The 120,644-nt window shown below is 46.4% G+C and overlaps 5 protein-coding genes, 2 long non-coding RNA genes and 1 other non-coding gene across 13 annotated transcripts; 5 read left to right on the forward strand and 3 right to left on the reverse strand.

The window, feature by feature from the left end:
* Positions 1–8,094: 8,094 nt before the first annotated feature.
* LOC112665160 (U5 spliceosomal RNA) lies at positions 8,095–8,211 on the forward strand. The gene has a single exon (XR_003140253.1). It is a non-coding gene; the product is annotated as a U5 spliceosomal RNA (small nuclear RNA).
* A 1,923-nt stretch (positions 8,212–10,134) lies between these two features.
* Positions 10,135–14,553, forward strand: ITPRIPL1 (ITPRIP like 1). Of its 3 annotated transcripts, XM_025454037.3 has the most exons (3): positions 10,237–10,274; positions 10,430–10,532; positions 11,353–14,553. In XM_025454037.3, the coding sequence occupies exon 3, from the start codon at positions 11,367–11,369 to the stop codon at positions 13,008–13,010; it is 1,644 nt and encodes a 547-aa protein (XP_025309822.1). In that variant the 5' UTR covers positions 10,237–10,274; positions 10,430–10,532; positions 11,353–11,366; the 3' UTR covers positions 13,011–14,553. The 3 variants fall into 3 exon arrangements, with proteins under 3 accessions (XP_025309824.1, XP_025309822.1, XP_035556421.1); XM_025454039.3 differs by lacking the exon at positions 10,430–10,532 and having other exon boundaries at positions 10,135–10,274; XM_035700528.2 differs by lacking the exons at positions 10,237–10,274; positions 10,430–10,532 and adding an exon at positions 10,857–11,025.
* NCAPH (non-SMC condensin I complex subunit H) lies at positions 10,237–53,337 on the forward strand. Of its 3 annotated transcripts, none has more exons than XM_035700527.2 (19): positions 10,237–10,274; positions 10,430–10,532; positions 23,577–23,799; positions 23,958–24,048; positions 24,699–24,791; positions 25,067–25,205; positions 25,509–25,633; positions 32,367–32,556; positions 33,730–33,821; positions 34,547–34,752; positions 39,056–39,204; positions 39,686–39,792; positions 41,211–41,333; positions 44,388–44,498; positions 45,735–45,911; positions 47,330–47,443; positions 49,184–49,275; positions 49,679–49,754; positions 52,804–53,337. In XM_035700527.2, exons 3-19 carry the CDS (start codon positions 23,630–23,632, stop codon positions 52,861–52,863), a joined length of 2,115 nt encoding a protein of 704 aa, XP_035556420.1. In that variant the 5' UTR covers positions 10,237–10,274; positions 10,430–10,532; positions 23,577–23,629; the 3' UTR covers positions 52,864–53,337. The 3 variants fall into 3 exon arrangements, with proteins under 3 accessions (XP_035556420.1, XP_025309819.1, XP_048951360.1); XM_049095403.1 differs by lacking the exons at positions 10,237–10,274; positions 10,430–10,532 and adding exons at positions 19,101–19,182; positions 20,285–20,354; XM_025454034.3 differs by lacking the exons at positions 10,237–10,274; positions 10,430–10,532 and adding an exon at positions 19,024–19,182.
* Positions 16,838–19,039, reverse strand: LOC125752735 (uncharacterized). Its single transcript, XR_007402884.1, has 2 exons — positions 18,529–19,039; positions 16,838–16,963 (listed from the first exon to the last, which is right to left on the reverse strand). It is a non-coding gene; the product is annotated as an uncharacterized LOC125752735 (long non-coding RNA).
* Positions 53,338–61,682: 8,345 nt separating the features above from the next.
* LOC112664447 (uncharacterized) lies at positions 61,683–62,814 on the reverse strand. The gene is made up of 2 exons (XR_003139719.3): positions 62,456–62,814; positions 61,683–62,279 (listed from the first exon to the last, which is right to left on the reverse strand). It is a non-coding gene; the product is annotated as an uncharacterized LOC112664447 (long non-coding RNA).
* SNRNP200 (small nuclear ribonucleoprotein U5 subunit 200) lies at positions 62,815–95,479 on the forward strand. The gene is made up of 45 exons (XM_025454033.3): positions 62,815–63,014; positions 63,510–63,673; positions 65,404–65,575; positions 66,276–66,468; positions 66,943–66,998; positions 69,641–69,739; positions 70,099–70,251; positions 70,357–70,456; positions 70,612–70,748; positions 71,968–72,051; positions 72,146–72,319; positions 72,783–72,920; positions 73,165–73,320; positions 73,847–74,017; positions 76,502–76,695; positions 77,253–77,376; positions 78,611–78,760; positions 79,002–79,112; positions 79,861–79,992; positions 80,158–80,346; positions 80,703–80,900; positions 81,307–81,459; positions 81,570–81,650; positions 81,918–82,001; positions 82,654–82,760; positions 83,087–83,205; positions 83,465–83,619; positions 83,722–83,911; positions 84,120–84,293; positions 85,533–85,693; positions 85,994–86,221; positions 86,574–86,765; positions 86,852–87,030; positions 87,211–87,362; positions 88,206–88,314; positions 89,688–89,796; positions 90,222–90,411; positions 90,509–90,673; positions 90,908–91,029; positions 91,263–91,406; positions 91,511–91,687; positions 91,989–92,149; positions 92,266–92,347; positions 94,858–94,950; positions 95,052–95,479. The coding sequence occupies exons 1-45, from the start codon at positions 62,970–62,972 to the stop codon at positions 95,193–95,195; spliced, it is 6,411 nt and encodes a 2,136-aa protein (XP_025309818.1). The 5' UTR covers positions 62,815–62,969; the 3' UTR covers positions 95,196–95,479.
* Positions 95,480–96,048: 569 nt separating this feature from the next.
* CIAO1 (cytosolic iron-sulfur assembly component 1) lies at positions 96,049–102,869 on the reverse strand. Its single transcript, XM_025454031.3, has 7 exons — positions 102,561–102,869; positions 101,843–101,991; positions 101,578–101,689; positions 101,382–101,470; positions 100,938–101,139; positions 100,229–100,316; positions 96,049–99,041 (listed from the first exon to the last, which is right to left on the reverse strand). The coding sequence occupies exons 1-7, from the start codon at positions 102,697–102,699 to the stop codon at positions 98,801–98,803; spliced, it is 1,020 nt and encodes a 339-aa protein (XP_025309816.1). The 5' UTR covers positions 102,700–102,869; the 3' UTR covers positions 96,049–98,800.
* Positions 102,870–103,036: 167 nt separating this feature from the next.
* On the forward strand, positions 103,037–115,827 carry TMEM127 (transmembrane protein 127). 2 transcript variants are annotated; one of them, XM_025454032.3, is made up of 4 exons: positions 103,037–103,196; positions 103,614–103,931; positions 112,438–112,602; positions 113,374–115,827. In XM_025454032.3, exons 2-4 carry the CDS (start codon positions 103,688–103,690, stop codon positions 113,679–113,681), a joined length of 717 nt encoding a protein of 238 aa, XP_025309817.1. In that variant the 5' UTR covers positions 103,037–103,196; positions 103,614–103,687; the 3' UTR covers positions 113,682–115,827. The 2 variants fall into 2 exon arrangements, with proteins under 2 accessions (XP_025309817.1, XP_048951936.1); XM_049095979.1 differs by lacking the exon at positions 103,614–103,931 and having other exon boundaries at positions 103,040–103,196.
* The last annotated feature ends 4,817 nt before the right edge of the window (positions 115,828–120,644 follow it).

Below are 120,644 nucleotides of genomic sequence, written 5' to 3' on the forward strand. Positions count from 1 at the left end.
TGTACAAATATCCCTTCAAGGACGTGCTTTCAGTTCTTTGGGGGTACATACCCAGAAGTGGAATTGCTGGATCATCTGGTAGTTCTATTTTTTTTTTTTTAATTTTTTGAGGATCTTCCATTGGTTTCCAGGGCAGTTGCACCATTTTACACAGTTGCCAACAGCATACAAGGGTTCAAGTTTCTCCACATCCTCACCAACACTTTTAATTCTCTCTTTTTTACAGTAGCCATCCTAAGGGCGAAAGGTTCCCTCTTTATAAGAACATCAGTCATTTTGGATTAGGACCCACCCTAATGACCTTATCTCCACACGGTTGTCTATCTGCAAAGATTGTATTTCCAAATAGAGTAGCATTCTGAGGTACTGAGGGTTAGGTCTTCAACATAAAGTTTTGAGGAGACACAAGTCAGCCTCTGATACCCCTACCTGGTGTCTACCTTTTAGTCCATCTATCTGTATATCTTTCTGTACTGACTTAAATAGTGCCCCAAAGATCCATGTCCACTCAGAACTTAGGAATGAGACCTTTTTTGAGAATAGTCTTTGCAAATGCAATTAAGGACCAAAATGAGACCATGTGCATTATGTTGGTGCCTAAAACCAAGGACAGAATCCTTGTAGGAGAATAAAGAAGGGTACACAGAGAAGGTGATATGGAGATGGAGTTACAGATTGGAATGCTACAGCTACAAGCCAAGGAACACAGAGGCAAGGAAGGCTTCTTCTCTAGACCCTTCAGAGGGAACGTGTCCCTGCCAGTACCTTCATTTTGGACTTCCGCCCTCCAGAACTGTGAGAGGATACGTTTTTGTTGTATTAAGACACCAAAACGGCGTGGCAGTCGCAGCAAACTAGTAATAGACTGTCTCTTCATCCATGGCATCTACCTATCCGTCACCCATCTGCATGTGGCATGGAGTGAAGAGCTGGCCCAGATCCTCTCTCACAGGCTCTCTACTTTCTCCAGAGTTAGTTCTGGCAACCGTGCGCCCGCGCCCTTGGGACGTCTACACTCGGCCGCGGTAACCAACGGGCTACGTCGCGGGAGATCGGTCCAGGGGCTGAGGGCCCTGACGGGCGGGGAAACCCGAGGGTGGCGGAGCAGCGTGAGGGGTGACGGGAGGCTGGGGGCGTCAGGGCCTGGGGAGGGCGCTCGCGGGGGGCCCGGGGAACTGACCCGGAGGAGGCAGGAGGAGGAAGCCACTTGCCGGGTCCCCGGGAAACGCCAAGAGGCTGCCCGCGCACAAAAGCGGGTCCTGGGTTCAACACACCAGCGTGGTTGCACTTGCTTTTCTAGAAGACGCAATGTGAGCTCTCTTCAACTAAGACACACTGGGGCTTTGGGCACGCAGCCCATTCATTCATAAGCTGGGCACTGTCTGTATTTCTTTTTTAAAGATTTGATTTATTCATTCGTGAGAGACACAGGCAGAGGGAGGAGCAGGCTCCATGCAGGGAGCCTGACGTGGGACTCGATCCCGGGTCTCCAGGATCACGCCCTGGGCCGAAGGTGGCGCTAAACCGCTGAGCCACCAGGGATCCCCTGTATTTCTTTTAATGTGAAAATACTACCTCATTATTGTTACATAGTTCGAAAAAGGTAGAGAGAGGTAAAAGTCACCTGTAATCAACCTCTCTCATCCTCAGAGAGTCACTGTAAACATTTCAGAATCCACCGTTTGAAACGTTTTTCTTAGGCACAGAATATGCACACAAGGGGATTAAACACCAGCATGAGGCAGCCCCGGCGGCTCAGCGGTTTAGCGCCGCCTTTCAGCCCAGGGTGTGATCCTGGAGACCCCGGATCGAGTCCCATATAAAGCTCCCTACATGGAGCCTGCTTTTTCCTCTGCCTGTATCTCTGCGTCTCTCATGAATGAATAAATAAATAAAATCTTTAAAAAAAAAAACAACTACTAGCATGCTTTGTGTAACCTGCCTTTTTTTCACTCACTATACTATAGTCTATTTTCCATTTAATGTAGACTTACACATTCTACTTTTTATACATACATTTCTATATTCTTGTAGGTTTATTGTGTCATGACCAAAACATGAGTAAGATTTTGTAGTGATTAGACTAATTTAGGTAAAAAAAAAAAAAAAAAAAAAAGAAAGAAAGAAAACACATGGATGTTTTAAAAAATTCGAAAACACATGGATGTTTTAAAAAATTTGAAAACACAGGAATCTTTTACAAAAACTTTATATCATTTTAAAATATCTTCACTGTGGTCTATGTATACAATGGAATATTACTCAGCCATTAGAAACTACAAATACCCACCATTTGCTTCGATGTGGATGGAACTGGAAGGTATTATGCTGAGTGAAGTAAGTCAATCGGAGAAGGACAAACATTATATGGTCTCATTCATTTGGGGAATATAAAAAATAATGAAAGGGAATAAAGGGGAAAGGAGAGAAAATGAGTGAAAATATCAGTGAGGGTGACAAAACATGAGAGACACCTAACTCTGGGAAACGAACAAGGGGTAGTGGAAAGGGAGGTGGGTGGGGGGTTGGGGTGACTGGATGACAGGCACTGAGGGGGGCACTTGGTGAGATGAGCACTGGGTGTTATGCTATATGTTGGCAAATTGAACTCCAATAAAAAAAAAAAAAATCTTCACAGCTCCATCGTTCACCTTCTCCCAGTGATTTTTTATTTTATTTTTTTAAGCTTTTATTTAGGGACACCTGGGTGCCTCAGTGGTTGATCATGCCTTTGGCTCAGGGCATGATCCTGGAATCCCGGCATAGAATTCCGCATCAGGATCCTCACAGGGAGCCTGCTTCTCCCTCTGCCTATGTCTCTGCCTCTCTCTCTGTGTCTCTCATGAATAAATAAATAAAATATTTATTTTTAAATTTAATTATTTTTTAAATATTTTTAAATCTTGGGGATCCCTGGGTGGCTCAGCAGTTTCGCGCCTGCCTTTGGCCCAGGGCGCAATCCTGGAGTCCCGGGATCGAGTCCCACATCGGGCTCCCGGTGCATGGAGCCTGCTTCTCCCTCTGCCTGTGTCTCTGCCTCTCTCTCTATGTCTATCATAAATAAATAAAAATAAATCTTAAAAAAAAAGATTTTTAAATCTTTAAAATTTAAAAATCGAGCCCAATGCAGGGAGTCCAGAATCACACCCTGAGCAAAAGGCAGATGCTCAACCGCTGAGCCACCCAGGTGCCCTCTCCCAGCAATTATTTATGACTTTTAGCTTCATCATCTGCCATTCACTCTAGCAGCGGGAGTGCTGTGTGACCTCTTCAGGGCTTTCCTAACATCACCTGAGACAGGTCTCACAATGACTTCCTCACTTTGTAACCTCAATGAGATATTTTTATAGGCTCACCTGCCTTCACTGTCAAAGGAGTTCTGATTCTTTTCAGAGGAGAAGAGGGCAGTGTATCTAAATCTGGTCTGAAGAGTGGGGACCCAAATGTGTTTGTAGTGGCGGAGGCAGTTCATCTGAGTATGGGCTCACAGACTGGTGCTTATCGGAGCTGAGTTTAGGGACCTTTGGCAGTGACGTATGCACCTCTCTCTGCCCCTGAACATCCGCTCCCCTCTTTCTCCTTTTGGCTCTGTGCCCTAGGGCCACGCACTAACCCAGAAGGACTGAATCAAGGGGCTCCCTTGTTCTCTGGCTTCCGGTTGGTTTTGGCCAATGGGAGGCATCAGCAGGAAATGAGTTTCGAGAGAACTCAGCTCTCTCTTCCTGTGGTGTCCCACAGGGTTGACTTCATCCTCTCAACTGAAGACCACATTTTCTTATCAGACATCCTCTCCACATAGCTACTCCTTTCAAGTTTTGGTAACAAATCACTCCCTCCTCCTCACCCTTACCCAGAGGTGTGCTCCCTGTTGGACTAGCTCCAGGAACATTAACCACCCCTTGCAGTTTTCTCCAAACCCCGAAATTCTTTTGTTCCTTGATTAAGCTCTCCTCAATTACCCAACATGAGTATGCCATCAAATCCTGCTGGGGACACCTGGGTTGCTTAGTGGTTGAGTTTCTGCCTTTGGCTCAGGTCATGATCCTGGGGTCCTGGGATGAAGTCCTGCATCAGGCTCCTCACAGGGAGTCTGCTTCTCCCACTGCCTGTGTCTCTGCCTCTCTGTGTGTGTCTCTCATGAATAAATAAATAAAATCTTGAAAGAAAGAAAGAAAGAAAGAAAGAAAGAAAGAAGAAAGAAAGAAAGAAAGAAAGAAAGAAAGAAGAAAGAAAGAAAGAAAGAAGAAAGGAAGGAAGGAAGGAAGGAAGGAAGGAAGGAAGGAAGGAAGGAAGGAAGGAAGGAAGGAAGAAGAAAGAAAGAAAGAAAGAAAGAAAGAAAGAAAGAAAGAAAGAAAGAAAGAAAGAAAGAAAGAAAGAAAGAAAGAAAGAAAATCCTGCTGGGGATCCTGATACTGCAGGATTTAGGATGATTTTTAAAAAACTGATATTTTTGGGTACCTGGGTGGCTCAGTTGGTTAAGTCTGCCTTTGGCTCAGGTCATGATCTTGGGGTCCCAGGATCAAGCCCCACTGTGGGCTCCCTGCTTAGCGGGGACTCTGCTTCTCCCTCTTCCTCTGCCCTTCCCCCTGCTTGTGTGCGCTTTCCCTCACTCTCTCTCAAATAAATAAAATCCTTTAAAAAATAAAGATAAATATAGATTTTTAAAACTTTTTCTGTATTTTCCAAAATTCTCACGATGATCATTTTTGTTTTGTGTTTATGAGTTTTTTAAATGTCATCAAGAGGGAATCCCTGGATGGCTCAGCAGTTTAGTGCCTACTTTCGGCCCAGGGCGTGACCCCGGAGTCCCCTGCATCGGGCTCCTTGAATGGAGCCTGCTTCTCCCTCTGTCTATCTCTCATGAATAAATAAATAAAATCTTTAAAAAAAGATGTTATCAAGAAACATACAAATCTGTTTGTTGAGGGTCAACTTGAGCAACTAGTGCTCTAAGGGGAACATTTTTGGAAATACTGGCAAAAATCATGTCTAGAAGTTGCTCCCAAAATCTGTAACGCTTATCTCTGGGTAGTGGGGTATAAGTGTGGCTTCTTTTCCTATTCCTCCTATATAATATGCATTTTTACAATGAGTGTGTGTCATGTTTACAAAAAGATGAATCTTTAAAAATGAATTTCTGGGGAAATGTGCACATTTTACTGCTTGAATACAAAGGACAGTGCAGACACCTGGGTGGCTCTGCAGTTGAGTGTCTGCCTTTGACTCAGGGCCTCATCCTGGGGTCCAGGGGATCAATCCTAGGGTCTGGGGGACAAGTCCACATTGGGATCCCTGCATGGAGCCTGCTTCTCCCTCTGCCTATGTCTCTGCTTCTCTCTCTCTGCTGTCTCTCATGAATAAATAAATAAAATATTTAAACAAACAAACAAAAGGACAGTTAATCCTTTCTGTAAATGGCCAGAGAGTAAATGTTTTAATGTTTGCCAGCCAAGAGGCAAAATTGAGAATTAGGTAGGCATTCACATAATGAGAGAAAATAAATTTCCACAAAATTTTATTGACAGAATTCACAGCGTATTAATAATGATCAAGTGCATTTTTTTTTAATATGGGGCTGCTAATGAAAAGAATGGAATTCTTTTTTATTTTAGAAATAACATGTCACTTAATTAGGGCTCAAAGTTAATGTTTCCTATCATCCAAATTGCAACTGTTCATCTGTTAATACTGATCTGTAACAAGTTATTACCTATTGCCTCTTTGAAAACGTTTTCTAATAGTTACTAATACTGATATATTAATCCACAAGCATAGATTTAATTGAGCATATTCATTGTTATATAATTAGATTCTTCTCTTATTTGGCTTTTTAGTATGTCATTACACTGCAGATTAATCATTTCTAATTGAAGATTATGTGGAAGATTCTCAATTGCACGGATTTTGAAATATGGAAGCGTTCCTTCCACTTGCACTGATGTCTGACAAACTGCTGGAACTGTATGTAATTTGAGCTCAGAAAATATATCTGCTACAAATTTATGTAGGAATGACATCTTGCATATTTTATTTTTGACAGCACAGGAATTGTAAAAAGTAACTTGATACTACTTGTGAATCAAAATTTGTTAAAACAATTCCATCAGAGAATTAATTTCACATATAAACACCATTTTGTCTTGTTATTTTATGTTGACTTCATTAAGAAACAATATCAAGGGGCACCTGGGTGGCTCAGTCAGTTAAGCATCTGACTGTTGGTCTCAGCTCAGATTTTGACCTCTGGGTCATAGATTCAAGTCCTGCGTTGGGCTCCATGCAAGGCATAGAGCCTACTTAAAAAATAACAACAAAAGCTAACTTTCAAAGTCATTCGGTGTTTGATAAGAGTAGTTGAGGGCAGTTCTTGTTTAGAAAAACTTCAGGGATCCCTGGATGGCTCAGTAGTTTGCCCCTGCCTTTAGCCCAGGGTGTGATCCTGGGGTCCTGGGACTGAGTCCTGCATTGGGCTCCCTGCATGGAGCCTGCTTCTTTCTCTCATTCTATGTCTCTCATGAATAAATAAATAAAATATTTAAAAAAAAGAAAAAGAAAAATTTCAATCTCAGCCCCAAGCTCAAAAAGATTGCCAACTGCTAACAATGGTAGGATAAGTCAAGATGCTCAGTGTCTATTTCTGATGAAAATTTCCAGAATTGACGATTTTTAAGTCCATGAGAATGAACAAAGTTCACCATTGACGCTATGGATTCATGAATATATGACAGATTCAAATATTTTCTACAAAGTATCTGCCAGTGAATAATACAATGAATAACCCTAGGCTTTAAACACTTGAAATTTTCACAAGCTTTGTAAATTTGCCTTTCTAAGCCTTTTTCCACTCTGCATATATTTTTATTACCATCAGTGGTAACATATTAGCAGATTCCATGTCACGTTGTAGTGAATTAGTGTTTTCTCAGCTTCTTTTGAAATATTTTTGCCTGCAGTTGTCCCATGCAGACTATTCATAAAGTCTAATTCTTCAGTAATTGTAAACTCTGCATTGGCTCCCTGAATAAACAGCTACAACTGAGCAGTATTAAAACATTTACTGTTTCATCAAGCCAAGGAAAATCACTCAGAATCATGTGACTTGTTTTTAAATTGATTACTGATATTTCTGCCAATGTTTTCAAATCTTTGAGCAACTGTTTTTGCCAAAACACTAATAAGTTTTATTTTTTCTTTAAGTAATCTCTTCCTACACCCAATGGAGGGCTCAAACTCACAACCCTGAGATCAAATCAAGAGTCACATGCTCCTCTGACTGAGTCAGCCAGGTGCCCCCAATAAACACTAGTAGTCTTTTGTTTTTTAAGACTTTATTTATTTATTCATGAGAAACACAGAGAGAGAGAGAGGCAGAGACACAGGCAGAAGGAGAAGCAGGCCTCCTAGGGGGAGCCTGGGGAGCCCGCTGTGGGACTCAATCCCAGGACCCCAGGATCACGCCCCCGGCCAAAGGCAGGCGCCAAACCACTAAGCCACCCAGGGATCCCTCAACACTAATAGTCTTTTTTTTTTTTTTTTTTTTTTTTATGATAGTCACACAGAGAGAGAGAGAGAGGCAGAGACACAGGCAGAGGGAGAAGCAGGCTCCATGCACCAGGAGCCCGACGTGGGATTCGATCCTGGGTCTCCAGGATCGTGCCCTGGGCCAAAGGCAGGCGCCAAACCGCTGCGCCACCCAGGGATCCCAACACTAATAGTCTTAAATACATTTTAGGTTTTGCAAGCCAAGAGGCAGACTTGTACATAGATTATGTAGGTATTTACTTCTTATGTACTTATTTTTTAATGATAAAAATAAAATTATTTTGGGGGAAGCTACCATGTTTCCTTGCTTGACAAGGGTAAATCCCACCTCTGTGGAATTCAGTTGTTAAAATGAATGGCCACCGGCAGCTGGGGTGGCTCAGCGGTTTAACACCGCCTCCAGCCCAGGGCCTGATCCTGGATATACGGGATGGAGTCCCACCTCCGGCTTCCTGCATGGAGCCTGCTTCTCCCTCTGCCTGTGTCTCTGCCTCTGTCTCTGTGTCTCTCATGACTAAATAAATGAAATCTTTAAAAAAAAAAAATAAATGAATACTCTGGTTTCTCTTCAGATCGTATAAATCTTTCACCTTTTACTAAGGATTTCCATGGAGAGGAACAATTCTGAGTCTTAACTCAATTTTTTGAGACCCTATTTTAAACAGGGCTATCTATAAAGTATAAAGAAAGATGCCTGGGGGGATCCCTGGGTGGCTCAGCAGTTTGGCACCTGCCTTTGGCCCAAGGTGTGATCCTGGAGTCCCGGAATCAAGTCCCGCGTCAGGCTTCCTACATGGACCCTGCTTCTCCCTCTGTGTCTCTCCATCTCTGTGTGTGTCTACCACGAATAAATTCATAGAATCTTAAAAAAAGAAAAAGAATGGCCACTGCTACAGTTTACCCATGTCATCTGTATACAACCACCAATTAGCATGAATATCAGGGTGTCCAAATGACTTGATTTTCTTTTAATCCCACTAAGTCAGCAATCACCTCATACTATGCCAAAGCAGAAAAATCACCAAAAACAGGCCAATAAGTGTTCACTGTTAGAGGGCTTCTTGTTGATTTAATGGTGATATTTACATGGATTATAATTCTCTAGCTTGGAGTCTATTTGCTATAGCAAACAACTTCATGAGCTCCAACTCTCAAACTAGCGAATGTTTTCTAACTCGACACTTTTAAAAACTTATTTATTTATTCATGAGAGACACAGGGAGAGAGGCAGAAACATAGGCAGAAGGAGAAGCAGCCTCCCCCAGACTCCAGGATCACGACCTGAGCCAAAGGCTGACGTTCAACCACTGAGCCACCCAGGTGCCCCTAACTCACACTTTTAAAACAAACCCTTATCTGACCAGGAATACACACCTTTAAACACATGGCTTTAAAAATCATTGTTTGCACATTCTAAAATGTATTTTTTTCATCCTAACATTGTCATATGCTAAGACATAAAGAGAATTTCACTGTCACCGTGTGATTTTGCTAATACTTAGTGGTAGTAGCCCGCAAGTTTATAAAAAGTAACGTTGGAGCTTCAGTCATGGCCAGCCAGAAGACAGTTTTTCCTCCTTCACAGTGAAATAAGTCAGTGTTTTGGGAAGCACTGTCCAGTTGTATGCAACCACCCCCCTCTCACATTGCCGCTGGATAAGGAGCCTGAAATTTGATTGTATTTCATCAGAAGGACTTTCGCTAGTATGAAAAGACATCACTTCCTTTTCTCCTTGGTTAGCTGACACATGACAGGAAGGCTGGGGGCTCTTTGTGATACTCTGACGATCCTTTCCGGGAAACCCCTTCTGCGGGGATACTTTAGTGCATCACAAGGCTTGTCCAGTTTCCACACTTCATCAAGTTTTCCTTTATACGCCCATCTCATCAGCAGAGCTACCCTGGAGGTTTAGGATTCTTACTCCTACGGAGCTAGTGAGTGAGAAGTAAGGCCTCAAGCCAGGTCTTTGCGTGCTGTCTGGCTTTTCACGACCGAGACCGCCACTTGATAGGAGAAAGGAGGTGGGGAAAGACGCCTAAGTCTGGGCGTGGGCTGGGGGTGAGGCACGTGGACACACCTGACGACACACCTCAGCTCCTGTGCCATTCTGCGCAGGGCCAGCCCCACCTGGGAATGACGCCCCTCTGCCCCCGTCCATTCCTAGTTATATCAGCATCTTCACTGTAAGTCCGGCGCATTGCAAACTCCCAGTAAGCAGACCCCTGGCGCACGCAGCCGCGAGCAGCCGGCAGCCGGCAGCCGGCACTGCAGTTGCCCTTGGCACCAGCTCCGGGAGCCCGAGCGGCTGCGGCACGCGAGCTCCTCGGCGACGAGGCCCGGGCCGCAGCCGCTCCGCTCGGCGCACGGGAGGCGCGCGTCCGCGAGCCGGGCCACCGGGGCCCCAGGGCGGCGCTCCCGCGGCGCGCTCGGCGGCGGAGTCGGGGTGGGAGGAGCTCGGGCGGGGTGGAGCCTGGACGGCGGGAGCCGCCGAGCGGGGCTGGCGCCCTCGGAGCGGCGCGGCGGGGGTCTCCCGGGCGGAGGGGCTGCGGCGCGGGGACCCTCGGAGCCCCGGATTCTCGGACGAGATGGTGCGCTCCCCGGGAGAGGGCAGCGGGGCCACTCCCCCGGGCGGCCCCGGCGAGGCCCCCGGAGCCCCCACCCCGCCGGGGAAAAGGCGGGGGCAGTCAGGCCGCGCTGTCTCTTTAAGACCGTGTTCCAGCTAACACCGACGGTGAGTAACCTGGCCCCAGGTTCCAGGAGAAACCCCCGGGAGGGTAGGCGGTTAAGAGTTCGGATCGCAGGGCGTGGAATTTGGGGAAGTTTATGAATGGGGGGGGGCACCCTGCTTTGAGACACAGCCCCTAGGTACCTTGTAAATTTTAACAGGGCTCCTGGAGCGAGCGGTGAGGCTAAGCGAGGCCAAGTTCCAAAGGGAGGAGAGTCCCCCACCTGGCTTCAGCGCCGCGCCGCGTAGTCCTTCATAATCTCGGTAAGCCCAGAAGTTTATGGGGGGAGTGCAAGAAGCCTCGTGGTGGGTGGGTAGGCAGAGAATCCGACTACCAACGGCTGTCAAGAGGCTTTGGGCACCTGGTCCTTCACGAACTTTCCTGGGCTGAGAGGTGGAGCCTTGCCTGCCTCTGCACCTGGCCCGTTGACGGGGCATGGAGCAGCCGCCTTAGGAGCTCAGAGAGCACAGCGGGAAGCAGCAGAGAGCAGGCTGGTGGCACTGTGCCTCCCTCTCGCCCACTGGGAGTTGCCCCACTGGGCATGAGGGAGGAGAGGCTGAGTGTTCTGATGACACAGGGTGAGCAGAATGAGGATTGTGAAGTCACAGAGGAAGTGGGATACTATAGCTGGGGCTTGGGCTGGCTGCCTGCAAGAGGAAAGGTGTTGCCTAGGCAGATCAGTGCTTTCTGCTGGTGGAAGGGAGCCTCTGGGATCAGCAGGGCACACCTGGTGCTCACGGTGGACTGATGAGTCGGGTGAGGCCACCCTACCATGAGGGTCCCCCTCCCCATCTTACACAGAAATGAGAACAGTGCTGTGTGCATACTCTGGAAGCCTAAGTACCACCCACACCATGTGGAAGGAAAGCAGAAAGACTGAGTGGCACATCCTGCTGACCCCCTTTCTCCCACACCACCTCCTGAGCAGACCCTTGCTCTGTCCAAACCCAGCTCGGTGAGCTTTTGGTTTCTTCTGAGTAGTTAACTTCCAGGATTTGGGGTCCCAGGGCTCTGGGGAATACGCACTGGAGAACAGATGAATCCTGAAGATCACCACTGACTCCCAACTTCCTACTTCTCCAGATGCAGAAGCCTCCATGGCTTTGATAAGCCTTGTGTTCCTGGCAGTGATGTATGTTGTTCACCACCCCTTGATGGTCAGTGACCGGATGGACCTGGACACGCTAGCCAGAAGTCGGCAGCTGGAGAAGCGGATGAGCGAGGAGATGCGCCAGTTGGAGATAGAGTTTGAAGAGAGAAAGCGAGCAGCTGAGCAGAAGCAGAAGGCAGAGAACTTCTGGAGAGGAGATACATCCAGTGACCAGTTAGTGCTAGGGAAGAAAGACATGAGATGGCCGTTCCAGGCTGATGACCAGGAGGGGCCACTGGGCTGGATGCTGGGAAACCTGTGGAATGCTGGCCTCTTTTGCCTTTTTCTCGTCTTTGAGCTCCTGCGACAGAACATGCAGCATGAGCCAGCCTTTGATTCCAGCAGCGATGAGGAGGAGGAGGAAGTCCGTGTTGTGCCTGTCACCTCCTACAACTGGCTTACTGACTTCCCTTCGAGGGAGGCTCTGGAATCTTTTTACAAACACTATGTCCAGAATGTCACTCGTGATCTGCCCTGCACCTGTGAGTTTGTGGAGAGCTTTGTGGACGACCTGATTGAGGCCTGTCGGGTGCTCAGCCGCCGGGAGGCTCACCCACAGCTGGAGGACTGCCTGGGCATCGGGGCTGCCTTTGAGAAATGGGGAACCCTCCACGAGACCCAGAAATTTGATATTCTGGTGCCCATTGTTCCCCCACAGGGCACTATGTTTGTGCTGGAGATGAGGGATCCAGCCCTAGGCCGCCGCTGTGGCTGTGTGCTGGTGGAGTCGGAATGTGTGTGCAAGCGCGAGAAGCTTCTGGGGGATGTGCTGTGCCTGGTGCACCACCATAGGGATCACTCAGCCGTCTTGGGCAAGTGTAGCAGCTCCATCAAGGTGGCTCTCTGCACTGGCTCCCACCTGGACGTGTGCAAGACAGTACAGTGGTTCCGGAACATGGTGGGCAATGCCTGGGCCCTTGTGGCCCACAAATACGACTTTAAGCTCAGCCTCCCACCGTCTACCACCTCCTGCAAGCTCAGGCTGGACTACCGCTCAGGCCGCTTTCTCTCAATCCAATTGGTCCTGGGGGTGCAACGGGAAGACACCTTGGTCTATCTGGTGAGTCAGGCTCCTGACCATGAACAGCTAACCAGTGTGGATTGGCCTGAGTCCTTTGCAGCCTGTGAACACCTTTTCCTGAAGCTGGTAGGGCGTTTTGCTCCAGAGAACACCTGTCACCTCAAGTGCCTCCAGATCATCTTAAGTCTCCGGGACCTTCAGAGTTTACCCCAGGGAGCATCCCGTCCCATCCTCACCTCTTACCACTTCAAAACAGCCCTCATGCACCTGTTGCTGCGGCTGCCTCTAACAGACTGGCAGCACAGCATGCTCTCCCAGCGGCTCCAGGACATCCTCTGGTTCTTGGGCCGTGGCCTCCAGCAAAGGTCCCTCCATCATTTCCTCATCGGTAACACCTTCCTGCCCCTGACCATCCCGATCCCTAAGACATTTCGGAATGCTGAGCCTGTCAATCTCTTCCAACACCTGGTGCTAAACCCCACGGCACACTCACAGGCAGTGGAAGAATTCCACAGCCTTCTGACCCAAGTGAAAATGCTGCCCTGTGCCCCATTGCCTGGGGAACATTAATGTAAAGGCCATTAAAAAAGGGGAGAAGGTATTTCTGATTCCTCAGGCTGCCAAAGAGTTTATTTTTCAGACACATTAGTGGTATGTGTGACTTTCACCTTGTGAGGGGTGGAGGGGCTATGATAGATTAAGATACTTTAAGGAGTACCTGAAGTACTCATAAGGATGGGGTCCAACATACATGAGGATGTAGGATGTAATCCCAGGTGTGTCTTCTGAGGTTTCTTACTCCTGACTTTTAGCTGACCCAGGGAACGGATCTTATGGAAGGCTCTTGCAGCTAGAGTTGAGACCAGAGGGGGCCTGTGAGGTTGTGTTTTGTGTCAACACTGGAAGTAAAAGAGAACCAGAGAATACCTCCATTCCAGCTTATTTCTTTTTTTTTTTGTGAATGACTCTCAGCACATTCCTTGTAAACTGGTTTCCTTGTTGAATTGTTAGCTTAATTCACATCCAAGCTGATAGCAGTCCATTTTATCCTAAATACTATGAAGGTAACTTCTCGTATTTTAGGATCTAATTTTTCAGACCTCCTCTGTTTGAAGGTGTAGCCAAGATGTTTATTTTCCATTTTCTTAATTTAGCCCTATTTTTGTATAATATATAGCTGTTTTTATGCATCTGAAAGAAAACTCCACTACTACCCAAACAGTTGATTAGCCTTGATCCACAAATATTAAGTCCATGGTGATCTATTTCATAATTGAGATAATGTACTTACTAAAATTAATGAAATAGCTAGCATCTAACGAGCTTCTCCTGCCTGGAAGCAATCTTTGGGGGGTTGGTTTCTGAAATGAACAATTAGTTTCTAAAGGGAGCCACTTGTTTGTCCAATGAAAAGAAGGTTTAGCCACCCTGTGTAGCTGTGCTTTTTCTCAGTCTGTTAATGCCTTTGTGTTCTCTTTTCAAAGATGACAAAGGGATATTTTGAACTATGAGGTTTTGCAAATTGGGGTCATCTCAATTCAGGCCCGTTGCCAGGGTCGGACAGGAAGGGAACTGTGGAGCAGGCCAGCACTAACAGAGTTGTGACTCTGGAGATGTGATTGGTGGATTTTTCCCTTCTTTCAAAATCCTAGGCGGCATCCTGATGAGGAGGCTTAAGAAAAGTGATTATCGTTGTGGGTGTGGTTGTTTTGGAAATAACAATGCTGTTCCTGCCCTGCATGCCAGGAAGATCTGGAGAGGATAACCTGGCCCCAACATTTAACTCCATCACAGGGGGGTTTGGATGCTGGCCTTGTGGGCTTTGGTTGTATCCACTCCCTCTCCATCGCAAAAATAAATGACAAATTTATGTCCCAGGAGTTCATGCCAGTCAGTATTTGAGATTCCCACTGCACAGTAGCGGCTGTGTCCTGTGTTGTCTGCTATCTGCCATGTAGTGCTTTCAAGAAAGTTAAGATGCAGTGATGGTTGGTTTGATGCCAGTGGGATTTTGATATTTTGTAATCATCCATATTATTTTTGTTTAGAAAATAATTTGCTGGTGTTTTAGTTCCACATCAATAAAGGAAGCTATTTTGTGTGTCATTTGGAATCTATGTAATAACACACACAGAAGATCAGCATTCTCATGGGCCTGTTGCCAAGATATTCATGTTACCCTGATAGCTTCATCCAGTATGTCTTGGTATTTCTCAATGCACCTTGAACCAGTCTGCCCTGAGGTTTCCCAGTGGCATGGCCAGTAGCCAGGAAAGAATAATTCAGAATGTCAAGGAACATCTAAGCTATTCATTCTCATGGCTCACAAACCAAAATATCAGCCAATTTAAAAGATCTTGGTGGCTACACAAAAACAACAACAAAAAACCCAACAAAAAACAAACACATAAACTGTAGAAGAAATAAATCTGTAGAAAGGTAGTATGATGTTCTATCACTCTGGTTTCTAGTCTAGTAAGATAAAACAGGAGTGAGCAGAAGACTACAAAGGGAACAGTCAGTGAGGCTTGGGTGGGGCCGAGGGTGTAAGAAAGAATATAGAAAAAACAAGTAGTAATGGAAAGAACAGAGCTGTTGTGCTCTGGGAATACTCTAACAATGAAAGGGGAACTTCTCCAGATAATTTAGGAAGCTGAGCTTTATTCTAAAACAATTCCTGGCTGGCACCCAGGATATAACAACAGTTATAGTAATGGGAATACTTAGCATTCATCAAGCATTTCCAATGGTCCAGGCGCCATTCTAAATGCTTCACATCTGGTAACTCAATCCTCACACCAAAGAAGCATTCCATGAAGTGGGTGCTTTATCTCTTCCATTTTTCCTATGAGGAAGCTAAGGCACAGAAACGGTACACAGCTTCCCTAAGGTCACCTAGCTAGTAAAAGGTAGAGCCTGGAAGAAAGCACCTGTCCTAGCAACCTTCCAGCATGGGTTTGGGAATATCAAGATGTAGGAGTTAACATGCTTTGAAAAGCGAAAAGCACTATATTAATTTTAAGATAAAGGATGGTATGTCAGCTTAGAAATTCTAGAAGACAGAAATTGTTGGTCCATAGCCCAGTCTTTAAGTCAGGAATTTTGTATCACATAGAAAAATGAAAGGCATTTGCTCAGAGGCCAAAATGAATGTAAAGCCATTTGAACTATATGTCTGTTGGGCCCAGGGATTTGATGGTTTATATCATGAACTACATTATGATACAAACCAGCTGTAGGCTGGAAAGTCAGGGAAAATTTGAAGCCAAAAGTCTGTTCAGGTAGCCGACTGATAAGAGTATTGTTCTTCACCTAAACTAAAGCTGTTTCCATTCATTTTGGGGAAGTAGAATCTTGGTGAGGAGTGAAATGGGGAAAGGGAGTGGCTCCAGTACTGATTTTCTGGCAGACAAGGAGTGGGGGAGGGATCCACTATTTTAATTTCATAGAGACAGAGGAATTGAATTTTGCATACCACTGATACCACTGATAAATCATTCAATCTTTTGGCACCCTCCGCAGAACTAACCCCTCAAAAAACAAAGAAAGCATTCAGAACCGGTGGTAAATGACCCGCCTGCAGGGGGTGGAGCTGGCTTTGTCCCAGTGCAGGGAGCCCTAAGCAGTCTGCTTAGGAGGCAGGGTCCATCAAAACCACAAAACAGCCTCTTGCCTCACTGAATGGATCACCCAGCAGCCTTCCTCTGCCAATTCCAAGCCAGTTCTTCAGAGGTTCCTGATTCAGTGCTACTTACCACGCTCTCAACCCACACTGCTCCTCATTGGTACACAGAGGATTACAACCTGTTCCCACTCTCCTCAAATGAACTCAGGACAGAGAAGACAAGTGAGATAACAGGGACCCTAGTATATACTGAGCCCATGTGCCCACAAGAATTTAATCTGTTACCTAATTCCTGATAAAGCCCAGTGAAGGGATATTATCATGACTTTCATAAACAAAGGGGAAAAACAAGGCCCAGAAGGGTTCAGCTGTCTAACCCAAGATTTAAACCTATCTTCCCAAACCATGAGAGACTCCTAACTCTGGGAAACAAAGGGTTGCAGAAGGGGAGGTGAATGGGAGGATGGGGTAACTGGGTAACAGGCATTAAGGAGGGCATGTGATGAGCACTGAGTGTTATATAGTTTATGTTGGCAAATTGAACTTAAAAAAAAATAAAAATAAAAATAGGGCAGCCGGGGTGGCTCAGCGGTTTAGTGTCGCTTTCAGCCCAGGGTGTGATCCTAGAGACGGCAATCGAGTCCCACGTGGGGCTCCCTGCATGGAGCCTGCTTCTCCCTCTGCCTGTGTCTCTGCCTCTCTCTCTCTCTCTCTCTGTATCTCATGAATAAATAAATAAAATCTTTTTAAAAATTTAAAAAATAAATAAAAATAAACTTGCCTTCCAACTTTATTCATTCAATACATATTTAAGCACTTGCTGTGTCCAGGGCTAGCACTGGGCCCTGGGGAAACAATGGTGAGCAGAACATGGCTTCATCCTCGTGGAGTTGACAATCTATGGAGGAGATAAACATGAAATAATCATTCCAATGGTGTAAAATTTCAAAGGTGGCAAGTTCCACTAAAACCTCCAGTAAGGACACTTGAGTGTATCAGGGAAGGCCTCCCTGAGGAAGTGATATGAACTGAAACATGATGGGAGCCAACTGGGTGAAGATGGGGATGAGGAGAGGATGTGCAGAGGCCTTGTGGTGGGAGCCAGCATGATGAGACCGAGTCTGAAAAAAAGCCCAAGTGACTTGAGGGGAGGAGGGGACAGGGGGAGGCAAGGTGCAAGATGAGGCCAGAGAGGCTGTGGCGCCCAGACCCTGCAGGGCCTCATAGATCACTTTAGAAGTTCCCAGAGCAATGGAACTTTTGAATGGTTTGAGACTTTGGGAAGGAACAGGTCAGATTGGTACTTAGCAACCGCCACACAGGGCCCAATGAGAAGGGCAGAGCAGGTGTGGAGCTGCTGCGGACCAGCAAGAAGGTAATACGGATGAAAAAGAGACGCAGGGTTGAGATTTCTAGGAAATAAAAAAAGCTCAGTGATAGATTGTGTGTGGAGAGTAAGGCACCCAGAATGGCTCCTGGGTGCTGATCTGAGTTCCTGGGTGGCTGGTAGAACCATTCACCGAAAAACACTGCAAACCTACCTTCTTTTTTCTATTCCACACTGCCTTACGCTAAAGATTTGATGATGGCCACTGGGAGAACAAGTTTGTGCAAAAGCAAATAGACTTGATGAGAGATAAAATTCACGTTATAACACAAATTTTATCTCATCAAATTTCCTGAGGTTTAGTATTTTATACATTAATGTTAAAAATCAAGTGCCAACAAATATCATTTATCATTAAATTCATCAAATTCATATGAACTTAAAAGTCATGACAAAAACTGAAAGAAGTGAGAGTAATGTCACTAAGAATATGTTGGTGAGCATAGCTTAACATATAGACTTCTCAAATCACTGTTGTATGCCCGAAACCAGTGTAACATTGTGTGTCAACTATATACCTCAATAATAGATAAAAAGTAAAAGAAAAGCAGGCTTAAAAAGTGCTTTTCAGGGGATCCCTGGGTGGCGCAAGGTTTGGCGCCTGCCTTTGGCCCAGGGCGCGATCCTGGAGACCTGGGATCGAATCCCACGTCGGGCTCCCGGTGCATGGAGCCTGCTTCTCCCTCTGCCTGTGTCTCTGCCTCTCTCTCTCTGTGTGTGTGACTATCATAAATAAATAAAAATGTATTTTAAAAAGTGCTTTTCAATAAAGGGTAGTACTATTTGGTTGCAAAAATGACTGAGGGGCACTGATGGCTTTTGGTGGACTGATGGTGTCGGGGTTGCTAAACCAGCCCTATGAAGAGCCCCACAAGTCAAGAACTGCTTCACCCTGAATGCCAATAGCACCCTTCAGGGGGAAACACTGCATAAAATGCCTGATGGGTGTTATAAGAAGTGATAGGATGTTCTAGGGATATTTGGGAGAATTGCCCTGGCCTATCCTCCCATAATACAATTCTTGGGATCAGATGAAGCAGAATGAAGGGATAGGCGGCAAATTATATCCATCTCACCTCTCCTCTTAACTTTTTCTTTAGGGGAACGGCGGGGGGTTGGTATCCAGGAAGCTTTTCGCAAGAATTTCCGCAAGAATCTGAATAAAAACGATGGTCTTCATTTAAAAATGTACACAGAACACTTTGCACCTGTCCTTCGCCTGCCTGGAACGTTCATTGTGTTACTGGCTCCTTCTCACCTCCGTCCCACACCCCATCCATCGCTTTCTACCTCCTTAGTGTTTTGTTGCCCTGACGGAACTGGTCGCTTTAGGAAATTAACCTTGTTTCCGAGAAATCTGCCCTCCCTCCCATTAGAAAGGAAATTGCTTGAAAGCAGAGCCCTCGCCCGCCCTGCCCCATTGGGTCCTTAGCGCCCAGTTCCACGTCTAACGCTCGAAAAGAGGCAGGGTGCGGTGGTGCCTGGAGCCCCTACGGTCCCCGCACGGGGCGGGCGGGAGGCCAGAGAGCCCACGCGCAGAGCCCCTGCGCAGAGCCCCCGCGCAGCTCCCGACGCCCCCCTCCCAGCGAGGGCAGGGGCGGCCTACGCAGGCGCGCTTCTGGCCCCGCCCACACATACGTCACCGCGGCCGTTACGGCGCTAAGGCGTCTCGGCGCGCGATTTAAAACCAGCTCCGGAGCAGGAGAGCAAGATGGGACCTCCCTGCCCAGGTGAGGGTGGGTGGGTGCGTGGGGGGCGCCGCGGGCGGGAGTCGGAGCGAAGCGGGCAGGCAGGGTCAGCGGGCGGACCCGAGCGCGGGTTATGGATATTCTTGGCCTAGTTGTTGGCCTTGCGCTCCGCTGGCCGAGTGGAGGAAGGCGAGGGGAGGAAGAGGCGGGAAAGGGGGAGGGGTGTGCCCGCCAATCGGTAAGCGGCTTGGGGCGGCGTCGGGAGCGCGCGTGGGGCGATCCCTACTCCTCAGTCCCTTTCCCGTGGGCTCCCACGCCGTGTGAGGTGCCTCTCTCTCGAAAGGTGGTTTTCCTGGGGTACACTTGAGTTCACAGCCCTGAAAGCGTTGTGATTACTGCTGAATGCTTAACACGCACGCATTTATCTTTACATTCATTCTACAAGCATTGAGCGCTCCCTTTGGGCTAAATCCTCTGTCAGGCGCAGAGATATAGTAAAGAACAAAACAGAGAAGATCCCAGCTTTTTGGAGCTTGTATCCTAGTTGGGGAGACAGTAAACAAATGAAATAATTACAGATGAGGCTGAGTGTTGTAATTGGGAACAGCAAAGTGAGGGGAGGGGCCCCTTCAGGTTGAGGATTCAGGAAGATCTTACAGCAGACTGGGGAACTTGTTCTAGGCAGTGGGAGCAAGTGCAAAAAAAAAAAAAAAAAAGCCAAGCGGGGAAAGAAGAGCCTGGCTTGGGTTAGGACTGGAACATGGAGACTGAACAGTGAGACTGCTGAGACCTTTTACCTTGGTCTTGGTAAAAGGTCTGAAAATTTAGAGTTATATTTTGGATATGATAAATGACTTATGTGAGAGACAGGTGAAGAGGTAAGAGTTTGACCCTCAGGGGAGTGATATGGGCCGCTCAGGGAAGTGGCCTGTAGACTCAAACAAATTTGGACATTATCATCATATAGATGGTAAAACCATGGGAACAGGTGAGAGCTCAAGAAATACCCTATAGGGAAGATGCTCCAAACCAGCATTTTGAAGCTAGACGGAGAAGGGACAGCTTGAAAACTCTCTCAGAAGAGAGTGGTATAGAAGCCCGGAGTGTTTCATGAAGCACTGGTAGGGGTTTTCATCTGTTTCAGATGCTGCTCAAGCTCAAGAGAGATAAGGCCTGACAAGTAGCAGTTGGATTTGGCAACATGGAGGTTGTAGGTGATTGTGTCAAGATAGTTTTCATAAAGTGGTGGGGACGGTAGCCAGACCATAGGGGGCTGAAAAATGAATGTGAGATGAGGTAGATGGAGAAAGTGTCTTTGAGCTCAGTGACCACGTGAATGAGAGAAACCAGAGAAGGGATAGTCCAAGAATTCAAGCATGCCTCTGATCCCCATCTTGAGTTTCCCTCTTAGACAAATTCCTCCTTCATTGCTTCCTATTTTTTTTTAAAGTCTCCTATCAAGGTCCAACTCCCCTCCTCTTGAAGTGCCCTCATCCAGATAGTAACAGGTCCTCTTTATTCAATCTCTAAGAATGTCTCTTGCCTCCTTTCCATTTCTTCTTTCCTTTCTTTTGTTTTGACCTCAGGTGAGAGGTATGTTGACTGTACTCTTCAGCTTGTGGAAAGCTATTGGGGAACACGTGAAGTTCTTCTCCTTGTATTTTTTTATCCCTACATACCACTTCTGTTCCCTTCCCCTTACATGGGCAGACATTTAGTGTTTATTGTATATCACTTTATTTTATTTTTTTTACTTTATTTTTTAAAAAGATTTTATTTATTGAGAGGACAAGCAGTGGGGGAGGGGCAGAGAGAGAGGGAGAGCAAGTGGACGCCCTACTGAGGGAGGAGCCCAACTTGGGCTTGATCCCAGGACCCCCAAGATCATGAACTGAACCAAAGTCAAACAACCAACTGAGCCATCCAGGTGCTCCTGTATCCCTTTATTTTTAGTGTGTTCCTATGAAATATGTGTTGCATTATGGGTTTTTGTTTTTGTTTTTTTAATATCATCAATTTAGAACCAGCTGAGACACACTTTCTTATTCCTGTTTGGGGGATGAAGAAGCAAATGCTTAGAGCATTTACTTACTTAAAAGTTCTCCAGCTAATGGGGTGCCTGGCTGGCTCAGTCTGTAGAGCATGTGACTCTTGAGCTTAGAATCATGAGTTCAAGCTCCACAGTGAGTATAGAGTTTACTTAAAAAAATTCTCCAGCTAGTAAGTGATGGACCTGGGGTTTGAAGTCAAGCCTTTTGGTTTTTTTTTTTTTCTTTTTAAATATTTTATTTATTCATGATAGACACAGAGAGGGGAGGGGGGTGGGCAGAGACACAGGCAGAGGGAGAAGCAGGCTCCATGCTGGAACCTGACGTGGGACTGGATCTTGGGACCCCAGGATCACGCCCTGGGCCAAAGGCAGGCGCTGAACCGCTGAGCCACCCAGGGATCCCTGAAGTCAAGCCTTTTGATTCTTAAATCTGAAAACTTTCCTCCAAAGTCTCTCAGTTCCTTCATCTCTCTCCCAGTGGTCCTGTTTCTTGTCCTACCAAAATAGACAATAGCCACCCGCTACCATAGTCACACTCTAGACCTTGTCATTATCAGTAGCTACACCACTCTGTCATCTCAATTTTAAATATCCTACTTCTCACTACCACTCCTATCTTTCCAACTCCCTCTTTGTTCCCTGATCCCAATAATTCTAATGATCTTTTGACCCAGCAGATCTATATTCTTTGCTTTTCCCTGTCCCTCATGTCTCTCATGTTCTTGTTCCCTTCCTTCCTTAGCTCACATTCCATGGTCAGTCAGTATAATCACTTTTCATACACTCATAACCCCTTGCCCTCTTCTAGCATATTTATACTTCCTTGACAAAATCACAACCCTGATTAATTCCAACTCTGCCTTAGCCCCTGCTTACTCAGTGATCTCAAGGGGATCCTAAAGCTGCCCAGCAGTTCCTTGCTCATCTAACTCACCTTCTCCTAGCTGACTACTCTATAAATTCCTTTCTCTCCTGAAATCTCCAGTACCTCCTGCCTGGCCCTCAACCCTTAGCTACTGAGTTTTTGGGTTTTATGGTCTTATTTTACTAAGAAAAGCATTCCAAAAGGAACATCCACAATTCACCATTTTGCCTGCTCCCTCACCTGCTTCTGTGCCTATGTTGTTTGGCTTCCTTCCTATTGCTGTGGATGGGCTGTCCGTGATCTCGGGAAAGGTAGCCCCTTTACCTGCTTGAGTGTGTTGTTCAGCAACTTTTACCATTTCTTCTGCATGATCTCTGAATAATGCCCTCCCCACTCCCCCATCCCTTGCCAAAGATGTCTGGAACATGTGAATATGGTATCATACATGGTAAAAGGGGTTTTACAGGTATGATTATCTTGGATTATCTGGGGGGGCCAGTGTGATTACAATGGCCCTCATAAGAGGGATATAAGAGATTCAGAGTCAGAGAAGGTGATGTGATGACAGAAGCAACAGGTTGGAGTGATGGGAAGAAAGCAGGCAGCCACTAGAAGCTGAAAAAGGTGAGGAAAGAGATTCTTTCCTAAAGCCTTTGAAAAGAACACAGCCCCGCTGACACCTGGATTTTAGACTTTGACGCCAGGACTGAAAACATTACATTCGTATTGGTTTAAACCACTATGTTTGTGGTTATTTGTTATAGCAACGATAGGAAACTAATAAAATCTGTTTCATTCTTTCTACTAAGCTGGGGTTTTTTCCATATTAAAATTAATTTCTCAACCTTACTTCCCCTTCAGCTGCTTCCCTCCCATTTTTGCCCTTCCTTTTTTTTTTTATTTTTTTTTTAAGATTTCATTTATTTATTCATAAGACACACAGAGAGAGGGGCAGAGACACAGGCAGAGGGAGAAGCAGGCTCCATGCAGGGAGCCTGACATGGGACTCGATCCTGGGTCTCCAGGATCATGCCCTGGGCTGAGAGCGGCACTAAGCCGCTGAGCCACCCGGGCTGCCCTTTACTCTTCCTTTTTACAGCATAAGTCCTTGAAAACCTTGTCTCCATTTGCTGTCTCCAGTTTCTCTTCTCTGGAATCTAAGCCCATTTGACTTTCTCTTGCCCCTCCTACTCTAGAAAAACTGTGGTTGTCAAGGTAACCAATCACCTCTAGGTTGTTAAATCTAATGATTGATTCTCAGTCCTTCTCAAATTTGACCTCATTGCGTACCTCATTAATTTGACAAGGAAGCATCAGAAACCACTCACCCCACAAAAAAAAACTTAAACAGTAGAGGAATATTAGCGTTGGGAAAGATCTTGGTGGAAGATGTGCAGTGAAATTCCACCCTATGACAGGCCCCAAGCCCCGCTTTAGATCTAGGAAATAATTCTGTGATACGTTTCCTGAGCAAGGGTTCTGTTCCATCACGGTTGGCCATAATGAATTTCTTCTTTTCAGAAATCCGTGGGCGCCCCCTCAATGCCTCCTCTCCTTCAGAACGGGTGTTCTCAATGGCCCTGCCCCGGAAGGCCCCTCTCAGTACTCCTGGCACCCCTGTCCTCGAAGACTTTCCCCAGAATGACGACGAAAAGGAGCGACTGCAGCGGCGGCGCTCCCGAGTCCTGGACCTACAGTTCAGCGCAGACTCGCCTCATTTGCTAGCCTCCCCTTCTGGTAGTAGGTGCGTGCCTTCTGCGCTGCCCACATGGGGTGGCCGCCTGCATTGGGTTACATGGGCCCAGCATCTCTACAATGCCTCGTGGGTTTGGGGTCTGGAGTTTGAAAAGTTAGAGTACCATGGATCCTTGACAGAGTTTTTTGGTTTTGGTTTTCTTTTAGGAATATTGACATTTCAGCCACGATTCCTAAGTTTACAAACACACAGATTACAGAACATTATTCCACCTGTATCAAACTGTCCACTGAAAATGTGAGTATCTGCTGGTGTATCAGTGAAGGTTTTGCAACTTGATCACAAGGGAAATCTAGCCTTCTTGATTCTGTGGAGAATGTGCTATTGATAGTAATTGTGTGCTTTCCTTCTCTAGCTACTCTTTTCAGTGCTGATGTTTTTCAGTATGCTTTTACTGTGTTTTTTGGGCCTTCCATGCTCTTTCTGGCAAGTTACCTGCCACCTGCAGTGTATCTAGAGAGGTGGCATTGCTTAGGGGTTGATAATGTGAGTTCTGAAGCCAGCCTCTGTTGGAATCCAGTTTTTGCCATTCATAAGTTCTATTGCCTTGGCAAGTCACCTAACCACTCAGGGTCCTTTTCCATAAAATGAGAATTTGAATAGTTCCTGCCTCATAGAGTTGTTCTGAGGGTGACTCCCTTTGTGTGCAGTGCTTATAACAGTGTTTGCACACAGTATAAACTCAAAGAGGTTAACTCTCTAGGTTGTCAGAATGAGGAGATACGTGTATGAATTTAGCTGTGTTACCAAGTGTTTATGGGAATTGATACCTGTGGTGAGATGTGGGCTGTTACTGTATAGAAATGTAGCTTCCTCTTTTAGGGTAGCATTATTTACATGAGCCTAGGCTGTCAATAATAAATCTTTCTGCACTTTTCTGTTTTCAGAAAATCACTACCAAGAATGCTTTTGGCTTGCACTTGATTGATTTCATGTCAGAGATTCTTAAACAGAAAGACGCCGAACCGACCAACTTTAAAGTAAGAATGCTGTTGTTCATCTTCTCTTGCATCTGAATTAATGATGATTATTTCTGATATTTAGCACAGCACTGTCATTGAATTCTGCAAATACACTGATCAAACACAGAGAAGATATCTTTCTGTTATATTTTGTTTATTCCCTGTCTTAGGGGAATCTTTGTCATTTTTTTTTCTTAAAAGCAAGTAAATATTTTATGAAGCTTGCTGTGTTTTGCTTATTCAGCAGTTCCTTTTTATGTACCCAGTGAATATACCTCTGTTTGTTGGACCAGGTGGCTGCTGGCACTCTGGATGCCAGCACCAAGATCTATGCTGTGCGCGTGGACGCTGTCCATGCTGATGTCTACAGAGTCCTTGGGGGGCTGGGAAGAGATGCAGCATCTCCAGAAGAAGCAGAGAGCCATGATGCAGGTATATGAGTTGGGATCTGGATTTAAGGGGCGCTTTTTAAAAAATATTTTATTTATTTATTTGAGAGAGAGCACAAGGGCAGGATGAGAGGTAGAGGGAGAAGTAGACTACCCACTGAGCAGGGAGTCCGACATGGGGCTGGATCGCAGAATTCCGGGATCGCGACTTGAGCTGAAGGCAGACACTCAATCACTGAGCACCCAGGTGTTCCACTCTTTAGAGTTTTAAAGAGCATGAGTTAATAAGTTTAGATACATGCCGAAAAACAATCCTTGCAGGACCTAGTCTTATTTCTTCTTTCAGATACAAGTACTACTAAAACAGGAACAACCAAAAAGGCCCAAAAGCCAAAGAAGAAGCACTCCTACAAAACCATTGAGCAGAATGTAAACAATCTCAATGTCTCCGAAGCAGATCGGAAGTGTGAGGTGAGGAACTGTGTGCAGTGTGGTCTCTGACTAATTCAGAGCCTCAGCAGCTGAAACTTGGCAAGGCTACGCCTGCCTTGCTGGTATTTATTTGCTTGCTTGGGCCTCAAAGGAGTAAAATATATAAGTCAATTATCATCCCTTAGCTTCATGGTGAAGACTCAAGGGTGTAAGTCCCTGCTTTTCCTACAGTATTTCAGGATGATTGAGTAGAAAGAGATGGCAAATCCCCGAGAATTCTGATTAATGAAGCCATTATTTTTCTTTCCAGGAACATGCAGCAGAGATTATGATAGCCTACATTTGTTGTGCATTTACTGGGTGCCCTGTGCTGCTTTAAGCCTGTGAACCAAGTTACCTCACTTAGTCCTCACAACATTCTTGTTAACATTTTCTGAAGAGGTTATCAAAGTACAGGGCTCTTATGTAACTTGCCCAAAATGATGCAGCTTGTAAGTGAGCTAGGATTTGAATCTAAGTGGCCTGGCTCCATAGTCCTTGCTCTAACAGCTATATGATCTGATAGATCCTAAGGAATCTACTTAAAGGAAGCCAGAGGCCTCGTTTATCTTTAGCATAGTTAATTTAAAGCAACGGTGTTGGTACAAGCTTTTTAAAAATTTTGCTGTTAAAAACAGTATCTCCGTGAACATCCTCGTACATACTGTCTTTGTGCTCTTCTGAGAGTGTATCTCTAAGAACATTTTGAGTCATGGAATTTCCATTACTGTCAAAAATAGGTTGTGCCAGCCTTCTGTCCCACCAACAGTGGACTTGATTACTCTTTTCTCCTACCTCTACAACATTTGTAAATGGCATTTAAGGTCAGACTAGAACTGATCACCAAGGGAATGAGTGTATGTGGGAAAAGGACAGCCTTGGGATACCCCAATCTTAAGAGTTCAGAGAGCCAAAGAAGAAACCACCAGTAGGTAGGAGGAAAACCAGGAGAGTGTGGCACCCAAATGAAAAAGTGTCAGGGAGGAGAGAGTGATCAGCCGTGCCAAAGTGGCAGTCTGGGGCTGACAGGGAGCTTGGAGAAGACTGTGGAGCTGAAACTCTGACCTCCAGGGAAGGGATGCTGCTTGGCTGGTGCTAGTGTCCCCGAGTTTGGAAGAGGGGTTCAGGACCCAGGACCCAGCCCTCTGAGGAGGGCATGCTGGTTGGTACTGGTGTCTGTGAGGGGCACACAATAAGGCTGGTTCTGTGAGTGTGAGACAAAGTGCAAATTGAATTCAGCAAGTGCTACAGGTAGGGTAGGAAGCCCTGTTGGGTGACAGGAATAGGAAAGCTACAGAAAGAAGCAAGTCCCTTCTGGCTTGCAGTCTCTCTCTAGTGCCCCCTCTTGGTGGAGCCCCCTGGGAAGGCCTGGCAAAGCCCAAATACTGTCCCAGAGCCAGTATCACAGAGCAGCTGATAGAAGGTATGTTGGGGCTGAGAGGCAATAGCTTAATAACTGGTAGAGAGGTAAAGTGTCAGCATTTTTACTTACAAAAAGGTTTGGGGAAAAAAACAAAAACAAAAAACAAAAAAACCCAAAAAGGTTTGGGGTGGGGGTGGGGTGGTGGAGAAGGAAAGCAATGGGGAATCTAGGTAAAAGTTACACAGAAGTTCTTATTACTATTTCAACACTCTTGTATGCTTGAAATTTTTCATAATGGGGCAATCAAACGGCAAGAGAGGAATGAAGGCAGTATAGGCTGGTCTCTTGAAGAGTTTTCCTGTACATTTGAACAAAGTAATTGGTGGCAAAAGTAGGGGAAAGTAAAGTCTTAGAGGGTTTTCTTGGTTTTTTTGTTGTTGTTGTTTTGTTTTGTTTTCTTAATGGGAAGATTAGCAGCATGTTTACTTATTGATGGCAACAGTCTAGTGGAGAAGGAACAATCTAGAATCTAGTGGAGAAGACAGGAGAGTTGCTCGAATGGAGTCCTTGATCCTGTGAGAAGGGAAGGGAATGGACAGCATTGACAGAGCTTGGCTAAGGAGCACTTGTGGCTTGTGAGAGATGGATGCAGGAGTGCACATATGGGAGCATTCCAGGTATTCCTTCTCGTGTCCCCCATTGAAAAGGAAGCTGGATCATTGACTGACTGAGTGTGGAGGAAGAAAGGTAAAGTTTTGAAGAGAGAAAAAGGTAGGAGGGTGAGTGAGTGAATGGACTGGGGAACTGTAGTTTGCTTGCCAGACAACATTCAGGGTTCATCTGCGGGCCATGGCAGGTAGACTTAAAGTGAGGTCAGTCAGTGTAACTTTGTATGTTTCTCCAGCCATGGTCATCTGTGTGGGTACAAGCATGAAGCACGCAAAAAGTTGGATTTAACACAGGACTGTGTTTTGCTAAGTCAGAGGAGCACTGAAGTGAAGAAAAAGGGAGTGGTTACGGTCGTTGCTTATGGAACTTCAGTCAGGAAAAGGAAGGGGGAAATGAGGCAGCATAAAGCCATATGATCAGTGGATTGTAGGGCATGGTGGGTCAAAGACTTCTTGGTGTTGGACCAAGAACACCAATCTTTTTGGACAAGATTGTGTTGGCTGGAAAGAGGAGGTGGTTGCCACGGGCACTTGGAATTGAGCATATGGAGAGGCTGTAGTCATGGTTATGATTCAGTTCAGACAACAGGCAAGGGAGTGAAAGACAGGAGATGTGGTATTCATGCTGGGATCTCTTGAAGCCCTGGGGTTTTCACGATGAAGCTCACGGCCATTGAAGGAGAGGATATCAAGGAACTGAGAGGCCAGCATGTTGGATGGATCAATATATGCATGATGAATCCACCAAAAACTATGACAGCAATGAAGTTGGAGAGTAGTAATGAGCCAGGAGCTAATATTAAAATCTTCCAACAAGAGGGAAGGCCTGGGGATTGGAAGGTGATCAACACACAGATGGGCAGAGTGTAGTGGGGTCTGACCTTATTATATTCAAAGCGGAGGGTTTTAGGACTTGGGAAGGAGAATAGTCTGGAAGCAGTGATGGGGAACTCACCTATCCCACATGCAGGCCAGCAGTCAGGGAGCTGCAGGAGAGGAAGCAGCCACAGTGGTGAGGCCTGTGGGGAAGCAGTGTCCTTGGGCAGGCAGCATTTCATTAGAGTAGTGCTCCTTTTGTCATTTTCTTACCCAGAATGGGCCTTTTTAGGTATTTTCTTCCTACCCCACTACCCTTTAAATTAATTATTATGGAATAAGATTTTATCAGCTAGTGTTGAGCCTTGGAAAACCACAAGTAACTATCATTTCTAAGATTTCCCTACCCTCCCCCAAGAACTGGTTTTTACTCCCTTGAGAATGATACTGCCTCCAATTAAAAATGAATGAGTTAAAGCTGGTAGGTGGAGAGAACCTTCAAGAATGAAGTGGAGGAATATAGGGAATTTCTAGAGGGCCCTGGGGGGAAATAGCCATTGTTAGCCTACGGAGATGGGGACCAAAGAGGGGATGTCAGAGCTGTATAGGTTTTAGACCCTGGGAAATGTAGAATCCTGTGGGATCCTAGGTCTTTTATAAATAAATTAAATAAAGGGAAATGATGAGATTAGTCCTGGTGGTCTCATAGCAGATGATAGTGGTAGAGGCAGAGCACACAGGGGGCTAGGAGTGAGGGGCTTTGACGGCTTCACTCTGAGTGATGGGGCGGTTCTGCTTTGGCCTTGCTTGGCCGCTCCAGCCTGTGCTGGTGTGAGGACAATGTGTGGATGGGTGTGGAGGGGGTCGAGAAAGGTGAAATGCCGAGGCCAAGGCCAAAGAGGGAGGAGGGAAACGAGTTGCAGGCACTTTGTGGGGAGGGAGTTCTGTTTATCCATATGTCAGAATTGACCTTAGGTAGTACCACATTTGGAAGCATATGATGTGAAGTTCAGATCCTGGTTCCACTCTCTTAGCTGTGTGGCGCGGGAAAAGGCTCTGAATCTCACTTTGTTAAACTGTAAAAACAGGTTAACGCTAGTTCTGTCTGCATATGGGTTTTGTGGTAGAGAATCTGTCCCTGGCAAAGTGCTTCATCCATGGTAATATGTTGTATACCCCTAAAGAGGAGCCATATAATTCTCTCCCATCTTCCCTTCCCCTCTCCAGTTCTCCATGTTTTTCCTTCTTCTTAGATAATCTGAGCATTAATTTCACTGTCATTCTTGGCTTTGCTTCTGGTTCTGTAGTGAAATGTCAGTTCAACAGTATGGTTGGAAATTTTGTTTCCTTTTCTGACCAGCTAGACCCAATTCTGGGGAGCCTGAGGAGGCTTGCACTAACTAGCCTTGCCCATTATTCTAGAGAGAAAATGAGAGAGCAAGTGGTGCTGTTCCCTCTCAGCTTGTGATGGTCAGCCACATTTATGCTGCGTGAAATCACTAGTCTTTTTTTTTTTTTAAGATTTTATTTATTTACTTGAGAGAAGAGAGATTGTGCACAAGCAGGGGGAGTGGCAGGGAGAGGGAGAAGCAGACTCCCCACTGAGCAGGGAGCCTGATCCAGGACTCAATCCCAGGACCCTGGGATCATGACCTGAGCTGAAGGCAGATGCTTGACAACTGAGCCACCCAGGTGCCCTGAAATCACTAGTCTTAAACACCAAGTACCCCAATCCTAGAAAGTTTTTTTGCTCTGTAATCCACCATAAACTTGTAATAACCCAAAGCCCAATTTGGAAGATAACCAAGAAGGAGGGATTGTCAGAGACCTAGAATTTGAAGTTTCAACTGTTTCTTGAACCTGTATTCTCTTGGAGATGGCATGGAAATGAGAAAGCAAATATTGTGTGGGTGTGTCTAGACCAGTTGAGAACTCTTGTTTGTGTATGAGCTGATCTGTTTTGGACACAGCTCTCTGTGTGTAAAATGTTTGCTGTCATAGGAGATTCCAACCTGATTATAAGCTCCAGTTCTTTATACCAGGAGCGCACAAATGGATACAATACAAGGAAGTTCAAGGCACATACTATAGGAAGTCAGAGTGGGTGGAGGTCAGAGCTTATGGAAGAAGTGAAATTTGAGCTTGGCCTTAAAGGAAAGGTAGGTATTTATCAGGTGGACATTGCCAGGCAGAGGCATAAACAAAGGCTGTGAAGCAGGAATGTTTCTCCCTAAAGGGAGCTGGACAGAGTACAAGTTTGGCTAGAGCCCAGGATCTACTCACAAGGCTGAAACAACCTTTAGACTTTACCATGCACTTTATTATCTACCAAAGGCTCCTTTTACTATTTTACTATTTACTATTACTATTTACTATTTCTCTTCCTCGCTGTGGACCCTTGTTTCAAAAGATTCACCTACTGGAGGTGCCTGGCTGACTCAGTCTGTAGAGCATATGATACTTGATGTTGAGGTCATGAGTTTGAGCCCCATGCTGGGTGTAGAGATTACTTAAGACACACACACACACACACACACACACACACACAAGGTTCATCTACCCAAACTGCAGTCACCAATTATTCAATTTCCCATCAAATAACTCAAAAATGTCAATCAGATCTAATTTATATGGAAGAACCATTGTTCTCTCATTGCATGATATAATTCTAGACAAAAGTGACGAAAATTATCTTAGTGTTTTTCAGCTTTATATTTTAGTGTTTACAGTTTCCGTGTTGACTCTTCAATATGCTAGCTTCACTAACTACCCACACTGGACCTCTCAGGGTATGGGGATCCAGGTGGGATGCCAGTGCTCTGGTTAGCATTTGAGGAAGGGAATGGGAATAACAACGCTAGTATTTTTAGGATAGGAAATGGGAGAGACCAGAGATGAGGGTTGACTCAGGCGTGGGTTGTATTGGTGGCAGTAGAGGTGAAGGAGGAAGGGGGATAGATGGTAGAGATCTACTGGGAGGAAAACCCACCAGGCTGACTGCCTGAGGGGTAAGGAGACAGGGAGAATGGAGGTGATGTATTTGATACTCTGGGGCTGGAACGATGGTGAGATGGGCTCATTGGAGGCGAGAGGAGAATCTCGGTTCTGGCCAGGTCAGGTTCAGAGCTAAGGGGGCCAGGAAAGAGCCAGAGAGCCACATCTCTTATCCTACCTGAGGCCCCTTCTCTCCACACTAGCTACATCCTGAAACATAAAGGAGACCTGTGAACCCAATACTTGCCCTCTTGCCACACATGCCTGTGTCTTGCTCTCTCCTCATTCTCGTGCACTGTCCCCTGTTCTACCTTTGGGATTGCTATCACCTGGCTCTGCCACTCCTGCTCCTTACCCCAGCCTTGGAGGCCCTTTTACAACCTCCCCTATGTTTTACCCATCCACCTAGTCCTGCTGACTCTGCCTGTCTTTCCCCTGAATCTCTTGGTTGTATTCCCCAAATCTGTGAAAATATTTCTCCCCAGAGAAATAATGGGATCTTGTGAACAGATCCATCACATAGGCTTTTTAAGTCCACAGAATTTGTTGTGATAGCATTCTGCCAGGCCCTTTGAAAACAGTGACTTGTGGGAAGAGACAACAGAAGGGTACCGTCCATGTGGATCATAAACAGGTTGACATAGTAGAAGCTGTGTACTTGAATGCTGTATATTTATTCAGCTGACCACACACAGTCTTCCTTTTCTATTGGTATCTGCTAAGATGAGATTTTACTGATTAAATAGAAAGTCCTTCCCCTGCTTCAGTCACATGCAGAGATATCTCAATTCCACATATGCAGTTGTGAATGAGCAGGGTCCAATGAAGGAGATTTTACATTTGCTTCGGCTGCATCCCATAATTCATTGGTTTCCTCTGGTTTTATGCTCAGATTGATCCCATGTTTCAGAAGACGGCAGCCTCATTTGATGAGTGCAGTACAGCAGGGGTATTTCTCTCTACCCTCCACTGCCATGACTACAGAAGTGAGCTTCTGTTTCCCTCTGATGTCCAGACTCTCTCCACTGAAGAACCCCTGGAGCTACCAGATTTAGGTTGGGTGGAAATGACAGATTTAAAAGGTTAGTACACATATATATTTTACTAGAGCATTTTAGTCATCAGAAAAGTTTCCACACAACTGTGGAGCATAATATGCCCATCCTTAGGTTGCTTGTTTAAATTACCCAGAAGGTTCCTCTGGAATGCCACATTGGGCATCCTTTAGAGAGAAGCGAACTTCTTCCTCTCTTGCAGAACAGAGTCTAACAATAGTAGCTAACGCTCACTGTTGCTCTTGGTCCGTATGTTCTCCATCCCTCACGTGACCCTGTTAGCAGCCAGCTCTCACAGGCATGTATTAGGGCTGTGGGCTAACCCTGGAATGTCGAAGTTTGGACTTGGGAAAGGGGCTTTAATAGGTTTTTGTTGAGCCAGAGAGGCCTTGTTCTTATTTGTTGCCAATCCAGGGGATCCTGAGGAGAAGACGACATTGTGAGTTATTTTCAGACTCTATTTTGGTGGTCTGAGAATGAACCTGTCTACTGTCAGCCCCTTTTACTCTCCCAGCAAGGGTTTTATTCCCCCCTCCCATCCTGCCTTCCACACCCACTTGGGGGGATCGTCTGAGAATGTCGTGACTAGCATGGGTGGGTGGGAAGGCCAGGCACGGGAATACAGTAGCTACACTTGCATGCAGTCATCTTTGTGTATTGTATGAAATTGATCCCTTCCCTTCCAGAACCACACAGATGTTAACAGTGCTTGTATTTCTCCTTTCTATTCTTGTCTAAGGTTTTCTAAATACAAGTGTTTTGTGCTAACGGTCTCTTTTCCAAGTTTATGGTCTCAACTGGGGCTTTAATTCTGTGAGGTAGCTAGTTTAGTTTAGGACTAAAATAAGTAATATGTTATGATTGGTTATGCAGTTAGTACACTTTAAGGAAGGGTTTTTGATTTCCCAACTGTAGCATAGGGCACAGAGTCCATTTCAGAGTCAAATGTCTATGCTTCAGGCTTCTGCCCTAATGTACTAATGCTTCGAGTGCCACTGTGGAGCCTACCTCCAGTGCAGGGGTGTGTCTGAGCACTACCCTCTCCCTGGGCAGAAGTCTGTGACCTGGAGCTTGGCTGCCAGCCAGCCTGTGCCACAGAACAGATGACTGAGGCTCTCTTTTCCATCATGCTGCCCTGGTCACTTTGAGGTGAAGGGAATGTACTCCATCCATACTCTTGCCATTTCCTGTCCTCTCCAGCACCCATGCAGCAGTGTGTGGAAGATGGCCAGATTTGCCCTTCGCTGGCTGGGTTCCAGTTCACAAAATGGGACAGTGAGACACATAATGAGGTGAGTTCAACTTTTAGACTTCTAAGGGTTCTGGGCATTTGTCCAGCAGCTCGTGGTTTCAGTGAGATGGCCCAAGTGAGAACCAAAACCGTGGCATCGTTTTTATTTAGCCAGGAGTACAGAAAATATTTCCCTTGGCATTTCTGTAGTGTCTAAAGCCTGAGGGATAGGAACGGAGGGTGAGGCAGCCCTGTCATTCCTGGTTTTTTTTTTTTTTTTTTTTTAATCGGCTATCTCAGCTATCCCCTTGAACATGGTTAATTCCAGGCCTTTGGTCTTAGGCTGCTGTCAGGCTCAAGGAATTTCCTGCTCTTTGGGGTTGAGTCCCCTGGCACAGAGTTTCCTGAGAAACTGTCATGTGTAAAGCTTTCCTCTGTATATTTTTAGCATGGCCCCCTTTAGCCTACTTACTATCACTTCCAGAATAAATGGTCTCCATGGAAAACTGTTTTCTCTAAACAAGTAGTTAATGGATGTAGATTCCTGTTTCATGTTTTACAAAATGTGCCTAATGACAATACGCCTTCATCCTGTGCTGCACAGTATCAACTTCCTCAGCGCTTTACCCTCATGAGAACATGGACTCTCGGGCAGGGGGAGGAGTGGCTGGGGCCTGGAACCTAGGGCTGAGAAGGCACTTCTGGGCAGGCTGCTACTCCAGTGGTGACTGGGGTGGCTGTGGGAGTAGGGAGACCTAGAGAACCCCCTCTCTTTGTCCTGTCTAGTCTGTCTCTGCACTGGTTGACAAGTTCAAGAAAAATGAGCAGGTGTTTGACATCAATGCTGACGTGGAAGAGAGTGACTGCGAGGACTTCCCTGATGGGCCCGTGGAGGATGACTTTGATGTCAACGATGAGCCTGAGCACAGCATAGCCGGGGATCACACCGAGCTCAGGAACTGGAAGGAGTCCTGCCTCGCTCAGACCTGCCCGTAAGGCTCTCAGGGCCACGGAAGATGTTCCCAGAGGAGTTTTCCATTGGTTCGCAACAGATTTCTTGCTGAGACAGTCTCATTTCATTTCTGAGATTGGCTACCCTGGTGCGCTGGCTGTGTTGTCCACACAGGTTGAGCCATCCTGACTCACGGTGGGATCATACCTGCCTGTGAATGTTGGCTCAGCCACCTATTGGTGATAAAACTGATGTTGCAGGAGTTTGTAAGGATAAAATTAAAATATGTAAAGTGCTGGGGAAAAGTATGTGGGATATAAGAATTACTTCAGTGGTGGCTGTTGTTACCACTTGCTTTTTTTTTTTTTTTTTTTTTTAAGATTTTATTTATTTATTCATGAAAGACACACAGAGAGGCAGAGGCATAGGCAGAGGGAGAAGCAGGCTCCATGCAGGGAGCCTGATGTGGGACTCAATCCCAGGTCTCCAGGATTACGCCCTTGGCCGAAGGCAGGCGCTCAACCACTGAGCCACCCAGGGATCCCACCACTTGCATTTTGGTAGCACAGAGCATGCTTTCTACACGTGATGTGTAGTCTGGCTTTTGGCTACATCACTTCATCTCAGTTATAGGCAGAAACAGGCTTCTGTGTTGCTTACAGAAATGAAGTGGCCCTTGCTTGAAGGGTCAAGCAAAGAGGAGGGGAGTTTTGGGTTAGCCAGATAGGCAGACCAGGAACAAGCAAAGCAGAAGAAACTAAATAAGCAGATAAAAACTGAGTGTATTGGGGAGGAGGAGAGGCAGTAGAATTGGTCTGTAGTGATCTCAATTTTTTATTACTCTTGTTGACCTAGAAGAAAATTAGTTATATGTACTTAAGAGGTTAGTAGCATTTTAATTTTGAACATGATTTGGAAGCGGGATCCGTAATCCTGTGGCATGAACAGGGTTGGGTGTAGGAGGTTCCATAAGACTACGACAGACAGTCCCTCTGATAGTTCCTGTGCTTATAGGAATCTTGTGATCCTGGGATCGGGGACAACCAAGCTGGTTTAGTATGAGGTAAAACCTTAGAAGTTGTTCAGGATAATTTGTTTGCTCATGTGGGAAATCTGGTAATGTCTCTTCAAACCTGAATAGAAGTTGACGGGCTAAACGTTTGGCACCTCAGGGCAAAACTCTTCACCGAGGACCTTTGTCTCCCTCCTTTCCTCTCCTGATTTGTACTGTTAGTATGCCTGCAATCTTGCCCCTTTCCCATCCTATCTTCCACAAAGTGAGAAATGGTAGACAGGTTAGTGGGTTGAAATCTGTTAATCCATACTCAAATGTCCGAGAACAACTGTCACTTCTCTTGACTTCTGAGGAACTGACAGTAGTAAAGGAGTTTAATCACTTCCATTTTGTTTTGAACAAATGTCTGTACTTCTCTTCCCAGTTTCAAACAGAATGGAATCCTAGGATCCATCCTACTGAGTGCATTAGGGTCAGGGCGGTAAGGTTCTAGCCTAAGGTTTGGTCCATCTTGAAATCCTTACCCTCGATGTGGCGCTGGCCTTTCCTGAGAGATCAGTAAGTATTTAAACTGCACAGACTTGACTCCACCGTGGATAGCTGTGAGATGTGGGACAGAGGCAAGTGATATCACCTTTTGGGGGTCTTTGTTTTCCCACCCACAAAATGAAGGCTTTGGTCTAGATGATAATAATGTCTGAGCTCATCGAGCTCTTTATTAGTCTAGCTTTATGCTAGACGCTGTGCCAGGGGCCTTATCCGCATTACCTCATGTAACTTACAGAAAATAGAAAATGTGATTACTTAAGCCTTGCAACAACCTTATCATTAGGTCCTGTTGTCCCCATTTCAGAGAAGAGGAAACAGGTTCAGAGAAGTTAAGTAATGGGATAGAGCTGGGTATCGCTCGGGGCCTGCATGTAATGACCTTTTGATAGTAGGCCCCACCCCAGAGCATATAACTGAGTCCCTGAGGCTAGGCTTTGCAACACATTTCCCAAACCTCCTTGGGTGATTGTAGTATGCACCAGGATTCTGAACATTATACTGGACCAAAATGTCTTTAAGGTGGGATAGGGCAGTGTTGCTTCATAAGTACCAGTGTTCTTTAGAATGCCCTGTGTTTTTTGGTCCATGGATGGCAACACTTAGACAACCGTTCACATCATACATTAACAGGCCAGGACTAACAAAGTGCTGTGTGTCCAGCTACAGCTTGAGCTCACTCCTTCCTGCAGCAGTGGGCCATGTGTGCTCTAGCCAGTCTCTCTGTGGGACAGGTGCTTGCTGGGGTTAAGGACCTAGTCTGTGGTCCAGGCCCACACCACAACCTGCTCCATGCATGCCAGAGTGAGGTGTTCTGCTCCGTTCTCTGTTCTGTTCCTGCGGAGTGAGGTACTATGAACCAGCTAGGAGACTTTTAGCCGGCAGGTATTTGTGTGAAGTGGTAAACTGGTGCTAACTTGCAGAAGGTCCCTATGGCTGGGGCACAGGTAGAAGGGATACTTCTCCCAGAGGGGAGAGAAGTGTGATGGAGGGGCAGGCCTTGAAAACTGGGGAGACTGGGAAGTGGGTTAGTTGTTGAATTGGGGAATTGGGACCAGTGGGGTGCTTGCAAGATAAAAAGGTTGGACTTCCAAGTGTCAGTGGCCTCAGACCTGCCTTAGCCCACAGATTCCCTCAGGGGATGGGAGCCAAGCTCTTTATAGCTTTGCCTATAAGTTCCCAACAAATTCCCAGCCTGACTGCCAAAACAGATGAGTATTGAGTGGAGATTCTACTGCAGCCCATCCTCTTTCTCCCTCTGGAGTTCACAGTGCAGTAGAGTGGTTAGTTAGTGAACACAGGCCTTCTACAGACTGGAAATGTGAATTCTTTTAGTATATTCTAATTTTTTAAATTAAGTTTTAGGGGAGCCTGGCTGGCTGAGTCAGTAGAGGTACCTGATTTTTTATCTCGAGATTGTAAGTTCAAGCCCCACGTTCGGTGGAAAGGTGACTTAAAAATCTTTTTAAAAAATAGTAGGGGATCCCTGGGTGGCTCTGCGGTTTGGCGCCTTCCTTTGGCCCAGGGCGCGATCCTGGAGTCCTGGGATCGAGTCCCGTGTCGGGCTCCTAGCATGGAGCCTGCTTCTCCCTCTGCCTGTGTCTCTGCCTCTCTCTCTCTCTCCCTATCATGAATAAATAAATAAATAAATCTTAAAAAAAATAAAATTAAGTTTTACACAATAAATATACAAATACAGTTTCCTGGTTTTGAGGTAAAGATTCTGTAGATAAAGCAAAGTCCTCTTTTAAAGCTTTTTGAGCTTACTCTATAAAGCTTGATGTAAAGAAGATTTATATTTATGGCTCAGTATAGATAAAAAGCCCCTCCTTATCTGAGGATTCCTTGTTATCTTTACCTTTAGAGGGCAGTATAGCAGCACTAACATACTTTCTGATGTGTCAGGCCTTTAGGAGAAAGCTACCTCGTAAATACTAGTACCTTGCAGAAAGGTTGAGAAACCAAACCCAAACTGCCATGCTGGACTGGCCAGTTAGGCTCTTCACACACAGCAAAGAATAAAGCTAGATGGCTTAACAGATTACATGCCTCCCCGCCAGTCATTTGGGGAACAAATTAAAATAACATTGGTGTCACTTTCAGTAGACAGTACAACTATTACTGGAGCCCTCACTTATGGAAGGATGGTAAAGGAGTGGGAGACTGTCATTTGTATTGCAGGAAGCCTTGTGTATGGGAAGGTCCTGAGGCTGCTTTAGAGAATTGTGTCCAGCTCCCAGCTCTGGCATTTTACTAATTGTAGTCTTATATAAAAACTGTTTTCTTGTCTCTCAAATGGGTAAACTTTCATTTCATGAAATACTTTAAAAACTTCTTGTATAACTATGATTATATTGGGATCCCTGGGTGGCGCAGCGGTTTGGTGCCTGCCTTTGGCCCAGGGCGCGATCCTGGAGACCCGGGATCGAATCCCACATCGGGCTCCCGGTGCATGGAGCCTGCTTCTCCCTCTGACTGTGTCTCTGCCTCTCTCTCTCTCTCTCTCTCATAAATAAATAAAAATTAAAAAAAAAAAACTATGATTATATTATAAAATTAAGAGAAAAACACTTTCACAAAGTAAAAATCTAAGGAATTATAAACGATGAAGTATTTATATTGGACTTCCTCTTGGAAATGCTGCTCATCTGTGGAAAAGAGGGTAGGTAGAGTCTTCAGTTTCATCATATGCTGCTTTACATGTAACTGGCATGATTGTGTTATATATATTGACATGTACACAGTTGGGACGTGTAAAAACATAATTTCATTTGTGTTACAGGGAAGAAATGATACCTCTTGGGGATGGAGACATTAGGACCATGTGCCCTCTTTTGTCCATGAAACCTGGAGAATATTCCTATTTTAGTCCCCGTACCATGTCAATGTGGGCTGGCCCGGATCACTGGCGCTTTAGACCCCGACACAAACGTATGTACTTCTAAATGGAACTTAAAGAGATAGTGTCAATGGTCAGTATCCATGTGACTTCAGATGTGGCCATATGTGGAAATGACCATGGGCATACAAGGCAGGACTCTAGGCAATCCTCTTGAGTCCCTTCCCTCTTTGGGAGCTTTGTACTATTGCTCCATAAACTTATCCCTGAATAAACTTTGCTGCCCACCAAAAAAAAACACAAAACAAGGTAGTACTCTAGAACTCTGAAGCATTATGTGTTATGCATTCTTTCTTTGAAAAGAAGGGATTAATTAACATATTTTGTATTGTGTTTTGTTAGCAAGACCACAAATTATAAGGATGAAACTAGGTGTATGGTTTTCCTTTCTTAATACTGTTAATACTCAGACAAAAATGCTGAGCATTTTTGTGGTTCATAAGGGTCTTGCAAATGGGTAAATAATGTCCACCCAGAGGTGAACAGTATTGACATCTGTGTTCATTTCTGCAGATGATGCTTCCTCCAAATCAGAGTACAAAAAGAAGAATTCAAAGAAAGATTTTGAAATTGACTTTGACGATGATATTGACTTTGATGTGTATTTTAAAAAAACAAAGGTTTGTGCTAGATTTATTAGCATTTGTGCTTAAGTTACTCTTCTCACTCTTCAGATGATTTTTAAAGAATTCATTGCAAATTTAAGTTTTAGAGTAAATGAATGGTTTCATTTTCCCTCAGTCTCTAGGGGAATTGAGAAATAGTCCCAAACTCAGTGGCAGATAGAATCAGATTTAGATCCCTGGGTGGCGCAGCCGTTTAGTGCCTGCCTTTGGCCCAGGGCGCGATCCTGGAGATCCAGGATCGAATCCCATGTCGGGCTCCCGGTGCATGGAGCCTGCTTCTCCCTCTGCCTGTGTCTCTGCCTCTCTCTCTCTCACTGTGTGCCTATCATAAATAAATAAAAATTAAAAAAAAAAAACTAGAATATGAATAATGTCTAGCAAAATCATTTTCTTACACAGAACTAAGAACTCTGACAGTAGGCTAGTGCTCCTCAATCTTTCCCAGGCTCCTTAAGATAATATATATATCTCAAATATATACAACAAACAAAATATGTATATATATATATTCATTCACTTTTAAGATTTTATTCATTCACTTGAGATAGCACAAGCAGGGGTTGCAGAGGGAGAGGGAGAAGCAGGCACCCTGCTGAACAGGGAACCTGATGCAAGCCTCCATCCCAGAACCTTTGGATCAGAACCTGAACTAAAGGCAGACACTTAACTGACTTCGCCACACAGGCACCCCTGTTTTGACCAATCTTAAAGATGCCTAGAAGGGGCAGCCCAGGTGGCTCAGCGGTTTAGCACTGCCTTCAGCCCAGGGTGTGATCTTGGAGAGCCAGGATTGAGTCCCACGTCAGGCTCCCTGCATGGAGCCTGCTTCTCCCTCTGCCTGTGTCTGTTCCTCTTCTCTGTCTCTCATGAATAAATAAATAAAATCTTAAAAAAAAAAAAAAAAAAAAAGATGCCTAGAGGTGCCTGGATGGCCCAGTCAGTTAAATGTCTGACTCTTGATTTTGGCTCAGGTCATGGTCTCAGGGTCATGAGATTGAGCCCCATGTTGGGCTCTGCACTCAGTGGGGGGTCTGCTGGACATTCTCTCTCCCTTTCCCTACCCACCATGTGCTCCCTCTCAAATAAATAAGTCTTAAAAAAATTCTCCCTCTGCCACTGCCCCGACTCCTGACTCATGTGCTCTCTCGCTCTCTCTGTTTTTTAAAAAAAAAAAAAGCCTGGGGGATCCCTGGGTGACACAGCGGTTTAGCGCCTGCCTTTGGCCCAGGGTGCGATGCTGGAGACCCGGGATCGAATCCCACATTGGGCTCCCGGTGCATGGAGCCTGCTTCTCCCTCTGCCTGTGTCTCTGTCTCTCTCTCTCTCTGTGACTATCATAAATAAATAAATAAATAAATAAATTTTAAAAAATTAAAAAAAAAAGCCTGAACTTTTTTTTTTTTAATTAATAGGCTGCTACTATTCTGACCAAGTCCACTTTGGAGAACCAGAATTGGAGAGCCACCACTCTTCCTACAGATTTCCTCTATGAGACTGATCATCTTGTCCAGCTATATCTCAAACCAGGCATCAGGGTAAGACTGCTCCTTGGCTTCTCCAGGCTGCTGTTGTCTCATGTGCTGATGGATTGGGGGGCGTCAGATGGCTGTCAGCGTGACTGTCAGCCCATGCCTTTGAGGACAAGGAGAGCTCATGGGGAGGAGCATGTGTTAGCCAGGGGCAGTCACCGGGAGAGGCAACGGATATGGGAAAACTAAAGGGAAAGCTTAGGATAAATGCACACTAAAGATTTGAAACTACTTTAGCTGATGAGGCTTCTGGCTGACCCCTGAGGCCTACATGTTGAAACACTAGGGGATAAACAATCTTTCGTTGAGGTTTTTAAAGGATGATAATTATTTCTTGATTCTATCTCTGTCTCATTGAAGTTGTGTATTCACTAGCCAGATACTTTCCCCCAGCCACACTGCTTTCCTTGTGATCAAGGTGTAGACACAAGCCCCACTGTGACTTGTGGGGTAATGTGGGTGCTGTGTACCTGACGGTGCAGTCCTCAGGGAGTTCGCTAGTGCTGTACACCTTTTCCTGGCTTCCTACGAGGCTCTCTGTTATGATGAGCACTTTAGACCACCTGGTGCTGTGCCCCATGAGCTCTTCACTTCATCTGCCTGTGGCTCTTCTGGTGATGATGGTACCAAGTGCATGTTACTATTGCCAGGGTAACCAGGCAGTAGTTCATGCTAAGTTCTGTTTTATCTGGATCCTCTGCTCATTTGCCTTCCTGATTGTTCTGGTCTTGTGCTGTCATATCCACAAACTGTCTTCAGTTTCCTCTTCCATATTTTGCCTGTTTCTCTACAAGGCCTTTTTTTACTTTTTTTTTTTTTTTTAAATTTTTATTTATTTATGATAGTCACAGAGAGAGAGAGAGAGGCAGAGACATAGGCAGAGGGAGAAGCAGGCTCCATGCACTGGGAGCCCGATGTGGGACTCGATCCCGGGTCCCCAGGATCGCGCCCTGGGCCAAAGGCAGGCACCAAACCGCTGTGCCACCCAGGGATCCCTCTACAAGGCCTTAATGATATGTATATAGTCCCCCAAATTTACTGTCTCACATTATGTTTTTATAATGCAATACTAATATATTTTACTTTTTAATCAGTACTGTTTATTTAACAGAAATACTCTTAAAAATACAGAAAGGGATACAGAATTGCAGCAGTAGTAGAAACTATGGCTGTGGTCAGTGTTGGTTACATGCTGGCCCTGTCTTGCTCTAAAGGAAAATGGAACCCTGGAACAGAAGAGCAGGATAGTCGGACACTTCAACCAAACTTTGGCCAGCCTGGAGCTGCCTTCTGTGGCTACAAGCCACCCTCACTTCCCTCAAGCCCTTATGAGCATTTGAAGATTGTGGCCTTAGGTGGGAATTTGGATATTCAGATGTTAAGGTGGTAGAACAAGATCATTAGGTTATTACATTCCGGGGGTGATTGTTTTATTTTTATTTTATTATTTTTTTTATAATTGTATCTTATAGAAGAAAGAACTTCTGCTTCTGATTGTCCACAGGAACAAACTCACTGTGTGTGGTAGGGCAGCCAGGCAGCAAGAACTGAAGACCCCTATCCTTCCAGCAGAGCTATACAAGGAAAATGACTATTAAACTCTGGAGATTAAATGTTGGATTAATAAGCGCTATTTGCCTAGAGACCATACAGATCAACCATCCAGCTTAATATCTTACAGGGGGTGGGACGCCTGGGTGACTCAGTGGTTGAGTGTCTGCCTTTGGCTCAGGGCGTGATCCCGGGATCCAGGATCAAGTCCCACATAGGGCTCCCTGCACAGAGCCTGCTTCTCTCTCTGCCTGTGTCTCTGCCTCTCTCTCTGTCTGTGTCTCTCATGAATAAATATATAAAATATTAAAAAAAAAATCTTACAGGGAGTTATAATAGCAAGCAGCTGATACATGAAGGGATCACATACCCTTCCTGAAAAGACTTCTTGTAGACTATGGACAATTTAGAGTGTGCCTAGAGGAGAGTATCCTAAATGGAGAGGAATTTACAAATGGTCTTATAAGAGGATATGTGGAAGAAAGTGGACTTTTCTTAAGTCAATAAATAGCTATTTTTGAATATTATTATGGGGTTTGTATTACAAAAACATTGTGAGGATTTTTTTTTTTGCTGCTTTTGGAGTATATTATATTAAAATATATTTTTTTAATTAAAATATTCAATATGCTTTGTAAACTGTACGTAACTGCAGCCTCACTTCCTTGACCCCAAAGATACACAACCCTGGTAAAAATCACTGGTCTAATGACCAGCAAATATCTGAAGGGCTGTGGTCACAAGCATTCCCAAAAGAGGAGGCCAACTTTTTCTGTAAGGCTCTGGCAGGCAGAACAAAGTCCTGAGGGTGTAATGATAGGAAGAATTGCTGGATGTTTCTCCCTGTAACTATGTAGGGAGCAGTGACTGCTCTAGAAATGGGACAGGCTGCTTGTGAATTAAAATCATGAGTGAGTTTTCTCTCAGAATTGTTTGAGCAGCAACAATTTGACCTTTTTTTCAGCTAGGTATAGGCAGTTTTATTTTATTTATTTTTTTATTTATTTATTTTTAATGAACCTGTTTTTTTTTATTTTTTTTTAAGATTTTTAAATTTATTTATTCATGAGAAACACAGAGAGAGAGAGAGAGAGAGGCAGAGACACAGGCAGAGGGAGAAGCAGGCTCCATGCAAGGAGCCTGATGTGGGACTCGATCCCAGGTCTCCAGGATCACACCCTGGGCTGCAGGCGGCACTAAACCGCTGCGCCACCAGGGCTGCCCAATGAACCTGTTTTCAAATAAAGTTGTGTGCAGACCTAATTGCAAACCAGCTGCTGTATTTTATTTGGGATGGATGGAGTTGCCAAGCCCTGCTACCCTGGGGCTTGCTCTAGAACAGAGTTGTGTGGCTGAAGTCTGAATTAGAGGACTTGTCAGGGCCCTTCGAACTCTAAAAATTCTATAATTCTAGAAGACTGATCCTAAGAACTAAGGTTATTGTCCAACCTAGTTTAGAGCTGTTTTTCTAGAAATTGCTTTCTACAGTTGTTCTTTCCTTCATTCTAGTTACTTAAGACAGCTCAAGACCAGAGGGCAAGAACTGAACATTATGAAGAAATTGGAGACTATGATTACAACAACCCTAATGACACCTCCAACTTTTGCCCTGGATTACAGGTAAAAGGAAAGAAGAGCTCTGTCCTTTCTTGTAAGCAGAAGAGCCTTTCCTGTTTCCCATCTCCTCTCTTTCCTATATGGGGGAAGGCTGCAGAAAATTCTGGATCAGGTAGGGGGGTGGCTGCCTGCCCTGCCCCAGGCATCAGGAAATGGAGCCAAGTCGAGGAAACAGCCAAAACCTTGGCCTGCTTTACCTCAAGCCCTGTATGTGGAAAGCGAAAGTCCTACTCCAGTAAGCCACACAATGCCTTTAGCCTGGGCAAAGCACTTATTTTGGCTATTTTGGGATTTCAGAGGAAAATACTCCTCTTGCTCTTAGGAGCTGCTAATGTTTTAGCGAGGGAGACAGGACAGATAGACATGTGAAGACGGTGTGATCTGATAGGGAAAAAGTCCTTGGGGTAGATTCAGGAGACCAGCTCCTAGCTCTTGATTTTGGTTTTTATGTCATGAATTTGTATAAGCCACTCCTCATTTTTAGATCTTGGTTTAGACCAAATAATCTCACTGTCCCATTCGTGAGTCTACTAATGAGATGGCAAATGGAAATCAGAGAACGCGGCAGGGGATAACAAAAAGGGGAAAAATATTAGGCCTCCTTTGTGTCCCTGTGGGAGGGACAAGAACTGAAGAGTGGCTTGTTCACTTATCATCTTACTTGGAGGAGAGTTGGGTTGTTACATTTTAGTGAAAATCCAGACTGACCTCTTGGCAAATGCTTCTTAAACTTTTGAGGAGTATGAGAATCACCCAGAGAGCCTGTTAAAAAAAACCAGGTCCTGGTCTCCAGCCCAGATATCTGATCCATTCCTGCTGGGCTTGGTCCAAGAATGACTTTTTTGCAGCTCCCAGGGAGAACCCCTGCTGCTGGCTGGTGACCCCTGGCATCTCTTGTGCTCACATTGGGTGAGGCATTGGGTCAGATTTTTGGTGTTTTGGAAATGCTTTCTATAGAATAAAATCTTAAATTGGCTAGAACCAGAGAAGACACTGGCAGTTGTGATTATTCCTTATAACTTGCTCTGGAGGTCTTAATTCACAGATACCTTCCTCTGTAGGGTTTATGTATAACAGGGAAATAACTAGAGGCACCCAGAAGTCCATTCCTAGCTTAATTCACATAACGGCCTCTCAGGTGTTCTGCTTTTAATGTGTAAATACAGAGTCCTTTTCAAGGATACTTCTAAGCCTTTCAGATGGCTTCTGCCAAACTTGAAGAACTGTTTCCTTGCCTAGGCTGCCAACAGTGATTATGAAGAGTTGGATGACTTGTTTGAGGGACCAGCTGGAACCTTTGACCTTACATCTTGCCATCCACCTAAGACAGCACAAGAGAATGGTGACGTGCCTGAAATCCAAGGATTGGACATCACCACTTATGGGGAGTCAAATCTGGTTGCTGAGCCTCAGAAGGTAAAGGTGAAATCCAAGAATTGTGTTATATTATTTGCCTGACAATATAACAATATATATATTAATATATAACATATATATATAATATATAACAATATAATATTGTTATATTATTTGTTTAATCTTCCTCCTATATGAGAGTAACATCAGTCTGGGCTTGATTTCTTTCTTTCTTTCTTTTTTTTTTTTCTTTCTCAGTTTTAACCTGTTGCTCTCCAAGTGGCTGACTGCTCAGTAGGGGTGTGTTGGGAATGAACTGATGGCTAATTAAGTTTGTGTGGAAGTAGCCATCTCTAGAGATGATGCTAAACCATATGACTAGGGGCAAAGTGGTAAAATATGTGAATGAAGACTGCAGGCAGGGAATATCATCTTCTGTACTGACTGGGAGAGGCTAGGTATTTGGCTTTGGAAAATCTTGGCCAGGGGTGTCTGGCTGGCTCCATTGGTGAAGCATGCAACTCTTGATCTTGGGGTTGTGAGTTCAAGTCCCATGTTGAGTATAGAGATTACTTGGAACTAAAATCTTTTTTATTTTTATATTTTTAAATATTTATTTATTCATGAGAGACAGAGAGGCAGAGATATAGGCAGAGGAAGAAGCAGGCTCTCTTTGGGGATCTCAGAACCCCAGGATCACGACTTGAGCCAAAGGCAGACACTCAACCACTGGGCTACCCAGGTGCTCCTAACATCTTTTTTAAAAATTAAGAAAAGAGTGCTCTCTTTGGCAGCACATTTACGAAAGAAAAGAAAAGAAAAGAAAAGAAAAGAAAGAAAGAGAAAGAAAGAAAGAAAGAAAGAAAGAAAGAAAGAAAGAAAGAAAGAAAGAAAGAAAGAAAGAAAAGAGGGAGGGAGGGAGAGAGGGAGGGAGGGAGAAAAAAGAGAAAGAAAGCCCATCAATCTTATCCAAATTCAGTTCATATGAAATGATCATATATTAAGCATTTGTCTGTTCCATACCAGATGACAGGCTTGGTGATTTCATAATTTCATTGACCTGTCTTTTGCACTGGAATTCCAGGTTAGTCTTAATGTAGATTGCACTTGATCAACAAAAAATTAGATAAAAATGAGGGACTCTGTTTTGACATATCCAAAGGAAGCTCTGTAGCTGCTTTGATCAAACTAAACCAGATACTTTGTACTCCAGACTTTTTTTTTCTTTTTTTTTTTTAATTTTTATTTATTTATGATAGTCACAGAGAGAGAGAGAGGCAGAGACACAGGCAGAGGGAGAAGCAGGCTCTATGCACCAGGAGCCCGATGTGGGACTCGATCCCGGGTCTCCAGGATCGCGCCCTGGGCCAAAGGCAGGCGCCAAACCACTGCGCCACCCAGGGATCCCATGTACTCCAGACTTTTGATTATACAACAGATTTTGTTTATTTTGCTTAATTTTACTTTGTCTTTTCCAGGTAAATAAAATTGAAATTCATTATGCCAAGACTGCCAAAAGGATGGACATGAAGAAATTGAAGCAGAGTATGTGGAGCTTGCTGACAAAGTGCTCTAAGCAAGCAGACACAGAGGTAACATGTTCTGCTTACTTTCCAGGTGCCTAGCATGTGGGAGGGGAGTGGCTCATGATTAAGGCTCCAAGATCAATAGCTTGAATACAGAAAGCATTCATTCAGAAATCCCAGGACTGAGCCTCATGTTGAGCTCCCTGCTCAGCAAGGAGCCTGCTTCCCTCTATCCCTCTGCTTCCACTCATGTTCTCTCTCTCTCTCTGTCAAATAAAGAAGTAATCTTTAAAAAAAAAAAAAAAAGTAGGGAAGGGGTTCTACTTAAGCTGTGAATTTATTTATTTATTTATTTATTTTTTTTTTAATTTTTATTTATTTATGATAGTCACAGAGAGAGAGAGAGAGAGAGAGAGGCAGAGACACAGGCAGAGGGAGAAGCAGGCTCCATGCACCGGGAACCCGATGTGGGATTCGATCCCGGGTCTCCGGGATCGCGCCCTGGGCCAAAGGCAGGCGCCAAACCACTGCGCCACCCAGGGATCCCTAAGCTGTGAATTTAAATTACTTATAATACCCTGTCCTCTAGGGATTCTAGTTAATGAAGGACTTAATCTTTAAAAAAAAAAATTTAAAAAGAAGCTGAAATATTTTCATCATGAAAATATTCAGACAGGACACTCTCGGTTAAGTATCTGACTCTTTTTTTTTTTTTTTAAAGATTTCATTTATTTATTCATGAAAGACACGGAGGCAGAGACATACATAGAGGGAGAAGCAGCCTCCCTGGCAGGGAGCCTGATGCAGGATTCAATCCCCCGACTGGGCCAAAGGCAGACGCCCAACAGCTGAACCACCCAGGCGCCCCAGGCATCTGACTCTTGATTTCAGCTCAGGTCATGATCTCAGGGTCCTGGGATTCAAGCCCCACATCCTTCTTGGCCCTCAGCAGGGAGTCCGTTTGAGGATTCTCTCTCTCTCTCCCTCTGCCTGCTCATGCATGCTTTCTCACACACACTTTCTCTCAAATCTTTTTTTTAAAAAAAGAGACAACATATTCAAACATATTCAAAAGTAGGAAGAGAATAGTATAATGAACACCTACTTTCAGTAGTTTTTGCTGTTTTTTTTTTTTTTTTTTTTAAGATTTTATTTACTCATGAGAGACACAGAGAGAGAAAGGCAGAGACACAGACACAGGCAGCGGGAGAAGCAGGCTCCCTGCAGGGAGCCCGATGCAGGACTCGATCCCAGGACCCCAGGATCACGCCCTGAGCCGAAGGGAGATGCTCAACCACTGAGCCACCCAGGTGTCCCAAGTTATTACTGTTTTATCTATACTGTCACCCATCCTGTCCTGTCACTCCAGCCCCTCACCATTACACATTTTGAGTTACTTTAGTGCAGACATGATATCCTTTGATAACTGCTTACCCAATAGATTATGGATTTTGTCCTGCTCTTGGTTGTATAGTCCAGTTGAAGCTATAAATGATCATGGCTTTTGTTATTTCTGTATTTTGTTTTCTTCTGAGGAAACTAGAAGCCTCTTTGCAACTTTTCCGTTACTGGGATTATACTGGCCATTGACATCCACATTTATCGTGGTGGGTAGTCAGTGTCGTGATCCAGGGCTGAAGCACTGAGTCCCTTTATGGGTTGCTTTTCTTCATAATGTAACTTAGAAAATGTTTTGGTTTCATTCAGATGTAAACTTTTCAGAGATACAACTTTGAATTGTACATTGCTTTCTCCAAAGTGAACTGGCCCTAAATGTCTGAATTGTCAATATCCTTCTTCTGTTAGGCAAACCACAGTGAAACTGGAAAAGAAGGGGACCCGGTGAAGGTGGCTGATGAGAAGATGCTCAGCATGCTCACAAAGGACCTGCAGAGGAGGTACCCGCCAGCCAATGCAGGGGGCTCGCCACCACTTCCTCTGGGCCCTGGCTGAGAGTGCACCAGCCTGAGCTGCTAGTGTGACAGATCCTCTGCATGCAATCTGCTCTTTTCATACTTGGAGCAGTTTTTCTGTTTCTTTGTAGCGATAAAGTAGTTAATATAGACCAACTTTTTAAAAAGGCGTTAAAAAAAAAGGCATTTTCTGCACCATTGGCTGGAATGGAACAAGTGATATTTTATTTCCAAATAAGAAACTGGAAAAACCTGCTTATCGAAATATTACTGAAATATTTGTTTCTCCTTAGTTTGCTCACTGGACATGTGTATTCATACTTGATGAAAGAGCCTTTGTTCCTAGAACTGCAGTACCTAACTAAATACTTGCCTCCTTGTTTTTCAGCCTGCCTCCCCTCATGGCTCAGAACCTCTCAATACCTCTGGCCTTTGCCTGTCTCCTACATTTAGCAAATGAAAAGGTAGGTAAATTTGGTAAACATGGGACTATTCTCTATTCATGGCAACCTGTTTCAGCTTCTTAGTAGATCTTCTGTGGGCACCCTCATTGGACACCTTAAACAGACTGACTTATGCAGTACTTTCAACCCCAGAGGATTGACAAGGCGCTTCAATAAAAAAAAAAAAAAAAAAAAACAAGGCGCTTCAAAATATCTTAGAAAAAGGCCATTGAGTATTATTAGCAATGAAAATAATGAGAATCCAAATGGAAAAGTTTTAGGTGCTGAATTGTGATTTGTCATTTTCCAACTTCAGTACATAAAGTGTTTTGATATCATTGGGCATCACAGGCTTTAAAGGCCAAACCCTGCCAGTGCCAAAGTCAAGACACATGGAAGCCTGGTGGAGAAAGAGGGGACAGGTGAGAATGAGAGGAAGACAAATGCAGGAGGAAGGAGTAGCAAGACATAAGGACTGCTGTCAGCCAAGCTGGACCACCAGAAGCTGTGAAGAGTGTCTTGTCACATAGGCAGTAGAAGTGCCAGCTGTGACAGCATGCCAGGCCCTGCAGTATGCCAGCCAGCAGAGCTGAGCAGCTATGGCAGTTATCAGTGGAGTAGGTGGGGACCCATCTTGTCAAGAATCTGTTGGTGCTTCCCGGGAGGCAGCCCAGTGAGGCAGCCAGCAACATGCCCAGATATGGGGTACTACATGAGACATGATATCCTTTGTGTCCCTGGGCAACTGGTCCCTAATGCAGACTTTGGTATTTGAAGTAGAGCATCATTAGCCTTAACTGCTCTCGTGCACCACCACTGTAGATTCTAACCTCCACCCTGCCCTGAGCTGGGAGGGAGCTCTTCGGTGTCTGAACACCGATGTGTGGTTTGAGAGGGCTGATAAGATTGTACTGGAATGCTAATAAAAACTGGGTGCTGCAGAAGTGCCTGGGATTTCCTGCGTGCCAGTGTCTGACCTCTGGCCTCATAATGAAAGTGATGTGGTGATGCTTGGCTCTCTTTCCCAGGTCTGGCTTTGTTTGGACTCACTGTTAGGCCCAGAGGAGAGAGGTTCTGTCCAGGACAGCCTGTGTAACACAGCTGTTATCCTCTCCAAGTGGCCCTACCACTGGGATTCAGGGACCATTCTTTCTCTTTCTAAGCTTATGACCTCACTGAAGAAGAAGAAAGTATGCATTTGGCAGAAGCTAGTTTTGATTTTGGGTGGGGAAGAGATGTAGATGAGCCAATGAGCCAGGACAAGTGCTGCATGTGTCCAGCTATGATGCTGACCGCTGGGCCTGGGCACTCACAACTGAGGCAGGAACAGAACAACCCAACTTCACTCCTGTCAGGGAAAGCTTGTATATCAGAGCCACTCTGGATGATTGTTGATTCAGGACCACTGAACTCACATGGCTGCTGGTTGGAAGGCTGGAAGCAGCAATGGCTGACTGGACAATGTGTCCAGTTCAGAAGTCATGAAGACAAGGCTGGGGGCCATGCAACACAAGTCTTCCTTCTTTTTGACATTCAGAAGCGTGACTGCTTGGTGGCCTGGAACTTTGCACCATCTTTGTGGATGTAGGTGCTGGTGAATTCTCCGACTAGGTGTGTTCTCCTAGCACACACAGGCTCCTAAACCATGTGTCTGCCAAAGCTCAGAAACCCTTATCTTGAGTCCAGATTAAGAATATTATTGATGAAAAAATATATATATTATTGATGTCACTCAGTTTCACCAGTCTGAGAAGTGTTGCCCTGAGCTGTGTGTCTCCACAGAAACCTGCCTCTGCCCTGTGTGAAACCAGCTATATGGTCTTCATTTGATTCCCAAGTAGACAGGCCAAGGAAAGCCTGCTAAAAAGCATTAGTGATTTTGTGGCCTCACGGGGGTACATAAAGCTCTGGCTGTACCATTGCTCTGCTTCCCCCAACAGTAGGGCTGGAATTGTTCATTTTGCTGTGGTCAAGTGTGTCTTTAGGGGCCTAGAGTGCTCAGCATTTGAAGGATGGAGAGCTGCACCAGACCAGAAACCACTAGGCTGAGCACTGGGCCATTACTGGGGCTTAGCTTTGGGCTTTGTGAGAAAATTTGTACTGCTAACATTGCCCCTATTACCATGATCATCTATAGGGATCAGTGGTAACTCAGAGCTTAGAGCCATCAAGTGAAATCTCACAACACTTAATACCAGAACATGACTCTCTTTGTGGCCTTCTTTCTCCCAGTCTTTCATTCCCATCTGGACTCTTCATCAGCCACTCTGGTAATGAGCTCCCCAGAGAAGTGCAGTGTGTTGGGGCTTGGGATACAGTGATGGGCCCTGCATCCTCTGCCTCCATGGTCCTCAGTGCCAGCATGGTCCAGCTTATTAACTTGGAACCCAAGCTGCAGAGGTCACACTTAGGAGGGGGATGTGATTTTAGCTTTCCATTGTTAGCAGTACAGGCAGGTGTGCTAGAAAGGGTGCGGTGGTTGCTGAGTGCCAGCACATCATACCTGCCTCTAGTATCAAGTGAGGGGAGGTGTGCTTGTGGTGAGCTTAGGCAAGGGAGTTTCTGACAATCTTTAGGTCCTGAGGGAAACAAGCGCCCGAATTGGTGGGGAATTCATGGAGTGGGAGAGTGGGGGTGTTAAGGGGAAGGGCTGAGCAGGAGAGAAAGGGTTCTCTGGGGGTGAGGTTGTGGAGCAGTAAGGGGAGGGCCTGGAGAAGGCCATGCGTGGACAGAGTGAACAGGCATGGATTGTGTCTAACACTCCCTCCCCATCCATTTCTCTTAGCTCCTACTGGAGCAAATAACTTAGCTCTTGGGCCCTTTACAGAGAAAGGCTATTTCAGGAATCCGTGCCAGGGAAGTCTTGCTTTTTGCTTTTTTTCTCTGCAGTTGGCAAGGATTTGGAATTAGCTTTATCATGCAAATTATATTTGCTATAACATAATTTTACTTACAATCATGGGACAAATCTCATTCTTCATAATCACTACCCTGTTACCTTGATTAGAATCTGTTTTGTGATACTTATATTTTCAGTACACTAAAGTTCATATGTCTGGTCTTCCTTCAGAATTTAAAGCTGGAAGGAACTGAGGACCTTTCTGACATTCTGGTGAGGCAAGGGGATTGAGTTTGCCCAAAAAAAGTTGGCAGAAGGAGGCTCATCGCTTCAGTGACCAGGACATCTCCATTCTGGGAGCTGCTGTGTGGCGGGCCTGTGGCAAAGCTATATACCCCACTATGAAAGTATCAGTTGTTTTGTCTGTTGCTCTTCCCTTCTCTCCCTCACAGTCTGGGAATCAGCACCCTGGAACTATGTCTTTGATTAAAGTTTTCTGCCCTGTGGTGACCACCTAGCAAGGAGGAGATGGTGAGGATACTGTTCTTGATTATGAAAACCTATATCCATACTTTGTATCCATGTCTAGTTTTTGTCTCCTAACTTGATCTTTGTTATTTTCCACAATTTTGTAGAAAATAATTTCCCAGCAGGCCCTGGTTGTCTTTTAAATAGCTATCTAAACTATGTACATAAAATACATCACATGTATACTTACAAATGTATATATATTGTGTATCCTTAAAATAAAATCATTCTGAATAATGCATGGTAAAATATTTGGATACTTTCCAGATAAGTTAGAGCTGGTCCTTTCCTTTAAGAGGGGGATGTAGGCTGAAATGCTGAGCTTCACCTGTGGATGTCCTTGGCAAAAACACATAAGAACTACTACTTTGTCAAAATGGAACCCCCATTGGGGAAACCATCTCCTATTCCTACGGATAAACTAGAACACTGATTTCAGGATATTGCCTTAAAAGTGTCCTTCTTGGTCTCCCATCACCTGCTAAAGATGAGAGTTTCTGTAAAATAAAGGTGGGAGTTGTAACAGTCTAGTCAGGAGGCAGAAACCTGTAACGTGAACAAAGAACTTCTTACAAAGAACTGCTGACTAGATATCCAAAGTATCAAGTAGCAACTGTGGGAAGCAACTACCCCCAGGGCTGGAAAAACAAAAGGAACAAAGAGGAAAAACTTCAAAAAGATTTCAGAGAGGACTCTGCAGAGCAGAAACTGCCCCCTGAGGAGGATGCTGCTTGGCTGGTGCTGGCATCTGGCGGGGGGCGGAGAGGGGGGACACGGACACGATAACCTGGTTCTACACACCCTGGAAGATCCACAAACTGCTGCTATGGGAAGGAACTGCTGCTGCCCATTTGAAGAAGTGCCAGTGGGGGGTGCTCCCAGGCTGGGGAAGTGGACAAGAAGGAACAAGTCCTTTTTTCCAGCTCTGCAGTCTCCTTTATGTGCCTCTCCTTGGCATAACCTAACTGGGAGTGGTTGGCAAAGCGTGGAGTGAGGGATGTACAGGTGTGGAAGCTTCTCTAGAGACTGAAGGGTAAAACAGAAGAAGTCTCCCCAAATTAGAGTGAAAGTGCCAAGGGTTAGAAAAGAGTGGAGAGAAATTATAAGGGTTGCCAAGTAGGTCCCACATATGACAATCAGGGGGCCCAGAAAAAAAAAAAACAAAATGGAGAGGAGGAGATCTTGCTGAAGAAGGAATAAAAAGCCTGTATCCCGTAGCTGGAGGACATGAGTTTTCAGACTGAGACTGTCTAGCACATGGATGAAAATGAACCCACACCAAGGTATCTTGTCATAAAGTTTCAGAACACTCAGGACAGAGGATTCTACAAGCTTCAGGACAGAAAGAGGACACACACAGGATCAGGAAACAGGGTGTCAGACTTCTGTCAGCACAGCACTAGAAGCAATGGTTTCCAAATCTAGAATTTTATACTTAGCCAAACTACCAAACAAGAGTGAGAGTAGACTAAAGACAAGAGTTTGGGCCATGCAATATTTTAAAAAATGAAAATGAAGACCCCTCACATGTACCCCTTTCCAGGAAGCTGCACTGGTCCATACCATGACCCTGCTAGATGTCCAACTGCCCTAACCCTGTGCTTCTAGGCCTTCTCTGTGGCCTTGTCCACCCACAGCCTGGTATGGCTCCAGAGATACTCAGGGGAGCTGAGGCTAGCCTCCGATGCAGGCATTCTGCTTTGTCTCTGTTTCTTCTGGTGCCTCCATCTATTGGGACCATACCATCCTCTCTGCACGACAGGGTATCATGCTTGCTACTCATTTTCTCAAAACTGAGCAAGATTCTATTTAAAGATCATACATATAGGACACCTGGGGGGCTCAATGGTTGAGCGTTTGCCTTTGGCTCAGGGTGTGATCCAGGAGTCCCGGGATTGAGTCCCACAGTGGGCTCCCTGCATGGAGCCTGCTTCTCCCTCTGCCTGTGTCTCTGCCTCTCTCTCTGTCTCTCGTGAATGAATGAATAAATAAATAAATAAATAAATAAATAAATAAATAAATAAATAAAAATCTTTAAAAAAATAAAGATCATACATAAGTAGTAAGACTATGGAGAAAAGCAAGGGCCAGGCTAATCTAAAAATCAGGGACATGGGCAGCCCGGGTGGCTCAGCGGTTTAGCGCTGTCTTCAGCCCAGGGCCTGATCCTGGAGACTCGGGATCGAGTCCCATGTCGGGCTCCCTGTGTGGAGCCTGCTTCTCCCTCTGCCTTTGTCTCTGCCTCTCCCTCTTTCTGTGTCTCTCATGAATAAGTAAATAAAATTAAAAAAAAAAATCAGGGACATGGTTATCTCTGGTGGGAAGAGGGGGAGAAAAGCAATTGGCGGGGACTCCCAGGGGGCTTCTGGGGTACTAGTGTGATAGGCACACGGTGTATGCTTTCTTTTCCTATTTCCTTGGCACATTGATCTCTGGCAGGAATTAGTATCCTGAGACTTCATTCAGGCTGCTCTCAGCTGCTGGCATCTGCTCCTGAGAAGGACTTACATTTGGCAATCTTCCTCTCACTGGGCCATCACAAGTGCATGACAAATACTGTGTCCATGCTGGTTGGCTTTTTAAAAAGTTGGCTGGATGCACAGTTAAGGCTATAGTGCCTCAGGAAAAAATGGGGCTTAGGATTTGGATTTCATCCCAGTTGGCAGTCTGGGGCTTGAGGAGATTAGTAGGCAGAAACTTGGTGCTGTCAAAAGGAAAGAAAATCAGAGTCCAGAGAGGAAGGTGTACAAGGGTGTAGGAAGAAGAAATACAGGTATGGCCTTTTGGTTCATTCTTTTTCTTTTTTCTTTCATTTATTTTTTTAAATTTTTATTTATTTATGATAGTCACACAGAGAGAGAGAGAGGCAGAGACATAGGCAGGGGGAGAAGCAGGCTCCATGCACCGGGAGCCCGACGTGGGTTCGATCCCAGGTCTCCAGGATCGCGCCCTGGGCCAAAGGCGGGCGCCAAACCGCTGCGCTACCCAGGGATCCCTCTTTCATTTATTTTAAAGCTTATTTATTTAAGTAATCTCTGCATGGGGAGGGACTCAAACTCACAACCCTGAGATCAAGAGTTGCATGCTCCCATCAACTGAGCCAGCCAGCTGCCCCTGGTTTTTCCTTTTTAAAACCTGTACTCTGCAATGGAAATTGGAGGGAAGGGATAGTAGAGAGGAGAAAGCCTAACAGAAGCTGCCTGGTACAAGTGGGAGACTCAGCTTGTTACAACAGGCTGTCCTACATCTGTGGCGGAAACCACCAGTTGCCTTGTTAGGAATGGATCCATCACAGAACCAGCATGAGCCATGCCTTGACATGGACAGCCTTTACAGGGAATCTATCTTACATATAGTTAGGACGTCATCTCTCAACAAGCATATGGCTACCTGCATTCCAAAATGACTTCTCAGTCACCTGCTGAGGTCACGTATGTAGCCTAACCATGTGGCCCCGACACACAACATTCTGGCACAGCCACCCAACCTACAGCTGTGCTACTGGATACGTCTAGTCCTGGCAAACTGTCACCTTCCATGTGAGGGCTAGAGTTTGTAGAAGAGCCAACGGCCATTCAGAACCAAGTTTGCTGGGGTGCCTGGGTGGCTCAGTGGATTAAGCATTAGCCTTCAGTTCAGGTCACGATCCCAGGGTTCTGAAATGGAGCCCCGCATTGGGCTTGCTGCTCAACAGTTTGCTTATCCTCCACCCCTCCCCACCCCACCCCCGCTGCTCATGCTTGCTCCATCTCTCTCACTCACTCTCTCAAATCTTTTTTTTTAAGAGGTTATTTATTCATGAGAGACACAGAGAGAGAGAGACATAGGCAGAGGGAGAAGCAGCCTCCCTGTAGGAAGCCTGATGCAGGACTCGATCTTAGCACCCCAGGATCACAACCTGAGCCAAAGGCAGACACTCAAGCACTGAGCCACCCAGGCATCCCTCAAATCTTAAAAATAAAGCACCAAGTCTGCTGGGTGGAAGGGCCACCAGGTAAGACCATTGATAAGAGAAAGCAAGGATATGACAGTGAGACAGTTTTCCTGTGTTTGAGTTGCAAACTGCCTCCAGACACAAAGTACTTCATAAATGCCTTTGAGAAATGCAGCTCTGCTGGACAGTCCTTTCAGTTTCCTTACTATTTCCTGGTGGAGCTGTAGGTGCGCAGCCCCCTAAAGGAAAACTATCTCCGGTTAGCAGCTGATGCACCTGAGGCATTAAGAACTGACCTAAGATTGCACAGCTGGGAAGGGGGAAGTGGGAGTCCAAACCCCAGCAGCCTGACACCAGAGTCCATGCTTTTTTTTTTTTTTTTTTTTTTTTTTTTTTTTTTTTGAGTCCATGCTTTTAATCACTGCGTCAGACTGCCTCTTGGTTAATACAAGGGCATTGCCTCCTGGGGTGAAGACCTGAAAGGGAGCAAAGCCTGTTTAGAATCATATACCAGATGAGGAGTTAGAAAATCAATGTTGTTACTACATGGTTAAATCTTACCTTTATGTGCATAGGTCTTGTTTGCTGGTGCAGCCCTGGAACCCAGTGTGATGTAAATGGCACAGACAAGGCAACAAAATTTTGCTAAATGAGGAAGTGAATGCATGGAGTAGTTCAAAAGTGTGCATGACTTGGTGAACTGATGTTCTAAGCAAATGAAGAGGGAACTAACATGTACTGAATCCCTTCTCCATGTAGAATATTGTGTTTACTGGAGTCTATTTATTTACATTTTATTTACTTAAATTGTATTTAAATTTATTTATTTGACTGGGAGAGAGAGAGAAAGAGCACAAGCAGGGAGAGTAGGAGAGGGAGGAGCAGACTCCCTGCTTCACAGGAAGCCCAATGCAGAGCTCGATTCCACGACCCCGAGATCATGACCTGAGCTACCCAGGAGCCCATGGAATCGTTCAATTTAGCTTCACTCGAACCCTGTAATGTTAATATTCAATCCTAGAGCATGAGGCATTTCACCACCTAGTATGCAAGTTACCAGGGGCTTTTTGATGACCCAGCACTCCTCTTCTCCAACCCTGAGAGTTCAAGCAACCTAATGGGTTCCTGGACACACCAAAGACAATCACCAAGTCCCTTTGAATTTTACTCACATTTCTAACATTCTGTTACCCCTGTCTGTGGTAATCCTATCAGGGACACCTAACCTCTTGCCGGCCTCCTTTTTTTTTTTTTTTTTTTTTGCCGGCCTCCTTTAATAGCCTCCCAGCCCTCCTCCGTGTTTGGTCCTTCCTACACCTCACTCTCCCTCCTACACCTTACCCAGCACTATGAGAATCACTTTCCTCGTGCCCAGCTCTGTAAGGAAGCCCCTTACAAAGGATCTGGAATGAGACAGCCTGGCTTTGAGGCAGGCAAGGCCAGGCAAGTCAGTTACCTTCTCTGGGCCTCGATTTCTTCATTGGCAAAATGGGGGAAATATATTTGAGAGGGCTTTATGGGGATTAAATGAGACCAGGTACTAAAGTGGTACTTTGCAATGCTTCCTATGTGATAAATAGTAAGCTTTTGCTTAATCTAGATGTTAGTCCTTCTAACCAAACACCTGCTATAAAGCTGCAAAACACAACCAGCCCCCCTCCAACCAGAAGTCTGTATGGGTTTATATTATCTCCTAGAAAAAGGTAAAAACTTTTTACAATGGCATTTGTTTTCAAGAGATTCTAAATTATATCTATATTACATGTTCCATTCCTTACATTTGCTCTTCACTCAACTGAACTGAGTTTCTAACAGTTCCTAGGATATGTCTTTGTCTTCTCACCTTCATACTTTACTTTTTCCGTATTCCCTTGAAATATCTCCCACTCCTTGCCTCTACTGAAATCCTAGCCATCCTTTACAACTGTAAACTCCCTCATTTTCATCAATCAGAAGGGACTTTTCTCATCTCCCACAACGCCCCCTTGTGGCACTGATTGCATTCAGGGCCCCCCCCCCCTTTCTTAAGGAGCTAGTTTATTTTTTAAAATTTTTATTATTTTTAAAATATTTTATTTATTTATTCATGAGACACAGAGAGAGAGAGAGAGAGAGAGAGAGAGAGAGAGGCAGAGACACAAGCAGAGGGAGAAGCAGGCTCCATGCAAGGAGCCTGATGCGGGACTTGATTCCGGGTCCCCAGGATCATGTCCTCGACTGAAGGTGGCGCTAAACCGCTGAGCCACTGGGGCTGCCCCAAGAGCTAGAAGTTTATTGAATACACTGCAGGAGGAGCGGATAGGACACAAAGGAGAGACTGTCTGCCAGAGACAGTGGTGGGGTGCTGTAGTTAAGGAAGAAAGGTGAGGGGATATGAGAACGTGTGGAATTTTCGTTTTTTGTTAACCCAGGTTTTTTTTATTAAAAAAATTTTTTTAAGGTTTATTTCTTTGAGAGAGAGCAAGTGAGCGAGTATGGTGGGGAGGGGCAGAGGGAAACAAGAGAGGAGTCTGCTCCCTGAGAGCTCTCTCTGGAAGCAGGGTGAGGGGTAAAGGGAGAGGGAGAGAATTTCAAGCTGACTCTGCATGGAGCACAGAGTCCAACTTGGGGCTCGATCTCAGGTCCCTGAGATCATGACCTGAGCCGAAACCAAGAGTTGGAAGCTTAACTGACTGAGCCACCCAGGCACCCCAACTCAGCTTTTTTTTTTTTTTTTTTTAAGATTTTATTTATTTATTCATGATAGTCACACAGAGAGAGACAGAGAGGCAGAGACACAGGCAGAGGGAGAAGCAGGCTCCATGCAGGGAGCCCAATGTGGGATTCGATCCCGGGTCTCCAGGATCGCGCCCCGGGCCAAAGGCAGGCGCCAAACCACTGCACCACCCAGGGATCCCCCAACTCAGCTTTTTAATTGCAGTACATCTCATTTCTCCTGCAAGACTATAACTTCTCAAGAGTTCTAACTGCATCTTGTTTTTCTCTGAGTCCCTAAAAGTGCTTACAAAGTTTACTGCATATGTAATATTTGAGAGGTTATTAAATGAAATGACAGGTCTTAAGGTACAGAAAAGCAGGGCCTAGGAGCCTGGGTAGCCCTGTGTTCTGGCCTGGCACTAGGGAATAGTGAATTCTGAATTTCTGGAGAGAGGCAGGACAATGGGGCATAGATAGACTGGAAGAAAGTTAAAGCTGAACCTGACTTGGTAACAAACATCCCCCACCAAGGGTCTATGCCTTGCATGGAGCCTGCTTCTCCCTCTGCCTGTGAGACTCTGCCTCTATGAATAAATAAATAAAACCTAAAAAAAAAAATAAAATGCATGAGTTGGGGTGCCTGGGTGGTTCATCGGTTGAGCATCTGCCTTCAGCTCAGGTCATGATCCCGGAATCCCGGGATCCAGCCCCAAGTTGAATGGGTCTTCCAGCTCAGTGTGGACTCTGCTTCTCCCTCTCCCTCCCCCACCTCCTGCTGTCTTGCCCACTCACTCTCTCTCAGATAAATAAAAGCTTTAAAAAATGTATGCATGGGGATTCCTGGGTGGCTCAGTGGTTTGGAGCCTGCCTTCGGCTCAGGGTGTGATCCTGGAGTCCCGGGATCAACTCCTGGAATCGAGTCCCACATCGGGCTCCCTGAATGGAGCCTGCTTCTCCCTCTGCCTGTGTCTCTGCCTCTCTCTCTGTGTCTCTCTCATGAATAAATAAATAAAATCTTTAAAAATAAATAAATAAAATAAAAAATGTATGATTCAATGGTTTTTAATCTGCATCCACAGTTGTGCACCTATCCCCATAATCTAATTCAAAAACATTTCCATCACCCCAAGAAAACTTGCTCCCATAAATAGTCCCTCCCCATTCCTTCTCTGCTTCACACATTTGCCCACAGTCCAGGCTTGACTGTGAACATAAGTCCTACTCCTGTAGAAAAGTAGAGCAGAATCCTTGAGATATTTTTCAGATTATTTTGTGTCAAGTGCATGAGCCACAGGATAGCTACAAAATAACAATCTTGAGGATTCAGATTTAAATCACCTTCAATGAGCCCCTACCCTGAGTCAGGCAATTCACTGGGGCTTTTAAACACACTACCTGGAGTGGGGCACCTGGGTGGCTCAGTGGTTGAGCACCTGCCTTTGGCTCAGGGCGTGATCCCAAAGTCCCAGGATCGAGTCCCACATCGGGATCCTTGTATGGAGCCTGTTTCTCCCTCTGCCTATGTCTCTGCCTCTCTGTCTCTCATGAATAAATAAATAAAATATTAAAAAAAAAATAAACACACTACCTGGAGCACCTGGGTGGCTCAGTTGGTTAAGCATCTGCCTTCAGCTCAGGTCATGATCCCAGGGTCCTGGGATTGAGCCCCACATCAGGCTCCCTGCTCAGCTGGGGGCCTGCTTTTCCCTCTGCTGCTCCCCCTGCTTGTGCATGTGCACTCTCTCTCTCTAATAAATACATAAAATCTTGAGAGACACAGAGAGGCAGAGACATAGGCAGAGAGAGAAGCGGGCTCCATGCAGGGATCCCGATGCGGGACTCGATCCCGTAACTCCAGGATCACAACCTGACCCAATGGCAGATGCTCAACCATTGAGCCACCCAGGTGCCCCTAAATAAAATCTTTAAAAAAAATGTCCACACTACCTCATTTAATCACAACACACATAGGGGGTAAGTTTTATTACCTCAGTTTTAAGGATGACAAGATGACATTCACCCAGAGAGATCAGCTAGCTAGCTACCTCAAAAGTCACAAAGTCACTGAGGAGCAGAGCTGCTGTAAAGGACTCGACTGCCCCTTGGAAGGCCCAGTTAGGCAAAAACAGGTGGGGCCTGCAAACTACAGGCTTACAGTGGCCGGAGATGAGAAGACAGGAGCAGTGGGAGGAACACATGTATCCTCTAAGGGCGTCAAGGTGCTGATTAGCACTGGGCCAGTAAGCCACGTAGGAATGTGGGTCTCTCTCATGCGGCCAGCATTCTGATTTCTCCATAGAAGTCCAGATTTTTCCTGAACTATCCCAACTTGTAAATAAGGAGCCAACTGACAACCAACAAAATACCCCTGCGTCTTCCCTTTCATTCCTCTTCCAAAAGCGAACAGGCTCTGAGGTAACCATCCAGCTCTTCGTTGCCATTCCACAGGCGAGAACTGGTCGACTACGTGTGCGAAGGCAGGGGCTTTGCCGCTGAGGAAGAAATCTTCCGGGAGCCGGTCCTGCCAAGAGGGCAGCTGCCAGGGGCTCTGCGAAGGAACGGGACAAGCATTTGGGTGCAAAGAGGGGGCCCCGGGCGGCCCAGAACGAGGGTCTTGTTGACACGCACGGTTCTGGAGGAGACAGTTTTCCTTCCATTATGTTATATGCAGAACTGAAACCCAACGTCAGATACTAGTAATTCACACCCCCCCCCCACACACACACTCAAACTGCTAGCTGGGTGCTTCAGTTCCCTCAACCAGAAAGGAGCTAATTAGCACCCGTCGCCAGCACAGCTCACAGGACGGTGGCCAGAGTCCGAAGAAGCGGGTAGAAAAGCGCTTGGGTTAGGATAAGGGGCCAAGCAGGCCTACGTATCGCTACGATGTGAAGGGTCCTGGAGGCCGAAGGCCGCACTACGAGGTAGGAAGCCTAGCGCCTGTGGCCCAGAAGTCGCGGGGGTGGGGGCGTGGCCGGAAGCCGAGTCCGCGGTCACCGGACTCGCGGCCCCGCCCACTCCGCCCAGAAGGCCGAAGGTAAGCGACGCTTTTACGTCGCCGGAGAAGCGCCCCCCCCCACTTCCGGCGCGCGACCCGGAAGCGGAAGCGAGCTCGTCTCTTTCCCTCTCCGGTGCGCCCAACCTGCGTTGTCGCGGCCGGGAGCGAGCGGAGTGCGAGGGCTCTTGGTAGCGTGCTGTGCGGGGAGCTGAGCTCTGAGATCTCCGAGCGGCCGCGGCCATGGCGGATGTGACCGCCCGTAGCCTGCAGTACGAGTACAAGGCGGTGCGTGTGGACCCGGGGGAGAACACAGGCTGGGGAGCCTGCTGGGGAGCGGGAGGCGGAGGAGGGAGGTTTAGACTGAAGGCCTGCAGGTGAACCACTAAAGCGGAGAGGAAGCCAGATCCAGGCGAAGGTGGGAGTACAGGACGACATGAATAACCCCACTAGGGTCGAGGCGGGCGGGATGGGCTACGCTCTGCTAGGAGTGTTCGTTCTGTCCCTCGGCGCCATACCCGCCCCCTTCTGTGTCACCCCCAGCGTGCCAACACTTTTCCCGGGTGTTGGTTAACCAGCAAGGATGGTTCAGCTGATCGCTCTTCCTGCCTGTGCAGTTGTGTGCACTCTTTCATCTTAAGGAAATCCTCTTATTCCAGTTGCGCTTATCAGCACTTAGTCGCTCCAGTTCTTGCTAAGTTTGATATTATCAAGTGGCATTCCTGTGATGCAGGAAGTGGCCCTACTCGTGTCAGAGCTTTGATAACGTTGTGATCTTTTCAGAACTCGAATCTTGTCCTCCAAGCTGACCGCTCTCTCATTGACCGGACCCGCCGGGATGAACCCACGGGAGAGGTGCTGTCCCTGGTTGGGAAGTTGGAGGGCACCCGGATGGGAGATAAGGCTCAACGGACCAAACCACAGATGCAGGAAGAAAGAAGAGCCAAGTGAGTACAAAGGAGAAAATGATTTTTCTTGAGATCCAAAATCTATCTTTCCTTGAGCATTTGAGCAGCGTTTTTGCTGAAATGTCTGGTGCAAGATGAGACATTAGTGTTAGGGATGGGAAAAACAGAACATGAGATTTAAAAGGTTCTTTGGCCTCAAAAAGTGTACTGAAGTGAGAAAACAACCCCCTCCCCTTTTTAAAAGATTTTATTCATTTATTTGAGAGAGAGAGAGAGAGACACCACATGAGTGGAAAGAGGGACAGAGGGAGAGGGAGAAGCAGACTCTCCGCTGATCAGGGAGTCGGATGGGGGGCTCCATCCCAGGACACTGAGATCATGACTTGAGCAGAAGGCAGATGCCCAATTGACTGAGCCACCCAGGTGCCCAGAAAACAACTTTCATAAAGATCCTAGCGAGAGCAGAGGGAGAGGGACAAGCAGACTCCATGCTGAGCACAAAGCCAGCTCAGGGCTTGATATCACGACTCTGAAATCATGACCTGAGACAAAATCAAGAGTTGGATGCTTAACCAACTGAGCCACCCAGACACCTGGAGAAAAGAATTTTTAGATCTTTTTCTAATGTATATGTGTCAGAGAGATTTTAATTTTCTCCACAGGATTTTCAAAACCCTTGCTATTCCCTGTCTCAGTAACTCTTTTTCTTCCATTACAAACTTCCCACTCCTACTTAATTATTACTCTGCTTTTGTCCACTTTGTACTTTAGTTGGTATGGAGTAACATTCGAGTAGTATGAAAGAGGGTTTTGTTTTGTTTTGTTTCCTTTTGGGGGCTATATTTTAAAATTTAGAAGATCATTGAACTTTACCTCATCTTTATATTTTGAAATCCCTGACATTTCTGTCTCTTTCTCTTCTCCCACAATGAAGTCCCAAAAATTTGTAGACCCAGGGCACCTGGTGGGTCAGTGGTTGAGTGTCTGCCTTTGGCTTAGGTCATGATCCCAGGGTTCTGGGATCAAGTCCCTCATCAGACTCCCCACTGGAAGCCTGCTTCTCCCTCTGCCTATGTCTCTGCCTCTCTCTCTCTGTCTCATGAATAAATAAATAAAATATTAAAAAAATTCATAGATCCAGTTTTGATTTTATATATATATATATATATATTTATATATATATATATATATATAATTTTTTTTTTAAAGATTTCATTTTTAAGTAATCTCTGCACCCAACATGGGGCTTGAACCCGCAACCCCAAGATCAAGAGTCACATGCTCTATCAACTGAGCCAGCTAGGCACCCCTTGATTAGTTATATTTGAAATGAGTTAATATATCATTGGTTCTCCACTTTGCAGAGTAGGGCTTCCTTTCCAAGTTTGTTATTTGTTGGGAATCAATGGCTGTAGATTCTTTCGGAGTCTTAGTTTCTCTGGCTAGAAAAAGAAAATATGTGTGAGAGTGGCAACTCAAAATTTGATTATATAGTGTTGTCATGCTAAGTAAAAAGCGTTGTCCTTTTACAAATGAGTGAGGAGGCTGTCTCATTGCAACATTTAGAGCATCTAGTGAGAGAATCACAAAGGATTCCCTTCCTGTTACTGTGTTCCCATAAAGATGGCCATGTGGGAATTATTGAGGTACAGATTCATGTTTTTAAATATTATCTATGTACCATGAAGCGAGGAGAGGAGGGTAGGCTTGATTTAGTTTTGCCTTTTGAGGGAGTAGGTTTTGCCTCTTAAACATCATGTGTCCATTAGGCGAAGAAAGCGTGATGAGGACCGACATGACATTAATAAGATGAAGGGTTATACTCTGCTGTCTGAGGGCATCGATGAGATGGTGGGCATCATCTATAAGCCCAAGACTAAAGAGACCCGAGAGACCTATGAGGTGCTGCTCAGCTTCATCCAGGCTGCCCTTGGGGACCAGGTGAGGAAGCCAGAGGGTGAAGCTGTGTTTTGGGAACAGGAGAGAGTCACAACTGGGAGGTACCAGAAGAATCTTGTCCATGAATTTTCTTGTGTGGGCCATAGCAGTTTGTAGAAGTGGCTGTATTTACTGAACACTCAGGTGATGTGGAGTAGTGTTTTACATGCTTTCCCTTTCACTCCTTACATTAGCTCTATGACTAGGTATTGTTTTGTTCCTTTTCCATTTTACAGATGAGAGATATGAGGCAAAGAATAGATAAGTAATTTTCCCAAATCACAGAGGTAGTGTTTGGCATGGGCCACCATATGAGCCTGGGTGTTCTGTATCTGGAATCATAATCTTGACCATTACACATATGTGATTAGATTAAGGGCCTTTATGAGTATCAGAGGCTCTGGTGAGGACGAAGAATTACCTAAAGTTTGGTGGGCTAGAGGATCGCTGAGGAGTGTCTCTTGCCTGGAGAAGTGCACCAGACTGTTGTAGAAGACAGGTCCTACTTCCTAGGACGACCTGTCTAATCTTTAAAAACACATGGGTCTTCTTACAGTTGTGACGTTTTTTAGTTAATAGTAATGAAAATGATCAGAACCGGGTGTTCAGGTTTAAAGAAGTGTGGCTCTTTACATTGTATTGTTACATAAATCTGGCCAGTGATGTTCTGTGGCTTGTTCTAAATTTTTTTTTTTGCCACCAGCCCCGTGATATTCTTTGTGGGGCAGCTGATGAAGTTCTAGCTGTCCTCAAGAATGAAAAACTTCGAGACAAGGAAAGAAGAAAGGAGATTGACCTGCTGTTGGGTCAGACAGATGATACCAGATACCATGTGCTAGTGAACTTGGGCAAAAAGATCACAGACTATGGCGGAGATAAGGAAATCCAGAATATGGGTAACTGACGTCTTTATGTCCATATCATGTTAAATGGTTGCTTTTGATCTCTAAACTTGATCTTCAAGCCTCAGTCGTTAAGACTTCTCAATGTGTCCATGAGTTCCCATAACCTGTTTGGTGTTTGAGGAGTTGTGATCAATGCATCAGAGTCCTTGGATGACAGCAGCTATTTCTTATTCTTAAGACCTTTTGTATAGAAATCGGGGGAAAACTTGGGCAGAACCTGTGTGGGGCAGGGTTGGGGGGACAATCAGGTGGTTGAGCAAGGAGCACAGGACCGTGTCCAGGGTTGGCAGTTTGGAGAAGGCTTCAGCAATGGCAGTGCAGATGACTCGTGCGTTAATTGTCTTCGCCTGTGGGTCCTCAGACCATAGAACTATGCTCTATGTCAGGCAGTTGGGAAGGAATTACCTCCATAGTGCCTCATTTCACTAATTTACTTTTGTCTTTTTCTAATCCCTCTTGCTGCAGATGACAACATTGATGAGACATACGGTGTGAATGTTCAGTTTGAGTCTGATGAGGAGGTGGGTGATAAAGCAAACAGACCCAATCTATTTTTGTTTTTTGAAATTTTTAAGGTGAGGGGACCACTGTGGTGTAAAGAAACTGTCTAGCTTAGGCCAGATAAATTTTATGGTGTTGTACGGGTGTCAACCTTAGGGATAAATGTTATTTTGCTAAAAATTTGCTATGGTTATCTTTAGGGATTTATTTTTTTTTTAAATGATGTTTCGCGGGTGCTATACAACTGAATGCTTTTACATTCAGTGTGATATCTTTACCTTTTTTTTTTTTTAAGATTTTATTTATTCATGAGAGAGAGAGAGAGAGAGAGAGGCAGAGATACAGGCAGAGGGAGAAGCAGGCCCCATGCAGGCCCCCGATGCGGGACCGATCCCGGGACTCCAGGATCATGCCCTAAGTCAAAGGCAGATGCTCAACTGCTGAGCCACCCAGGCGTCCCTCTTTAGGGATTTATAAAGCAAATTTATACTTGTAAATGTAAACATATAATAATTTAAAACAATCCAAGTGGATCACCAAAAAGACAAAAAGTACAGTATCTACCTTCATCGATGGTGTATGCCACCATGTTTTACTGCATTTTATTTTATTTGTTTGTTTTGTTTTTTTTTACTGCATTTTAATTTTATTGTAAGAATTTTCCACTTTTTAGTACTCTCTCCTGTTGCCTCTTTCTTTCTTTCTTTCTTTCTTTCTTTCTTTCTTTCTTTCTTTCTTTCTTTCTTTCTTTCTTTCTTCCTTCCTTCCTTCCTTCCTTCCTTCCTTCCTTCCTTCCTTCCTTCCTTCCTTCCTTTCTTCCTTCCTTTCTTCCTTTCAATATTTTATTTATTTATTCATAAGAGACACAGAGAGAGAGAGAGAGAGAGAGAGAGGCAGAGACACAGGCAAAGGGAGAAGCAGGCTCCATGCAGGGAGCCTGATGTGGGACTTGATCCCAGGACTCCAGGGTCATGCCCTGGGCCGAAGGCAGGCACTAAACCATCGAGCCACCCAGGGATCCCCTATCGCCAGTTTCAAAACATGCACATTTGCCCAAGAGAATGGGCATATTTTGTACATGGTTGTCTAAGTAATAGTTGCAGCAGCCACTGAGGTTTAGCACCTCACCAGAATTCTTGAATATAACTAAATAGGATGTGAAAATTTTTCAGAGTTGCCTTAGAGTTCTCAGTGGGTGAGTTTGGCTCAGGTAAAGTGTTGGCCTCGAAATCTCATATACTAAGACAGAAAGCAGGGGTAGCAAAAGACAGTCAGGGGAGAGACTCCTCCCTCCCCTCGCCCCCCCCCCCCCCCCCCCCAACTGGGAGCCCTGAGATCTGAGTTTTAGTCCTGTGTTTCAGGCAGGTCATTTTGCTTGTTTCTCTCATCTACTAAATAAGATGCCTGAAGTAGATAACTACTAAGCCGCTTTCTGCAGTGGAGTTAATAGGATTTTTTTTTAAGATTTATTTATTTTATAGAGGGAGAGGGGGAGAGAATCTCAAGCAGACCCCACACTGAGCAAGGAACCTGACACAGGGCTCAATCCCAAGACCCCGAGAGTTGGACAGCTGATTGACTGCACCAGCTGGGTGCCCCAATAGGATTTTTTTTTTAAGAGTTTCTTTTTACATAATCTCTGCACCCACTAAGGGGTTGAATTGGGAGATCAAGAGTTGCATGCTCTACCCACTGAGCCAGCCAGATGCTCCAGGTTTGTTGCTACTTTAAATCATAAAATCCTGTTAATTAGGGGTGGCCTGGCTGGCTCAGTCGATAGAGCATTTGACTCTTGATCTTGAAGTTGTAGTTTGAGCCCCACGTTGGGTGCAGATTACTTAAAAATAAAATATTAAAAAAAAAAGGCACCAAACTATAGAAGAGTGCTTTGCTTATAGCATTCATTCATTTATCCAGTGCTTACTAATTAAATACCTATTTGTAATAATGACCCTGTGCTAAGTCTTGATACAGTGTGAGTGAATGTGTGAGTAGAGACAGTGGAAAGCAAGCTAAGTGGTATCTATATCTCTGGATCACCATGTGTTTTCCCAAACAGGGTTTCTGTATTGCTCTTCTCTCCTGCTAGCTGATAGCTCTATTTCATCATTTATCGATTGTACACATATGAGAGAGACTGTGATCCAGTTGGTTGTCATTGTGGCAGCCTAAGAGGAGAAGCAGAAGAGAGAGTAAAAGCATCTAATGAATACTTGCCAAGTGGACTTAGAGTAATGAGGTCATTTATTACATGTACTCTGGATCTGTTGGTCTCCCTATCACCAGTACCAATAAGCTATTGGTCTCCCCACCACCAGTACCAGAGCCATTGCTCTAACCATGGAACTAATTTTTTTTTTTTTTTAAATATCTTTTTTTTTTTTTAAACATTTTTTTTTATTTATTTATGATAGGCACACAGTGAGAGAGAGAGAGGCAGAGACACAGGCAGAGGGAGAAGCAGGCTCCATGCACCGGGAGCCCGATGTGGGATTCGATCCCGGGTCTCCAGGATCGCGCCCTGGGCCAAAGGCAGGCGCCAAACCTCTGCGCCACCCAGGGATCCCCCATGGAACTAATTTTAAGGGACTCAGGGGAGAGGTTCTCTGTTGATGTTAGGATCACCTCCAAATCATGAGCTGGGGTTGGGTTGTTTCTGTAGGAAGGTGATGAAGATGTCTATGGGGAAGTTCGAGAAGAGGCATCTGATGATGACATGGAAGGGGATGAGGCTGTTGTGCGCTGCACTCTTTCGGCTAATGTAAGTACAGCTTGTTCTCGCCCATTGCTGCAAGGCTAGGGGATTTCTGGGTGTAGCATTTGTTTTCTCCTGCATAGGTCCTGTTGCATATTACTGAGCTGGCCTTTAATAGGAGTCATTAGACATTCAGCGTCTTGATTTTCTTAAGATTTCAATCACTCATTTTCCTTCCCAAAGGCATGTGTTGAAATGTTAGTTTGGTATGCTCCTGAATTTATTATAAGGGTTTTTTAAATTCTGGAAAGTCCTCAAAGACTGGTAGACTCTGGTGGCAAGAGGAACTCTGTTGCAGGGTGATGAGTAAGCAGTTGGGGCCAATGGAGATGTGGCGTAAGCTAAGTACCTGGTTACTTCTGTAGCTTGTGGCCTCAGGGGAACTGATGAGTTCCAAGAAGAAGGATTTGCACCCTCGGGATATTGATGCATTTTGGCTACAGCGGCAGCTCAGTCGATTCTATGATGATGCCATTGTGTCACAGAAGAAGGCAGATGAAGTGTTGGAGATTCTGAAGGTATGGCCAAGATGTTTTGTGTTCATCATATGTATCTTAGCAGTGGGGACAGCGTATGAAGCAGATGGCTGCATCCTTAATCATGGCATTACCTTCTCTCTGTAGACAGCCAGTGATGATCGGGAATGTGAAAACCAGCTGGTTCTGCTCCTTGGTTTCAACACTTTCGATTTTATTAAAGTGTTGCGACAGCACAGGATGATGAGTGAGTATATAGTCCCTTTGGGAGCTCATTCGTGGTATATGTGCTTGCTTGTGTGATGGGGACTCTTATTTTTATAGCTTCAGTGCCTGTTTCAGTGAGCTTGCTTTCTACACAAACCCCTCCTTTTCATCTTCCCCTTCTTTTGCTGTTGTTAGTTTTATATTGCACCTTACTGGCCAGTGCACAGAGTGAGGCAGAAAAGGAAAGGATCATGGGAAAGATGGAAGCTGATCCAGAGCTCTCCAAGTTCCTCTACCAGCTCCATGAGACTGAGAAGGAGGATCTGATCCGGGTAAGGGCTGGGTTAGTTTATCTGTCTGATTCCCGAACTAGAATATTTGCTTTGGAAAAGAGACACCATTTGTAAGAGTATAGCGTTGAGGCACTTGGGTGGCTCAGTTGGTTGAGTGTCCGACTCTTGATTTCGGCTCAGGTCATGATCCCCAGATTCGTGAGATTGAGCTCCATGTCAGGCTCTAAACTGAGTGTGGCGTCTGCTTGGGATTCTCTTTCTTCCTTGTCCCTCTCCCACTCATGTGCACTCTTGCCCTTTCTTAAGAAAATTGTAGCATAAAGCTGAATGCATAGTAGAAGTGAAGGTTTGAAGAAGTAAAGTATTTCTCTGAATTCTTTGAGGTTTGTCCCTAGTACAGATTAGAGTTAACACACTCAGAGTGCTGTGGTCAAGAGACTGCTAGCCTGTTGCTGTCTTCAACAGCACCATGGGCCCATCACATGGGCCCTTGACACAATAAGTAATGGTATGTACTGAAAATGCAGGGATAGAACACATATGTTGGCTGAACATAGAACCTACACTTCTATCTTTAGGGTTAGCCCTTGGTGCTGAATTGTTGAACATCTACTTTTGAAATCCCTGTGCTATGCATTGTCCTCTTTCTTTTTTAAGAGGAAAGTTTTTTTTTTTTTTTTTTTTTTTTTAAGATTTTATTCATTTGAAAGAATATGTATACATGTGGGGAGAGGGGCAGAGGGAGAAGGACAAGAGACTCCCTGCTGAGCGGGGAGCTTGATGCGGGCCCCTGTCTCAGGAACCTGAGACCACGACTTGACCCGAAGTCAGATGCCTGACTGAGCCACCCAGGTGCCCCTGCATTGCCCCTTTACTTTTTTTATTTTAATTAAAAAAATATTTATTTATTAATGAGAGACACAGAGAGAGAGGCAGAGACACAGGCAGAGGGAGAAGCAGGCTCCATGCAAGGAGCCCGTTGTGGGGCTCGAACCTGGGAATCCGGGATCACGCCCTGATCCAAAGGCAAGCACTTAACTGCTGAGCCACTCAGGTGTCCCCGTTGTCCCTTTAAAACTGCTTGCTTCCATCATTCTGGTGGTCCCGATGGCAGATGTCTGAACATAAAGGACGGTCTTTCTAGTTTGGGACTTACTGGTCAGCACCCATGAGTCAAGCTTAGTTAAGCAGAGACCAAAAGGGACCAGAACCTTCAATGGTGATGGATTGTTATTCTTTGGGCCTTTCTCTGTTACAGGAGGAAAGGTCCCGGAGAGAGCGAGTGCGTCAGTCCCGGATGGACACAGACTTGGAAACCATGGATCTGGACCAGGGTGGAGAGGTAGGTCTTGGGTTCATTTCCAAGGTGGTGCTAGATGGAAAAAGCTCATTTGTTCACCTTGCTCACTTTGGGTTTTTGTTTTTCATACTCCTAGGCACTGGCTCCACGGCAGGTTCTGGACTTGGAGGACCTGGTTTTTACCCAGGGGAGCCACTTCATGGCCAATAAACGTTGTCAGCTTCCTGATGGGTCCTTCCGGCGCCAGCGCAAGGGCTATGAAGAGGTGCATGTGCCTGCTCTGAAGCCCAAGCCCTTTGGTTCCGAAGAAGTGAGTGAATTGCTTTTCTCCATTTTCTTTGTTTTCACTTCTCTTCCAGTTTGGATTTCAACCCATTGGCCAAAATGTGATCTTGCTTCATAGTTTTTCCCTGATGTGGAAGCTGTTTCAGAGTTTTCCCACTTTGTGAGCCTAGGGGACAGTGGAGAGTGACACAGGGAGGGTGCCAGGAAGTGCAGTCCTGGCTGTCCCACAAAAACAGCTTGCTCAAGGATGCTGCCAGCAGAATGTGAATGGCATTTTTCTCTCTCTCTCATTCATTCATTCATTCATTTTTAAAGATTTTATTTATTTATTCATGAGAGATACAGAAGGAGAGAGGCAGAGAGAGAAGCAGGCTCCATGCAGGTTGCCCAGTGCGGGACTCAATCCTGGAACTCCAGGATCATGCTCCGAGCTGAAGGCAGTCGCTCAACCGCTGAGCCACCCAGGCATCCTTGTTTCTCTCTTTTAGCAACTGCTTCCAGTGGAGAAGCTCCCGAAGTATGCCCAGGCTGGATTTGAGGGCTTCAAAACATTAAATCGGATCCAGAGTAAACTCTACCGTGCTGCTCTGGAGACAGATGAGAATCTGCTGCTGTGCGCCCCTACTGTAAGCACTGCCCTGGCTGCTTTGTTCTTGTGGAAAGTGGTGTATGTTTTTGATGGCAAGATTGTTCATCTTCACCCATATGCTACCCCCTGCCCCCCCACCGGAGTTCTTTCTTTGATGGAAGAGATGTTAAATGGTAGGATATCCTACCATCCCAGGACATGCTCTAGTGTCTGTTTTGGTGATAAGCCTGTGGTAGTGAGGGCGGGTAAGCAGACCTTCTCATCCTCAACTTCTGTCTTAGGGTGCAGGTAAGACCAACGTGGCCCTGATGTGCATGCTCCGAGAGATAGGGAAGCACATTAACATGGATGGCACCATCAACGTGGATGACTTCAAGATTATCTACATTGCTCCCATGCGGTCTCTAGTGCAGGAGATGGTGGGCAGTTTTGGAAAGGTAAGGGGTAGAGAGATACTGGGAGTGGGGGTTAGATCATTCCTGGGATGCCTCATCCAGTGGTTTTCTTCCACTTCAAGGTGGAACTTGACCCGAGTTCAGAGTGTTACTGGAGCAAGAATGTCTTGCACCTGTCTTGGACTTTTACAAGGATTTAGCATCTTTTTTTAATTCTTTCCATAGCAGTATTCTGTAGTTGTAATCATTGATGTTATTGAAGAATTTATGAAACACTCACAAGATGTGGTTGATAATAGATCTGGTGGTATTATTCCAGGTCCTGTTATCTACAGGTTTCCATTCCCCCTTGTGTGCAGAAGTCCCAGACATCCTCTGTCTGCTTCATTTGCCTTAGTGTGAACTTGATTTGTTTTAGATATATGCGCTTGTATGATCAATCTAATTCGTTTGATATTTCTCTGTTGGGTTGATACCTCCTTCCAGTATCCTACTCTGAGACTTCCCAAAGTGCGATAGCAAGGCCCCTTTGCAGTGTTTTTGATTGACCTGCCTCTCCTTCACCTAGCGCCTGGCCACCTATGGCATCACTGTTGCAGAATTGACTGGTGACCACCAGCTGTGCAAGGAGGAGATCAGCGCCACTCAGATCATCGTTTGCACCCCCGAGAAGTGGGACATCATTACCCGCAAGGGTGGGGAGCGCACATACACCCAGCTTGTACGGCTTATCATTCTGGTGAGCAGGGAGTACTTGGGGACATAGAGGCCAGGCCTGGTTGAGAAGGGTTTGCTGGAATTTTTGTTTGTTTTTTTTAAAGATTTATTTATTAGAGAGCAAGTGATGGGAGGAGGGGGGTGTTGGGGGTGAGTTGGGGGGAGGCAGGGGGCAGATGGAGAGAATCCATACTCTCTTCACTGAGTGTGGAGCCTGCCATGGGGCCTGATCTCACCACATTCCCTGAGATCATGACCTGAGCCATCCACATGCCCCTGGTTTGCTGGCTTTTATTGGTGACCATTTTTTCAGTGCTTTCCTCCAGTCACTAGCCTGTATAATGACAGCCGTTATCAGCATTGCTGTAATCATTAAATGAGAATCTGCATCTAATTGAAATAGTTCTGAGGAGGTGCATGGTGTTTGCCACGTTCCTTGCTCTTCATAGCTTTTTTTTTTTTTTATCTGAAATATTTTAAAACAAATGTAAACAGACATAACTAATTGTGTCTTCCCAGGACATTAAAGGGCTTCATAAATAAATAATCCATTCTCAGACAGAGTGAGTTAAGGAATCAGGATATTGTGTTCCATACATGCAGAAGCACCCAGGCAAAAATGACTTTGAGTCTGAGTGTAGTTTCTTTAAGTTGTCTAGAGAACAGGACGGAGGTCTTGTACGTAGATTTTCAATATCCTAGAGCAGGAGTTGGCAATCTGCAGCTACTGGTTTTGGACTATAGCCATACCCATTTATTTATGTATGGTTTACAGTTGCTTTTGTGCTGCAGTTACAGAAGTAAGTACAGTGGACTCTTGAACAACACAGGCTTGAACTCCATGGGTCCACTTATATATGGATTTAAAAAAAAATAAATATAGTGCCATACTGTAAACGTGTTATTCATACTTTTTTTTTTTTTTTTAAGATTTTATTTATTCATTCATGAGAGACACAGAGAGAGAGGCAGAGACACAGGCAGAGGGAGAAGCAGGCTCCATGCAGGGAGCCTGACATGGGACTCGATCCCAGGTCTCCAGGATTTGCCCTAGGCTGAAGGCGGCATTAAACCTCTGAGCCACCGGAGCTGCCCATATTTATACTTTTATACTTCTAATAACATTATTTTAGTTTATTGTAAGAATACAAGTATATAAAATGTATATGGAATGTGTGTTCGCCAACTGTTTATGTTATTGTAAGACTTCTGGTAAAGAGTAGGCTATTTGTAGTTAAGTTTTGGGAGAATTGAAGTTATAAGCAGATTCTCGACTATGTAGGACACCCCTAACTCCTGCATTGTACAGGGGTCAGTTTTATTTGTAGCAGAGACTGAATGGCTTACAATCCTAAAATACTGATTGTCTGCCCCCCCCCCTTTTTTTTTAAGGTTTATTTACTCAAGAGAGACACAGAGGGGGCAGAGACATAGGAAGAGGGAGAAGCAGGCTCCCTGCAGGGAGTCTGATGCAGGACTTGATCCTAGGACCTTGGGATCACAACCTGAGCCAAAGGCTGAACCACTGAGCTACCCAGGTGTCCCTGATTGGCCCTTTATGAAGTTTGTCAACCCCCACTTTGGAGCCTCACTATTCAAAGTCTTTAATAAGTGCAGAGTCCCTGGCCCCATCCCACACCTACTGAAATATAATCTTTTTATTGATTTATTTTAAGATATTAATTAATTGATTTATTGAGAAAGAGTGTGAGCCAGGGGAGGGGCAGAGGGAGAGAGAGAGAATCTCAGACTCCACGCTGAGTGCAGAGCCCCACGTTGGGCTTGATCTCTGGACCCTGAGCTCATGACCTGAGCTGGAATCAAGAATTTGGTGCTTAACTAAACTACTCAGGTACCCCACAATCTGCTTTTTAGTAAGATCCCATGCTGCATACTGAAATTTAAGAAGCATTACCTTAGGATATGCGAGCTCATCATTTGATTCATGATATCTTTTGCAAGTACAAAGTAGTAAGGATAACTGCCCAGAGGTGAAACCTTCTTTGATATAAATATGATCTGCTTAGAAGCTTCATTTTTAGTAAAGAAATGTCTTTTTTTTTTTTTTTTAAGATTTTATTTATTCATGAGAGACATAGAGGCAAAGACACAGGTAGAGCGAGGCTCCCTGTGGGGAGCCTGATAAGGGACTTGATCCCAGGACCCTGGAATCATGACCCAAGCCAAAGGCAGATGCTCAGCCACTGAGCTACCCAAGAAATTTGTCTTTGAGTGAAGTGATGAACTCATTTACCTGAAGTATTAGATTTTCTTGCCATTAAGCATATGTTTCACTAAATTAGCAATGCAGCTCTCAGTGGTTACAGGAGAATATTTTCCAGGGTATTTCACAGTGAATGTTGTCCCACCCTTTGGGTTTCTCTTGCCTGCTCTTTTCTTCTTTATTTGGCATATGAGGTATATACCACAAAATGGGACTATTTTCAGGAAAGAGGACCACATTTTTCTAGTCCTGGAGATAATTTGTAGCCCCTTCATTACTTAGGATGAGATCCATCTCCTCCACGATGACAGAGGTCCTGTCTTAGAAGCTTTGGTGGCCAGGGCCATCCGAAACATTGAGATGACTCAGGAGGATGTCCGACTCATTGGTCTAAGTGCTACCCTCCCCAACTATGAAGACGTGGCTACCTTCCTGCGTGTGGATCCTGCCAAGGGCCTCTTTTACTTCGACAATAGGTATGAGAGAAGATGGGAGAAATTTAACCAGGGTGACCTTCCTGCTGCCCTATCCCCCTTTCAGGGAGCTTTGTTGGATTGGGTATTAGAAGGGTCTTTGGGTTTGGTTTCTTTCTTTCTTTCTTTCTTTTTTTATTTTTTCAAGTCCCATATTGGGCTCCCTGCGAGGAGCCTGCTTCTCCCTCTGCTTATGTCTCTGCCTCTCTCAGCCTATGTCTTTCATGAATAAATAAGATTTATTAAAGATTTCTTAAAAAAAAAAAAGATTTTATTTACTCATGAGAGAGACAGAGAGAGAGAGAGGCAGAGACACAGGCAGAGGGAAAAGCAGGCTCCATGCAGGGAGCCCGATGTGGGACTTGATCCTGGGACTCCAGGATCATGCCTTGGGCCGAAGGCAGGTGCTAAACCACTGAGCCACACAGGTGTCCCGGTCTTTGAGTTTTGATGTGGTGTGAATCTAGAAAGGAATGTCGTTCCTGGGCAGCAAATATGACTGTTTATTTCCTCAGTATTCTGTGCTAGAAGCCTAATATGTTTAACTGTTGAACTTCTAGCTTCCGCCCAGTGCCCCTGGAACAGACTTATGTGGGTATCACAGAGAAAAAAGCTATCAAGCGTTTCCAGATCATGAATGAAATAGTCTATGAGAAGATTATGGAACATGCTGGAAAAAATCAGGTCTGTCTGTGGTTTCTTGTTGAACTCTGTTCTTGACTTTTTGTAGTGTTTTGTTTTTAAAGATTTTATTTATTTATTCATGAGAGACAGAGACACAGGCAGAGGGAGAAGCAGGCTCCATGCAGGGAGCCTGATGTGGGTCTCGATCCCGGATCCTGGGATCACGCCTTGAGCCGAAGGCAGACGCTGAGCCACCCAGGTGTTCTTGACTTTTTGGTTTATAATCAGGCAATATCGACAAAAATAAAAAAGAGAGGATACAACACAGATCACCAGTATTAGGAATGAAATGGGATATTACAGTAGAATCTGTATCCAGGGGAAGGATAATAAAGGAATACTATGAAAAACTTCACACGTAAATTTGCCAACCTAGAAGAAGAAATGGGCCAGTTCCTCAAAAAGCACCATCTACTAAAACTCAGTCTAGATGAAATAGATAACCTGAATAGTCTCATAACCACTAAAGGAAATTGAATTTGTAATTTAAAAACTCCCAAAAATGAAATCCCCAGGTGCGGATAATCAGTCTGTCTCTCTACATTATCAGGGGTCCTTCTATAAAAGATTTGGGTGGTTGACACTAGAAATGTAACCTGTGAAAATACAAATAAAAACTAGTGAAAGAGGGCATTTTACTAGAAAATATGGTAACAATTTTTTACTCGAACACTGCTAAGTTCACCAAGACAAAAACTAAGGAAAAGTGAAAGGTGTATAGATTTTTGTCTGATAAAAAGCATTTGCATTTAAATAAAGAGACCAATCTTTTCTTGGCACTAAATACTTGAATGACTTTCCTACCAAATGGAGACTTACTTTCTCAGTCCTTTTATAAAGTCCAGTGCCCATCATTTAATACAATATTTCAGCTGTTAATTTACAGGCATATTCCTCAGGTGGCTTAGAATTGTGTCAGGTGCCTAAACACAAATTCGCAATGGAGATTCCTGAATTTGCATCCTTATTATATTTAAACTTGGTTTCAAAGGTAGAGTACTTAGAGCTTACTTTCCCAGCTATGGGACTCTGCCACTGTGCTTTGTAGTTTTACTTACATAAGGTCTTGCCGGCTTCTGAATCAATATACATTCCTGCCATTGCCCTTCTTCTAGACCTCGGTTTCTCACCATCCAGTAGTGTAGCCGCTGCTTCCTGTTATTGGTACCTCAGAGCCATGGAAGTGACTGTAGTAGCTGTGTCTCTTGACCGCGGCAAACTGGTTTTTCCTTAGGTGCTGGTTTTTGTCCACTCCCGGAAGGAGACTGGGAAGACGGCCAGGGCCATCCGTGACATGTGCCTGGAGAAGGACACTCTGGGTCTGTTCCTGAGAGAGGGCTCAGCCTCCACAGAAGTTCTTCGGACAGAAGCTGAGCAGTGCAAGGTGAGGAGCAACTGCCCCAGTTCTCTGTTAACTACCTGGTAGCTGGTTTAATCCAAGGTAGTCCATACAGTTCTCGACTGCATCATGATGGTACTGTATCAGACAGGTTAAGATTGAATGGCTAGGTGTGGTTATGTGGATTCGGTAAGGGGCAGGGTCTCATGTGAAGAGATCTACTTAGTCTCCATAGAGTTCCCACAGCGAAGCTCACCTAATCATCTGTTCTTTTTCTGTTCCACAGAACCTGGAGCTGAAGGATCTTCTGCCGTATGGCTTTGCTATTCATCATGCAGGCATGACCAGAGTTGACCGGACACTTGTAGAGGATCTTTTTGCTGATAAACACATTCAGGTGAGGGGGAGTAAAATGTAGGCTTTAGAAGACCTGCTTGTCAAATGCCAGATGTTTGTGCCCAGTACTTTGTTTGTGGCTCAGGGAAACCAGGTCATAAGGTTGTGGTAGTACAGTGGATACAATGTTGTGCCACGTCTTCCAGGTCTTTACCTACTGTGTGAAGGAAGGTGAGTGATTTGAGAAAAGTGTCTAAGCATAACAAAGGAGGCATGTTAGTGACTGCAGGTACCTCCAAGCAGGGCCTTGTAGGGTTGGGACCTTGTTTTCTGTCTCAGGATAGGGTATATTATTAATTGTCTAGTAATCTTAATGTTTAGGTTTACACTTTTGCCTTGCAAGTATCTCTAGAACCTTGAAATGTTCATTGTTGGGTAGATGAGGGGAACCCAAGGACTCTTTCCCTCTTTTTTTTTTTTAAGATTTTATTGATTTATTCATGAGAAATACACAGAGAGAGGCAGAGACGTAGGTAGTGGGAGAAGCAGGCTCCCTGTAGGGAGCTGGATGTGGGACTTGATCCCAGGACCCCAGGATCATGACCTGAGCCAAAGGCAGATGCTCAACCACTGAGCCACCCAGGTGTCCCGACTCTTTCCCTCTTTATTCTAGTGTTACCTTGACAAGTATGGAGCCTACCTCGGTCCTGCTAGAAGCTCTGAGGCCGGTTTCCTAGAGGACTTGAGGATACTAACCCTCTAGTGGTAACATATGTCTGTTTTCTTTATTACTTTCCTTGTTTCTGTAGGTTTTAGTTTCCACAGCAACACTGGCTTGGGGTGTGAATCTCCCTGCCCATACAGTCATCATCAAAGGCACCCAGGTGTACAGTCCAGAGAAGGGGCGCTGGACAGAGCTAGGGGCGCTGGACATTCTGCAGGTATAGAGCCTTTGAGGTTATTTTCAGTAAAGTATTCTGTATATAAAATGCAAGGAGGCCACAAAAGGTGGCACATGGAAGGTGGGGTTCTATGAAGTAGAGGCCTGGGAACAAATCCATAAACTCTGCGGCCACGGCCCTCTTGGTTTCCCATCTCTGACCTAGATGCTGGGACGTGCTGGAAGACCCCAGTATGACACCAAAGGTGAAGGCATACTCATCACATCTCATGGGGAGCTACAGTACTACCTGTCCCTCCTCAATCAGCAACTTCCTATTGAGAGCCAGATGGTTTCAAAGTTGCCTGACATGCTTAATGCAGAAATCGTGCTGGGGAACGTCCAGAATGCCAAGGTAGGGAAGGGCTCTGCTTTTGGCACTTCTTGCTTTCTCTAGAGGAGCCAAGGTATCAGGGGGTGGATGGTCTCCGTCGGGCTATGGGCCACCAGAATCTAGGGTCCTCCAATCCTGCACCCCATATCTTCGATGTGAGCCGTCTCTCAGAAGTCTGTTAAGTCTATGGCAGACAATTCCCCTTATTAACTAAGATCTTAGGACTGTCTTTTTAATAAGGAGATGTTGAAAACCTTCAGAAGACAATGTAATATACATTTTCATAGTTAGGAACTAATTTTTAAGTGATCTATCGGAGCTCTTCATTTGGACATCATTTCTCCATACTAAGATCCACGAGCTCTCACTTCTTGTAGGATGCAGTGAACTGGCTCGGCTATGCCTACTTGTATATCAGAATGCTCCGATCCCCAACCCTTTATGGCATCTCTCACGATGACCTCAAGGGGGATCCCCTCTTGGACCAACGCCGATTGGATCTGGTTCATACTGCTGCCTTGATGCTGGATAAGAACAATCTGGTCAAGTATGACAAGAAGACAGGCAACTTCCAGGTGAGTGGGCTGAGGGATTAAGGTAGAGGTCTCAGTAAAAGTGGCAGCCCCAGAAGATGATTTTTCAAATTGCATTCTTGATTTGGATATTGCCTGTCAATTGCCCATTGCTTGGAACAGGAGAAAAACAGATGGGATTGGACCGTGGTCTTTGAATTTAGGAACTTCTAAAATGGCAAACTAGGTGTTGCTGATGCCTGCTTTATGCACTTGTGTCGAGGTGGCAAATTCAGTTGTCTTTTCTGTGTGGGCATCAGTTCACTGGTGGCCAGTGTATTGTGCCATCTTTCTTCAGTGTGTGGGCTGGGTGCTTGTGTTGACATTGATCTGGTGGGCACCCGTTGTGCACAGTGACAGGTTGCCACTTGTTAATGATACCATTGCATTGAGCGTTTCTCCATTGTAGGTGACAGAACTGGGCCGCATAGCCAGCCACTACTATATTACCAATGACACAGTACAGACCTACAACCAGCTGCTGAAGCCCACTCTGAGTGAAATTGAGCTTTTCAGAGTCTTCTCCTTGTCCTCAGAGTTCAAGAACATCACTGTGAGAGAGGTGAGTCCATGTAGCATGTTGGGACAGGTGATTGGTACTCACCATTGAGTCATCAGATGGATTCTATCTTTGGTCACCTGGCTTTTCCTTGACCTGTTTCCTTTTGGCAGGAGGAGAAGCTGGAGCTGCAAAAATTGCTGGAGAGGGTGCCCATTCCTGTGAAGGAGAGCATTGAGGAACCCAGTGCAAAGGTGAGCCCACTCCTCTGCTTGGGAGAAGGAGTGAGTGGTTTTACAATTTTCTAAAAGGTGAACCTTGAATTCAAGTATATGTTTGGTGACCTGCTCAGTTCTCCCCATTTTTGCATTCTTCTCATATGTTCAGTTTATGTGGAGTAATGATTTTTTAATGGTTGTAAATCAAGATCTGGCATGGATCCCAGAACAAATATGATTCACTTTTTTGGATTGGACTATTCAATGATTGGCCACCGTCTGGCCAACCTTGCTTTTTTCCAGATCAATGTGTTGCTCCAGGCCTTCATCTCGCAGCTGAAATTGGAGGGCTTTGCGCTGATGGCGGACATGGTGTATGTTACACAGGTGAGAGCACAGTGGTGCTGCCAGAGGAGACCTGAACAGCTCCCTGCCCTGTGCTTTTGTGTATTTTGGAGAAAGTAGGCCTGACTCTAGTGAGGGGGAAGGAAAGCCAAGTTTTTGCCCTTGTTGGCTCAATGGTTGATGTGTGTCTGGTATAGCCAGTCTGTTCCACTGATCATGAGCATGCAGAGAGGTGCCTCTCTTGAGAAGGCTGTAAGACAATGCTGGGGAAAGCCACAAGACATGGTATCTGCTTTCCTACAGAGAATGACTTCTCACTATGGCTGCTGGGCTCTTAATGTAAAGGAGCAAAGGGCTCTATTAGCTGTGCTTTGTCTTTACCTCTAAGGGCAAGTCACTGGCATCCTTGCTCTTGCTAGACCACTAAGTGCTAAGCAAGCTGAAGCTTTAAAAAATCATGCAATGAATATTAGGTTAAGATATACAGTGAGCTTGAGCCATACTTCTCTAACTATTCTGTGTTTAGCAAGCATCTGCTATTCAAAAGATGAAAAGTAAGTACAAAGGGACTTGGTTTTTGAGTGGTGTGACTAATTGCATGAGAGTTTGAGGTGATTAAGCCACTTGTTGGGTGGCTTCATTAGGTCTGGGAATAGTGGGGACTTACCAGAGGGAATGTTTTATCTTCCTTCAGTCGGCTGGCCGGTTGATGCGTGCTATCTTTGAAATTGTCCTGAACCGAGGTTGGGCACAGCTGACAGATAAGACGCTGAACCTCTGCAAGATGATTGACAAACGCATGTAAGGGCACAGGGAGCTGGAAAGCTGGTCACCATGAGTTAAGGTCTCCAGACTGAGGGTGTGGTGGGGAAGCCTTGTAGTGCTCTTATCTCTGGCCCTCACTCATGAAGAGGGAACTTTCACTTGGGTGAATGTTGAGAAGAGGGAGGGCCCTTTGGGTAGAGCCCAGGAGTGGGGAGTGGTGGCTTTCAAGTTCCATTGCGGGTGCAGTTCTGGATGCCTTCCATTAAACGACTGTGTTTGTGTGGTCCTGGCTAACCTATTGGAAGCCATGGCGAGGGCTGTCTGTTCCACAAGGGACTGTCATTTGTTTCCTTCCTGGCTAGGTGGCAGTCCATGTGTCCTCTGCGCCAGTTCCGGAAACTCCCTGAGGAAGTGGTGAAGAAGATTGAGAAGAAAAACTTCCCCTTTGAGCGTCTATATGACTTGAATCATAATGAAATAGGTGTGTGGGAAGCTGTCCTCCTTATCCTTACCATTCAGACATCTTTTTGAGCCTTCTTGCCAGTTCTGAGGCCTTCCTCTTGTCCTGTGTTCACTACTCACATCCCACTGAAGTAACAAGGCTAGCTTTTAGTCTCGGGGCTCTGACTCCTCTGGGCTGTACTGGGAGTGGAGGGATTGTGCCACCTGTCCTCAGGGTCTGGTCTGCAGCTGTGCCTGGCAGGCTGGGCTGCAGCCCCAGTGCTCTGCTTTCCTTCTAGGGGAGCTTATCCGCATGCCGAAGATGGGAAAGACTATCCACAAATACGTCCACCTCTTCCCCAAGTTGGAGTTGTCGGTGCATCTACAGCCAATCACACGCTCCACCCTGAAAGTGGAGCTGACCATCACGCCAGACTTCCAGTGGGATGAAAAGGTGAGGCTTTGCTTGGCAGAGGGACTACTTGCAGAGTGCTCCTGAGGAGAACTGGGTTGGAGGTGTGAGTCATGTTCCTGTTCCTTGTGTTGCTGTTGACAGGTTCATGGGTCATCAGAAGCATTCTGGATTCTGGTGGAGGATGTGGATAGTGAGGTGATACTCCACCATGAGTATTTTCTACTCAAGGCCAAGTATGCCCAGGATGAGCATCTCATCACGTTCTTCGTGCCTGTTTTTGAACCACTGCCTCCTCAGTACTTCATCCGAGTGGTGTCTGACCGCTGGCTCTGTGAGTGTGTCTCTCTGTAGTCCCATAAAGGGAGATCTTCTGGGGGAATTGTAAGGGTGTCTTGCACTTTGTGCTGGGCTGGATTTTGTGGGGTTAGAGTGATAGTATCTGCTGTTGCCTTGGTGTTTCCAGTGTGCAGGGAGGAGCTCTGAGGGGCCATTAGGTAAAGGGAGGACTGCTCACGCCCCCACTCATTTCTGTTCTGCAGCTTGTGAGACCCAGCTGCCGGTCTCCTTCCGGCACCTGATCCTACCAGAGAAGTACCCACCTCCAACTGAGCTTCTGGACCTGCAGCCCTTGCCCGTGTCTGCCCTGAGAAACAGTGCCTTTGAGAGCCTTTACCAGGATAAGTTTCCTTTCTTCAACCCCATCCAGACCCAAGGTAGGTGTTTCTGTCCCCAGGTGGTTGTTTCCTTTGGGGGCCTTTTTTTGTTTGTTTGTTTTTTTGTTTGTTTGTTTGTTTGTTTGTTTGTTTTTTCCTTTGGGGGCCTTTTAAGGTTCCCTAGAGATAGAGGTGTTCTGTGGCAGGAATGGAAGTAGAGCACTCAGGTAGATGGAGCTCATCAGTGCCTACTGTTGGAGCACAACAGGACTTCATCCTTTCTCAGTCCTTGGTTACCATTAGATGTCCTTTGCTTTTTTGCAACGTGTCATGGGCAGGGCCAGTAGAACAAGATCTTATCTGGTGCATTGCTGTTTCTCAGGAGCTCAGATTCAGGAGGCTGGATTCGTGCCCTTGTTGCTCAAGTATTGAACCAGTGTGTGCAGCATTGATTGAGGCCCCTTTCTCCCTCATTGGTTATTTTTTCCTTCAAAGATTTGATTTATTTGACAGAGAGCCAGGGAGCACAAGCAGGGAGGAAGGACAGCGGAAGAGAGAGAAGCAGATTCCCCAGTGAATAGGGAGCCTGACTTGGGGCTCAATCACAGGAGCCTCGGGATCATGACCTGTGCCGAAGGCAGATGCTTAACCAACTGAGCCACCCCGGCTCCCTAACCCCTGCCCTGCATGGTTTTAAATAACGGCCAGGTTCACAGGGTATGCAGTGATATCTAAGTTCTTTTGGCTGAGTACATCTGGGTGTTTTCTCTTTTATGTTTTTCACCATTCCGAGGGATTTGCCATTTGTGATACTACTATTAGTGTCCTGGCAACTAGGCAGGGAGAGGCACCTTGACTGAACCAGCTAATAAACAGAACTTGGACTTCAACTAGTTTGAATAGCAGGATTTAGGCTTTACCTTCTTTCTTTATTAGACCATTTCCAGGGAACATAGGAGAGGGTTGGAGGAGCAGAGAAAGGTAGCCAGTTCTTTTTGTTCTACATCCTGGTCCCTGAGAAGAACTGCATAGAAGCATGGGATACTTGGCCTCCTTCCATCTGCCATCCTGCCGTCGTCTCCATGCTCCCTGAACTCTTGGTCCAGGCTCTTGCTCTGTTGCTTGTGTGTGAGGTGGAAAAAATGAGGGGGGAGAGGTGTGATAGGCTGACTGCTGTAAGAGGCCTAATGCCGTCCGATTGGCTGGTGGCACTTGATGGCTGACTGGCTGGCTGAGTTTCTCTGAGGAGTGGTCTGAGTCTCTTCTCTCCTCTGCTCCTGCTGCTGTACCGGCTTCCAGTGTTCAACACCGTCTACAACAGTGATGACAACGTGTTTGTGGGGGCGCCCACGGGCAGCGGAAAGACCATCTGCGCAGAGTTTGCCATCCTGCGGATGCTGCTGCAGAACTCGGAGGGACGCTGTGTCTATATCACCCCCATGGAGGCGCTGGCAGAGCAGGTAGGTGGCACGGTGTTGTGTCACATGTGAATTTTTCTGGAAGCTGTTTTCATCTGAGCCTGGATCAAGATTTTCTAAATCCTTGAAATGCTTGAGGTCAGTTGAGGCAAGACTCTTTGCTTTCTTTTGTTCATGTTCTCAGTGTGTCATCTCTTAAGGGTTAACGTGGGATTATAAAGTAGTTTGAGATAGACAGATCATCAAGGCTCTCTGTTAGGCTTTTTAGCTTTTCTTGTTAGAAATGAAACGAGACCTACCCTGGCCTCATGTTTCTCTGCTCTTCCTCTCTCTGCATGCCAGGTTTACATGGACTGGTACGAGAAGTTCCAGGACAGGCTCAACAAGAAGGTGGTGCTCCTGACGGGGGAGACTAGCACAGACCTGAAGCTTCTGGGCAAGGGCAATATCATCATCAGCACCCCTGAGAAGTGGGACATCCTCTCCCGGCGGTGGAAGCAGCGCAAGAATGTCCAGAACATCAACCTCTTCGTGGTGGATGAAGTCCACCTTATCGGGGGCGAGAATGGGGTATGGCACAGGCTCAGAGCTGTGACTGCCTGAGAGGCCTTGGCATTGGGACTTAGCCTGGGGTCTGAGGCCAGAGACCAGGTGCCGCTGCTTAGAAAATTCTGCTTGTCACTTTATTCCAAAGGTACAATGTGAGACTTTTTTGGTAGTCCTCTTGAAAAGTAGCATTGCTTAGTGGAGATTGGCTGCTATGCAGGAGATGGACCCAGAGATAGGAGAGCTCCTAATTAGAAGGAAGAGTGAGGCGACCATTTCGAGGTGGTCGGCTGTACAGGAAGGCTTACTCTGGGTGCAGGCTTGGGATGGGGGCTGGGGGGCCTGTGCCTGTAGTGACTCCCTCCCTGTGTTCCAGCCTGTCTTAGAAGTGATCTGCTCCCGGATGCGCTACATCTCCTCCCAGATTGAGCGACCCATTCGCATCGTGGCCCTTAGCTCCTCGCTCTCGAATGCTAAGGATGTGGCCCACTGGCTGGGGTGCAGTGCCACCTCTACCTTCAACTTCCACCCGAATGTGCGTCCCGTGCCCTTGGAGCTGCATATCCAGGTAGGACCCGTCCTCCCCGCTCCTATGTGGCCTTGTGGCAGAGGACCAGGTCTGATGCCCGTCCCTTTGTTTTCCTCGGTCTCCAGGGCTTCAACATTAGCCACACACAGACTCGCCTGCTCTCCATGGCCAAGCCCGTGTACCATGCTATCACCAAACATTCTCCCAAGAAGCCTGTCATTGTTTTTGTTCCGTCCCGAAAGCAGACCCGCCTCACTGCGATTGACATCCTCACCACGTGTGCAGCTGACATCCAGCGGCAGAGGTGGGGCAGGGAGGGGCAGGGAGGGTTGGGTCACTGAGGTTGGCTCACCATGAAGAGCCTCCTGTTCGTGAAGGTGGAGATTAGCCCCATCGGGCTAGGGGCTGGCCAGCTGCAATGGTTGGAAGGGTCTTGCCAGGGTTGGGAAGCGCTCTGAGCCGATTCAGTGTCTGTGCTGCCTAGGTTCTTGCACTGCACCGAGAAGGATCTAATCCCGTACCTGGAGAAACTAAGTGACAGCACTCTCAAGGAAACGCTGTTAAATGGGGTGGGCTACCTGCACGAGGGCCTCAGCCCCATGGAGCGACGCCTGGTGGAACAGCTCTTCAGCTCAGGTGAAGAAAATTCTTGTGGCCAGAAGGAGGTCAGATGTAAGGGTATCACAGGCGATAGATATGAAATTTTAGGACGTGGGTGATACTTTCCTCCAGCAGACTCATCATCCTCAAAATTCTTTTCTGATGAGTTTATCTATTACCTCATTTGATCCTCCCAATAACCTTGGAATATGGGTAGAATATCATGCCTACTTGCTAGATGAGAAAACAGGCATTGTAAAGGTGGTATTACTTCAGAATCTGGTTTTCTAGACCAGGACCTCTGACTGGTAGACCTGGCTTTCCACAGATACCACTCTCACCAAGTTTGTTAGATCTTAGAGGTGTAATAAACGCTCGAGCTGAGTCTCATTTGGGTGGTCTGTGTACCACTGTCCCTTGTTGACCTATGGCATTTCACGCAGAGTATTAGCACTATTTGGTGGCACTGCAGTGGAGATGCTGGCACTCTTTGATGCTTGAATCTGTGGTTTGAGGCATGCTCACAGCTCAGTCTTGCTGTACGTACTGAGCCAGCGTATGACTGAGTTGGTGTTACCACGTTCCAGTCAGCAAGGCCAGTCTGTCAAGCAGATAGCTAAGCCTAGCTTTCCCTGAGCTTGGGATTCTATTCTAGGATTATCTCATTTCCTACAAGATAGTCTCCCAAGCAGGGCAGCAGCAGCATGGAGCCACCTCTTACAGTATTGCGTTAGCCCTTGTCATGATTAGGGCTCATTCCCAGCAAACTTTGCTCTGAGTTCTCAAAAGAAGCACAGGATAAGGCCCTACCTGCGAGGGAGACAGATCCTCCCAGGGAGCTGGCCTGCACTCAGTCATCTTCTCCCCTCTGCCTCTCAGGGGCTATCCAGGTGGTGGTAGCTTCTCGAAGTCTCTGCTGGGGCATGAATGTGGCCGCCCACCTGGTGATCATCATGGACACCCAGTACTACAATGGCAAGATCCATGCGTGAGTCTCACTGTGCTCTGCATTAATGGGAACCTTCTCCTAAAATGAACATAACAGGGCAGCCCGGGTGGCTCAGCGGTTTAGCGCCACCTTCAGCCCAGGGCCTGGTCCTGGACACCTGGGATTGAGTCACACATCGGGCTCCCTGCATGGAGCCTGCTTCTCCCTCTGCTTGTGTCTTTCATTAATAAATAAAATCTTAAAAAAATAAAATAAAATGAACATAACATCTGCAGATACAGAAATTATGAAGGAAAGATGTTAGGGAGATGAAGAGCCAGCTGAGATTCCCCCACAGCCACATACATGTCTGAGAGAGTGTTTAGTCTTAGGCCCTAGGTTCACTTTTTCTTTTTTTAAAGATTTTATTTATTTATTCATGAGAGACACACAGAGAGAGAGGGGCAGAGACACAGGCAAAGGGAGAAGCAGGCTCCATGTGGGGAGTCCGATGTAGGACTCAATCCCAGGACTCCAGGATCACACCCTGGGCCGAAGGCAGGCACTAAACCTCTGAGCCACCAGGGATACCCTTTAGGCTCACTTTTGCTTCTGTGGTCATCCTGTCACATTGCAGCAAGTTGGAGAACCAGGAAGTTTGAGGTGGAGATTAGGTAGTTGTTTATCTTATAGATAGGGAAAGTGACATGAACCAAGTCACACACCTGTGTGGTAACAAGAAGTAGAAGGTTCGGTTTTCCTTAAAAACTTGAATGATTTGGGATCCCTGGGTGGCGCAGCGGTTTGGCGCCTGCCTTTGGCCCAGGGCGCGATCCTGGAGACCCGGGATCGAGTCCCACATCGGGCTTCCAGTGCATGGAGCCTTCTTCTTCCTCTGCCTGTATCTCTGCCTCTCTCTCTCTCTCTGTGACTATCATTTAAAAAAAAAAAAAAAAAAAAACTTGAATGATTTAATTCTTAATTTTTTCTCAAAATGTAGATTTTTGTTTTCCTGGAATATTCGCTATGGGCTTATTTTTAACATCTGAAATTCATTCTAGGTTTGGATTTAAGTCAGGTGAGTGTCTAACTTCTGAGACACAGCTGTTTGGAAAGCTTGACCTACATATTTGATCCTTTCTTAGGGAGTTACTTGCTTTTGGCATTCGCTGGGTTTGTAGCTTTGGTTCAAGGACCCTGATTTGCAGTCTCAACTCTTACAGTCTCAACTCTTACACTTGAAAATCACAATGATATAGAGAGAAACAAGTGAAACTAGTAACTGAGCACGGGAAGTGCTCGGGGGATAGCTGTAATTGTCCACTGTCTCCCACATTTGCGTTTTATTCTTTGGCATTGAGGGAGTCTGAGCTGCCTGAGTGTAGTCTCCATGTGGATGCCTCTTTGCCACCTTTCTTCTCCTCTGTCCCCAGGTACGTGGATTACCCCATCTACGATGTGCTTCAGATGGTGGGCCATGCCAACCGCCCACTGCAGGATGACGAGGGGCGCTGTGTCATCATGTGCCAGGGCTCTAAAAAGGTCATTCCTGGTCTCAGAGCAGATTCTTTCTTAGGTGTCTTTCCTTGTTTACATTCTTTCTGTTAGCTTCTGTTTCTTTTATTTTCCACATTGCTTTTATGATAACCCTCTCGGCACATGGAATTTTGTACCCTTTATTTTTGCTGCTGCTGCTGACTCCACATGTTGAGGTCTTTACTTTCTGGCTGGTTCTTCATATATTGTTAGGCCTGTTTGACTTGCTCTATCCATATTCCCATTGTAGAATGGTCAATGAGGCCAGTGGGACCAGGCATACACACCTAGTCAGTACAGTGAGTTCTTCCATTGTTGTATTAGCTGGGTCTGTAACACAGAGCCATTCCCTGTTGATTTGCCCTTAGCCCTTTTTTGTGACCGTGTTGTCATTGACTCTTTATTGCCATCTCTCCTTTTCCAATCTACAGGATTTCTTCAAGAAGTTTTTATATGAACCTTTGCCAGTAGAGTCCCACCTCGACCACTGTATGCATGACCACTTCAATGCTGAGATTGTTACCAAGACCATAGAGAACAAGCAGGATGCCGTGGACTACCTGACCTGGACCTTTCTGTACCGCCGCATGACACAGAACCCCAATTACTACAACCTGCAGGGTCAGTGGACTGTGGAGTGCACAGTATCCTTTTGTGGTTCTCATGGCCCTTGCCGGCCATCTCCTGGTGACTCCCTACTTCTCTCTCACCGTTACAGGCATCTCCCATCGTCACCTGTCTGACCACTTGTCAGAACTCGTGGAGCAGACCCTGAGTGACTTGGAGCAGTCCAAGTGCATCAGCATTGAAGACGAGATGGATGTGGCACCCCTGAACCTGGGCATGATTGCTGCTTACTATTACATCAACTACACCACCATTGGTGAGGGGCCGGCAGGGGCTGGTGTCTGGGGAGCCCAAGCTAAAGGAGTCTCATGCAGGGGCCTGCAGCCCAGTGGGTGAGAGGGCACAGGGCTTCTAGCACCCTGTGTGTTCATTAGAGGGATGTATTGTGGGGTAGTACAGGGGTAGGGTAGCCCAGGCAGTTAACTTTCCTCCCTCCTCCTTTTCTGCCTGCTTCTGACTCCTCCCCTTTCTCCTTACCTTTGGCTGTCAGAGCTCTTCAGCATGTCCCTGAATGCCAAGACCAAGGTGCGAGGGCTTATCGAGATCATCTCCAATGCGGCAGAGTATGAGAACATTCCCATCCGGCACCATGAAGATAACCTCCTGCGACAGGTGAGGAGGACATCGTGGATTCGGGACCACATCTTTAGAGTTGAAACTTAGCCTGTGTGCCCGGAGCATGCCGTGTTTCTGCCACCACAGGAAGACCCCAACACATCACTCACACTTCTCTGTTTTTAAGGGTTGTGAGCTTGCGGCAGCGGGTGGTACTTTGGGCCTGAGAGCTGTTCTTGGGGAGGGTCACTTGTCCATTACCAGCTCTTTATTTTTCTTCCACTCTCCAGTTGGCTCAGAAGGTCCCCCACAAGCTGAATAACCCTAAGTTCAATGACCCACACGTCAAGACCAACCTGCTTCTGCAAGCTCACCTGTCCCGCATGCAGCTGAGTGCTGAGCTGCAGTCAGATACAGAGGAAATTCTTAGCAAGGTATGGTGTGGGTGCAGGTGTGGGTATGGAGTGGAGGGGCTGGTGGTGGCCTGTGAAGTAGCAGTTCCAACCTTTCCTTCTCTTGCACTCCTATCCTGGTTCAGGCAATCAGGCTCATTCAGGCCTGCGTGGATGTCCTCTCCAGCAATGGGTGGCTTAGCCCTGCTTTGGCAGCTATGGAACTGGCCCAGATGGTAACCCAAGCCATGTGGTCCAAGGACTCCTACCTGAAACAGCTGCCACACTTCACTTCAGAGCATATTAAACGTTGCACAGACAAGGTGAGTTGGGTCTGGACCTGGATGGTTGGATGGCTGAGACAGGTGTCCTGGGATTTGGGGGGTGGGGGGGTTGTGTTTGGGGAAGGGTGAGTCAGAGCAGGGGGGAGTTCTAATTTCTCTGAGGGTGTTACATATTGAGATGCTAGAGAGCCTGACAGTTGTACAGTTGTGGGCTGTGTTCTTTCTGAAGCTGTGTATGGATGCTCTGATGGTATAGGAAGTAAGATTAGCAGCTGTCGAGCCAAATTCCATTTGCTGTTACTCTGTGTTCTCCTTCCCTGACCTCTGAATACCCCTGCAGGGAGTGGAGAGTGTTTTTGACATCATGGAGATGGAAGATGAAGAGCGAAATGCATTGCTTCAGCTGTCTGACAGCCAGATCGCTGATGTGGCCCGCTTCTGCAACCGCTACCCTAATATTGAGCTTTCTTACGAAGTGGTGGATAAGGACAGCATCCGCAGGTGAGCCAGGGCTGGCCGGGCGCCCTGCCCCAGGGTCCCTGCTGGGCACACAGTGACAGGGCCATCCCACCGCACTACCTCAGTGCTGATGCGCTCCCCCCTCTTGTCCCCTACAGTGGTGGGCCGGTTGTGGTGCTGGTACAGCTGGAGCGGGAAGAGGAGGTCACAGGCCCTGTGATCGCACCTCTCTTTCCACAGGTAGGTCCTAGGAGCTGGACAGAAAGAAAACTGATGGATGGAAAACTTCCTGAAATTTCCTTCTAGAAGATAGTTTGACAGAGCTAATAATTTATTTATTGATTTAGATTTTAATTTTTATTTTATTTAAGGATTTTATTTATTTATTCATGAGAGACACAGAGAGAGAGGCAGAGACACAGGCAGAGGGAGAAGCAGGTTCCATGCAGGGAGCCTGACGTGGGACTCGATCCTGGGTCTCCAGGATCAGGCCCTGGGCTGAATGCTGGCACTAAACCACTGAGCCACCTGGGGATCCCTAGCTAGCTAATTGAAACTAAATTGTCAAAAGGCATCTCAAAAATAAACAAACAAAACAAAAAACCACAAAAGGCATCTCAAATGAACTCCATGTTTAAGTACCAGGATGAAGTTTCTTTTGGAAGACTTATCCATCCACTAGATCCAGAGTTCAAGGTTACATTGTCACTTCGGGAGGGAAATTTAGAGTAATGACAAGACACAAGGCTGAGAATTTAATCTTGGGGCTATTGGTGGTTATTTGGGTTTTTTTTTTTTTTTTTTTTTTTGCTTTAAAACAATTTAGGGGGCAGCTCCGGTGGCGCAACGGTTTAGCGCCGCCTGCAGCCCGGGGTGTGATCCTGGAGACCCGGGATCGAGTCCCACATCAGGCTTCCTGCATGGAGCCTGCTTCTCCCTCTGCCTGTGTCTCTGCCTCTCTCTTCGGTCTCTCTGAATGAATAAATAAATAAATCTTATTAAAAAAAAAAAAAAGCCAGGAAGTTTAAAAAAAATAAAACAATTTAGGAAAAAAATAAAATAAAAAAATAAAACAATTTAGGTGAGTGGTCATTGTGAAAAACACCAGTTACACAGTATTGTCAACCTCTATGAATGTTAAGATGAATTTGTCTTTTTTTAAAGATTTTTATAATTTATTTGAGAGAGCACCAGTGGTGTGGGGAGGGAGAGGGTGCCACGCTGCTGAGTAGGAAGCCCAATGTGGGGCTTGATCCCAGGACCCCAGGATCATGACCTGAGCAGAAGGCAAGGACTTCACTGAGCCACCCAGGCGCCTCATGAATTTGTTTTTTTTTTTTTTAGATTTTATTTATTTATTCATGAGAAACAGAGAGAGAGAGAGAGAGGCAGAGACATAAGCAGAGGGAGCAGCAGGCTCCATGCAGAGAGCCTGATGCGGGAATCGATCCCGGAACTCCGGGATCATGCCGATTTAAAGGCAGATGCCCAACTGCTGAGCCACCTAAGCATCCCATGAATTTGTCTTTAAATGGTTCCAAGATAGTTGGGCTTTTCTATGTGGTGGATCTTCTCCTTTCTCACTACCACTTAACTCCATTTTCAGTTACTTACTACTTTATGACCAAAAAGAAAATCTGATCTTTATATGAGAATAATTGAGGACTGAAAGCAGAAATCAGAAACATTGTAATGTTTAATTTCACAAACTAGTGGTTTAAAAAATTCTGGGGAAGAGTTCATTAAACTGGAACACCTGGACTTTCTGACCGGGGTGGCCAGTGCAAAGGCTTTTGATAGAGGCACAGCCTGCTTTGGATCCTCTTTGTTGGCAGGCTCATATCCATGTTAACATGTTTTACTTACCTGGCACATGTGCTTTTTGCTTAAAACTGTCTCTGAGGGACTCAGCTGCCAGACCCTAGACTAGATCTCTAATAGTGGTATCTTGGACTCGTTGGCAAGCACAAATAGGAGAAGGTGTTTCGAAATAAATAAGGAGGGACACCTGGGTGGCTCAGTGGTTGAGCGGCTGCCTTTGGCTCAGGACTTGATCCCACAGTACCGGAGGGAGCCTGCCTCTCTCGGTGTCTCTCATGTCTTTCATTTTTTAAAAAACGAAATAAATAAGGAAATGAGCCTAGATCAACAATAAGTTTATTAACTTAAAAACTGAGTTCATTTGACATAGCTTTTTGGCAGTTTCAGAATCTACTGAATGGTCTTTCAGGGGGAAATTGTATTTCATTTTTGGGAAGAGTTTTTTTTTAATATATATTTATTTTATTTATTCATAGAGACACACAGAGAGAGAGGCAGAGACACAGGCAGAGGGAGAAGCAGGCTCCATGCAGGGAGCCTGACGTGGGACTCTATCCTGGGTCTGCAGGATCATGCCCTGGGCTGAAGGCAGCGCTAAACCGCTGAGCCACCCGGGCTGCCCAAGAGTTACTTATTTTAGAGCTTGTGTACAAATGGGAGAAGGGGCAGAAGGAGAGAATCTCAAGCAGACTCCTTGCTGAGTGAGGGGCCCAGTGGACACAGGTCTCAATCCCGGGGCCCTGGGATCATGACCTGAGCTGAAATCAAGAGGTGGCTGTTTAACGGACTAAGCCACCAAGCCACCCCCAAGAGGACATTTCCTATGGCTTTCTGTATGGTTTTTTGTTTTCCTACTTTTATAACCATTTCCATGGTCTCAGGTCCATCAAGTTTTACATGCTGAAATTCATGGCTTTTGTTTATTGCAGAAACGTGAAGAGGGCTGGTGGGTAGTGATTGGTGATGCCAAGTCCAATAGCCTCATCTCGATCAAGAGGCTGACCCTGCAGCAGAAGGCCAAGGTGAGTGAATGCAGGCCCTAGCATTTCTTCTGATACTGGGTCAGGGTGAGAATTCTCCCCACGTGTCCATGCTCACCCTGATTTCTGCCTGCTTTCTCTAGGTGAAGCTTGACTTTGTAGCCCCAGCCACTGGTGCCCACAACTACACTCTGTATTTCATGAGTGATGCTTACATGGGCTGTGACCAGGAATACAAATTCAGCGTGGATGTGAAGGAAGCAGAGACAGACAGTGACTCAGACTGAGTCCAGAGCACATACTCTTACAAAGAGGAGAGTCGCCTCTGAATTAGGAGCATGTACCGTTTTGTGGAGACCAGGTCCTTTGGCATGAGGTCCAGCCAGTCAGTGCAGTGCTGTCCCAGCCCCTCCTGCTCCTCTGCCCTCTTACTACCTTGCCATCCAGATGTTGGATCCTTTGCTCACTGGTCCCCTGTAGCTGTCAATCATCGACTATGTACAGCATTTTTAGGCTTGTTCTATGTAGTTCCTTTTGTTAGATCTTCTAATAAAATAACCTGGAAAAACCATTCGTCTTTGTAATGTTCCCAAATTAAAGTTTCTTTCCTCTACCTAAGGCCCTTGACTAAAAACATTTTTTTTTTTTTAGCCATTGAACTTGATTATCATGAATACTTCTAGAGGTTGGGCTGCTCTTTGGTTGGGCTCTCACCTGCAGCCTTTCCAGTCAGCGTGTAGGAAGGAGCAAGGTTAGACAGCCGTCAGATGCTTGCCCTTTTCTCCCACCCCTGCTGTTACCCAGATCTCCGCACTGCTGTAGGAACTAACGCTGAACTTGAGTCTCCCAAGATCTGCAGTGTCCCCTCCAGTAAGGGGATTAAAATGCACCAGCTGGGTATGGCTCAGTCTTAGTAAACCAATTCTCTGATCTAGACCTACAAAATTTCCTCTTCAGATTCTTGCCTTCTGTTGTTTAGGAATAACCGTGCATAAAACTGGAAGATAATTTTCAAGCATAGTTTCTGCAGGTCAGCAGTTTTCCAGTACTAGGATCTTAGGACCCCTTTTATGCCACAAAAAACTAACCACAAAGATATTTTATCATCTTGGTTATGTCTTTTTTTTTTTTTTTAAGATTTTATTTATGCATGAGAGACACAGAGAGAGAGGCAGAGACACAGACAGAAGGAGAAGCAGGGTCCACGCAAGGAGCCCTATGTGGGACTTGTTCCCGGGTCTCCAGGATCAGGCCCTGGGCTGAAGGTGGCGCTAAACTGCTGAGCCACCCGGGCTGCCCATCTTGGTTATGTCTATTGATGTTTACTCTATTAAGGATTAAAATTAAAACAAAAGAATGCATTTAAAAATAACTTATGAAAAATACCTTCTAAAACAAATCCAGGGGGAAAACTGCATTTTACAAATCTCATTAGACCATGTCTGCTCTAATGGAAGACATTCTCGGGCAACCTGGGTGGCTCAGCGGTTTAAGCACCTACCTTCTGCCCAGGGTGTGATCCTGGGGTCCCGGGATCGAGTCCCACGTCAGGCTCCCTGCATGGAGCCTGCTTCTCCCTCTGCCTGTGTCTCTGCCTCTCAGGAATAAATAAATCTTAAAAAAAAAAAAAGAAGAAGAAGACATTCTCATAGCTGTAATTTTGCACATTATGTTGAAGTGAAATGAAGTAAAACTGTATTTATACAGATACGAAGTCAGAAAAGGGTTTTTAAAGCCTTTTCAGATGATTAGCTATTTCATATTACACTACAAGTGGTAAGTTTTATAAAGGCAATGTGGAATCTGAAACTATCAAATAAGCTTGCTGTACTCTTGTGTTAAAACACTGGTCTTAGGGTACCTGGGTGGTGCAGGCACTTAAACATCTGACTTGATTTCAGAAGTTCAGGGCATGACCTCAAGGTTGTGAGATAGAGCCCCATTTTGGGCTCTGCTTGGTGTGGAGTCTGTTTGAAAGTCTCTCCTTCTCCCCCCTCCCACTTGTGCTGTCTCTCTAATAAATCTTAAAAAAAAAAAAAAAAAAAAACCCTGTCTTATTCCTTTTTGAAGATTTTATTTGAGAAATAGAGTCCCAGGGGGGAGGGACAAGAGAGAGAGAAGCAGACTCCTTGCTGAATAAGGAGCCTGACACAACCAACCAAGCCACCCAGGAGCCCCCCACTTTATTTTTTAAGATTTCATTTATTTGGTCTTACACTTTTGACTGAATCTCTTCACCATGAATGATCTTGTAATATGCATTAGTCATTTTCCAAATATTGGTTCACTTATTTAGGCAGATCTTCTAAATAATACATCATACAGATCACATCTGTTAATACCACCAATCTCATCAGAAGAGTCTAAGTGTTAGGAAGATGTCAAGCTCATGGTGGCAATACAAGTTTCAAAAATTCTAATTTTTGCTTGAGGGCATTTTTTCATTGGTAACACCACCAGTTTCCCTTGAAGCAAAAGGCTCACTCCATCTATTCCTGAAAAAACCATCTGCCAATTAGCCAAGCCTAAGTAACAGAATTTGCCAGTTTTTTCACGTAAAAAAGGGGCCATGAAGACAGTTCAGCATGCAGTTCTACTACACATCTGCTTTTCGTCAAGACAGCCTTAATTCAGTGTATGGCAGAGGGCCTTATCCTGCTTCCAACTGTCGGCAGGTGAGCTGTGTTCTCAGGGGTCAAGATTTAACACAATTTTTAATTGTTCTATGCAGGACAACCCTAACCAAAGCTGCCACTGTTTTTACTGTGAGGGCCAAGCAGCGAAGACTATGAGCACTAGTATGGGGTGTCACTGCTTTGATTCCTGCCACAGCTGACTGCTCAGGTCCCCTGACAGGCTCTCAAGACTGCACTCTGAGAGCCACTGCACTGGACATGGCCTCAGCAGTCTTTTCAAAACCTAAGGTCATGATTTCTGTGGTATATAAAATCAGGTGACGACTGTAGCTCTGGGGATAGTCTTCAAGTCAAAACCCATTTGGAAGGGACTTTCAGAAGACAACTTGAGAGACTGAAAAACTGATTTAAGGAGTGATTCTCTACCTTTTAAATTATCATGCCCCTAATGAGTCTCACTAGACATCTTTTTTCTATTCGCCCAGACCACGGATGTTAATATTGGTGGTCCATTAGAGAGCCACAAATTATGGTCTCTAAGATTTTTTTTGCTCCCCGACCTGAGAACCAATTTTCAGCCCCACTGAGAATGTATGGCCTATAGCCAATAGTAACTCCCTCTTAGGGTTCCTATCCTTCCCATTTATCTTTCAGCATTTCCAGTTGTCACTACAGCATAATGGCATAGAAGATACATGAGAGTTCCTAAGGGAAAGGAGAAACATTCTAAACCAGCCTACATTAAAAAAATTTCCTTCAATACTGACTGAATGTCTTAAATATAAGGATTTACCCAGAAATCAGGAAGGCAGGACCTATTTCAGAAAAGGACTCACCATGGAATTCTTTTAAGTTGGGAATATCTTTATAAAATAGGATTTGGGACTCAGATGACCTATTTCTATAAAGCTTCCAATTTCTGAAAAGCTTAAGATGTATCATCCCCTGTACATAAAGATATGGTGACTATAAATACTATATTCACCACCACCCCTGCAAAATTTAACACTGCTCTCAAGAAAGCAAAATCTGTGGTGTAACCACAACACACTGATGTTCCATAGCTCTTTACCATGGGCCCCATGTCAAAGGAGGGGAAGAGTGAGTGGTTCTGTGGCTCTGCACTTCTACCCAAGTCTGAATGGAAGAGAGCCAGGTTAAACAAAGGTCATGGATGCTCCTCCAGGTCCTCTTGGGGCTGGGAAAGTCTTATGACATTTTCTGGGGAATCATAATTCTGTCCAAAGTCAAGTGGCTCAGATGCCTTCTGGTCGCTGATACTTCCAGAAGGCCACCTCCCCGTCATCACTGCAGGAGGCCAGGAGCCCCTGCTCCTTGGGGTTCCAGGCCACACAGTTGACATCCTGGGAATGGGCCTGAGGCAAGTGGGCTGTCAGGGAGAAGGTGGGCTGCTGTGGATCTGAGCTGGGATCCTCCTCAAACACACGGATGGCATCATCCCCACAAGCTGTAGCCAGGGCCCCTGTCAGCTGACACCTGGGAGGAACATGTGCATTGGTGAGTATGCAGGTGGCTCCTCCCTCTCCAATCTGGCAAATCAGGCAGAAGAGATTGGTTCTACAGTACTTGGGCAGCTCTTCCCAACCTTCAGGCCTCAGCCACAAGTCTATTAGTGAAGAGCTTCCCTAACTAACACAGCCACAAACACCATCCCCTAATTATTCAAGTGCTGCCACCTAGTTTCCCCAGTCAACCCAAAAAACTCTGATTCTGAACTGCACTTTTCTTATGTAGCATAAGCAGCTTCTGTTATCATAAGTTATTCTTAACCATTTCTTTAAACAGTAACAGGTTGTTGAATTTTGCCATACTTAAGGTCACTTGTCATTCCCAAACAGTTGCTAATATAAAGCTTAGGTGCATATCAACTATTTTTATGGTTTGGATTATTTCCTATGGATAGATTCCTAGGGCCAGAATTGCCCTCTGACCACTCCTTTATGAATGGTACGGCTTCTCTAGACTCCATAAGGGTAGAGTCAGGGTTACCAACCCATAAAAATCCCAACCATGAACCCAATTTCTGCAATAACTTTGGATGTACGAGATGGTGTGACACCCCCCCAAACACACACACACAAGGCTGATGCTGCTGTCACAGCCTGTGATCTTAAAGTAGGTACAGACCCGGTTCTGTAAGTCTGTTCCCTGCTCCTGGGACCCTCAGGCTGGCCAGCCCTAGGCCAGCATGGTACACAGTCTGCCTAATCTGAAGAAATGAAGGGGGCTGCTCTCTGTTTCCATGTGTTCCTTTTTTTTTTTTTTTTTTTTTTTTTTTTTTTTTTTTTTTTAAACAGAACAAAGGTAACACAGGTGGGGTTCTGGCGAGGGTCGGCTAATGCCGGAGCCCGCGGACGCTGGTGAGGAAGGGAGGTCTTGCTTGGCCCACAGCCACTTCAATTTTTTTTTTTTTTTTATTTATGATAGTCACAGAGAGAGGCAGAGACACAGGCAGAGGGAGAAGCAGGCTCCATGCACCGGGAGCCTGATGTGGGATTCGATCCCGGGTCTCCAGGATCGCGCCCTGGGCCAAAGGCAGGCGCCAAACCGCTGCGCCACCCAGGGATCCCCCTTTCCATGTGTTCCTAAAGGTGGTAGGAGCACAGGGTTTTGTCTTCTCTAAAAGCTCTCCAAACAGGTGGGTGTGGGGATGGAGGTCTTACCAAGCAACGTCGTAAATGGTCCTGGAGTGGAAGCCCGACAAAGTGCAGATACATTTCCAGCTTGGGTCAGAGCCGCTGCATGCCACCCCTGTACAACAGACTTCTCTGAGCCGAAGACAGGTCTGTGTCCGGGGGACCTCAGGGGAGGAGCTGCTAATCTGCCCTCCCTCACCCCTATCTTCAGTCATGAGTCCTCATCCTTACTGATCTGCCTTACATACTGTGGTCAGACAGGGATTTTTACAGCAGAATTCTAAGAAGGAAAGGTCCTGTTCCTTAAAAACTTTCCAGCAGACTATGTCTGACTAGTTAGCCTGCCTTTTAAGGCCACCAACCAGCCCACCCAGCCACCTGACCCACCTTATTACTCCCCAAATCCTTTATATCCTATGCTCCAACTAAAGGGATCATGATTCCTGGCATAAATCTAGGCTTTTGCACCTTCAATGCCTTTGCTCGTGCTGGTCTGTTTCAACCCAGAATTATCTTCTCGCGTTAAAATCCTATACACACTTTCAAGTTCAGATGGAATGGCTCCTTTTCCACACAGCCATCCTTGATTCCGCCAGCACTCGCTTGGGAGCCCTCTCGTGGCACATCTCTCTTATTACTCCAGTTTGCTGTGATTTATCTCTAGGTCTTAGACCCTTAATACACCGTAAACCTCATGAGAGAGGAGTCTCCTTTAGGTCTTGGACTGGCCACTCACCTTGCTCGTTGTCTGGTAGATACTGGCGCCAGATACGCACAGTACGGTCATCACTGCAAGATGCCAAGCGCTGGCCACTGGGGTCAAAGGCCAAGCTCCACACAGTGGATTCATGGCCTTCAAGGGTGGCACAACATACCCAATCATCCTCTTCCTCCCGGTAGAGCTTTACTGTATCATCATAGCTGGCAGAGGCTAACAGCTGGGGGAAGGAAGGGAACACAGCACTTGTCTATAGGGCTCAGGAAGTGCCTATAGTACCAGTGCCTCTCCCAGCTAGGACAGTCCCAGAGATCTGTCTCTATAAAGGGATTAATAACGTTTTTTCATCACAGACAGAGATCCCCATAGAAGCCAGGTTGAGGCTGAAGAGCAGAGAAAGGCTGGGTACAACTCTCCACACCAAAATTCCTTCCCACTAAGATAACTTCACCCCACTCTTACCTCCTGGCTTGGGTGCCAAACCACATGCTTGACATCCTGTGTGTGAGAGTTGAGGACGCTGACACATTCATACTCATCTTCTTCATCAACTACGGGAAAGAAAAAGAAAGGAGCCCATGAGCTGACCTCGTCAGGGACACAGAGGGGGATGGCTGTTTACTGGTTCCCAACTCCATCGAGATGGATTTAGACTCACCTTCCCAGACCCACACACTCTTATCTCGGCTGCAGGTGGCAAGAAGGTTGCCAGAAGGGGCCCAGGCCACTGACTTGACCTCATTTTCATGGCCCTCTAGAGTAGTTACACACTGTGAAAAGAGAAGAGGAACAAGAATCAAGCAACTAAGATCTCTGGTGTTCTTTGCATGGGTACAGCCCAGCTAGCCCAGGTTGGCTCAGGTTCCTGAACCAGCCCTGGGGAGCAAAAAGGCAACAATCCTGCTCCCATCCACCCTGGTTACCTCAAAGTCATCCTGGTTCTTTTTCCAAATGCAAGTGGTAGCATCGAAACTGGCAGAGGCCAGGTAATTGCCACACGGGGACCAGGCCACCTTCCGCACGGTACGCTGGTGGCCTTCGGAAAGGACAGATTTGCAGATCCAGCTGTCACCTAAGAGCAAAGGACAGGCCAAGCTCTGGAGCTGGGTGCACAAGAAGGTAGAGAAGCACTATCAATCCGATGGGCAATGGGGGGATTATCTGGTCGGTGCATTTAAAAGCTTGCTTTCGGAAAGCTGTAACTACTACTTCCTCCACCTCCCCTGCAGGCATCGTTCTAAAACCACCAGAGGAGTCACCTACCTTATTTAAAACTGTCAATGGCTCCCAAATGCCCTCAGGATAAAATTTAAACTTCACATTGGGTCACAAATTACTCTGCAGATTACATTCCCTCCACCCTTCCCTCCTTTTCCGGCCTCAGCAAGTATCATAACTTCCTCAACAGTTCTGGCCTACTGACGTTTTTGCTTCCTCTACTCGCCAACTCCTTCACCCACAAAGTCTCTCCTACAGTGAATAACGTCTAACTCAAGGCAGCTTCTCACTTAGCCCCCTGGCCTGTAACCTCATTCAGGGTGGGCTTGTCCCAAAGGCCGCGGACTCCCCGAGCCCAGCACGCACAGCACGCGCACGCTGAAGCCCCGGCAGCAGGGGTGGTGCAGCCAGACTGGGCCTGACCTTCGGTGCCCCAGATGCGGACTCTACGGTCACCACCGCACGACGCCAGCAGGGTTCCCGTGGGGTTCCAGGCCAAGAACCAGCACCGGGAGTCCGGGTGCGCCGGGACGCGGCCTAGCAGCACCAGCGAGTCCTTCATGGCGGCCCCCAGCAGGATGCGGAGGAGGTGGACAGAGGCGACCGCGCCGACGGCGAGTCCGGCAGTGCAAACCTCCGCGACGCCCACTCAGGCCTCGGACGGCCTTCAGTCTCCGCCGATTTCCGCCCGAGGGCCCGGGTCTTCCTGGGAACTGAAGTGCCCGCGGCTGCGACCGTGCTGCCCTCTGGGAGTTGTAGTCAATTTGCCAACCCACCCTCCACCCCGCCGGCAGCCAGTACCGTGGGACAGCCTCGAACTACCAGTCCCGTGAGGCCCTGCGCGGGGAATCGGCGGCGCGCCCAGGCTGTGACGCGCGCGGGGGACGGGGCGGGGAGCCGGAGGAGGCGGAGGCAGAGGTGAAGGAAGCCGGAAGTGGATCGGGCCCGGGTCGGCCCGGGCGTTGCGGGTTTAGGGCCTGGGATCGCCCTGCCCCAGGCAGCTGCGGAACCCGTGACGGAGCGGAGCGGCGCCATACCGGCCCTGAGGCCTACTGACCGGTGAGGAACAGGGGTCGGTGTGGGGGAAGGTCCTTTCTGGCCAGAGGTCGCACCCCAGAGCACTGTTCCCAGATCCCGGATCCCCGATCCCCGCGGCCCAGCCTGGCCCCCGACCCCTGGGCACTCTTTGGCCAAGATCGCGGACCTGGGTCTCTCTCGCATCAGTAGCCGGTACCAGCACCCCCAGTCCGTTCTGCCCCCATCCTGGCCGGCTCGCAGCCCTCTCCGGGTCCCTATTCCGAACCTCCGCAGCCCCATTCCAGGGACCCCATCCCCGCCCCCCCCCCGACTCCCTGCAGCCCTCCTTTCTGTGCTGGGCCCCAGGTCCCACCCTCTATCCTCCCGTGTGGGCCCTGACAGCGTTGTGTCGGCCTCCCCTTCTGTGAACCCAGCGCCTTGCTCTCCTCCCCGGGACAGGCAGGCTCAGCGCGCCCTGCGGAGGTCCGCGGCGACCAGCAGCGACCGCGGAGCGACGGCGGGCGGCCCCGGGCATGTACGCCCCCGGAGGCGCAGGGCTGCCCGGCGGGCGCCGGCGGAGGAGCCCGGGAGGCAGCGCTCTGCCCAAGCAGCCGGAGCGTAGCCTGGCCTCGGCTCTGCCGGGTGCCCTGTCCATCACGGCGCTGTGCACTGCCCTCGCCGAGCCTGCCTGGCTGCACATCCACGGTGGCACCTGTTCCCGCCAGGAGCTGGGGGTCTCCGACGTGCTGGGCTACGTGCACCCGGACCTGCTGAAAGGTGAGGGCGTTGCGCGCCGGCCCTCTTCTTTCTGAGCGATAGGGCCTCCTTGCTGATAGCAGAATGTGGTGCGGGCTGGAGCAGAGATAGCCGGCGGCAGGCTCTTGGCTTGAAGGAAACAACCCCATTCCTGCCTGGTGTTCATGCCCACCAGGTGGCTCTCTTTGGGGTCTGGCCCCTCATTAATTCTGATGTTATTCAGCCAGGCACCTACTTCTCACGCCATGCTAATATGGACTGCTGCTATTTTAGGATACTGCTGGAGGAAGGGCGCTATACAGCGGTATGTGGGGAACAGATAAGGGTGCTAGGCATCACAATTAGCTGTCCTCCTTCTAAGGAGCGTATGGGATATAGGAAGGTTTCTTTGGGCAGCCTGATGGAGGGAGGAAGAGAACTTTTAATGTGGCTAGATTTTAAAAGATATTTTGGGAGATCCCTGGGTGGCTCGGCAGTTTAGCGCCTGCCTTCGGCCCAGGGCATGATCCTGAGTCCTGGAATCGAGTCCCACATTCGGCTCCCTGCATGGAGCCTGCTTCTCCCTCTGCCTTTGTCTCTGCCTCTCTCTCTCTGTGTGTGTGTCTCTCATGAATAAATAAATAAAATATTTAAAAAAAAGATATTTTGGAGTTCTGCTATAATTGGGTTGTTGCTAGAGAAAAGGGAAGTCTGGCATTTTCAATAACCAGAAGTCAGTTCCGTTGCCACTCTCAGTAAAACAATTGGAATTTGGTTCTTGGAACCTTTCCAAGTGGACTTGATGGAGCTAAGGTTGCTTTGTTCATCATAGTGTTTCCTAGCCAGGTAAGCAGAGGAAAGGAGAAAGGGACTGTTCTTTACTAGGCACAGAGGCGGCCGATCTGGGGGTGGGAGTGGGAGTAGGAGGCTGTCTGATGGCGTCCCATAGGTCATCTTGCCCAGCCCCATGTCCAGTAATGAAAGTAAAGGCTGTATGGTGTGAGGGCAGGACTGCACTTGCCTTGCTTCTACCAAAGAAATAGAGGACCCCAAAAAAGCCTTTAGTAACAGCAGGATTCATCACCCCCAAGGTCTTTTGAATCATTTATGAAGGTCTTCATATTTCCTTCCTGAACCACCCCCTGGCTATGATGCATTCCAGATGTTTACTGCCCCACGTATCAGAAGCATTAGATATCTTCACATTGCCTCTTTAAGGATTCAGTCACAGGGATTTGGTGAAAAGGTCAAATTCCCTGCTGTGCTTTGGATTATATACCACTTTTGCAGGTCTAGTCTGATAAACCCTAACCTTGTAGCCTAATGTTACCTTTCTCTGTGAGTTCTCTTGCTATTTTGCATCTCGAGTTTTTAAGGCTTGAGGATAATTTTGTAGACAATAGGATGGGAGTGCCTGGTTTATTTCCAGATTTCACCATGATGGCCTTGGCTGGTTTGGTTCATTGAGACCCAAGTTATATACATAATGCTGGAGGCCTTGTAATGTGCAGCTTTTTGTCTGGCATGTAGCTGGTGGCAGAAAGGCCATCAAGCTTGCGTGGACTCTGGATGGTTTTTCCCTTAACACATTGCTTCTTTGAAGCACAGCTGCTGCCTTTCCACCACTTCTTGCATGCAGGTCTTTGCCATCGAGCCTCTGCTGTTTCAGTGTTTCAAAAACTTGGTGTCACCTACAAACTGGGAGAGAGTTCACAGTGCTTCTCCCTTTCAAATCATTCCTGGGGAGGCTCACAAAATTTGTGTGATGGAGCGAGAGGCACTCTGATCCCATGTTCTTATTTCAGAGGTCCAGGAGGCTGTGGCTCAGAGAAGTGAAGCGATTTCTCCAGGGCCACACAGTTAGGGGCATAGCTGAGGCTACTCACATCTGTTGACTCCAGTATAAAATGATGCTTCTCACATGCTCTTTAACCTTTGTTTTACTTCAGTGTCATAGAGAATGATCTCATGAGTTTTCCACTTTGGAGTGCATCCTTGTCAAAGGCATTTGAAAAAAAAAAAATCTTGATGTAGGTTCTCTTTTGTTTATTTATATATTTACCCTTTTTAAGAAGTTTTTTAAGCCAGATTTTGTCTTTTATAAAGCATGTTACCTTACCCTTTACATTACATGTACTTACGTGTTTAGGGATTTTAACCCATGGATAGTTGTGTGTGTGTGTGTGTGTGTGTGTTTAAGATTTTATTTATGGGGGCAGTGAGGGGCAAAGGAAAGGCACAGGCGGGCTCCACACTGAGCATGGAGCCCAACACAGGGCTCAGGCCCACACCCTGAGATCATGACCTGAGCTGAAACTGAGAGTCAGACGCTCAACCAACTAAGCCACCCAGGAACCCCAACCAATAGATAGTTTCAACCTGATTTTCTGTGGCCATCTTTTTGGCTATTGCAAGCTAGGAACACGCTTAGGATGTCCATTAATAAGAGAGGTGACCGGGATCCCTGGGTGGCTCAGCAGTTTATCGCCTGCCTTTGTCCCAGGGCATGATCCTGGAGTCCCAGGATCGAGTCCTGCATCGAGCCTGCTTCTCCCTCCTCCTGTGTCTCTGACTCTCTCTCTCTCTCTCTATGTCTATCATAAACGAATAAATAAATAAATCTTTAAGAAAAAAAAAGGAGAGGTGACAGTTGTACCTCACAAAGTATCACAGAAGAAGGCAAGGAATTAGGAGGTCCCTGGTTGCTTCCCTTCCTTTACTTTGTACCTGTTGGCTTTTTGCTACCCAGTGGGCCTTTAGATATGGGCTATCCTGTGCAATTATGTTTATCTTTAAGGCCTAACCCATGTCCTAATGTGGAAGCCTGGGATATTCTCTATCTCAGGAGGGAGCAGAGCTTCAGGGCACAGATCTGATGCCAGTAGATGCCACCAGAGGGAAAAACAGGCCCTACTGGGTCTCTGCAGGTTAAGGGGTAGGCAGGGCTGGCAGGCTTTGGAGCAGTGCCTTCTGTTTTCTCTGCCCCTGGCCTGAGTGCCAGGCATTGTGCTAGGCACACTCCACATCTGGCTTTGGTTTCTCCTAAGTATCTTTATCTGGCAGGTATGTCCTCACCTCCACTTCACAAAGGTCTCAGGCTCAGGGTGGTCAGGTAACATGGGCTCGGAGGCAAACAGCTGGTGTGCACGGAGGGGACCCCACTCTTTGCCATCACACCTTAGTGCACTCTAGGTTTCTTTTTCCTTCTGTCAGAGCTGTCCAAGGCTTATTATTTCCCCATTCTGGTTGAGATTTTCTCACAAGCCCAGCCAAAACTGCTGCTTATCCCTCATTGCCTCAATATTCCAGCTCAAGTTGGTGATCCTGAGGCAAAGCCACTCCCCCTCCTGCTGTCATTTGCAGAGCCCCAGAATGCAAATGCTGGCTGGCTCAAAAGATTTGGTCCTGAATTCTTGCCCTCCCCAGGAGGTACCTGCTTCTCGCACAGCCCCTCACCCTGGGCCCAGGTTCAGAGATACGTTCAGACTGCTGGTGGCCCCAAGCAGGGGGGCCCCCACATAAGCGTTCCTTCTGAACCCCAATCCCTCTCTCTGATCTGCGGCCAGCAAAGGGCAGCTCTGACAACTTCAGGAAGCATCTTTGGAGAATGAGGAAGTTTGGGTTTTGAAGTCAATGAATCACAGTTGACAATAAGCCACTGGAAGTGCAAGGCCCTTCCAGGAAGGGCCAGTGTGCCTGCTGAGTGGTGACTAATGCAGCTGGCACTTCTGATGCCTGCCTTGTCGGGCCTGTCCCCAGAGTCAGCTCTGCTAGGACCATGGTAGCTGTGATGATGCCCCTCCAGGCACTAGAGGACCCTGTTGGAGTCTGATGTCAGAAGGCTGTCTGGAAGCCAGAAAGTCCCAGTGAGCTACGCAGGTGGGATGAATAAGCACTGAGAAGGATTCAGGCCATAGGGAAGGGTCTCTAACTCACAGGGACTCCAGGGAGGGGTGAAGCGAGGGGAGATGAGAGAAAAAGAAGGGAACTGTCCAGAAGCCACTTTACCCTTCCTGCCTGCAGCCTGTTTGGGTTAGGAGTCTGTGAGGACAGTGGGCAGGTAGACAGGAAAAGCCAGGGCCTTCAAAACAAATCCAGCCCAGTGACTCACCAGTAACCTTGGGCAAAGTCAATTCCTTGGGATTCTATTACACAGCAGCTGCCTTCTTCTCTGGTGACTAGAGGGGACAGTCAGCGATCATTACCAAAATAAACAGCACAACTGGAGAATAGGATGTGTTCTCTGCCTTACCAGAGTATAGTACACTGTACCACTTGTTTGAACTTAAAATTAGGACTCTGCCCCATGTGCCATTTTTCTCCACAAATAAAATTATATATATATATATAATATATATATATATATTATATATATATATATATAACATTTGGGCATTTCGTTTCCCTTTAGCAGCCCTCAAGGGAGTGGATATTCAGTGCTTTCCCTGCCATACTGATGGCTGGCAGGGGGAGAGAGAAACAGACATTGAGTTCTTGACCCTAGCATAGCCTGAGCTGGGTTCTGAGCATGTCTGGGATAACTCTGCCTGGCTCCTCTGTGTGCTCTGAGACCCTTTGATGAGAGGCTGCCCAGGATGTGAGGCCGACTCCTCGTGTATCTATAAGCATCACTCCAAGAGAAGTTTATATTGGCTTTTCCACTAAGCCTGAGGGTTTACTCACAGCTTTGGAGCGGAGAAAGGCAGTCATGTTGAAACAAAACCCAGTTGAATTTTGGGTCAAAATCTTCTCTGTACTACATCATCACTCTGGTGGGGCAGATTCTCAGCCTGGCTTTAATGGGCTCTCTCCCTGGCCCACACTGGCTGATGTGTGCAGACGAAGTACTGGCAGAAGGAGGAAAGGGACACCAGGGATGACACAGCTGTGGCCCAGCTGTAAGAGCCCAGTGCTGAGGGAGCAGGCTAGTGGCAGTTAATATGGGCTCTTTCCTGGCATGGTGTGAGTTGACTATCAGCATACCCCTATGTACGGGGAGCAGGTGTTTGAACTTTCATTTGCTAGATGAGAGAGGAGGGCAGTTAAGTGACTTGCTCAAGGTAACACATAGTCTATGGTCCACCTAGAATTTGGTGCCGGGGCTGGTGCCTTTCTGGTGTCCCCAGTGCTTCTAAGAGCCAAACTCTAATGGCTGCAGAAGCCTAGAGCACACCAAGCAGGTTTTGTCCAGTAATTCCCAGTGTGAGTACCTTTCATGGCTTAATTATCCAAAGCTTTCTTGCCTAGAAGAGGTTTCATCCTTCCAGCTGTTCCCATAGTGAGCTCAGCAGCTGCTGGCTCCGAGGATGGCTCTGACAGCATTCATATTAACTTTTGACCCTTCATTCAAATACAGCTCTTTAGAACTTGATTGATTATCTCCATCAGGGAAAAATGAAACTGCTAACTCTGGTGCTTGGTGATTCTGAGCATCATGATACAAGGGAGCCTGATCCAGGTTAGGAGGCTTCACTGTGCTGTGTGACCTGGAGGAAGTCACTTAACCTCCTGGAGCCTCTGAGTCCTGATCTGAGCTATGTGATGAATCCCCCAGAGTGGAGTGAGGCTTAACTAAAATAACTTTTTTTTTTTTTTAAAGTAGGCTCCATGCCCAACGTGCAGCTTGAACTCACAACCCTGAGATCAAGAGTCACATGCCCCACTGACTAAGCCAGCCAGACACCCCAACTAAAATAACATTTGACCCATCTGTGTGTACAGGCTATTCCTGGAGGGGTACAGCAGAAACCACCAACAATGTTTTCTCTTGGGAGCGGCAGTTGGACATTTGTAAAGGGCGATATGTCTTCTCTGAAGTTTTTTATCATGTGCAAGTTTTCCTTAATATTGAAATAATTGTATTATGAAACATAAGAGAGGATCTCTGGGTGGCTCAGCGGTTTAGCGCCTGCCTTCGGCCCAGGGCGTGACCCTGGAGTCCTGCGATCAAGTCCCACATCTGGCTCCCTGCATGGAGCCTGCTTCTCCCTCTGCCTGTGTCTCTGCCTCTCTCTCTCTCTCTCTCTCTGTCTCTGTCTCTCATGAATAAATAATTAAAATCTTAAAAAAAACATAAGACACATAGGAGTATATATAATAAACGTACATTTTTAAGGATGGTAATAAAATGAACATCCTGTACTCCCTATGCAGCTGAAGAAAGTGTCTGAAGCCCTGGTGTATTCTTTTTTTCAGTTAAAACTAATTGTTGGGGCACCTGGGCGGTACAGTTGGTTAACTTCCTAGTCTTGGTTTTGGCTCAGTTTGTGATCTCAGTGTCCTGAGATCGGCCCCACATTGGGCTCCATGCTCAGTGCAGAGTCTCCTGTCTCCTTGGGATTCTATCTCCCTCTGTCCCTCCCTACCACGCTTGTGCGTTCGTGCGTGCCCCCCCCCCCCCCCCCCATAATGAGTCTTTGGAAAAAAAGTAATTGTTAAAATATAGTTGATTTTTAAGAACCACAGTTAAAGCACCACTCAGTGCCTGGCCACACTAAGTAGTACTGCTGGAATCAGAACACTGTCTACTGTAGCACAGAGTGTGATGTAAGCCATTACACCCTGTTGCTCTTAGGTTATTCTTGGAAGCACTAGAAGAACACTTTCGTCCTGCTACGTGCCCATGTGGAGCCCGAGATGAACTATCTCAGAGAGCTTTTAACAGTATTCAGATACAGGGAGGAAACAGTGCCTACCTCTAGGAGCTTTTCTTTTAGTAAGGCCCGTGGGTTTCTAGACTTTCAGGCCACAATGCTGACTTAGGCTATGCAGGGCTGGGTTAAGTGAAGGCTGGCCCTGGTTGCTGGCAGCAAGCTTCTCGGCAGCAGATGGTTTCCCAGACTGGGTGACTGGGCCCAAAACAGATGGTTAGCTGACAAGGGAGTGACAGAGAGTTCTGGGGCAGCTTAATGGATGACCTGCAGCCAGATCGAGGCATAGTAGTCCTGTGTGGGCTCAGCCAACATCTGCTTGGTGAATTCTAAGCCTGAGGCAGAGAATGCATGCTGTCATACAGGCCCAGAGTCTCTTGATATCTGGTCTGGTTCTTCAGTATGGGAGGCCAGACCCTCTGCCCAGGACCCAGAGATGTCAGTGTCGGTTGGTTTGAGTCTGCTTTGTGGGGTTCAGGTCCCCTCTCCAGGTTCTTGGACTTTCTAACGGTCTACCTTGCTCCAGGCCCAGAATCAGTGTTTCTTGGAATAGAAGGCTTGGCCCACCTGCGTGGGAATTCACCTGGCCTGCTTGCTAAAATCCAGATTCCGAGGCCCTGCTCCAGGTCAAGAGCTCAGAATCTCTGGGGCCTGAGCACATGCTCTCAGTCAGCACCCCTGTGATTTCCATGCACCCTAGAGTGATGGCCATGACCTTACAGCCTCTCAGCCTGAGATCAGGACTCTGGAAAGGAGCCTATAGTCTAAGAACTCCCAGCCCTTTCCAAATTTTCCTAAATCAGTTGGCAACCCATGACCTAAATGAAAGAAGAACTTGCTCATGGCTTGAATAGACGAAGGAGAGAAAGTTAAGGCCCATTTCTTTTTATCAAAGCTTAAAGTGGTTTCTTTTTGGATCAGCCTTTATTCTGTCTGTGTATCTCTGGGAGCTCTGGTAGTTTATATAGATATAAAATGAGACTCACAGTGTTGTCTAGATGACTTTTTTGTTGTTGTTGTTTTAAAGAAGAAAGTGTTAAAGTCTTAGAAGTTGGCTCTATATGTCTGGTGTACAGTTGTCATCGGGGGTCCTCCCTTATCCACGACCCTGGGGACTCTGAATGTCGGGTCTCCTGTTTGAGCATCTTCCTTTTTCTTGATTTACTTCCTCATTTTGGTAGAGCAGGTATTCCTCGATGGCTTCACCCTCATTCTAGGAGGTATTGGGGGCTGTCAGTTTCCAAGTCTGTCAGACTTTTGTGGTATAAACTAGTTGCTTCTTAGGTTTTTTTCTCCTTCTGGCTTACACTTGGGCTTATCTAGTCTGCTAAGTCCATTCCGAGGAGGTCTCACTCCTTTTAATTTCCAGTGTCCAGAATTTTGTTTTGCCCCTTTCCTCTTTGTGCAGATCCATGCCTTATTTTTTTTTCTTTTGTTTTAGTAGGGTGCAGGGAGGGAGCAAACATCAATGTGAAGGTCTAGTCTACCATCTTTCCTAATTTATTTAGCAGTTTTAATTCTCTGTGGCTGTCTTGGCTCAAAAGTCAGTGGGCATTTCCTGCCAGCCTAAAGCAGACTTTAGCAGAATGTGTTAACACGTCAGGCTCATTGTCAGGGTCTTTACGAGTGGTCAGCAGAGTGTGGCAAGTCCAAGGAAATGGGGTCCTGCACTTAGAATGATTTTATTGGAAAGGGAAGAAAGACTTCAAACACATGGGACCCTTTCTGCAGTTCACCTCCTCTGTAGGCTGGCTGGGAGCAGGAGCTGAGACTGCTCCCTCTAGTACTCCCCCTGCTCCCCGATACTGTGATGGAGAGGGACAAACTCTTCTCAGCAGGAGGACTTCCTGCACCAGGGTGTCGCTTGGGGTCCTGAAGATTTGGTTCTTCCCCTACAGACTTCTGCATGAATCCCCAGACAGTACTGCTTCTGCGGGTCATCGCCGCCTTCTGCTTCCTGGGCATCCTGTGCAGTCTCTCTGCGTTCCTCCTAGATGTCTTTGGGCCCAAGCATCCCGCTCTGAAGATTACCCGTCGCTATGCCTTCGCCCACATCCTCACAGGTACGCTTGGGCCTGCTCACTGTGGGGAAGAAATGGCCACAGGGCCAAGGCATCCTGTCTGGAGTTGCAGATGGGGATGAAGGGGCTGCTGTGAGCAGACACATTCTAGATGCTCATTTCAGCTCTAGCCCAATGGACTGCGAGAGCAGCTTGCTTCTTTTGTTTGCATGTATGCCTGCCAGGACCACAAACCCACTCAGCCCAGCTGTAGAGAGGGAATGTTGTTAGTATTCCATAAGAAATCTTGGTGCTCTCTAAGAACTGGAGTTGAAGCTCAGCTGGGCTCAGGGGGCCCAGAATGAGCAGGGAAGGAGCCAGGGTGTTCAATGTCTCCCCTGGAACGCATGGTCTCATCGGATTCTCTCCTTCCTGCTTCCCCGCACACCACCTTTCTGTGCTTAGATGCAGCTTCTCCCCTCCCTCATGACTGGACTGGTATGATGATTTGACTTGTGGTGGTACTGACTCCAGCCTCCACACTGTGTGACCTGGTCTATCCATTTCAAAGTACCCAGTGACTTCTAGCAGCCTGGTATCTCGATTCCAAATTCTTGAGACAGAGAGACTCTGACTGGCTCAGAAGGACTCAGGCATCTGGCCCTGGCCCTGGCCCAAGAATCTCACGGCCAGGAGAGCTCCCTATCACAGAGTCTGGGGCCAGGCAAGTTCTCTGAGAATGGGGTTTGGGGAGATAGACTACAGTTGGTTCTTTAAGCATCCTGGCTGCAGGGTGCCTACTTACTCCCCTTCTGTGCTATCTCTGTCCCCCAGTCCTGCAGTGTGCCACCGTCATCGGCTTTTCTTACTGGGCTTCTGAACTCATCCTGGCCCAGCAGCAGCAACATAAGAAGTACCATGGTTCCCAGGTCTATGTCACCTTTGCTGTCAGTTTCTACTTGGTGGCAGGAGCTGGTGGAGCTTCAATCCTGGCCACAGCAGCCAACCTTCTGCGCCACTACCCCACGGAGGAGGAGGAGCAGGCCCTGGAGCTGCTCTCAGAGATGGAGGAGAATGAGCCCTATCCAGCAGAGTATGAGGTCATCAACCAATTCCAGCCGCCCCCGGCCTACACACCCTAATACCAGCCAAGGGTATTCTTCTGCAGCAGCCCCTCCCCACTCTGCAGCGCCTCTCACACCCAGAGGAGCTCCTCTCCCCAGCAGGCCTCACTGGTAGGATCCTGACCATTTCACCAAACCTTCCCAGGAAAGACTCTGCCTGTAGGGTTGTTCATGTATCCCTACTCTCGAAACCTGGGATTCACTGATTTTATATAATGCACTGTTTTCCCTCTTGTCACCTTCCTGTCCCTTTGCGGTCACTAGTCGTTACCAACCAGGGATGGTCATAGAAGTTTTCTCCCTTCATGGGCCATAGCATTGAAACTTGGACTTTCCCTGGGGAGCTGCTGACAGCGGGCACTCCCAGACAGAAGAAGCATCAGCAGATCCAAAGGGAAAGGGGACCGTGCCCTGTAGGCTCACTTCATAACAGCCAGCGTTTGTCCCCCCGCTGTAGCCCCAGCCTGATCCCCACCCCCCATTCCTTCTTGGAGCGCCACAGCAATGGGCTGCCCGCTCCATGGAATTCTCTGCACTTTAGTCTTTGGACTTCCCATCACGTGTGTTCTGGTTTTATGGGAAGAAGGAACTGCTGTCGGAAAGCAGAGCCAGTGCTCTCCCCGCCCTGCCCTCGCTTGGGTGGCTGCAGCCCAGGCCAGGAGAGCAGCAGCTGGCATGGGCCTGAGGCCCCATGGTGCCCATAAGGGATCAGCGTTGAGGGGGTGGGGCAAGTCTCCCTAGCCCCTTCACCTTTTAAAATGTGAGTGGTTTTAAAAGGAAAAAGCAAAACCAACCAACAGCAACAATACTCTTTTTAAACTAGTGACAAGACTGTTGTCAGTTTTTTTCAGACACTTAACCCATTCCTTTTGGCTCAGCAGCGTTTTGGGCCATACCTCCCCCCAAGCAGCTCCTCCCTGAGCGTATCCCTGTAGAATGCAGCCTCTTCCCTTGCTCCCTTCCCCACAGTGACCCCGCTCCCTGAGCCCTTCCTGTGGAACCCAGAGCCCTGTCAGCCCTGAGGGGCTGAGGTCTGTGGCCTGGCTGGCTGGCCAGCGTGGTGCTCCTCAGGACTGTGGCACTGAGATATAACCTGGCCTCCGTGCAGGAACAGGGGCCACAGCAGGCAGGAAACCCACCACTCTCCACATAGGAACAGTAACCAGTGGGGTCCCATTGCGTGAGGTGTTAGAACCACCCTGTCAGACTAGCAGACCTGGCCATGTCCTTCAGGCTCAGTGTGTCCCCTAGACTGTGACTTGGGGCAGCAGCTTGCCGCATGCTCCTCTTCTCTTCTTGAATGTACTCTGGTGTTGCCATGTGCTACGGGCTCTTTCTTGCCTAGCCATCACTGGCTATCCCATTTGCCACACATGGCTCTGGGTCTGGCTGAATGCTCTGCCCCAAGATCTGGGGCACAAAGTGGGAGAAACTTGAGAGACCTTCAGTGTGGATCGAGATGGCTAAGCTTCTTTGGAATCAGTGTCCAGTGCTGAACTAAAAAGCAGATTGGATCCCAGTTTCCTTTCACAGGCAATAGACAGAGCAAGACTGGAGAATGGAGACCACTCTGGAATTGTGGCTAGAAAGGGACTGTCTTGTCCCTCATCCTTCTTCAGCTAGCCTGCCTGGGATGTCTGGACAGATGGCCTGTGTGGGAGGTGAAGACCATGTCTGTGCCTGAGTGAGCGGCTGCTTGGAGTTCACTGTGATGCCAAAGTGTATCCCAGGGTGACTCTCACACTATTCCAGACTCTTCTATTAGGCAAGAAAGACTGCAGTATAATACCTGAGCAAAAAGCCAAGGAGCTAAATTAAGTCTTATGTCTTTCTGTAAAATCCAAATTTGCCTTTGGCAGATCTCCAGGGTATGGCCAGCTCTCTCTGACCATGGGTATCTAAGCAGGCAGACCAAGAGACTGGGCACCAAACACGCATGCCAAAGTGACCAGTCATCTCATGAGGACCCAGACATGACCCTGTGGACTGTTCCACCTGATTCAGAACCCACTTTTTATTAGCTCCCCATACCTCTGGCCTTTCTCTTTCCCCTGCCATCCTGACACTGATAGTTTGTCACATAAATTCCCCTGGTTGTGTTTTTTTTTTTCTAGAAAAAAAATTAAAAAGCAAAACAAATTACAAATAAGAATGTAAATGCCAACGGCTCCCTGTCATTTTTCTGTCACAATCTCCCTGATTTGGTTTGTTCCCTTCCTTTTAGAGAAGCAGGAGAAATTGATGAAGTGTGTAATTTTTAAAGGGGGGAGGGACTTACTTTGCATGTGGTTATTCCACCCAAGGCATTTTCACCTCTAAGACCCTCCTAATCCTGACAACTTCCACACCAGGGTCCCAAGGCTAGGAGCAGTAGATGCCTCCAGCCCAAGTCCCTGACTTCAAACCCTGAGCTCTTCTCTGCAGCTGCTGGTTAGTTGTGGAAGAGAAAGCTGCTTCCGAACTCCAGCCATTGTATGAGAAGAAATAGACTTCTTCAGAGCTAGGACCTGTAGAAGGAGCTATACTTTCTTTGAAACCCCAAAGAATGATTACTTACTCACAGGGAGAGGAATGTGAGTGGAGACTGTAAGTTATAGAAGAGCTCTTGAGCATCCATGCCTCACATGGTCACCTACTTTTCCTTCACTCAGCCGACACACTGGGCCCCAGACAGCACAATAAAAGAGCTTAGGGCTCCCTTTGAGGAGCAGCCCATTCAGGTGTTCTTTTTTTCTTTGGAAGAGTATACATCTTTCTTGAGAGCTAGGAATGTGTTCTTTCATTTCATTTCAGACATTTACAAATGGCACCTTGAGTTATACATAAGGTACCATTAGGCACCACGAGAAGAAACGTGATGACCAGCGGCCCTGTCTCCAAGGATTTTATATTCTTAGTTCAGGAGATGGACTTGTTCACAAAAAGGCAGTGAAGTAAGTGGTCTAATGAACAGTCGGGGAAAGTGCGGTGCCCAGAGGGGAGGCTGGCTGTGACCTGAGTGATTATGAAAGGCTTCATGGAGGAGGAAGCATTGAGCCAGGCTTATTGTGAGAGTTTGGAGGTAGGGTGTGGAGAACTCACCCTGAAGGAATAGCTACAGCAGCACAACTGGAGGCCAGAATGTCGTGAGAGAAGAAGTTAGAAAGGTGAAAGGGGCCCATTTAAGGCACTATTAGCAGTGGGGAATCCCGGATGGGGTTTTGAGAAGAGAAAGGGACCCAGGATTAAAGACTGCTGACAGTGTGAAGGAGGCTCAGCCTCATGCTAAGTGGAAGAGTCTGTGGGTATGGGAAACGGGAAGTGGTGTGGAGGCCTGGAAGCTGGCAGAAGGGGAAGAAGAAAGCAGTCCCTTTTGGCCCCACCAGGCTTGATGTCTCATGACATCAGGATGAGAAGATGCAGGGTGTGAAGAGCAGCAAGGAGAGAATGCTGGGGAACGGAGGAAGAGGTGGTTGCATCTTGGGGAAGAGCAAGTTATTTTCTTAAAATAACTAGAGAATCTTCAGCTGACCTCTTACCCACAGATGTCCACTCCATCAACCACTAAATTCACAGATCTCAAGGTTCCGTGGGGAGACAAAGAACTAATAAACATTTTGGTCCTTGGTTTCAAAAACCTTACAATCTTCTCCCCTGCATTTTTTTTATGGGAGTGGCATTTTAATGGGCGATGGGAGGTGCACGGAAGGGAGTGAATGTCTCCTCTTTGAATGGTGTTCCTAAAGTAAAGGCACTTTGTTAGGAACATACTTGGAGAATTAAGATAGCAGTTCCTCACTTTGGGGAAAATGGCTTTGCTGCTGTGGCCAGGGGGAGGAGGCAGGTTCCTTGTGAGAGATTTCAGTGGTCTCAAAGCTGAAGGATTTATGTTGGCCTATTCTGCCCACTCAGCTAAGTGGGAAAACACACAGCAGATGGTGAGGGGCTTTGTAAGATGAGTTCGAGAGATAGAAGCCCCTCACCCGGGATCCTGGGTGGCTCAGCAGTTTAGCGCCTGCCTTTGGCCCAGGGCATGATCCTGGAGACCTGGGATCGAGTCCCACATCGGGCTCCCTGCATGGAGTCTGCTGCTCCCTCTGCCTGTGTCTCTGCCTCTCTTTCTCTCTCTCTGTCTCTCATGAATAAATAATAAAAAATCTTAAAAAAAAAAAAAAAGCCCCTCATCCAAACCATATGTCTAGGTTTGGTAATGAAAAACCTTCAAAGAGACATCTGTGGTTCCATCTTTTTTAAGGGGTTGCATGGCTCTGAGAATGGGGCTGAAGGCACAGGGCCTACAGGCAGCCCTGTTTGGAAGCTTCCTGTTCTTTTTGTCTCTAGCAAAAATGGCAGCTATCCCTGTAAAGGATCTTCCCTTCATGGTGAGTTCTGACTAGACACTAGCTCAGCCCTCCATGTTGGTTTTACCATCCTCTTGGGGTTCTCCCACCTGAATTTCTAGTGCCATCATTATTGGCAGGGAGTTTCCTTCTGAAATAACCTTGGGGTGGTGAGTGGTTTTGTTTTAAAAAAGGGGAAGGCTGTCCCTGATTGATTCTTTCCCACCTGTTTGCTGTGTTGAGCTCTAGTAGAGTGGTGAGAGAAATTTGTGCATATGTTCACTTGAACCCACTATTATGTAGACAGGCTTTGTCTTGTTTTTTACATTATAAATTTATTAGGGCCAGGGGGTCATATTTTTTTAAGCAGTGTTCACTCACCAAATACAATGAACACAATGTGCTTTTGAAGGATGCAAATGTATTAACATATACAATCCTTGCCCTTGAGGGCCTTCCAGTCCAGCTGTCAGGAAAGAAGAGATCTTTTTTTTTTTTTTTTTTTTTTTTTTTGAAAGAAGAGATCTTTAAGGCAGAGACCTGATAAGGGTACTTGATGCCCCTTGAGACTCTAATGGTCTAGGAAGGCTTCATGAAGGGGAAGAGACTTAAAGAATGAGTAGGCTGTCATGAGAGAATAATGAGAGAGTGTGAAAGCAGGAAAGAAAGAGACAGGCTTTGGGGAACAACAAGTTAGTGTTTTGAGCAGTGGCGATAACCCACTGGAGGGGAGTGATAAGGTGGATGGACCCAGCCCCTGAGGTCCCAGAATGCAAAGGTATTGTCAGAATACTTAAAGCTGTAGGATACAGAGCTCTTAACGCAGAACTATCTTAAGTAGAATTTATTGTTTCCCATAACTGAAAAGGTGACTTGGCTGGATCCAGGTGCTCAGATGATGATGTCAAGACATCATCTGTGTGTGTGTGCGTGTTGTTCTGCTCATCATGAGCTCAGGCAGTCTCTCCCCAAAGGTAGTGAAGATGGCCAACAGGAACCCTAGGCTCACACTAATCTCTTGTTTAAGGACTGGGATGTCTCTTTTATCCAAAGGATTTTGCTCTGGTTCTGGAAGAGTTGACCTGAAGTGTTTTTGGCCTGGTGGTTTCATATAGAACCCTATCCTTGATGACAAAAACAGATGCTTTCATGAATTATTCTAGGTTGTGAATGAGGGGAAGCTGCCTGCTAGGAAAAGATTGCAAATGTGGATGAGTATAAGGATGAATGTTGTTAACACTTTCCATTCTGAATAACAGATGAATAGAGCTTTGGGTTATAGGCAATTACTGCTACCTCATGGCTTGACAGTTGGCATCCAGGGTTTGCAACAGACTCAGACAACTTACTTTTCAAGTACTTGGGGAAAAGGGGCCAAGGCATGGGCATCAAAGCCTAATTAACTCATGGTGGGCCCATTTAACTCTCTGGGGAATACCTATCCTCAGTAATGCCTGAGAAATGATTTTTACATATCTTGCTAAGTCAATATATGGGTGCTTCCTAATTTCATCAGATCCCCAAATTGGGAGATGATGTCCAGTGTAGGACCTAGAGCCTGCGTAAGGGAGGTCAGGTCAGAGGGCAAGGACATCTGCTAAGGGATATCCGAGAAAAGCAGCTGGAGGGGAGTATGCAGTGCTCATAGCACTTTGAGCTTGATGAGAGTCTTTTTCAAGCTGGGTTCCCTGGGCAGCAGACTGAGAGATGAAGACTAGCATGTAAGGTATTTGGGGTGCTCTCATGTTCAACACCTATGGAGGAAGGGAAGGAAGTAGTCTTGGTCACAGGGAGAAGGTAGGGTGGAAAGTCATCTCCACAAAGACCTTAGCTGACTCCCCAAAGTTCTGAGGCTGGGATGGCCTTTTGAATTGTCCAGAATTGGGGTGGGGAGACCAGGCCTTTATAGGCTAGCTTCAGTTAGTCATCATATACATGCTGTCCCCAGATAGGAAGGTGTTCCCTTGGGTGAGTAAGCTCTATCATCTGAGGGAAAATTCCTGAAAAGGGCTGGTAACTAAGGGTTGTTTGGCAGCAATACTCAATGTAGCTAGAGGCAAGAAGCCCTTCAGTCCTGAAGGTGGACCTGGATGGCATATCATGGTGTCTAATATTCCTTAGGCCTACTACTCAGATCACTTTTTTATTTAAGTTTTGGGAGCAGCTTGATTTTTCTGGGGGAAGTGGATGGTTAATGGAATGAGCCACATTTCCTACTACTATAGCTGGTCTTGAGGCCTCAACTGATATCATCATCTTCTTCCTCTACCATCCATTTTAGATGCTTCTCACCCTCAGGAAGCACCTCTGCTGAGTGCTTGGTCACCATGTCCTTTTCAGGCCATGGCTGCTACACTTCTCTGTTTTCTATAAAAATTGAGCAAGGGTGTAACAGACAGCCAGCAGGACTGTTTGGGTGCCAAAAACATCTTCCTCTTTGCTCCCATTGTGTAACTGCAGTCCTTGCTCTTCCTGATAATCAGGGTCAATTACTGCTGTCAGGATGGTGATTCCTGCTTCTTGCCTGCTGGTCCCTTGGCATCAAGAGCCCAAAGTGCTCCATGGCACTTATAAATTAAAGTGCAATGGGATTTTTGCTATAACTTTTGATGAAAATACTTGCACTTTGGGAACCAGGACCTCAAAACTCTCAAAGCTCAGA

This window comes from Canis lupus, chromosome 17, assembly GCF_003254725.2.
Source record: "Canis lupus dingo isolate Sandy chromosome 17, ASM325472v2, whole genome shotgun sequence".
In the NCBI taxonomy this organism is placed as follows: Eukaryota; Metazoa; Chordata; class Mammalia; order Carnivora; family Canidae; genus Canis; species Canis lupus.

What these genes read in the sequence shown, in the direction of transcription:
- SNRNP200 (XM_025454033.3), top strand. Translation starts at nt 62,970, where the DNA reads ATGGCGGATGTGACCGCCCGTAGCCTGCAGTACGAGTACAAGGCG. An exon ending in TGCTGCTGTGCGCCCCTACT is followed by an intron (nt 72,921 to 73,164) that starts GTAAGCACTGCC and finishes CTTCTGTCTTAG; the next exon opens with GGTGCAGGTAAGACCAACGT. An exon ending in TTGCTGATAAACACATTCAG is followed by an intron (nt 79,113 to 79,860) that starts GTGAGGGGGAGT and finishes TTGTTTCTGTAG; the next exon opens with GTTTTAGTTTCCACAGCAAC.
- NCAPH (XM_025454034.3), top strand. An exon ending in TCAAACTGTCCACTGAAAAT is followed by an intron (nt 24,049 to 24,698) that starts GTGAGTATCTGC and finishes TTCTGTTTTCAG; the next exon opens with AAAATCACTACCAAGAATGC. An exon ending in TGGTTGCTGAGCCTCAGAAG is followed by an intron (nt 45,912 to 47,329) that starts GTAAAGGTGAAA and finishes TGTCTTTTCCAG; the next exon opens with GTAAATAAAATTGAAATTCA.
- TMEM127 (XM_025454032.3), top strand. Translation starts at nt 103,688, where the DNA reads ATGTACGCCCCCGGAGGCGCAGGGCTGCCCGGCGGGCGCCGGCGGAGG. An exon ending in GCACCCGGACCTGCTGAAAG is followed by an intron (nt 103,932 to 112,437) that starts GTGAGGGCGTTG and finishes CTTCCCCTACAG; the next exon opens with ACTTCTGCATGAATCCCCAG. An exon ending in CTTCGCCCACATCCTCACAG is followed by an intron (nt 112,603 to 113,373) that starts GTACGCTTGGGC and finishes TCTGTCCCCCAG; the next exon opens with TCCTGCAGTGTGCCACCGTC.
- ITPRIPL1 (XM_035700528.2), top strand. Translation starts at nt 10,857, where the DNA reads ATGAGGATTGTGAAGTCACAGAGGAAGTGGGATACTATAGCTGGGGCT. An exon ending in ACGGTGGACTGATGAGTCGG is followed by an intron (nt 11,026 to 11,352) that starts GTGAGGCCACCC and finishes CTACTTCTCCAG; the next exon opens with ATGCAGAAGCCTCCATGGCT.
- CIAO1 (XM_025454031.3), bottom strand. Translation starts at nt 102,699, where the DNA reads ATGAAGGACTCGCTGGTGCTGCTAGGCCGCGTCCCGGCGCACCCGGAC. An exon ending in TCTACCAGACAACGAGCAAG is followed by an intron (nt 100,317 to 100,937) that starts GTGAGTGGCCAG and finishes TCTGTTGTACAG; the next exon opens with GGGTGGCATGCAGCGGCTCT. An exon ending in ACCATTTACGACGTTGCTTG is followed by an intron (nt 99,042 to 100,228) that starts GTAAGACCTCCA and finishes TGTTCCTCCCAG; the next exon opens with GTGTCAGCTGACAGGGGCCC.